The sequence below is a fragment of the Phaseolus vulgaris genome, chromosome 6 (genome assembly GCF_051622355.1).
Source record: "Phaseolus vulgaris cultivar YP4 chromosome 6, ASM5162235v1, whole genome shotgun sequence".
In the NCBI taxonomy this organism is placed as follows: domain Eukaryota; kingdom Viridiplantae; phylum Streptophyta; class Magnoliopsida; order Fabales; family Fabaceae; genus Phaseolus; species Phaseolus vulgaris.
The window spans coordinates 25,782,392-25,926,570 of record NC_143503.1 but is presented as its reverse complement, the minus strand read 5'-3'; the positions used below and the strand labels follow the sequence as shown (position 1 = coordinate 25,926,570).

Sequence of the window (144,179 nt, the reverse complement as noted above, 5' to 3'; positions counted from 1 at the left end):
AATAGGGATTAGATTTCAATTGGTCTCATGTATTTTGATTAGCAAGTCAATATTGTTCTTTGATTGAAATTGATGCCCGTATAAAAATCATTTATATCGATTTCTCGCATATAAAATCCTTAGGAATGTTCTCTAACTATCGATCCCTCGCATAATTATAAGTAGAAATAAAACATAAAAAAAGCTCAATCTTTCTCTGCATCTTTTTCCATTATGGGACCTTCCAGCTTTCTCTTTTTAGCTCAAATTATTCTCCTCTACTCCAAATCTTCAATCCTCCCTAGAAATTTGCAATTAAAATCAAATTTGGGAATAAAATACTCTTATTCAAATAAAGATCATAAAAAATGTAAAAAAGTATAAATTCATGAATTAGGAGTTATTTTATATGTAAATTAGCAATAAATCCTCATAAGTATCTATATTTTAATATGAAATATGACTAAAATTAGACACTTATCATGTGAGATTTTCATTAGTTTGGGAAAAGGAGGTCCAAAACTAGAGAAGATCTTGATCAACAAAATAACACTCATTATTAAATCAATTTTGCTAATTTAAAAAGCTTGCTTCAATTATTAGGAGACATTATTTTTTTCATAACTGAAACAAGTCCTTAATTAATTAATTGAAAAGAAAGGGAGAAAGATAAGTTCTTGATCAATAAAATAACACGCATTATTTAATTAATTTTGTTAATTTAAAAAGCTTGCTTAGAAAAGGATGTGGTTGTAAGTTGAGAAATCAAGGTCAGAACTTTAATGCTCTAAGCAATAAATTTCTACAAGTTACAAAATCAAGTCAGATTAAAAGAGACAAACATATTTCTCAAATTATTTGAAAAGTTCTTTATGCACTTTTACTAAACAACATTATAGTTAAATTTTTGGCAAAATCCCATCAATCCAAATTTCACAATACAAAAAATAAGATAAAATTGAAAGAGAACTAATTAAAATATTTTCTCGCTTAAATAAGCTTACACAACAAAGAATTTAAAAGGAAAAAACAATTTTTTTTATAGTTTTATACAAAGCAAAAGACTTTGCATATTGAGATAAAAAAATAAATATATATATATATATATATAATGAATTATCTTATTGGAGATATTGATAAAGATAAAAACATTTCATAATATAAGTAGATAAAAACATTTCATAATATAAGTAGATATAAACCTCCTCTTATAAATCGATTATTTTATTTTATAAATTAATTTTATAAAATTAAGTTAAATTTAAAATCTATTTCTTAATTAATATTTTTAACTTAGATAAAAAAGAAAAAGGAAAACAACAAATTGAAAAGGCAGTGTGAGCATTTTCATTAGTTTGGAAAAAGGAGGTCCAAAACTAGACATTTTTGAAGGAGAAGAGAGAACAAACGTTTGGGAAAACGAATACTGTGCTGAAATCCCACAAACACCTTCCAACCATTTGAAAGTTTTGTATATTATATTTATTTTAATAGGATGTAAAGTTATCTCATATAAATTATATGAAACTATAGTTTTATCAACTTATTAATAATATTTGTAGTTTATGATAATTTTAATAGAAATGTCTAAGATTAAGAATATTTTTAAAAAGCTTTACATGTTTAAATACATAAAGAAAAAATATACAAAAGACTAATAAAATGCTTATAACAAAATAATCTATATTTTATTTTTCTGCAAAAAGAATAAAAAAATCACAGACAAATAAATTGTAGATTTCTTCTCAATTTTATTAAAATGCAATTTCTTGCAAATTATTATTCTTAGCAAGATTTATAAGTATTTTATAAAGAAAATTTTCTCAAAAAAATTAGTTAGAAATATCTATTTGGATTGTGACTCAATCAGAATTTGAACGAAAGAGTACTAAGATCTTGGTTTGAGAAGTGTTTGACTCGTAACTCAATTGAAATTCGAAGGAAGAGTATTTGACTATTGATCGAACCAGAAATTAACTTTATACTGAAAGAATTGAAGGAGATGAGGAGAGTGCATGCAGAAATCTTGTACAATGATCACGTACCATACCGAGAGACTCTCCCACATATAAAGGATAAAGGACTGAACGAGGAAGAAGTGAGATAATCACCACAACAAGAAAGAAGAAGGGTATGTGTGAAAAAAAAACAAGTTAGCTCATGAAATGGGAGTGCTAGAAAGATAGTTGTTAACCTATGGAACTCTTAGTTTGATCATTCTCAACTCATGCCAAGAGTAATTAAAAATTTAACAATTAAATTCGTTTAGTAAACCGGCCGAATAAAATTACCTTGAATATTGAATGAGTCATGATTTTGGAAATAATGATGCATTGGTAATTTTATGATGTGAATTGAATTAAAAATTGATATTAACATACCTCATGAATGATTACAAGTAATTAAGCTCATGGAAAAATTGAAACATATTGTGATAACAGAATCAATCATGTGAACACAGATTATAAAAATTGATTCAACTGTTTATGACATAAGGTTTTTGAGGGATAAAAATTGCAGGAAACTACACCATTACAAAGCCACCATTATACTCTTTAGAACTTAAAACAGACTAGAAGAAGAGACAGGATTAAGTATCAGATCAAATGATTTATTCTGAACAATATCACAATGAAATTTCAGGATATCAGATTTTCAGGAGATCTATGTGCTTGGCCAAAATTAAATCTTGAGAATTAAAATGTCACTCATGACAAACAGATATAATTATTTACAAGGAACTTGATTTTTCCTATATCTCTCTCTCTTCCTTTCTTATATCACTTATCTGCAGCTATGTAAAGCCTTAAATTGGAGAAGGTAAAATGAATATTTGTACTTGATTGTTGATGGTTGGATATAAGGAATGATAAGTAGCAGTGAAGCACCATTAAGCTTCCTCACTGGTAGTTAGTCCTGCAATTTCTTTCAGTGGCTTCCACATAAACTTTCTCCTGATCATCACATGAGACCAATATCAAATAGGAAGCAAAGCAATATAAAGGTGAAAATTAAGAAGCATTTGGGATGTTTGTGTTGTTGTAGAATGGATGTAACAATGTTATGTTCTGTTCTGTTCTCCTTAGTTCCACACCTTTTTAGTGAAAACAAAATAAATGTTATATGCTACTTTTCATGCCGTTCTAACAAGCTTATCAAGCACAAGTTTTACAGCAGAAAGCACTGATAATTTCTAGACACAAGCAACAACAACAACAAAAGAAAAAACTACAATAACAAAAGGTTCAGAAGGTTAGCTTTACCAGTTTCCACATTCAGCAATGACCCTCACGTTAGGCCTAAGTGTTGGAAGCAAAGCTAGGAACTGCAGTTCTGCCTTAGAGAGTACCTGTGGAAGATAACACATATTTACACATAACAATGATAGCATTCCGTAATGGGGTACTTTAATGGAAGACTTTAATTTCGATACTTTATCAATAGTAAGAAGTTTAGTGTCAATCTATTAGAATTCAGTATTCACTGTAGATATGAACTTTTACTGAGCAAATTGTGACTTCAAAACGAATTACATTTTGATATTAATTATTGAAATTGTACTACGTTTGAATAATTTCTTATAACTGTTCACTTTAAATACTAAGATTACACTGACTTGAGGAGTAATTGCACTTACCCATCCTCAAGACTTATACCAAATGAGACTGAAAACCAGATAGAAAACAATGCTAAGATTAGGAATTGACCGAGCAGTAGGTAGGAGTTGAAAACAATGGTCCTATATACAGTCATTTTGGCCTTAGAAATTAAGAAAATACAAAATAATTTTTTGAAAGTGTAATTTGGCTATTAGTCTAAAACATATGTATTCAAATACAAGTAAAGAAGTGATATAATCCTCACACCTTGGCTTCAAGTATCCACACCACCAATCCTTTGGCATTTGGTGGCAATGCTTCTAATCTGTAATCAACTTCTGGAGGATAATACCACCTTGCTATTGGCTGCTTTCCAACATGAGGCTGAGATTCATCACAAAATCATTGGCAATTAGAGACTAACATTAACATAGAATCATCCATGAAGAACAAGCAACCAAAAATGGTTAAGCAACTAGAAACAAGAATCTTGTGAAAAAACTCACAGGGTAAACAGGGTGAATCTTGGTGAGGGTGGTTTCAGGGTCACCAAGGCCACGAGCTGAGAGGTCAAGGAAATAGTAGCCTTGACGTATGAGACGTGACAAGTAACGCCCCTCATAGCCTCCCTCGTGAGGAGGGTATATTGCAAGTGCTTTGTGCTCTTCAACATCTGAAAGCCAACGATCAATATCAAGCCATACCAAGTCCCCTCCAACGAAGTCTCCTAGCCCTCTACACTGCACAACCCCTACCCTTTTGGATGTGTTGCTGTAACCATCTTTTCCTCTCCAACCCTTCATCACTGCAACACTTTTGGTGCCCATGAAACTGTTTCTCAGTGGTTGCTGCTGCTTCTTTGTGCGCTGAACATTGCTCAAGCAGGTTGCCCCTCCATAACCCAAGCTACCACTGCATGACATTTTTTCTGTTTTAGTGAGTACCCTTTTGTCACTAAATTTGAGAGGTTGGTTATTGGAGATTTAGGTTCATGGTGTTTTTTGGAAGGTAGAAGAAAATGTTAGCTTGTGCTGGTAGTAGAAGTTCGTGACAAAATTAGTGTTGTATGGTGGAGAAATGAGATAAAGTGATCACTGATAGAAGGTTTGTCTTCACTTGTAACCTTTTATTGGAGATTATACCATGTGGTATACCTTCACCACTTTTTCCTTAAAACAATTTAAAAAAATTTAAGATTTTCCCAAAAATTCAAAAAAAAAAATAACAGGAAGTTAAGTTTTTTAAACATGTTACTTGTGTTTGATTTCAGATATATACATATAAAAAAGATTTTATTAACAAAATACAACTCATTTTAATGATATTTAGCATTTAAAAAGAGAGTATTCATCTAAAATATTAAACTCTATCTAAAATTAGTTGAAGTTGAAGAATAATAGCACCTATGAAATGTAGGCAATTGATTCCAGTATCCAATCAATTTTGACTCGCATCCAACGAAAAATTTAAAATCTCATTCTATCCTTTTCACACATTTGTTTATGGATTTCAATATCTGGAAATCATTTTTATACATTTCGGATTTTAAAATCCAGAACGTCATTTTCATATTTCATTTAAGCTTCCGGATGACCATATCCAAAAGTGAGTTATGAGTTCTGGATTTTCATATCCGGAATGGTGTGCTGTAAATGATGCTGGGGATTGAGATTTGGAACTCATTTATGTTGTCCAAATAAGGTTTTTTTACTATGATGGGGTTAATTTTTTTGGTTTTTACTTAAATGGGGTCTGTTTAAAAAAAATTACAAATTTAGGCAAGTCGTGCCTAATTAGGACGACTTCATATCCAGAAGTCATCCCAATTAGGCACGACTTCTGTCATGTCATACTAAAGTCGTGCCAACTTGGTACGACTTCTGCCTTGTCATACTGAAGTCATGCCAACTTGGCAAGACTTCTGCCATGTCATAATTTTTTATTTTATTTTTTATTTTATTGTTTATATATTGGGTAGTAAGTTATGTAATGTTAAAAATTAATTTATTCTCATCATTACGTGTTCTGTAAAATCATTACTTCTCAAGCTATTTATTTTGCAAATTCACAACAATAATTCTCTATTTATTTTCCAAATATAATAAGTTTTCATTTATCTATTTATTTCCAAATTCAATAACAATTTTCTTCATTTTTAATTAATCAAATAATCAAGTTATTGTATTACATTACCGTCAAATATGATCCATACACGATTATCCAATTTTTTGTTCCTTAAAACTAACACTCTTAGAAAATTATGTATTAAATTAATTTTTAACATTACATAACTTACTATCTAATATATAAACAATAAATTTTAAAAAAAAAATGACGTGGTAGAAGTCGTGCCAAGTTGGCACGACTTCTGTATGACAAGGCAGAAGTCGTGCCAAGTTGGCACGACTTCAATATGACGGGACAGAAGTCGTGTCAAGTTGGCACGACTTCAGTATGACATGGCAAAAGTCGTGCCTAATTGAAACGATTTCTGTATATGAAGTCGTGCCGAATTGGCACGACTTGCCTAAATTTGTAATTTTTTTTATACGGACCCATTTTGGTAAAAACCAAAAAAATTAACCCCATCATGGTCAAAAAACCTCCAAATAAGCTTCCAAACGGTGAAATCCAGAAGTGACATATTAGTTCTAGATTTGTATATCTGGAACTTTGTAATTTGACTTACGGATATGAATACACGAAAGACAAAAATTTAAAATTATTAAGGACAAAATAGACATTTCATGTTAGTGTATTGGGTGCAGATCTGAATTGATATGATGCAGAGAGAATCAACCTGAAATGTATATAAGACTTGGGCTATTCAATTTCTTAAAAAAAAAAAAAAAAGGAACGTGTTTCGGTTAAGGCAATTACTTCCTCCACTATAACACTACACTCAATAAAAGGGGAAAAGATAAAAATACCATTTCGAACTCCCTTTTCCAGAACACAATAATCTCTTCTGGATATTTTTTCCAAAATGAATTATTTTCAGTTTTGGATTTTTTTATCTGGAATGGGATTTTTTATTTTTTGTTTCCGGATTTTTATATCCGGAACACAATAATCTCTTCCGGATCTATTTTCCGGAGTGCATTATTTTCAATTCCAGATTTTCATTTCCAAAATAAAGGGTATTTTTGGAATTTTTAAATTTGTGTTGGTGCAGGTTCAAAAGTGTTGGGTGCAAGAAACAATTGCCTTCGGTCAATACCATATATGGTACATGACAAAAGAGAGACTATTTCTTCCTGCACCTCCATATGGAGGTTCAAGAAACAGTCCAAAAGAGAAACTTTACATTTTTGGCCCAATCCAATTAATTCTGGGCCTAAAATGCTTGCCCAACTGGCAAAATAAACTAGAGTGTGTTTGAATTGTTTTCTTATGTGTACTAGGATATTTCTTCTTGCACCCCATGGTTTCTTCCTGCTCATCCTACATTTTCTATTTCTCATATTTTCTTCATTTAGAAAAGGTTAACCTATCATATTACATTACATTTTGATGGAAGTCCTTCTGATCTTTTGAAAGACACTTCCGAACTATACAATATGAAAACTATTTTGAGAAAAAATAATTTTTGAATTGTGGAATTTAGAAACTTTCTCATGCAAAAAATGAAAATTTGGACTTTGTAGTTTAGAACTAAAAATTGACTTTTAAATTATACAATAAGGAAAAAAAATTAATGCAAATTTTTTTAAATTGTATAATTTAAAGTTAAAAGTACTTTCCATACTACATAATGTAGAACCTTTTTTATTAAAAAAAATAACTTTTAGATTATATAATAGAAAAGACACTTTTCATATCTATGAGGTGCAAAAAGAAATCCCCCATTCTAACTAAATTTGGTCTTTACAATTACGAAGTTATTAAACGACACTCCATAGAATTGTTATAAAATTTGTTACTTATTTAATTATTACAATTTTGACAAATAAATTCCTTGTGCCGTCTTATATATGACTATAAAAATAATATACATATGTACATAGTTATATATTTTGTGAACCTTAATAAATTGTAGGCTTTCAAAACCTTTTTTTTCTAGAAATAAAAATAAAAAATTATATTTATTAATATCACTGAAAATTATATGTTGGAATATGTGACAATTTATAAAAATTAGTTTGTAAGTAAAATAAAAAAGAAGTGAAAAAATGATATTATGAAATTTGATCATTTAAAAAATAGAGTTATTTGTAATTGGTAGCTAATTGAATACCAATTTATAATGTAGTTCATAATTTTTTTTATTAATAATAAAAACTACTTCGGATACTAATAATTTCTTAGTCTATAAAATAGTATCTAATTTAGTCAATATAATAACTATTTTTTTTTTCTAAAATTAATTTGTATTTAATGATTTTTTTGTAGTGTTGCATTCAAAGCATGTTTAAGAGAATAGTATGTATAGGGATGGCAAAGCGGAGTGGACTATGTGGGACGAATCGCAACCCACTAAGAAAAATATGAGGCGGGTTGTCTACCGTCCTGCATCACCCGCAGCCCGCACGGCCAAGTGCAGGGCGGGACAGGCTGGCCCGCATAACTTACAATTCTAGAAATTTCTTTTTACACTCCCATATTTTCTTCATTCACTCTCATATTTCACATTTCAAAATTTGTACTCACATCTTATTACGTATATGTAGTGAGAATAATATTGTGAGATCATTTACCTAATGCATCTAAATTAAAAAAATAATTAAATTTATTCATAATCCTATTTAAAAATTATTTTTTATTAATTTAAAAAATATATATTTCTTATGTGGGTCAGCCCGCGGGCCAACCCTTATGTAGGGCGGACTAGTAAAATCAGCACGCATATTCTATGCAGGGTGGGTCATCCCGCATTGTCATCCTTAGGCATGTAATATAATTTAAATTAGATAATTGTTTCACCATTAAAAGCTTTTGATACATTACTTCATATGCACACTTGAACATTATTTAATATTGAATCCCACTTTGACAGAAAATTCTCTCAGAACAAATGATATGTTCAAACATCCATTTAATGATGACATATTCTTCGATGTTGTCAAAGGATTTAACAAAATAAGGCGACTTTCTGGACTAAATTTAGAGGGTGAAAAATTTAGACATTTTTCTTCTTTTTTTCAAGTTCTTCAAATGCTATCACATAAGGTGAATTTGAACAAATGATATATCTTGTGTCCAACTTATTTGAAGAAAATGTTAATAATTGAAATCACGATTGTTTAGAGAGAAAATGACTCAATTTACAATCTATATGCTTAACTTTTAATTCATCCATCGAATCTCATTAATACCACATCCATCGAATCTCACTATACCAAATCTCCTCGTTTTATAACAAAGCAACATGATAACAATGATAACTCAAATGACGATCAATTCATTTTCAATTTAATCATTTTTTACATTATTTTAATAAAAATATTTATCACTTCCAATTTTATGACATGCAAAACAATTCATATTTATGTAACATATTTTATTATCACAATATGATGATTTATATTCATATGATATTTGCTTTAAATTTAAATTTAAGTTAAGTTTTTATTGCACACTTAAAAATATTAACAAGCTTAAGCAAATATTTAAATGCTTAAACAAATGTGACATTACACACCTAAACGGACATTATTTGAAGTGTTCCACACTCAATACAAAGGACATTAATTATTTGACATACTTAAATATATTTTGTTTGTTTTAAGTGATAAAATCTATAAGTAATTGCTTAAGCGCTATTTATGTAAAAATACCTATGCTTAAATAAGTTATCACATAGATTACTTTAAGCAACTTATATAATTTGCATAAGTGATTGACATTTTGCAACAAATATTCCTTATAATTAGCAACAACGTTAAATGTTACTTTAATAAGATTTTATGATAACAATGAACAGTGTCGAAATCCATGATAGAGTCTTATTTTTCATTACAAAAAAAAATTATGCCTATTTCTATGATAATATTATACATCATTACAAAATTCTTCAGAAAATTGGTTGCCACAAACTTTGAAGTGTTTTGTAATAAATCTAACATAAATATCACAAAAAAATTATTTATTTTTGGTAACAAAATGGTTGAAGAACAATGACATTCAAAATCTAGTACTGTCTTGAGGTTGACTAGTTATGTTCAAACAAGTAAAAAATTTAGAAAATTGTTCTTGAGTTAGCCAGCCCCTACAGAGAAAGATGGAAGAGTGTTAAGTGATGTGTCATTTTCTAAATCCATACAATTTCACCACATGTTATGGAGCATGCTATTGGCCTGCCAATAAACCTTTTATGCTCAATTTGAAGCCCTATACCATGGGAAGCACATGCAGGTGTCGTCTTTATGGATTCCTTTTCCCTATCTTTTTCTTCATATCTATATTTATTTTGTCCTTAGTTTGAAATGCAGAATCCTTCAGCCATAACTCATGGAGCTTGCCTACCTGGGTGGGTCTCTCTGCACACCCCACTTGCATTAGAACAAGATAAAATGGTTTCACCATCAAAATTATTGTATGCATGCATGCACTCATGTGAACATCCTTTAACCTCACTTACTACACTAACATTCAAATTCACATTGGACCACCATTGTAGGGAAGATATGTGAGAACTCAGAAGAAGAGGGTTTGCATTATACAAGATGCATTGAGATAAATAGTTTAAATAAATGTAAAATTCTTGTAACTACAAAAAAATTATTATAAAAATAATAATTAATTACTTAACTAAATTAAATATTATTTTTTAAAATTAAAAAAAAATTATTGATATATAAATTAATTTCTATTATTTAAATATTTTTTTAATTGGTAAGTGAATAATTTTAAAATTTAAATAATTGATAGAAAAATTTCGTAATTAATTAGATATCAATTAAAAATTATTTATAAAATTAAAATAAATATCAATAAATTTTTTAAGTTTCTAAATTATTGTTTAATTTAATTAATATACTAATTAATTTATATTTATATTTTAATTAATTTTTATTTAATAATTTTATTAGATTCAATCTACAGATAAAATATTTAATCATTACATTAACTATTAATAAATAATTATTCTAGTGATTAAAACAAACATTGCTAGAGAAATGGATGAGCAACCCAAAAAGGAATAACTTAGAGTAAGAATTGCAGTATCCAACATGCAGATGAGTAGAAACACAGTAACCTGAATTCAACAATACAATTTTATCTTGTGTAAAAAAAATTTAAAAAAACTTCACTGATAAATAAAATGTAGGAAACTAAAAAGTACAAGATATAATATTAGAGGTTGTACATATATACATTTTTTTATATTAATCTAGTAATAGTGTAACAACAATTCACCCATTAGCATACAATGGTACACACATCTTTTAGTTAAATAAATCGTTCAAATACTCAATGAATTTCACCCAGTAGTAATAAAATAGACAAAATAAAACAAATAGATTTGTGTAAAAGAAACTAAAAAGAACAAACAATAAAGTGTTATGTTTCAAATTTTATACTGTGAATTTAGTGGAACCCAAATCAGTGCTGACCAAACATACCAAAAGTAGTGGTCCTGCACTAGAATGACATCAACGTTAAACAAACAATCGAGACCAAGAAGAGAGTTAGGGCAAAATTCCTCTTCAGATTTAGGAGAGAATTTTTTTGTAATTAACACTAAGAACCAAACAACATACACTGTCCATCTCCTGAAACATCCAGCATTAAGTCATTAAATAGTAAAGAAATGTAAAATATCCAGTTCATGCGTACTTGCACCTCGAACTCCTAAAGAAACTCACTTAATTTTTAAGCTAGTTCAGTTAAACACATGCAAACCTACTTAAATAATATTATTCCATATTGGAACTATTGCCTCAAGAGTTGGAACTCAAGAAAAAGTACTTTTGCCAAAACCTTTTAGAACCCCAAAAATATCATATTTAAATTGTCAAAAAATGACACCCTAAAGAACATGTTCTCTGTTTGAGAATAGATATCCCACCAGTTCTAAAACAATTTAAATACTCAAATATACAAACTCTTAACTCTTTTTTATCTGTTATTCTCTTTAAAAAAAATGAATTCCATGGTAAAGAATATAAGAAAAATGATCATTAGTTTAGGGTAAACTCCATATTGATTCAAATATTTATAAATTTCAACATAATAGTAGAAGAACTGTGTAGCTCCAAGTTCCAACTTCCTAGACCCAAGTTCAGACTGATGGACAAGAAGACAGAGTTTGTAATATTTAATTTCAGACACTGCAACACTGGAAGGTTCATCAGTAACCATTTATATATGCAACAAAGAATTCTCTTTTCTTTTCATAAAAGGAAATTGAAAGAGTATGACAATGCATCATGCTATGTATGTATGTTTTCTTCTCATTTTATTATCATTTAGTATCCAATGAGTCCAGGTTGCTTCTCAATCTCATAGTGCACCTTTCATGATGATTGTTCTGCAACAACAGTACCTGAAATTGACACATCACAGTAAAATGTGTTACAATCACAGGCTAACTTGACCCTATTCTATGCATTGGTGGTCTTTGAGTTCCAACTAAGAGCCAAACCTTTGGGTTCTAAAAGAGACCAAAGTTGGCTTTTGTTGGTGTTTTGAAATAAAGTGATACACATATATACATATATAACATACATATACACACACCAGACACACACTACCCTGCAATCAATGTAGATAGGTAGTATATTTGTGAGGCATCTGTGACAGAGTTTAGAGCCAGCTAGCCAACCAAAATCAATATCAATCAGTAAAAATGAGATGACTAATAAATAATAAAAATAAAAAAGTGAATAGGAGAAAATAAAAAAGATTAAGAGGGGTATGTTGATAATTTTTTTTTGAATATTCTACTTACATCTTTCTAATTTACTGATGTGATTTGACACTGAAATACTTTTTCATTTTTCACTTTAATTCTTGGAATAGAAAAATTAATTTACTATAATTAGTGTCACTGTTAAGTGATAGCTGAACACAAAAAATATGACATCAAAAATTGTCAAAACTAATAATGACCACATGTCACAGACGTTAAAACCATAAAACTTTATATTACTAAAATTAAAATATAGTATATATAACTTATATTGCACCTAAATAACAAAATAAAATGCATTATAAAAATTACTTCCATATTTAAATTGAAATTATTTCTACATATATTTTATATTTTAAAGATATTTGTAAAACATTATACTATTTATATAAATATATTTTTCCAAAATAGCATTTTTTTAACTTTCTTCATTTATACACAAATTCACATTCATATTTTTAATTTATAATATGAAAATTATAATTTCTAAATCATCTCAAGTCGTAATCATTAAAATCGATGACCAATATTAAACATGCAGACAATCTTAACACAATAATATTAAATAAAATGTAGATAGTTAAAAATTAGTATCACTTAAAAACCGATTTTACATTTGAATTCAAAAGAACTTGATATATACAAAGCAATTCCAATAGCTATTATTTAATTATTTGTTTTAAATATATCTTACATTTAGAACTATACATTGTCTCTAATGGATATTAGAATTATTTATTTTATAAAATCATAAGAATTAAAATAATTTCAGTGACACTAACTTCTTAATCAAGAGAAAACTAAATATAAAGTAAAAAATAATATTTTTTAAAGAACTTTATATTTTTAAATGTTATAAAAGTAAAAAAAATATTAATCCATAAAAATATATTTATATTAAATATAAAATATTCATTTTTTTCGCATTTTGATACTCTAACCTAATATGTATAACATGGGCCACTTGAATTTTTCCCAGAATGGTTTTATTGCCTCTAAATTAATTAACTCAATATCTTCAATTAATCAGTTTAGTTGATAAGATAGAATATTCCTACATAATATATATAAAGTAAACCATTCAAATTAAATTCATCAACCTACTGAAAAATCTCAAGATGTAAAGCTACAGAGAAAAGAATTTGTTGCATAAATGATTTAGGAAGCTATAAATCCATGCATACCTAAACTAAAAATTAAGGGCATAGTTGGTGGAAGATCAATTTTCATATACTATATTATGTGCCAAGCATGTATATTGTACATTCAAAATTATGAGACAATATGGGGTCCACATCACTGTTTAGGATAATGGCAACATCATGTAAATGTACAAAATCTGAACTACTAACAATACTTTAGATGTTGTAAGAATCTTATCTTGTGCATGACAAATCATGTGATAGCATTGGTAAGTAGTAAGTACCATACAAAAACAATAAATAACTCTTATGATACTGGAAAAACAAGGTAATAACCTAATTCAATTTTCACCATCTACATATGTGGTCAAATACATACCAAAGCTTTCAGTATAAAAAAAAATCTACAACACCGTCAAATTTGCAATCAAGTTACAAAAGACAAAAAAAGAAATTATTGAAACATTTTCTCTAGTTTATTAAAAGTTACAATAAAACTAGTAAAACTAGCAAGATCAACTTTTTACTCTGAATTTAATTTTCTATAAATTATAACCAAAATAGGATATGTTAAAGGAAATTGCATTTCTAAGAGCTTCCTAAACATAAAAACTTCACAGCTTGTTTCTTATTTCCCTCATACAGGTAAATTCATCCCACAAATTTCCCCAAATCCAACACAAAACCATTACTACCCACTAAGCTTATGGTTTTAAAGCAAAGAGGGTGTAAATATGTTAATAATTAAAGTGATTGAAAGTTTGAGAACAATGTAAATAAATTTCAGCTTCATTAAAAAAAATTATATGCAACAGATTTAAATTGTTAGATTTTGGCCAGCTAATTTATACTACCTATTTAAAAAAAAAACTTCCTGATTAATGAGTTCTTCCAATGCATGAAATAAATCAGGGGGAATAAGTTAAAGAAAAAAATAAACTCTTCAACGATAATTTGTAAACGATAACTGAGATTGCTAAATGAACACAAATAAAATACAAAAGTTCTTTGAGTATAATTTCCATAACAAGTAATGACTATAATAAACCATTAGTTTTTAGTTTCAGATTTCATTGGATGACATTCAAATGAAATTGGACATTCTTTCATGCCAAAGAGTATGTGGAAAAAGTGAAGAAATCACTGAAACATGAGCAAGTCTTGACTAAAGAGTTATATATAGAGATAAAAAAAAATATCAACAAAAAAGAGGTATATATAGAGATAATGAGAAGATGAAGAAAAGGTAAATCATGATAAAAAAAATGTTACTATAATATAATGACATAAATATTAAAAGGGAGCTCCCTTCAGTCCAAGCAAAGACAAGAAAAGGATGAATTTTACCTCCTGCATCATTCACACATTCACAATAGCATACCATCAAGTCAATTCTATTGTGTTTGAATGAATGAGTCAGCAGATAATTCAAACCCTCTACCCATCCATGAGTGGACTGAAGGAAGCTCTCTTAAACTATTTCTCAAACCATACATCTTCATTATTCTTAGTCCAAAATTGGTACATTGCATATAAGAACATTTTGAACAAAAAATGTTACAACAACAATATTCCATCAGATCTAAAGATCAAACAAAATGACATCAAATGAGACAATACCTATTGAGTGGTTGCAAAAACACAGATAATCTAGAATTTAAAAGACAATACATATATATATATGTGTGTGTGTGTGAATCTTCACATAACATTTCATTCATGTGAAATCTGCTAGCATTTAATTTAATCAAAGACCAAGCAAAAATGCTGCAATAAAAAATAATAAGTAAACATATTCATAGTATATCCAAGAAGGTAAACAAATGGAAATTCAACAAACAGAGATGAATCTAGAATGACAGAACTACAATGCTCTCATTACTAGGCACAGAAGGAATCATTAACAATAATCCAAGGATTGAAGGACCTATAATTCATATTGACAAACACTGTAAACAGTATGTAGATATGGTGACAAATACTGAAGACTAACCTTTAATTAGTATTCATGGGTAAGACTAAACATTTTCCAGAAAGAAGGAATCATTTTCTTCCAAGCACTCAAATGCTTAATTAACAATGATTAATTAAGTATTAAAACTTTTTAATCATTTTTAACTAGCATGCAGACTGCCAAGGAATGTAAAGTTAATCGAAATTATATAACAGCTTTTGTGAAATTGGCTTCTAAGATGTTAAAAACAAGAACCCTAACCCTAGGACCTAAAAATATCAAAAGTACTCAGAAAAATACATTAAGATTCTCAAAAATATTTTTCCTTCTTGATACTAGAATAGTGTTCTTTTCTAACCCTTTGAATATCATTCAAAACAGATGAACAACAGATACACTAATAAATACACTGCATATAAAGATCACGATCGGACACAACAAAATCTAAAGTATATGATCAAATCACACAGGAGTATGCAATGTAATATTCATAGGCGCAAAAAAAATCAAAGGGTCAACTTCTTTATGCAACATGAATCAAAACCAAACTAACTGCATCTTGAACTTAATATACTTCTCCGGTTCTTCACACAAAGCGAACCAAAAACCGAAAGCTTGGAACAAAGAACAGTATCACAGGCACAGCTGCTAAAGGAGAAAAGAAACCAAATCAACAAAGAAAGGGGTGAGATGAAACATGAGTAAGAACACAGAATGAGTTCCATATAACTTTATCCCAGCAGGAAAAATAAACAGCTAGAAAAATGAAAAATGAAAAATAAAAATCAAAGGGTCGGAAGAAGCAGAAATCACGGAAGAGAAACTGTATTAAAGAAGTAGCAGAAGGAGAGAGAGAGAGAGAGAGAGGAGAATAGGGAGAGTAGTCAATGTCTTCGTGAGAGTTAGAGAAGGGAAAACGATTGAAGATCTCACATCCACACAAATTTGGTAAAACAGTAAAAGCACTGTTTCCAAAAACAAAAAAAATGAAACAAACAAAGGGGAAGCAAATATCATCTTTTCCTTTTCCAGAGTGAGAGGATTTTTCTCCACTCACACAACACAAACCAGAGATAGAAAAACCAGAACTAGCAAGAAAGGAGATTTTCATTTCCCATCATGTTTCTCCTTCTCTCATTTGCTCTCTCTCTAAAGCAAAAGAAAGACCCTTATCTCACACACACACTCTCACACAAACCGACATAAATGTTGTACTGTGTAAGTACAGTGAATAAAGGGTAAAAAAACAGGAAAGTGAGGATGGAAAAGTGGGGTTCCCGTTCCTTCTTTTAAGTCTCTCTATGTGCCAGTCACTTCACTGTTGTGCACTATTCTTTATTAGGCTCTGGTGACCAAGTGACACTACAATCTAGTGAATCTAGTGATCTACAATCTACATACCCTTCTCTCTCTCTCTCTCTCTTTTTATAGTGGCTATCCTACTACAGCTATTTCCTCGATCTGGTTTTTGTACATGGAAATCGATGAACACGGTGCGTATATATAGGGTTTGAGCTCACTAATGAGTCTGGCGGAGAAAATCATGAACCAGGGTACTTGAAATTATACAGTTTACAAAAAGATGACTCACCTGTCATCAACAGGTTTCCATGTCCACGTTTATCAGAGATTCTCCCACATTTTAAACTATCATAATAATCAACAATCACATTTCTATTATCTTATTTTCTTTCTTCATTATTTCATAAATAACTTGCATCTTTTCTTATTATTAAGTTATTACTTTAAACTATTCTAACGACATTTCATAAAATACATTAAAATTTATTTATATATTTAGTATAATTTATCTTTATTATTATAAACAAAAAGGTACAAAACATTTTCTTATGGATTTTACATGCTTATGGTTATTCACTTAATTATATTGTAATAATGTACTTTTAGTTTTTCATTTATTGTTTTAACGATGTGAATTGAGATTTCAATGAATTTTAATGTTTAAGTTAAGGAAAAAGATATTTATTTTAGTATTTATTAATATATTAAGAATAATTATTATTATTATTTATTTTAAGATATTATTAACATAATAAATAGGTCAATGTAGTAAAAAAAAATTATAATTCAAATATTTTATATTTTAAAAAAACACTAACTAGCTGAACTATTGATTAAAGAAATCAAAGTATTATTTTTTATTAGAAAATTTAAGACAATGTAATTTTTCATACAATTCTATCATAATAAGAATCCTTTTTAACATCTTCAAACTATTACAAAATAATAAGTTAGTTTTAGAAACTCCAAGGACTCAATTTCAAAAATCTACGTAATAAGAATCAAATTAGAAAATTAATTTATAAATATGTTTAAAATTTCAAACTACAGTTATATTTATGCAATGGTCTAATCATGTCATTCCCAAGTTCTAACTTTCTGACTGACTAAAGTGTTTTATTTGACCATGCCAATGACAAAAGAAAATTCTTTAAAAGATAACTAATTTATACTTTATTTGCAAAGTAAATAAATAAAATTAATCGAAGGAAAATATAGGTAAAATGAAAATAAATAAAAACAAATAATAATTTAATTTTATATATAAGAAATACGTAATTAGATACAGATGTAATCCATTATATGTTTTACGAATAGTTTTTCTGATTAAATAAATAGACAATCGATTACATTCAATACTTAATTAATTACTCTATTCTTTTAAAATAAAATTGTAACTTTTTTGCAATTAAATATAAAAGGTGTAACACTTACATTTATTTTCTTTTACATTTGTTCTTACACCATTTCCAAAATCATTGTATTTTTTCCTTTTCTTTCTATCCTCTGTTTCCCACTTCCAACCACGTTTTCAGTGAATCAAAATAAAATAATTTATGTGAAATTTTACACAATATTATTATTGTAAAGCCCCGTAAAATTATAGTTACAATACTAGTTGATAAACTATAACTATGCACTGTATATCAGTATAATATAGTATTTGAACATAATTTTTTTCAAAATAATATATATAACATCCAAAATATCTAAAATTATCTAGTTAATTGAAAACCTCATTCCCCTATATAAATTTTTTTTTGGGAAGATGGTTAGGTGAAAATATACCTTTCTTAGAGATTTTTTAGAGTTTGGGTTTTTATAGCCTATGGATAGAGAACTGAAAATAATAAATATTTTGAAAAAAATTTGGTGTGTAAAAGTAAAAACCATCTCTGAGTGCTCTAGGGTGGAGGGTTTTTAATGGGAAAAAGCACTACAAGGCCGTAATCTTAAAAAATATAAGAGTTTATTTAATAATTTGAAATAGTTTAATCTTGTACTAACTAGGGCCGTTAACATGTTAAAAGATAAAATAATATAAATAAATTATAAAATAAAATAATATTGTATCAAAATCTAATAAATAAGTTCAAAATATTAAAAATATATTTAATAACAGTAATGTGTTAAAAATTAAGCCTCAATCAAGTTAAAGTTCAACAACAATCACTATAAATAAGTGATATGTTTAATAGATAAGTAGAGTGTTTTTTATCTGAGAATTCGAACTGATTTTGACTTTATTATCGGAACCCCTTGCAGGTACACACACTCACCTAATTGTGATCCTGGACCTAGAAGTTGAGAGTTAACCCATATTCAATAGTTGAAGGATAGTCCATCCAGTAGCTCAGAGCAAATCAAACCCACATAACAAAGTCCAAACTATCTCATCCAGTAACTGAAAGTCCAATTCATCAACAAGAGACTGAGAAAATGAGAAGAAAAAATTAATTGTTTCTAAGACATAAAAACAAATCTAAATCAAGCCTTGAGATTTAAAATTATGAATAAAAATAATAAACTTATAAAAAAAGATTAAAAAAATAGAATGAAAAAATAACCGAGATCTCTCTAGTTACTCACATAAATTTAAATTAAATTCATTTTTTTTTGTTTTCACTCCATCATTTTAATCGAATAGACAATTTGTAACACCCCAAAAATACATCTACTATTACAATACAAGTTCTACATATTTCTATACAAACTTAAAGTTTTTTAAAACATTCATAAAACTTATAGAAATACAAATATTTACAATATAAGTTTCAAACCAACACCCCAAGTTGTGCATCCCATACAGTGTGCAAGAACTCCCCCATCAGCTTCTCACCACTTGATATTTTAATCTATGTGACTTAGATTATCAGTTAATCTCGAAGATCTTTGTTACCACATAAACATCAATACTTAATACACAACAAACATCAGTTCATACATTATCCCAAATGTATGAATTCAATTTCATACCATTTTCATCATACAATATAATTTAAAATGTGATCCACAACATTCAAAAGTCTATTTGACATTAAAAAAAAACAACACTTAAATACTAAACCATCAAAATCTAAATATTTCTACAAGTTTAAATAATATATAAACAAAGAACACAATATATAAACACACAACATCCCTACAAGAGAAATTGAATATCCGGACCATGTCCCCTCTACATCTAGATATTCTATCTAGCCTAGGGTGCTATTAAAAATTAAATTTATTTTCCCTTACCTTAATTGTTTGCTTTCCAAGCAACCTCTAGAATTTTATCCTCTTAGTCTGGATAAGCTTCAAGATTTAAGTACCTAATGCAAGTTATCTAAACAAAATATAAATTCAATATATAGTAGAATAAGTTGAGAGGATTACTCTTCTCAACTGACTCCAACAATATTGATGATTAAATCTTAAGAAAAATAGAGAACAAATTATATTTAGAGCAAAACTAAATTTATTATGTTTAAAAATCTAACCGGATAGAAATATTTTTTTAACTCTTCAACTACAACGTGGTCCGATTAGATTTTAAAATAGATAAAAATTGAAAGAAAAAAATAAAAAGAGAATAGAGAGATTTAGAGAGAGAAAGGGGGAGAAATAAAAAAAAATTGTACTTTGGTGTAGGAGAATAGGTTCTCTGTGTGTCACACATTTGACTTAATTAGTAATTAAATCAAAATAGCACTAGCATAATATTTGAATTTAAAATTATTTAATTATTTATAGAATAAGATGAATTTGTATATATTAGAAAATAATAATAATCAATTGTTTTACGCAGTTATCAAATCATATATTACGCATAATTGATATGATTTTTAAAATAACTATTGTAAACATTAAGAAATTCATCACATGTAATTATTTATGATTCAATAAAAGTGAATAACTAGTATACACAGAGAATTCATAGCTAATTTTTCACTAAAGGATCTAAAAATCCTAACATTTTTTTTTTTATATAAAACAGTGCAATCCTTAAAGGATAAAAAAGATTTGTTTCATAATTCTTGCAAATATCACATATACTAATTACTCTATTCACCCAAAATAAAATCACATCAATTCCTTAATGTAGAACTGCATTAAAACGTATATATTTAGAATGGACCCATATTTATCTTTGGATAAATTTTAATAAAAAAAACTTTATAACAAAAAAATACTTTTTCCTAAATGCACTTACCTGACATTGAATTCGAGGTCAGATAAGTGGTCTACGTGCACGATTATATGCCATACTTTAATATTATATATAAAATAAGGCTACACTCATTTGATTTCTTATAGCTTCATTATTTTATGAAGTACACATGCATTATTGCATGATATTTTTTTATTAAATATATAATCATCAATTATTCAATTATCATTTTTTATAATTTTTTTTTGTTATTATGTGTTAAGAAGTGATTGTGTCTGTTGGTGCATGGTCACAGTTTTTGGGGAGATAAAATTCACATCCTTTATAAACTTGTTGGTATTACATGTAAAGAAGTGATGAAACAAATGGAAGTGACTGTGTCTGTTGGTGTCATGTCACTGTTTTTGGAGCAATATATAAAGTCCTCAGTGAGCATATAAGCATTAAAAAGACAATGGCAATCTATATCAAAAATAGAATCAAAGAAGTTGTGTTCATCATGATTAGAAGTATTTTTTTAAAGGTGAAATTGTACATGATGAGTGACATAACTTTAATAAAAAAGTAATACATAAAAATAGTGTATGGGTGTGACAATTTTTTTGTATTATTTTTGCATTTAAATTATGTTACTCATTTATGACTTCGCTTGTTTTTTTTGGATTTGTTAATTGTGTAAATTGAAAAATATGAATGTAGAAAGAAAATATTTGACAAAACAATGAAAAAAATTGTGTAATAATTTTTTTCTTGAATAATTGAATAAATTGTGCAATAATATCATTGAATGATTTAACAGTTACTTTAATAAATAGTGTGAGTTTCTTAAAAATATAAAATAAAATAATATAAATTTTTTTGATAATTTGTTTGGTTTATTTAACAAATTATTTATAATGTGTTTGTTCTTGTTCTCATTCACAACTAATAAAATTTGTTGACACGTACAACCTACATTCACAACTAATGAATATATGTTTCAAACACAAATACATAAATATATGATTTAGGTTTCAAAACATTTACATAATTTCAAAACATAAATATATAATTAATTTTTTTTTCAATAAAATAAACTCATTCACTTTCAACTCACTTTCCATATATTCAAATAACATAATTTTCAATTCTCTTTCCTCTCATTTTCTTTCCCTTCCACTCAAATATCAAACTCAGTGTATGGTCATCTAAAATATCAAATTCAGTGTAAACATCCTACATTTTGGGTTTTTTACAAATGTTTTGGAAGAGGAGGTGAAAACAAGGATTTTTTTGAACTATAGTTTTTAGTTGTTGCATTTCTATGTTTATGTTAAGTAATCAATTACAGCTAGGGACTTTAAACAACCATATAAACTTTTTGTAAGTTTTTGCAGAATGAGTTTGAATTTTCTCAATTATTAAAATTTTATAATAAATTAAAATATTCCTAATACTTCCAATTAACACAAGAGACAACTATTGATGATTTTGTAATATGCATATTAGATCATTATCTTTGTTTATAGAGGACTCTGACGTTTTTTGGTCTGTGTACATGTAATGTAAAAAGTGGCTGTCATGTCAGAGGTATCTTAGACAAATATGACTACCTTATCATAGCTAGAGGCATAGAAGGTTAACACATCCTTACTATTCCTTATTTAATATATTTTTTTTATATAAATATACTATTTTTTATGAATATTTGTTGCTTAAAATTTTTTTTATAAATGTATATATTTTGTATATGTTTTTCACTCAAATTTAAAACCATGGTTAAACTAGAGCAACGCACAAACTAATCTAAATTGAAAAATTAATAAATTGACTCCGAAGTTAGAAAGTGTATACTTACACATTGTGAAGAGTAATTTACATAAAAAAATTGTGTTTGATTAATGATCAAATGAAAAAAAAAATCCTTTTAAATTAAGAATAGAGATAATAGCTCTAACGAAATTCATGTCTTACTTAATTAATTGATAATACTTACAATGAGACAATGAAATAAATGTGGAATTTGTTAAGTGGGTTGCTAAAATGAAGTTAATTAAATTAAAAATGACATATTTACATTCTCATCTCTAATAACACGTTACCTCAATAATAAATCTGTTAATCTTTATCATAAGGTAAATGCTAATAAATTTTCTTATTACATTATTAAAAAATTAAAAAGAAAAACATTTTGTTATTGTACTAAAGATGTAGTTTTCTTTATAAAAAAATAATAAATTAATAGAACTATTTAAGAAATGTTACCATCCATATACATTACATAAAAGTATCAATATAACTACCATTACAAAAAACTAGTTTTTATTAGAATTATTTAAAAAAATATATTTATAGAGAAAGTAATATAAAGTGGTAGTTAATGATTGGCGTGGATATAGAGTATTTTTGTGCATAAAGTAGTGTAGACACAATCTTATAAATATTTATAATTGGAGGCTAATCATGTCAACTTCTGCTGCGCCGGTTAAACATATTCTTGTCGAGTAAACAATCACTCTCATCAATGTTTTTCACATGAAAATTTTAATCAATAATTTATTAATATTTTTCATAAATTTATTTAGATATTTATTTTATTGTTGTGTATAAAAATTATTAGAAAATAAACTTTGAATATAATTTTATATTGAAAAAATTATGGTTTATATCTACTCATATACCATAATTACCAAACAATTAATATGTAAGTAGATGTTTACATATACTCATATACAATAATTTAATGCGATCTTTAATATACTACTTTAGGTGGAGATTAGATATATCAAACATAAAAAAAAAATTATTAGTAGTTTAATACTAAGTAATAATACTATAGGTCTAACAAATTTTATTATTATAAGTTTTAATATTATATTAAAAAGTAAATTTTAAATTTAAGTTAATTTTATGAAATTTGATTTATAAATAAAGTTTACACCATTTTTATAATATAATTTGACTTTATTTCTAATTTACTTGTGATATTTAACTAAAATATTTTTGAACTTTAAAATTAGCTAGTGTAGAATTATCAAACTAAATTCTGTATATTCTAATGAAAATCTTCTATTCACATAATCATAAATGGGACATTGATAATGGGTTTAAACAACGATCAAATTATACTTTTTACAAACTTAACGATATGGATTAATAAAAAAATGTTAAAAATCCTATCATAAAATGGAAAAGATAATTATTTGAAAATAATCAAATCAATCTTAAAGACGATAATAATTTTTAAAAGAATGAATTTCTTAAAAAACAAATAACTGAAAGTGAAAGTTACATATAAATGAAAAAATAATTTATTTTTATCGATAAATAATAAATAAAATAATATGGAATATTTGAGGATGTTTTAATTTTTTTATAAAGATAATATTCAATAAAAAAGACATTAAACCAAATCTACAAGATTTAAGAGAACTAGATTCTTTTGTGTTCCAAAATCGACATTATCAAAAAAGATTTCCTAAAACTTTCATAAAGAACCAGCTGCCAAGAAATCTTATTTTATATATACTTAAGTGTTCCACAACCTTATATAAAACATATATATTCCAAAGTATAAACAATACAAGCTACAAAAAATACGTATACAAAATACAATCATATTAAGATCATAAATATATTTAAGCTCCTCAAAAAATCTCTTCAAAGGCATAACTTTCACTCACCCCATCCATAAAAATAATGTCCAAGCCAAATTTTACGTACAACATTGAATTACACAATTTTACAAAAATGACTACAACATCAACATATTGCACTCCAATCCGGATCACTAGATCATATATTTCTAGTCATATACTATACCTTGCATTACTAAAAAAAAAAATAGAGAAAAAAAACTATTCTGCCAAAATTTGAATTGGATCATTTACAAAATTTCATCCATATCACCCATCCTTTGTTTATATTAGATAACTATTAGAGTGTATTTATTGATATTTTTTTACAAATATAACATATCTAATATATAATTTTTTTCCACTTACATTTTTATTCATAACTTCTGAATTGAAAATCTGGTTTAAAATAAATCTACCACTGAGGTGTTAATTAAGATATTTATAATCTTTGTTGGAACTTGTTGATATATTAAAATAAAAGATGGGGTACATAGTTTGAATGGTCAATTAAATTACCCCAGAAGAACCACATATCTCAAGCACCAACCACGATGTTGCTTGTTGGTAATGTGCATTTGAATTCATTATTATTATTATTAGTACATGATGCACTTAAATCTGTAATGAGTCAAAAAGTGTGATTAAAGAGCAGAAAGAAACCAAAAGTGCATAAGAATTCTACATAGAATTTAATTAATGGAACCGGCTTATACATGCATTATTTGACTTTGTTGTTAATTCACAATTAAGTCTCCTTGTTAGATTCTTTTTAATCAATTATGCTATATTAAGTATGATACACCTTATCATAATTCATAACCTATCTTCTTGAACATCATAAAACTTTATAGTGATGAGAGATCATCTTTGTTTCATCATTAATCTAATAAAAAACATAATACATAGTTAATTAAAAAAAATTAACGATAATAAATTATTGTTGTTACTTGATATATCAATCTAATTGAGATGTCAACTTAAATGAAATGTCAAGTAACATAATGATATCTAACATTAAAAAAAAATTTTAGAAAAAAATCAACGAAAATTACGGAAGTAATGTTTTAAATAAATAGACGTAATTTACAAGTAACTTTAGCAATGATTTTAAATTACAATATGTTATCTTGTTTTAAATTATAATAATCGATTTGTAAACTCATAGTTAGCACTTTTGCATACAAATCACATGTTCTACTTCCGATCCATTCACATAATTGATTACGACATTAGCAAGATCGGTTTGAAATTATATCCTATTATTTATTCCTATTTTTGACTTTTTTTTTAACAATTATTTCTAACATGTAAACCTACCACACTTTTTTTCCCTTCCTTTTTAGCAAATCATGACTCCAATCCCATCAAATAATTGTTTTCGTAACGAAGAACATTCAAGGGTGGGCAATATGTTTCTTTTAATTCCCAAAATATTTTAATTTATAAAATAACACAGTTAACGAAAATATGTTTGAACTAGATTCCACATGAATTTGAGTAGTTTTTTTTAGATTAATATGAAGTATTTATGAATTTTGTTAACAACTAATTTTATATAATACTTAATAACTATTTTAGGGATCTTTCCCATAATTATTTTTTGATTATTTAGATAGTTATAATACTAATATGAAGTATGTATTATTTTTTTATTCATTTTTACATATTAATCTTGATAAAAGAATTTGGTTAGTCATATTTAATGATGAATCTCCACTTTTGGGTAGGGGTGACAATGCAGGCTGACTTGTTTCGTATAGATTCGTTCCGTGTTTAGTTCGGAAAATACGGGTCGGGTTAGTCCGCCCCACACAAAGAGTGTAAGATCATTTCACTAACCCGCTCTGCATAAGAGGTAGCCCGCAACCTTGCAGACCAGCCCGCATAAGAAAAATATTTTTTAAAAATTAAAATTTAATTATAAAAAAATATTTCTGCCGCTAAAAAATTAAAATTTCATAATTGTTTTAATTCATTCAATTAAGATAAAATATATAAAGGCATTCAAGTATGAGAATTGTTAGAAGGCTTGATTAAAAATAATTAAAATTTTGTTTTGCATATATTTTTCTTCTATATGTATGTAAATGTATGAGAGTATCTTATCAAAGTTTTGTTATAAAGTATTTTAATGAAATCTATTTTTATATTATTTTTATTAAAAAAAATTCAATATAAACTTTATTTAAAACTAAATTCACTCTTATTTTTAATATTAACTTCTTTAGATGATTAAAATAAAACATACTTTTTTTGGTACATTAAATCTATTTATTTTAAAATAAAATAAAATAAAGGTCACACTGCAATAATAATGTGAGTGAGATATGTTTTTTTTATTAAAAAAATTAAATAATTTTTATTTATTTATGCGGACCAGCGGACCAACCCGTCTTGCCCTGCTGTTAGCCCGCATAGACTGCAGGTAATGCGGGACGAGCCTAAGCGAGTCAGCAAGCTAGATTAGTGAACCTGTCTCACATTTTTTTAGTAGCCGCCCCATGGCCTGCCCCACATTACCACCCTTACTTTTGGGTAACCGTTTTGTGAAGCTTAATCTTTGTGAAACTACAAGAAAAGGAAAAATTGAAGGAAGTGGGCCAGTAGATTTGTAATTTATGGGCCTTGTTGCAAACTTTTAAAGGGCTTCATTATGCACTCCCATAATTTGAATGTGCATTCCTATATAGGTTGTGAAATGACCAAAAGTACTCACAGGTCAATTGATACACAACCCTACTTTTATTTATCTATCACATTTCTTCTTTGTTAGTCTCTTTGGTGCACCCCTCCATTTGTTGTGTTTGTGTGTGAGAGTCTTTGTCAGACAAGCATTGTCTTCTTAAAAATTGTTGTCGACTTCGTTGCATTGCTACCACGGTAGAATAGGTTCATTTTTGTATTTTGTTCTTCACTTTCACCGGTACTACATAATTTTGGAATGATAGACCCAGAACGTGTCCAAATTGTAGAATATGAAACATATTTGATATTTTTTAACATAATGGATTGTGAAATCTAGAATGTTAAAAAATTTGTTTTTTGAATTTTTTTAATTCTAAGTGAATGTTTTGACATTTGGCAGAGACATGGTTAGAACTAGTAGGTCGTCTCAGGCCAAAGCCCATAGAAGTGATAGAGAACATGTTGCCCTTACACTTGATGTGGATGTTTTTCCAGCAGTTGTAAGAGGTCTGGATAAGCAACAAGGATATGTTGGCAACCCTTCTATTACGCCATTGCTACTCAGTTACACTGACCATACCGCCTTACAACTTTGGAGGGTGAGGATCGAGGCGAATTGAAGTTGGTCTCGCACGAACTTATGCTTGAGATCCCTTATCCTCAAATTGAGTCTGTTGTGGTTAACAACAAGTTGTTGCCATTGTGCAACATTAGTTATGAGATCCCTGATAAAGGTCTCATTTCAACCTTTGTGGAAATGTTCCATCGTAAAACTAAAACCCAGTTGTCATTTCAACGAATGTATGATATATTCATGAGGATTGTCAGCATCTTGCAACGCATGATCAATTGTGAATATATATCGAAAGACACTCCAACATGGGATGGAATCCAAAGGACATTGCAATTAATCCATGACATCATGAATTAGGGGGTCGTTTACTCCATACGTATACATGTTGTATGGGACAAATGAGACAAACATAATTCTTATATAGTTTTTATATGTACTTATATTTTGTATTTTAAAATTAGAATATACAATAACTTCTAATAATTAATATACAACATATTCTCATTCTTTAGCCTATGGGTTTATTTTATGTGAATTTTACATAATAATTTATATTTTTGTAAAAGAATTTTATTTTGTATTAAGTGACTTATAAAGAATAAAAATTTTAAGTATTAAATAATGTATTCTAGATTGTACTTTTAGAGTATAAAAGATGTATTCCACAATGTACAATCTAAAATACATCTTTGTGTTCTAGATTATACAATATATAATACAATTTTTAAAGGATAAATTTGAAATGTCCATACATATATGGGAGTGCAGTTTCAAATTATAGGGGTACAGAGTGAAATTTCTGCTAGTAGTTACATCTCGAGAGAAGCCCACGATCTTGAGAAATGGGCCTGGTGTAGGGGGAATTAGTCCAAATAGAGTGATTGAGGTACTTGTGTCATCTAGTGAGATAATAACATGTTTATTTGAAGATGGTCAGGATATTCAATTAAGACCGTGTCTTTTAATATGTTTATTTACTCATTCCATTTTAAAAAAATACTAATTTGATCATTATACGCATATAATTAGTATTTAAATTTAAAAATTATGTATTTTTGTTCTTACAGTTACATTTCTCTTATTCTGAATTACATGCTAAAAAGGTATATAAAAAAAAATTAAAATTAGTAATTTAAAAAAATATAAGTAACATAAAAAAAATTAAGAAAGTATGTATAAAAATTAATATTCGTAATTTTGACAAGAAATAAAAGAATAAATAATTTTTTTATAATAACTTTCAAGACTATCGGTAAAAAGTATTTACAAATTATCCCTAAATGTTAGTTAAATATGGAGTATATTTAAAAGAAGCAATTTATATCTGTATATTATTACTACAACATTTACTTTCAATTTTGGAGAGTGATACACTAAAAAAATATTATTAAAAAAATTAATAATTTTAGAAAACAAAATAATTAATCACTATATTGATTAAATTAGAGCTCATTTTATAAATTAAAAATTATTCATGTATAAAACAGTTTTTATTATTAATAAAAATTTAAAAAATAGTTTCTAAATAAGTATATAACTATTAGCTACCAAACTTTTAACTACTAACTACTTATATTTTAAAGTAGTCTTAATTAGTATTTTAGACACTAATTTAAAATCTAAAATATTAGTAGTTAAATTTTTTGTAGTTAATTTAAATATCAATTTATAAACTATTTTATAATAGTTTATTAATAATAAAAACTACATTATATACTAATAATTTTTTAGTCTAATAATTAATTAATTTTTTCTTTAAATTTAATTACTATTTAATAATTTTGTTGTAGTGAATTTGATATTCAAAATTAAAACAATTTAAAATGAATATATGTTTATATATATAAATTAAAATTAGTAATTTTATCTTTTGAATTCCATGCAAGAAGATAATGTGGGGCATCATAGAACGGGAGTAAATTCCACCTTTACATTGTATTCACTCAATGTAGAATAAAAAAAAATCACTTAATAATAAAATTAATAAAAATAACTCATTTAATAATATAATTAATGAAAATAACTCATTTAATAATATAATTAATAAAAATAACTCATTTAATAATATAATTAATAAAAATAACTCATTTAATAATATAATTCATAAACATAACTCTTTTAATAATATAATTAATAAAAATAAATCATTTAATAATATAATTAATAAAAAAACTCATTTAATAATATAATTAATAAAAATAACTCATTAAATAATATAATTAATAAAAATAACTCATTTAATAATATAATTAATACAAATAATTCATTTAATAATATAATTAATAAAAACAACTCATTAAATTATATAATTAATAAAAATAACTCATTAAATAATAAAAATAACTCATTCAATAATATAATTAATAAAAATAATTCATTTAATAATATAATTAATAAAAATAACTCATTTAATAATATAATTCATAAACATAACTCTTTTAATAATATAATTAATAAAAATAAATCATTTAATAATATAATTAATAAAAAAAACTCATTTAATAATATAATTAATAAAAATAACTCATTAAATAATATAATAAATAAAAATAACTCAGTTAATAATATAGTTAATACAAATAATTCATTTAATAATATAATTAATAAAAAAAATCATTAAATTATATAATTAATAAAAACAACTCATTAAATAATATACTTAATAAAAATAACTCATTCAATAATATAATTAATAAAAATAATTCATTTAATAATATAATTAATAAAAATAACTCATTTAATAATATAATTAATAAAAAAACTCATTAAATAATATAATTAATAAAAATAACTCATTTAATAATATAATTAATAAAAATAACTCATTGAATAATATAATGAATAAAGAAAAGCTCATCTAACACTACAAGAAAATCATGAAATAGAAACCCATTTTTATAAACAAAACATAATTAATTGTTATAGTGACTAAATTAGAGACTATTTTAGAGACTTAAAAAATTTGGTTTCTAAATTATTTTATATTATTGTTAAATAGTTTTTAAATTGGTATCTAATTAGCTACCAAGGTTTTAACTACCAATTATTTAGATTTTAAATTTGGTAGCAAAAACCTTGGTGGTTAATTAAATACCAATTTAGAAATCATTTAACAATAATAGAAACTAATTTAGAAATCAAGTTTTTTTTAGTCTCTAGAATAGTCTCTAATTTAGTCACTATAACAACTAATTATATTTTTGTTTCTAAAAAATAGTTTTTATTTCATTATTTTCTTGTAGTGTAACAATGTAGTGAATGAAACAAAAGCTCTTCTTCAAATGACTTTACATGAATATGAATATAGAGATAAAACTTATTTGTAATTCAGTTTCATATGTTAGAAAATGTAATTTGTGTTTTCTATGGTGACAAGTTATTAATAAGAATTGTAGTTTTGGTTTTGTTTTTAATAGATCATTTTAAAATTGTTGAGACATTTAAATATGTTGAATTTGAATTTATTTTATTTTGAATTTTTTATTTTTAAAAAATATTTAAATTTATTGAATTTAATTCTTTTTTTTATAAAGTATTTAAATTATCATCATATAACAAAAATTAATATCAAACAATTGTTAATAATTAAAAAATATTATTATCTGTTTTTAAGTCATTTATTTTATATTTTGTTAGAAATTGTCAATACCAATTTTTTTTAATTAATGATTAATATTAACCACAATTATTTAGGCTATCGATCATAATTATTTTAATTATATTCTTTGTTGAAGTTTTCTTTTGCTTAGCTTTTTTACTAATGTTAGTTAAAAACTTTTCCCTTTTGTATTAAAAAAAATTCTAGTTAATATTGACAGAAAGTTTTTTCAATAAAAAAAAAATCGTAACACACTATTTCGATAAAAAATAACATTGGTACCGATGATAAAAAAAAATAATCATTATAAATATAAACAAATTGTGATAGACATTAATAAGAAAAGTTGATTCATATCCACAAGGAAAAAAATCCTTGCTAATGGTAATTGGAAGTTTTCTTAGTCAAAAATAGAAAGAAAAAAAAATCCTAACAACACTAAGAGTAATATTGAGATTGATAATAGAAAATAATTATTATAAATATAAAAAAAATATGAAAAACATTAATAAAACAAGTTTAAATCACATTCGGCATAAAAAAAATAGCATATCATATTGATCGACAAAACCTATCAAATAAGAAATAATAGTGATTTAAAAAGAATTCTATTAATTTAAATAAAAAATAACTCGTATCAATCTTAATAAAAAAATTGTTAACATTAATTAAAAACTAGTTATCCTAATAATATCTCGACCTTAACCAAAGAAATAAAGTTTTAATCAAAATCGAGTTGAAGAGAAAATATAAAAATAAGACACGTAAATTTTAAAATATAAAAAATAGCATATCTTTATTTTTTTTTAAATTGGAATTCTCTAATTTTAAATACTCTCATTATTTTAATAAAATTTGGATTTTTTTTTAAAGTTCTTGAACAGTATATTTTGTCTTAAAACATTTTATCCTTTTTATATAAAAAAAAATACCTTCTAAAATTTTTCTATCCAAACACAATATTAATATTGTTTTAACAAAAGAAGTTTTAGAGAAATCAAAACAGTTCAATATTCACAAATTTATATTTTCTTTATTTAGATGTTATTTTTTAAGTAACTATAAAATATTAGGTGGGGCTTTTATAGGAAAAGAGTTTTTTAAACTACCTAAATGAAAATTATGAAAATTATCTTGGCTATAAATAGAGAAGATACTCTTAGTTACAAAATCAAGTTTTAGTTACAGAAATTACTTTGCTCTAGAAGTGGCCACAGGAGGTGGAATAAACCTCTGTAGAGGAGAAGCTCTTTCATGCAAGTGAGAAGAGTTTCCTCTGCAACTTCTTTGGATCGATGATTAACTACGTTTTTTTATATTTGATTTACATTTCAAAAGCTTATTTTTTCAATTGAATACAATTATTTTTTTCACTCACATTCAAATCATTACCTGTGCATAAGTTTTTTTCATTGTTATTTTTTAAACTTAGTTCTAGCAAAATCTGAAACAGTGTATCATTGTTCTCATCAAATAAAATTTATGCTGCAATTTTCATCCAACATGTTCTATACTTTGTCATGCTAACTAGTGAAAGAGGGCATGATAAAGCAAAGCTATAGGGCAAGTAAACAGTTACATTTTCCAATGGCACATTTAAAATTGTCTTCAACTCAACATCAGGCAAATCAACACTCTCAATTGCAAAGATTTTATCTGAAAAAAAATTGAAAAAGGATTTTGCTGTAAGATGCATAAAATAATATTATAAATGCATTGTATATAGAGTTTAAGATCTAAGTTAAGCAGTTAATCATCGTACCAAGGAGGTGGTGGAGGAGTTTTCTCTAATTGGCATGTAGAACACTTCTTCCTCCACAAAGTTTATTCCACCTCCTAAGGTCACTTAAGGAGATGAAGTTGAATTTGGTTGTGGAGGAGCAGGTACGTGAGGGTTCTGTTGATTAATTGCCTGCATCTGCATTTCAGGGAAACCTTGAGTTGTTAGTGGAGTGAATGTTGCAGCTTGGTGCATGACTTGTTCAAAACTTGCATTCATTGGCCAAGAGTCATTGATGAAGTCTTGAGAGTCTAGCATGGCTTGAAAGTCCATTGGTGGATATGAGGTACCTAAACCATACAATGAATTATTTGAGTCATTAGAAAAAAAATCCATTAGGGGAAGGAAAAACAGTTGACCCTAATGAGAGGTTCTTACATGGAACTGACTCTCCTTGCATTGGTTGATACAAAGGAGAAAACATTGAGGGATTAGGGCTAGACATGGAATTTGATGACCATGGTTGATGACGTTCTTGCATAAGAGGTATCTGTGCAAAGTTGTTACAAGGCCTTCCATACATTGAGTTTCTTGCCTCTGACTGAGGCTTGAGATGCATATCTGCAAGATTAATAATGTCATTAGGCCTTGGCTCACGCACATGGGATGTTTGAGTGATGTATTTGCTTGATAGGCAAGAAGTTGGATTTTCTTGCATTGATTGATACATAGGGGGGTTATTCCTAGGCAATGTCATGGTGTTTTCTATCCCTGATTGTTGCATCATTGATAATCCACCACTGCTTAATGATATGGATCTCGTTGGCCTTGGTTGAGGCCCTGAAATCACACGTGTTGGATGAACAATGGGAGGAAAATTCCTAGAGCTTCCTGTGGCAAACAAACTACTAGAGATTCCTGTAGAAAACATGTTTGGCCTGTTAGTGGCGGTATTCCACGGTATTGTATTATTGTTATTGTTGTTGCTAATGTTAACTCCCAATTTCTGTCTGTTATAGTTCTCTTGTACAGGTCCAAGAAGAGAAGACACATCCTCAACTGGGGCAACCATTTTTCCCTTTGAGAGGGTCCTAGCGTCCATAGTTTCATTTGCACTGGAGCTCCCCCCTTTCCCATTCTCAAAAAAGATATTGCTCAAAAGAGAAGCAGCACAGGCATGCCAATTTTCATTTGTAATGATCTTGTTTCTCATATGAGATCTATCCCCCATAAGAACTCTGTCAACATTGTTGGTGTTGACACTTATGTTTTCTCGAGTTGCAGAACCAGGAATAGTGAATGGTCTATTCAGTGACGGAAAGGAAGGAGGAAGGGTAGGAGCATTGAAAGAGACTGAATTTGTTGGTGCTTTTGGAGTTGGTTGCTGCATGCTCTGAGTTCTTGAGACATTTTCACTAATGTTGAGTGGTTGATCCTGAAGTGCTGCTAGTTTTTTAGCTGCGACCTTTTCAGCAACTGGTCCCAAGCCTTTCACAAACTTCATAAGGCTTTCTTTGTAGTTAATTGTATTTTCATTAACCTGCAATACCAACATGCACTTGTAAAAATCTTTATAACACAAAATTTGAAATTAGGATTCATGTTAAGTGATAAAGATATACAACTACATGAAAGTAATATATGGGAGTAGTATAAGGAATTAACACTACAATATCATATTTGTCTTTCAAATGTAGTCATCCAATAAAATTTTATGTACACTATGATAAATCAGTAATAAGAAAGTTTTATGTGTTATTGTGATTCCATTTGTTATACTACTTTATTCCACATCCATTGTGTGTTATACCTTTTCCATTAATAATAATTTACTATTGGCTTGTATGGTTACTTTTAAATCAATAACTTATAGTGGATGTTTTAAAGAAAAACAAAACTTACTTGAATGTTAGCCTTCTTAGTAGCATCTAGGACATCAGAAAACAAGGGATTATTTGGAGGCCAATACAAGTCTCTTTTTTGTGCTTCAGGAGAATTTGTGCTCTCTGTATCAAAAGGGAAACACAATTAGTTGCTCTTATTCCTTCAAACAAATAAAAGAGAGAATAAATTAAAATATTAAAATATTTATGATTTACAATCACTTATATAATGAATAAAATGAGGACTAGAACTACATGAAGGCAAATAACAAGTTTTTTTTAAGATGGAGGCACAAACCATAATGGTTAAGACTATATGAATGTTAAATGAAGAACATGTTTCCATACCAATTTGTTTAGGAGCAACCTTCCTTGGAGTTTTTTGTTTCCCTTTTTGTGGTTTTCTCTTTTGACGTTTTTTCCTTTCTGAAAAATATAGTTGAGGGTCAACACTTAGAGCCTCAAAAGTCCACTTGGCATATTTATTTATATCTTCTGCCTGAAAGAAATTAAGTTGAACAAGGATTATTCAAAGTTTTATTGAGAGTGAGCTTGAATAACTTGAACCTTCCTAATTTATTTGGTCATACCACTTCATGGTATTTTGATCTTTCAGGATAAACACTAGTTGCATTTGAGCATATTAGGAATATATCACACTGCACATCATTGAAATAGAATGAAATGTAAGTTTGTTAGGAAGAGAAAAATTCCACAACTAGGTACTAAATAAAGTGGTGAGATATATTTGAAGAGAAATTTAAAGATGTGAGACATTATAACTTACTCATATTATTCTAGACAAATTGTAAGTGGTGAAATTAGTAACAAGATAACTAAAATAATACTTATGTGAATTCTCAAAATAAGTTAAATGCATACCTTAACATATTTGATAAATGTGAAAAAAAAGAAACAACTACACTTATTAGAAATTCTATTTTGAATTGAATGGAATACAATGAGTCAAAAGAACTTGTCATTTTTCTTCCATAAAATTTAGTTATTTAGTTAAAATAGGTTGTCAAATTTATATTCTCATAAAAATTATAGAGAGCAACACCCATTATTTTGGTATGATTAGAAGAAAGTGAGAGATGAAAAACTTACTAAATTAGTTTCTATATTTTGTTTTCTTTTATACATTTCAAACTTGTTTCTCTTATTTGTGTAGTGGGTTTTTAGTTTGATGCTAGGTACCAAAAGTAAAATTAAATCAATGATGTTTATCTTATATTATTTAAAAGGTAAAACTGAGAATTCTTGATATGTGCAAAAACTAAATTATATAAATAATAAAAAATAAGTGAGAAAGAGAAATTGGTAAGAAATAAAGAAAAATATGAAAAAGAAAAAAGTGAGAAAAATAATATAAAGAAAAAAATGAATATGCATAATAATCAAATAAGAGTCAAGTGTGATGATTTCAAACCTTAAATTGTTCAAGGTCTGTGTACATGCCCTCATGAAGTTTAGTCCTCATGGTAGCAAAATCCATTGGTTGCTTGACAATTTCGTAGTAGTTTTTCACCTTTCAAAATAATTATTCAACATAACTAACAAAGTTTAATCATCAAATGAACAAGATATTATTAATTATATTTTCAAATTAAAGGCAAACAACAAACCACAGTAGGATTAATTGGTTCAGCAAATAGTTCATCCAGGTCTCTCCTGCACATTTACAAAGTTTTATAATTATTCATACATGGATATTTTCTAGTAAGACATTTATAAGTAAACATCATATATTTCATTTAATTATGAATATTTAAAAACATCATGAACTAAGTTGGTTTTTACCTTTGCAAAAAGTCGATAATTATCTCAAGGATGTTCTTTAGTGGCATACCACTCAAAGATAAGTCTACATGTGAAAAGTACAATAATTATTATCATAAACACAATATTTGAAAGTTGCAATTGCAAAATCTACTTAGTTCCTTCTAGAGATTAATTATGAACATACCATTTGCTCCCGAAGAACTTGCTTTTTGTGATTCTCTTGCTATTTCCTGAATTGACTTTGAAGTAGAAAAAAAAAATAAAATAAAAAAAAACATTGTATATAAAATTATATCAAATATTGATTATACATATACATTAAGAAATCCGAGTTGATAATGAGAATAGGTACAATAATAATGCAAGTACAATATAATTTTTCACTAAAATAATCTTAAACTTGGTACTTTTAACGAATTTATTAAAAAATTATCATAAAAATATATTGAACTAGTATTTATAATATATATATCCTATGATTTAATAAGACACAAAAAAATTAAAAAAAGAAGATACCTTGATTGAAGAAATTAGTTGAGAAAACTCTTTGTTCTTGCGTTTCTTCTTTGTTGGGCCTCCTTCTTCATTATTAAAGTCACTGAAGTCTTCCCATACTTCCATTGTTGCTTTTCCTTTTCCTTTGTTGTTTACATCATTGATTGATTTGTTCTTATTTTCCAAAGCTATGGCTAATTTTCTCTCTTTTTCCAGTTGCTTCTTCTTTTCCAAAGCAACAATTCTACTACTTCTTCTTCTCTCTTCGTATTCAACTTCATCATCAATTCTTACATGTTTCTTTTTAGAACCTGTATATATCAAAACATGCATTTCAGAAGCTAGATTTCATATTGTAGATTCTATATTTGCTCATTGGTTCCAATATGATTTTTTTAAAAAAATTTAGTCAATTTTGGTATAAGAAAAGTATTTTATCTTTTGATTTTATTGAAATGTAAGAAATTATGTGACATAATCATTTTTGTAATAAATAAATTATCCTTTGTGCTATCTTCACTTATATGAGTAAAACTATATGCACCATGCATTCTACTTTACAGAGAAAGAAAAAAAGCAAATATAAGAATGATAGATAATATAATGGGATACGCAAAAGAATAAATAAAACTGATAAATATTAATAAATTATTTATAAACATATGTACGTACTTGTATCATTATTTATCTTAATAAAATAACTTATTGAGTGGAAAAAAATTTTAATTTTTTTTTAAGAATAAAAATATATCTAAACAATACTTTTATTAACATAAGTAATGTCATTATCCACATAAGTAAGATCTAAATGACAATAATTGTGTTATATAATTAATTTTGGTACTCACAATTCATTATTATGCTCACACTCAACTCACTCAAAATATTTAGTTCTACCGATAAAAATTCAATTGATAAATAGTATATCCACCTCTTTTTTAAGGAAGGAAAGACGATGAAGAATATCTCAATCATGATGGATACAAATCAAATCATTCATATAATATGCACACACACAAAAACTCTACATATTTAATATGTTTAACTAGAGATTTCAATATTTCATTACATTTATCTATGTGCCATATCTCTAACATAATTCAACATCTCCAATCCAAGAATATATATATATATACGATATTTTTATTAACATAAGTAATAATACAAAAATATAAATAAATAAGTATAAATGACAATAAATATCTTATAGAATTAATTTTGCTACTCACAATTCATCATTATATTCACATTAAAATCAATGAAAAAAAATTGGTTTTACTAATGAGAATTCAACCAATAAAGATATGCATTCCTTATGGACGTGCATTTAAAAGAAATGAAAGGATTATAAGAATAAAACAATTTATTTTTAAAAAAATCACATGTACATGAGCATACAAAACATTTAGCCCATCATGCATGCACATATATATATATATATATATATAGATATATATTAAATATCTTTTATTGTATTCATAAATAAAAGTTATTATTAATAGATACATGTATAAACCAAGCCACAACTCAATAAAAACTTTGTTAGGTGATGTTTGAACCTGACTCACATACTCTAATTTAGATATATTTTTAATTAATGTGAAATTTTCAACACACTCTTTCACTAAAGATGTCCATGTACTCTAATTGACCCAATCCCTTATTGTTTAAAGAAACCATCCACTTCCTTTGATTTTTTTTTTTGGTGTGAAAAGCAAACGTGAGGTAATAAATTTAGTCTTTCACTAAAATTTTGAATAATTGTTTTGAATTCAAGTTGATTACGTTTCGCCTCTTTCTCATGGAAAGAAGAACAAAAAATTCTCAATCATGGATCTTATGGATAAAATCATCATCCATATAATACAGAAAAGAAACTTCGGATATTTGATATCTTTCTCCTTGAATGAGATCTCAATTCCTATGACGATCTTGTTAGATATATCTATATGTGAAATCTTCAGCACGCGACGTTGAAGATTATACATCTCAATTGTGAGAATAGAGGAGTGTTCAATAGTAATCGAGATTCTAGATCCGATAAATCCGCTGAGATAGATGTTGACGAAAATAAATTTTAAACCTAATTTAACACCGAAAAGTCGATATGTAAAGAAAGATTTACGCCTCACTTATATAAAAGTGGGATTTCCAATTACCACATTTCTTAAAAGTAATAAAAAGCTTTAGATGGAAAAGATGGAAAGAAAAGTGAAATGTCAATTAAAAAAATCATTGAACTTTCATATAAATTAGGGGAAAAATAAAATTAAAAAAACTACAAATTTGAAAAACAAATTTAAAAAAAATGCCTTGGAAAATGGAGATAAAAATTAAGAAAAAAATGTATATATGATTTTCATTCAAAAAGATTCTCAATAATGGTCCTTACGGACAAAATCATCATCCATATAATATACAAAAAAGGAACTTCAAATATTTGATATCTTTCTCCTGAAATCCCAATTACAGCGACGATCTCGTTAGATATATCACGCTACGTTGAAGATTAGACATCTCAAGTGTGAGAATAGAGAAGTGTTCAATAGTAATTGAGATTATAGATTCGATTAATTCACTATAAGATAGACGTCGATGAAAATGAATTTTAAACCTAATTTAACATCAAGAAATCGATTTGTAAAGAAAGATTTACGCTCCACTTATACAAAAGTGGGATCTCCGAGGATCTCCGACAACAACATTTCTTAAAAATAATAAAAAGTTTTAAAGTGAAAAGATGGAAAGAAAAATGAAATGCAATTAAAAATAATCATTGAACTTACAGATAAATTAGGAGAAAAATAAAAGAAAAAACCACAAGTTTGAAGAACAAATTTAAAAAAATCCTTGCTAAATGAAAATAAAAATTAAGGAAAAAATGTATATATGATTTTCATTCAAACATAATTTCTAGTTAAAATTTCTTAGAGAGTGTTTAAGAAACATACCCATATTGGTAGGAAACATCAACCTGGATAAAAGTTCATACAAGAAAGCATCATTAGCATATCATATAACACAAATTTTTTAACTCATAAAAGAAAGGTGAAAGGTAGAGATTAACCAAAGCCACTTACCAAAGAAAGTAAGAAGAAGAACCTTGTTCTCTTGAAAGCTTGAAATTTTCCAAGTTTCACAAATCTCTATTTTTGCTCAGCATGCAAGAACTTTACCAATTCAATTGATAAATTATGAGTCTTGAGATAGAAAAAGGTGGTTTATAAGCAATTAGAATGACTAGAATTTAGTACTATTGTGTTGATCATGCCTTCACTAATGGTGTAACGTAATTTTGACAGCTGGTTAATGATTAAATTATCGATTTAAAATGTGAAAAAATTTATATATTAAAATTAAATTCACTCTAATAAAATAATAAAAATATTGAATGCAAGACATTTTTTTTTAAATTCAAGCATTCTCGTATAATCTTTGTAGAAATTTTTCTATAAAAATCTCGAGTTTATGATTTATTACTATAAACTCTTACATAAGAGGAAGAGATAACATTTTTACCATAGAAAATAAAGCCTTTTTTCTCCAAATTATAAAAAAAATTATCCTAACTCAACCCCATAAAATCGGCTCATGAGGTTGAGGTTTGCACCCATGTAGGATCTCCAACACACCCCTCACGTCGGGACTGCTAACTCGTGCGTGAAACTATATATTATGGGTGGTACGATAGCGGGTGACACGATAGGTCCAACACAAACAAACACTTGCTAGGATAGGCTCGAAATGACTCTGATACCATATTACGAAGTGAACTTTAAGTTTAACTCAACCCCATAAAACTGACTCATGAGGTTGAGGTTTGCACCAACTTATATACAATGAAAGACTTTAATCTCTAGTCGATGTGGAATCTCCAACATCCTAAAAGTGATATAGCATTTCAAAATAATATCTTGCAAAAAATAATATTCTCATGTCACAATAAAAGTGGTGTAATTATAATGAAAATATGTGATTATAAGGTTAAATTTAAATATTTTAAATAATTTTCTTCATTCCGTAAACTTTTTTAGATAACATTAAAATTAGTTAACAATAAAATTTAATATTGATTTTTAGCAACTAATTTTTCTTTGTTATAAAATAAAAATCACTAGTTGTTTCAATACACCCGATAGTCTCACATTGCTAAAGAGTTGAGATCAAAAATAATTTATATATATCTTCTTCCCTTAATTTATTAAAGTACTTTTTATTGGAGTTTAAATTTAATATATTAAGAGAGAATTACTATTTTTAATTTAGTTGTTAATATCAACTAATATTTTTAATTTTGAAATAGAAAATGTCAATACTTAGATGATTTTATTTAGTTTAAGAATATTTTTTTTTAATTTGGATTTTATAGTATTATTTTGTGAAATAAATACCACAAAAAATGAATTAATTCACCTACATATAGAAAAGTTTAGTTTCCAATAATTTTGCATGCATACTATATAGAATATTCTAATGCTTTGTGTATTTGGAGTTGAGTTCGGCAGATTTTTCCTACTTCTCATTTCTGTAATAAGGATGATCTCCTCTCTTTTATTAAGAGTGATGATACTCCTTTGGTTAAATTGATTAAGCTTGCAGTTATAACTTTTCTATTTGGATGATATGACATATGAAGAATTATGCTCGTTTTTGAGATAAAATTGAGGTTTCTAGGACTATTTCGGTTATTAAAGATTTAACTCGTCTAGTGGGAAATTCGTCTAAAGCTTCAATGAAGAATGATATGTTGGATTTCAACGTAATCAAGTTTTTTGGTATTAATACTCGTATTGGTAAAGTTTTTCGTCCTCTTCCTGTTAGATGGGAGTTTCCTTCAACCGTCTGGGTTAAAATTAATACTGATGGAGCTGGTAGGGGATATCCTGATCTTGCTACTTATGGAGGTATTTTTCGTGGAAGTATGGGGGAATTTATTGGAGCTTTCTTTGCGCTTCTTGAAGTTTAGATTGCTTTGGTTGCTGAGTTTTATAGGGTTATACATGCTATGGAGAAAACTCAAAAGATGTGGCTTACTAATGTCTGACTGAAATATGATTTTGTTTTGGTTTGTGTTGCGTTTACTGCTAGAACTAATGTTCTTTTGAATATTTTCATAGAGAATATTTTCATTAGTATAATAGGCTATTATATTGTCTGTTCTTAGAATTCTTTTTGAATAGGTATAATCTACCTATGTATTATTTTTGTTAACATATGAGTTTTGGTCTAGTCTTCCCATATTTTTGTATTTTATTTTTATTTTTATTTTTAATAATATTTTTTTTATGTGATGCCAAATGATTGTTGTTAATTGAGGTGTCAACATAACTCAGATGTCAAGTTGCATAGTGATATCTAACATGAAATTTTTTATAAAATAAATAAATTTAAACACATAAGTAGATATAATAAAATAATATAATACACCATTTTCAAAAGTTTATAAAGTGACATTTTGCAAATTGAAAAGAGAGAATAATCTCATTTATCTTAATCTCTAGTGCCTCTGCCCAATGGATAGTTAAATAGAAAAGTCAAAATTATAAAATAATATACCGTGATTAAAATTTTATGAAATAATATTTATAAATAAGTTAATTATTATTTTTAAAATAATGTAAAAATTAAAATATTTTAAAATTGAAAATAACAATGTGATTATTTTATTTACAAAAAATAATACATATATTTAATTAATATTTTTTTAAAAATTAACTAACCTAATTATAGTTAATAATAAAACTAAGAAAATAATGTTAACAATAATTTTTTACTTTTTACATTTTTATGTTATATCATAGTCCTATTCTATACCACGAGAGTAAGCATAGGTATGTATACTTCAAGTATCCTTTACAATATCACAATGAATAATAAATAAATTTAACAATTATTTTTCATTTAGAAATAATTTTTCTAATTCATTCTTTATTACCAATTTTTCATAATTTAATTATATTAGTTTATAAATTCTAATTATTTATAAAATATTTATCGATTTTGTTAATGACTAATTTTATATAATATTCAATAATTACATTTAGTGAATTTTTTCTTTCAATTATTGGTTAAGTTTCTTTTAGATAACTATATTACTAGTTCAAAATATTTATTGATTTTTAATAATGATTAATCTGAATTGAAGAACTTGGTGTCATATTAAATAATGGATCTCCACCTTGTTGAGTTTGATATTTGTGAAATTAAAAGAAATAAAAAGTTGAATAAGTGATATAGTGGATTTGTAGTTTGTGGGCCTTGTTGCAAGGGTCCACATACAAGCCTAGAGAAGCTTCTAGTTACATAATATTGAGATATTATTTGAAGATAGTTAAAATATTAAATAAAGATCATGTTTATCTACTCATCCCTTCAAAAAAAACATTAATTTGATCATTATATTAATAGATAATCATAAATTTTAGTCTTTACATTTAAAAATTATTTATTATAATTCTTACAGTTATGTTTTTTTATTATATATTAAATGTTAATACATATATATAAATTAAAATGAGTTAAAACGTAAAATTAGTATTTTATAAAAGTATAAATTAAAATTAAACCAATTAAGAAATGTAACTGTGCATGTGGACTAAAACGTATAAGTTAGGAAAATAAATAATAATAATTAAACTCTTGTATGTTAAGACTGGTTATTATTTATGATTAACATGTGACCAAGATAAAAATAATTAATGTACATTTTGATATTAAATAATAAATTAAATGAATTTTAATTAAATTGGAATTATAAAAAAAGAAACTTATAAAAAAGTGATAAATATATTAGAAATTAAAATTTGGTTTAAGTATTTTAATTAAAATATAAATATAACTTAAATTGTGTGAGAGGAAGGTATGTACTTGTGAAGGTATTTACTAGTGAAGGTTAGTTTTTGAGTCTCATCCAAGTGGGTGATGTGGGGCATATTACATTGTATTCATTTTCATTATAAAAAATAGTCCATTTAATAATGTATTAATAAAAAAAACTCATTTAATAATGTATTAATAACAAAAAAACTCATTTAATAATGTATTAATAACAAAAAAAATCATTTAATAATGTATTAATTTTTTTTAAAGATCATTGAATAAAAAGAATGAGCTCATTTAATAATATAATGAATAAAAATAATGAACTCATTTAATAATATAATGAATAAAAAGAGCTTAATTAATAATACAATCAATGAAAAAATAGCTCTGTTAATAATACCTTTGGACCACTAGAGGGAAAAAATTATTTGCCTATCATCCATAAATCTTTTAGTTAAATTGGGAATATTTAAAAGAAGTATTTTCATATACTAAAAAATGTAATTTATGTTCTTGTTGTAGTACATTATTACAAAAAAAAAATTATTAATTTTAAAGTTGCATTTGAGATGTTTTTGATAAAAGAAGTTGCTTCAAATAATCTAAACTAACTCATAAAATTTAAATTTAAAAATATATATGTAGATATTAAAATTAGTGATTTAATATATAGAGATTAAAACATAAAAATTATAAAAATAAAATGATAATTAAACTCTTTTGTTCAAATAAAATGATTATTTATGTACAACATGCTACCAACATGAGTTTGAATTTCCGTTCAAAAATTAAATTAATTTGAATTTAACTGGAATTAAAAAAATTAATTAATTATAATTTTTGAATTAATTAGAGTTTGATGTAACTTTTGTTTTCAATAAAAAAAATAAAAATATATTCATACAGTTTTTAATGGAAACAAAAAGTTATCTAGACATTTCTAGTTAGAGTACCTTTGTTTCCATGCATTGCATGAGAGGATAATAATGTTTTTTCAATCTTCACACCAATGAAGAGATTTGTATTGATTCCATATAAGATAATTACATTTTATTCCAATACTCTTGTGCACAATTTTATTATAACTAAGATAAGTTGATTTATGTGTAATGGAGACTCATAAAAAGTGTTTCTTAAATCAATTTTAAAACAGCTACAATAGTGAAGAATAATTAGGAATAATAAATGTAGTGTACGTCTTTCCTTCTCAAATTTAATATTAATTTTCTTAATTTTAAATTTAAATAATTATAAAATGATGAAATAACCAAAATAAAATAATAAAATAATATTGATATATGAATAAAATAGGAACAAATTTATGTAAAACAAAAAACGGTTATATCGGGAAATCTCCTTTATATATAACTATAGATATACAATATACAAAATTAAATATTATATAAATTTATTTAATAATTTCAAAAATATTTAATTATACAATTAATTAAAACAAATAATTATAAATAAAGAAAATAATAAAATAAAATTATAATATCAACAACACATATATATAATAAATATTATTTTTATAATTTTTAATATATTTAATAAATTTCTTTCAATTTAATACAAAAATATTTTCTATTATATTTTTAAATTTTTTAAAAAAAATACAAGTAATTATGGATATTATATATTAGAAAAATTTAATTAATTCAAACCTACACACACAAAAATATCATAATTCATTATTCAAATATTTTGTAATAATAAGAATAAATTTGTAAACTTACATTTTATATCTTTAAAATAATTTTTAAATTATCTTCCAACTATGTCATTACTCACAAATTTCAATAAATTATCCTTACAAATCCTTTTATTATCATTTAATCTAAACAACCTCACACTTTTTCACACATCTTCTTCGTTACAAATTCACTTCTTCTCTTCTCCAAAAGTCTCCTTCTCAATCCAAACAAATCATAAATTTTGAACATAGGAACGGTGAAAGCTAGTTTTTGAATTTCAAGAAGGAAGTGTGGGGCATCATGGGGTAAACTTTAAGGTTACATTTTGTTTGTGTTGACGAAAAAATAGCCCATTTAATAATATAATTAATAAAAAAACTTATTTATAATATAATAAATAAAAAAAACTTATTTAATATAATTAAAAAGTATTAAATAGTATAATTAATAAAAAATAGCTCATTTAGTAATATAATGAATGAAAAAAAATGACACTTCTTATTCTTATTTTAATGATATAGAGAAAATTATTCTTAACTTGTGGTTTCATTCAAAAGGGTGGTGTGTGTGGGCATCACAAAATTGGGGTAACTTAACCTTTATTTTGTATTCATTTTATGTAGTTCCGGATGATAATGGGTGAATTGATGCATGTTTGAACATTATATCCTATGAAGTTCAAACATTTCTTTTAAATGATATGTTGGTGTCAGATATTTATATTAGATATCAAATATCTCGTATGATACTTGTAGAACACGTATCCGTGAAGTTTCTAATTTAAAAAGTATTTGTTTAATTTCTGACAATTTTAGTAGGGTTCTACCACAATTTTAAAAAGGAAAAATACATTAATTTTCTAAAAACTTAAACTTATTGTATAAATCTATATTATGATTATAAAAATAAAAAACAAATCCTTTTGAACCAGTTATGAAAAACATTTTTCTGTTCCAAAAAATAATCTGGAACATTTATTGTCAATTTATATAATTTATAATTATATAATATATAAATTTGTGTCCCCGTGTCATACATATTATTATATTAATTAAATATATTTTATAAAAATAAAAATTACAGTAAAAAAATATAATATTATCAAATATTTAATGTTAAAAAGGATATACATTTATGTTTAACATAAAAGCTTTTATATAAAAAAATATATATACATTTTTTTAATGTAAAATATCAAAAAATAAATTATAATAATATAAATATCAAATAACAATTGAAAAAAAATAAATAATTATAAAAAAATAGAAATAATAAAATGTATGACGTAAACATAAGTTATGAAACTAAATAATAAATAAAAGTTAATATAAGTTTTTAGGTTACCTAATAAATTAAAGGTGTTTTAATAATTTAAAACCAGGTGATAATGATTATTTGGATAGATATGGAGATATGAACGAAATGAATATGTAAACACTCATCTCCATTCTCATACTCAATTTTAAAATTGGATATTACTCACACTCATACCCGTAACTAGTTAATACAAGGATTTCTTATCAAAATCGGGATGGATGCGGATAATATTCATGGGGACGGGTTCATTTGTCATTCCTATTAATAGTGATTGAAAAAAATAACTCATTTTAATAATATAGCTGATAAAAAAAATACTAGAAGAAAATTATTAAATAGAAACCAATTTTAAATACCCGAAATAATTTGTTGTTATATTGACTAAATTAGAGACTATTTTAGATACTACAAAAATTATTGATTTCTAAATTAGTTTATATTATTGATAAATAGTTCTAAATTAGTATTTAATTAGCTACCAAGGTTTTAACTACCAATTATTTAGATTCTAAATTTGGTAGCAAAAACTTTGGTAACTAATTGGATACCAATTTAAAAACTATTTATTAATAATAGAAACTAATTTAGAAAACTAATAATTTTTTTAGTCTCTAAAATAATCTATAATTTAGTCAATATAACACCTAATTATTTTTATTATCTAAAATTTATTCATATTTGTTTAACTGATATTAATATGAAGATTTTTACTTATTGTGCCAACCACAAATATTTAAACTAGTTTTTAATCCATATTGATTGAAAAAATTTATCGCTAAAAGTTTTATTGCCATGGCCATTAAAACTGAGGAATAGCAAGCGACAAATAATATTAGTCTACACCAACAACAAAAATAATTCTAACAATTTAATTAAAGAAAATAACTCTTACCAACTTCATTTATTAAAAAAAATTATCTCCAATCATCATCGCTAAAAAAATTTATTTGACATCAACTAAAAGTAGGTATTCCAATAATATTTGACTAATTAAGTCAATAACATTCCAATCAAAATTGAGTTTGAGAAAAAAAATTAAAAAACCAGAATATAAAGAATATAAAATCCTTACTTTTTAGCTTGAATTAAGATTTTTTAAGTATTCTAATTACTCGCATGAAATTCTTGGATTTCAATTTCTTTTATAACTTCTTACCCAAGTAATATAATTTCTTCATAAAACATTTTACATTTTCTTTAGGAAAGTGAGAAGAGTCTCCTCTGCATTTTTTTTGGATAGATGATTGAGTTATATTTTTTTCTTGTAGTCTCTGATGAATAGAAATGAAATCTTTTTTGCTATGAAAAAATGAATATGGTGCAAAAGTTAAATTATATTTATTTTACAGTTCAGAAGCTTATCTTATCAATTGAATACAATTATTTGTTTGACTCACATTCAACTCATTATTTGTGCTTTAAAAAAATTACTCTTATTTTTTTAAACTTGATTCTAGCAAAATCTGAAGTAGTATATTATTGTACTCAGAAAAGAAAACTTATGCTGCAATTTTCATCTTACATGTTCTATACTTTGTCATGTTGCCTAGTGAAGTAAGACATGATAGAGCAACTTCAAAGCTCCATACTTTACTAGCTCTAGGCCAAGCAAACAATTACATTTTCCAATTCAAACATTTAAAATTGTCTACAACTGAACATTAGACAAATTAACGAACATAGCTACACATTATAGCATCTATTTGACAATAATTCAAAAAGGGTTTTACTCTTGCATGCACACTTTAACAACATAACAATATTACAAATGCATTGTACTTAGAGTTCAAGATCTAAGTTAGGTCGTTGATCATCATGTCGAGGAAGTTGTGGAGGACCCTCCTCTGGTTGGCTTGTAGTAGCATTTCCTCCTCCATAAAAGTTTGGTTCACCTCCTAAGGCCATTTGTGGAGATAAAGCTGAATATGGTTGTGGAGTAGCCGGTACATGAGGATTCAGGTGACTAAGTGTCTGCATCTGCATGCCATGGAAACCTTGAGTTGTTAGTGGAGTGAATGTTGCAGCTTGGTGAATGACTTGTTCATAACTTGCATTCATTGGCCAAGTGTCATTGATGAAGTCTTGAGAGTCTATCATGGCTTGGAAGTCCATTGGTTGATGTGAGGTACCTAAACCATACAATAAATTGTTTGAGTCATTGAAAAAAAGGCATTAAGGGAAGGAAAAATAGTTGACCTTGCTAAGAGGTTCTTACATGGAACTGACTCTTCTTGCATTGGTTGACACAAAGGAGAAAACATTGAGGGATTAAGGTTAGACATGAAATTTGTTGGCCATGGTTGATGACGTTCTTGTATAAGAGATAACTCAACAAAGTTGTTACTAGACCTTCCATACATTGAGTCTCTTACCTCTGACTGAGGCTTAAGACGCAGATCTGCAAGATTAATAATGTCATTTGGCCTTGCTTGGCGCACATTATATGACTGAGTGATGTTTTTGCTTGATATGCATGAAGTTGGATCTTCTTGCATTGATTGGTACTTAGGGAGGTTATTGCTAGGCAATGTCATGGTGTTTTCTATCCCTGGTTGTTGCATCATTGATAATCCACCACTACTTAATGATATGGATCTTGTTGGTCTTGGTTGAGGCCCTGAAATCACATGTGTTGGATGAACAATAGGAGGCAAATTACAAGAGCTTCCAATGGTAGAAAAACTGCTAGAGCTTCTTGTAGAAAACATGTTTGGCATGTTAGTGGCGGTATTCCACTGTATTGTATTATTATTAATGTTGCTGCAACTGTTAACTCCTAAGTTATGTATGTTATAGTTCTCTTGAACAGGTCCAAGCAAAGTAGAAACATCTTCATTTGGAGCAACCATTTTTCCTTTTGAGAGGGTTCTAGCATCCATAGTTTCATTTTTATTGGAGCTCCCTCCTTGCCCAGTCTCAAAAAAGATGTTGCTCAAAAGAGCAGCAGCACAAGCATGCCAATTTTCTTTTGTAATGATCTTGTTTCTCTGATGAGGTCTATCCCTCATAAGAACTCTGCCAACATTATTGGTGTTGACATTTATTTTTTCTCGAGTTGCAGAATAGGGAATAGTGAGTGACCTATTGAGTAAGGGAAAGGAAATAGGAAAGGTCTTAGCATTGAAAGAAACTGGATTTGTTGGTGCTTTCGGAGTTGGTTGGTGCATGCTCTGAGTTCTTGAAACATTTTGATTAATGTTGAATGGCTTATCCTGTAGTGCTGCTAGTTTCTTAGCTGCAACATTTTCAACAACTGGTCCCAAGCCCTTCCCAAATCGCAGAAGACTTTCTTTGTAGTTAATTGTATTTTCATTCAACTGCAATACCAACATGCATTATTAGAATTATAATAGTTTTTATAATACAAAATTTGAAATTGGGATTCATATTAAATGATGAAGATATACAACTACATAGGAGTAATATTATCTCATCAGTTGAAGAGTTATATGAAAGTAGTATAAGGAATTAATACTAGAGTATCATGTTTGTCTTTCAAATATGTAGCCATCAACTAAAATTTTATGTATAGTGTGCATAATCTGTAATAAAAAAGTTTTATGAGCTATTGTAATTCTATTTGTTGTACTACTTTATTCCACATCCATTGTGTTTTATACATTTTATAATTGTTAATAATTTACTATTAGCTTGTATGGTTGTTTTTAAATCACTAACTTATATAGTGCATGGAGAAAAATAGAACTTACTTGAATGTTAGCCTTCTTATTAGCATCCAAGACATCAGAAAACAAAGGATTATTTGGAGGCCAATACAAGTCTCTTTTTTGTGCTTCAGTAGAATTTCTACTCTCTATACAAAAGGGAAACACAATTAGTTGATCTTATTCCTTCAAAAAAATAAAAGAGAAAATAAATTAAAATGTTAAAATAGTTATGATTTACAATATTTTATAACTGACATAATGAATAAAATGAGGATTAATACTATGTAAAGGCAAGTAACAAGTTTTTCTAAGATGGAGACACAAAACATAATGGTTAAGATTATATGAATGTTGAATGAAGACCATGTTTTCATACCACTTTGTTTAGGAGCAACCTTCCTTGGAGTTCTTTGTTGTCCTTTTTGTACCTTTCTATTTGGGCATTTTTGGCTTTGTGAAAAACCTATGTGAGAATGTTGAGAGTCAACACTTAGAGCCTCAAAAGTCCACTTTGCATATCTACTGATATCATATGCCTGAAAGAAGTTAATTTTATCAAATATTATTCAAAATTTTATTGGGAATAAGTTTGAATAACATGAACCTTTCTATTTTATTTGGTCATACCACTTCATGGTATTTTGATCTTTCAGAATGAACACTAGTTGCATTGGAGCATATTAGAAATATATCACGCTGCACATCATTGAAAGTATGAGTGGTGAAATTCTAAAACTGAAAAAAATAAATGTGTATGATAATAATTCTAAAAATAAGAGTTAGGTGTGATGATTTCAAACCTTGAATTGTTCAAGGTCTGTGTACATGCCTTCATGAAGTTTGGCCCTCATGGTAGCAAAATCCATTGGTTGCTTCACAATTTGGTAGCAGTTTTCCACCTTTTAAAATAATTATTCAACATAACTAACAAAGCTCAATGATCAAATGGGAAAGAGGTTATTTCAAATTAAAGGTAAAAAACCAACCATAGTATGATTAACTGGTTCAGCAAATAGTTCATCTAGGTCCCTCCTGCACATTTGAAAAGTTTTATAATTATCTATACAATGATATTTTCTAGTAAGACATTTATAAGTAAACATCATATATTTCATTCAATTATGAATATTTGAAAACATCATGAACTAAGTTGGTTTTCACCTTTGCAAAAAGTCGATAATTATCTCAAGGATGTTCTTTAGTGACATACCACTCAAAGATGATTCTGCATGTGATAAGTACAACAATTATTATCATAAGCACAATATTTGACAATTACAATTGTGAAATCTACTTGATTCCTTTTTGGGATTAGTTATGAACGTACCATTTGTTCCTGAACAACTTGCTTTTTGTGATTGTCTTGCTATTTCCTGTATTGACTTTGATGTGGCAAGATAGTAAGAAAAAAAGTAAATAAACAGAGAAAACAGAGCATGTGGTCGTATCAAATATTCATTGTACATACAAAAAGACTATGAGTTTGTCACAAGAAAAAAAAAACTACAACAACACAAGTATTATATCAATTCTTCCTTGAAGTAATCTTAAATTTGGTACTTTAGCAAATTTACTAAAAAAAATTATCATAGAAATACATTCAACTAGTATTTATTAGAAAAAAAGTGGATGTTGGATTTTTTAAGAACAATGTGCATGTATAAAAAGAAATAAGTAAGAAATTACACTTCAAAAGCACCATCAATCTTTTACATTCTTTCATACACTACAAGAAAATTATTAAATAATAATCAAATTCAGAGACAAAAAATAATCAGTCACTATATTAATTAAATTAGATACTATTTTAGAGACTAAAACATTATCGGTATCTAAAGTAGTCTCTATTATTAATAAAAATTTATAAAATAGTTTCTAAATTGATATTTAAATTAGCTACCAAATTTTTAACTACTAATATTTTATATGCTAATAGAGACTAACTTAGAATCTAAGATATTAATAACTAAAACCTTGATATCTAATTTAAATACCAATTAAAAAACTATTTTATAAATTTTTATTAATAATAGAAACCACTTTAGATACCGATCATTTTTTAGTCTCTAAATAATATCTAGTGACTAATTATTTTTTATTTTTAAATTTGATTACTATTTAATTTTTTCTTGTAATGAGATAAAAAAAATTATTTAAGTCAAGCAAATAGTCTTCTAATATGTTCTTCATTCAAGAAATGAAATTTTATATATCATTTGCTTTAACAAGACACTAAAAAATCAAAAAAAAAAAAGATACACACCTTGATTGAAGAAACTAATTGACAAAATTCTTTGTTCTTGAGTGCCTTCTTTGTTGGGCCTTCTTCATTATTAAAGTCACTTAAGTCATCCCATACTTCCATTTTTGTTTTTCCTTTTCCTTTGTTTTTTACATCATGATTGACTGATTTGTTCTTCCTTTCCAAAGCTATAGCTAATTTTCTCTCTTTTTCCACTTCTTTCTTCTCTTCCAAAGCAACAATTCTGCTACTTTTTCTTCTGTCCATGTATTCAACATCCTCTTCAAATCTTATGTGTTTCTTTTTAGAACCTGTATATATCAAAACATGCATTTCAGAAGCTACATTTCGTATTGTACATTCTATTTAGTCATTAGTTTCAATATCATTTTTTTTTCTTGGAGATTCTGTCAATTTTAATATAAAAAGGTATTGTTGAATGACACATACAAAAATTTACTCATCATATAAACCTCCCACACTTCCTTTAGTATATTTTCACACAAAATTAAATTTGAGATAATAATTTTAGTCTTTCATTAAGATTTTGAATAGTTGTCTTGAATTCAACTTGATTATTTTTCACCCTTTCTCAGGGAAAAGCAATAAAAAAAATCTCAATCATGTTTAGAAATCAAATCATTCATATAATAAACAAAAACGAATCTTTAGACATTTGATGTTTTTCTCTTTGAATTATATCTCAATTTTAGTGACTATTTTTATGTAAGATCTTCAATACATAAGGTGGAGGAGGGAACATCTCAAGTTCCAAAAAAAAAATCCAATTATGGATAACACAATAAATCCAATACTAAATACAATTGTACGAAATGTGATTTTAAGCTTAATTCAACCACTCAATATCCACTTGTGAAGTAGAATTTATTCTTTATTTATGACTATAATTTGTCGATATGAGATTTTCAACAATAACATCTCCTAAAAATAAATAAAAAACTTTAAAGTGAAAAAAAAATGAAAAATCAATTAAAAATAATAATAAAAGAACCATACACATTTTGATTTTCGACGAGAACTTTAAGATAAATTAGGGTATAAAAATGAGGGGAGAAAATAACACAAATTTAAAAAACAAATCTTAAAAAAAATTATTGGTAAATGAAAATAAAAATTAATCAAGGAAAAAAAACTATATATGTTTTTCATTCCAACAAAATCTCTAGCTAAATGTTTTTAGAGAATGACTAAGAAGCATACCCATTTTGTGAGATTAGACGTCAACCTGGATAAAGATTCACACAATAAAAAATCATTAGCACATCATAACAAAGAATAACACTAATTTTCAAGTGATATAAGGAAGGTGAAAGTTAAAAAATTAACCAAAGTCACCACTTACCAAAGAGAGAGTAAGTAAGAAGAAGAAAGAACCTATTCTTTTGAAAGCTTGAAATGTTCCAAGTTTCAGAAATCTCTAACTTTTCTGAGCATGCAAGAACGTTACCACAATCAATTGATAGCTTATGAGTCTTGAGACAGAATAAAGTGATTTTTATGTGATTAGAATGACTGGAAGTTAGTACCATTGTCGGTCATAGGTTCAGCAATGGTATAACGTAAGTTTGACAGCTGGTTAATCATTAAATTCTCCATTTAAAATATGTTCAAGTTTATATATTAGAATTAATAAAATAATAAAAATATTAAATGCAAACTATTTTGTTTTATTTCTTTTAATTCAAAACTTCTTACATCACAACAAAGTAGTGTGATTCAACTATTAATAAGTGATTCTAGGAAATAGAAAATTGTACAAGTTTTTTTTTTTTTATAAAAAGTTTTTATGTTAGACATCACTATATTATTTGACATTTAAGTTAGGGTGACACGTAGTAACAACAATCATTTGTCATCATATGAAAAACGTATTAAAAAAAATAAAAATAAAATAAAAAAAAATAAAAAAATATGGAGAGACTAGACCAAAACTTATATGTTAACAAAAACGATACATAGGTAGAAAATTGGACAAGATTGTTAGACATCACTATATTACTTGACATCTCAGCTAGGCTGATACCTCAAGTAACAACAATCATTTGTCATCACATGAAAAACTTATTATTAAAAAAAAGAAAAAAAAATACAAAAATATGGAGAGACTAGACCAAAACCCATATGTTAACAAAAACGATACATAGGTAGAAAATTGAACAAGATTATTAGACATCACTATATTACTTGACATCTCAGCTAGGCTGACACTTCAAGTAACAACAATCATTTGTCATCACATGAAAAACGTATTATTAAAGAAAAAGAAATAAAATACAAAAATATAGAAAAATTAGACCAAAATCCATATGTTAACAAAAACGATAATAGGTAAAAAAATTGGACAAGACTAAAATGAGTTAAAAATAAAATTTAGCAATGTTGGACTACTATTATAAAATATTTAGTAAAAAAAATTGTCATAAGAGAAAAAAAGAAGCTCAAATAATCTATGGATTTAACAAACAACAATATTTGGTAGCCTTTGACGATCAAATCGGTGTTTGAACCAAATTTTAGTCACTATTACAATTTCACTATTGCTTTTGTGACTATATTATATAAATTTTTATACAAGTGAGAACATTCTTTAAGTAACTATTTTGTTATAGATTTTTTTTTTTTTTTGCGACTGAAAAATTCAGTCAGTATGTTGAAAATTCAAATTAACATCAAATATGAATAAGTAACTAATAACGCTGACAAAAAAAATAGTTATTAGTTCAGTTGCTAATATCAATAGCAACTCATTTTTTTTTTTTAATTTTGAGATCGATTATATCAATATCTAAATGAATAATTTTAGTTTAAAAATATTTTTTATTGTTGATTTCATGTTTTTTTTTCTAGTAGTATTTTATGACATAAGTACTAAAAAATATTTAATTCACAAAATTTTATTTCCCATTAACTATGCATACATAGAACATTTACATAAAAGAAATATAGCTAATTACTCAATTAGTTATCTTTTTTATTGACATACAATTATCATGTATATTAAAAGAAATAAATTTTATTTTCTTTATAATGGTATTATTAAATAATGATTTAATTAAGTTTGAATGATTTTATAAATTTGAATACGTTTAAAGTAAATTATTATTAAAAAAATTGTTCTATTAACAGTTTAAAATATTTATTATTACTATTTAAGTATTATGTGGTTTGATTTTGCCATCAGCGTAATCGTAACTTCCATCTTTTTCTTTCCAACTTGATTAGTTCAAGTTTTTTTTTATCTAATATCTCCAAATTCGTTAATCAACTCGCTATTAAAAAAACTAACAAGTTAAAGGATGAATTAAGTGTTTAAAAAAATATGAATTATGTTAAAGATAAAAAGATAGAAATAATAATCATGCAATTATGTTAATAGAAAATAACTTAAATAAAAAAATATTTTTTAAATACTAAATAAAATAATTTTTAATCATGTTAATACCAAAGAATTTAAATAAAAATAATAATAAATATTTAAAATACTAAATAAAATATTTTTTAATAAAAATTGAATTAAAAATACTTAAATTTACAAGTTGCTTATAATATAGTCTTGGAATAGAAGTGGTAGAATTGAAATGGCAGTTGGACATTTTATTATTAAAAATAAAAGAGTAAATAAAAATTTAGTTATTTAGGTTTCATCTTAAAATAATCAATCTCTCTAAAAACTTATTTTTTTTTCTTTTGTCTTCTCTTTAATATTTTGATCTCTCTCATCAATTTGATGGAGTCCACCATCAAATTCATGGCAGTGAATACTATAAGATTGTTCAATCAGAATCTTTAACAGAATTAATTCATTTTTGTTCTACTCTTTGAATCAATTTTTGAACTTGTCAGGTTTGTCTCTGCATAGATTTTACATGTGACTTTTTTAACTTTAAGGTTAATCTTTGTTAGCTCAGGGTCCTAGTGATATAGTTAGATTTTTTATTAGGACTTTATGGTGCAGGCTAAACTACCCTTGAATTTTTGGTAAGTTTGGAACTATTAGTAAGCATATGTTTAAGTTCAGGTAAGAGAAATTAATTTAATTTTCAATAGAACCCTAGGTTAGAAGATCTTGATGTGGGTGTGACGAGCTATTCTTGCTCAAACAAGAATACAATGGATATATGGGTTTGTTTTTGCCCAAACAAAAAGAAATCTTGTTCGGATGAGACCCTGAAATGTAATTTATATATATATATATATATATATATATTGAAAGATTCAAATAGATAATTATATAAATTAAACAATTCTGATTGCGTATACTCTAATTACTTATAAGTAGATATGTTTCATCAAAACAATGTTTTAAAAAGTTTTTCATTGTTCTAATTCTTTTTAGTGGAAATTTAAGGTGGAATTTTGAATTTTCATTAATATTAATGCCATTCTAGATTATTCATAAATAATTTTAACGTAAAACGTGTTTATTTATTGAAAAGTAATTATTAATAAACTTTTAACGTTTTCTAAACGTACGTTGTGCAGGAAATTAAGGTGATATTTATCATATAGATAAGCTTTTAAATATCTTTGAATTGGGTAGTGGAAGATTCGTGAAAAATAAGCGGTGATTCTACCGTTACGTTGAAACAATGGGTAACCGTTTGAATAGGTTTGCATAAACTTTCCACGGACAGAAAATACGTTTTCTTATCTCTTCTCAAACATTTAATAATGTCATAATTATAAATTGATTTTATTATTGGAGATATACACTACAAATAATTAAATAATAATTAAATTTAGAAACTAAAATTAATTAGTTATTATATCAACTAAATTAAAAATTAATTTAAAAACTAAAAAATTGTTAATATTAATGTAATTTTTATTATAAATTAAATATTATAAAATAATTTTTAAATTAATATTTAAATTAACAAGTTTTAGTTACTAATATTTTAATTCAAAATTACTTTTTTTTAAAATATTAATAGAAACTAATTTATTACATAAATAGTTAATAATTAATTAATAACTTAATATTAATTTAAAAATTATTTTATAAACTTTTATTAATAATAAATATTATTTTAGATATTAATAATTTTTTAATTTATAAAATGATCTCTAATTTAATAAATATAGTGACTAATTATTTTGATCTCTAAAAATAGTTTAATAATTTTTTTTAATGATATTTAACAAAACTAACTCATAAATTAATTAATAAAAAATAAATTAACTAATAAATCATATGCTAACTATTATTTAAATAATAAATAACACTTGATAAATGTAAAATTATATAAAAATATATAACAATATAAATTTTATTATTCTATATTTTAAATAAAAATATGTTATTATGTAATTATTAATTATATTTTTAAAATAAGTTATCTTTTCTAAATTTTTTTAATGTTCTTCTTTATTTTATTTAAAAAATAATAATACACATTAAATTACATTTTTTACATTCAACTGTTTTAAAAAAAAAGTTAAGACCAGCCCATTAAATTATTTTTAAAAAGTTGAGATAATATTAAATTTAAAATAAATAAAAATTATGATTAAATTTAAATTTTTAAAAAAAATTGGATGAACATTAAAAATTTTAAAATTTGGATATGTAATTGATTTTTTTTATTTTCTTAATATACGAACTAAAGGAATAATTAAACTATTTAAAAATTATGTAGTTTTTATTTTAATATGTTATTTTATTTAAATACTTTTATCCAAATTTACGAATAATTTAAAACTTAATAAGTTTATTTTATTTTTATTTTGAACATAACAAAGTAAAAATAAGAATATATATATATATATATATAATATTTATGGTTTTTTTTTGCATTATTGAAAATGGTTGTAATGGTTTATTATTATCAAACTATAGTGTGTCGTGATTCAATATTTTTTTTTATAATGTATATGATAAGGTCAATAAATTATACACTAATTTATATGACTATAGCTCATAAGTTATTTTGGTGAACACAAAAAATGTTTAATAAAATAATTTTAATAGTTTCTTTTAGAAGTTATAACTTATAAACTACTGCTCATATGAAAATGTATTACTCAAATAAAAATTATATCACTCAAATTTATATATGCTTTTTAATTTTTAGAAAATATTTTTAAGTTCATTTAAATGAACATATTAGAATGATTTAACTTCTTAATAACTTAGTTATATCTTCAAATTATTTTTGGAGGTGTTTATGTTATGGAGATTTTTTTTATAATGACTGTTGTGTGATTTTTTTTTCTCGAACTCTTTATTGTAATTACAATTATTATGCATGTATTATATTTAGTCAATCCAACTAATTTTTTTAATTGATAACAAATAATTTGATATGTTTTTATTCTCAATTAAAAGTTATACGTTTTGATAATTTTTATTTTACATTATTTTTCAATTAATTTATGAGGTTGAATTTGTTTTAAAGAATTAAAAAGTTAAAAGAGAAAGCGATTTTTTTTCCAAACATATACTAATTTCAAAACAATATGTTTAATAGCAATTTTGTTATTTGAGTATCCTTTCTTGATATAAATGTACCTTTATTGTTCAATCAATTTGTCTCTGATTTGGCTTATTCTTTTTTGACGGAATAAAAAATTTTCGTAATGAAAAAATAAATCTTATGGAGAAGTAGAACTTAAACTATACATAAAATTTATTTTTTAAATTTTTTGAAATATTATTTTCAAGCATAAACAAAATTTTCTGACGTTAAATTTTAAAACTTAAATTCTTGCAAAAATTAGAACAGTACCAGAAACCAAATAAAAGAACATCTGAAAATTGCGTCTAACATGTTCCATATGTTTTCTCAATAACAAGTCAATTTGGGAATGGCAGAAAAAAAAAATCAAAGCTGCAAAATTTACAACGCTGTCATACTTGAACAAAGTAGTACAAAAGCACCAAAGATATGTCACATGTTGTATTGTAACAAACCAATATTATGACTGGAATGAGTCTCCACACTTAGAGATGAAGATCTAAGTTAACTTGTTCATCATTAGTATTCCTAAGAAGTTCTGGAGAAGCCTCTTGTAGAGATGGTGCTGATAATGAATTTGGTACCTGTGGAGGAACCGATTCCTGCCTTAACTGCATTTGCATGTTAGGAAAACTCTGAGTTGCTAGGGGAGTGTATGGTGCAGTCTGGTGCATGACCTGTCCAAGATTTGCCTGCATTGTGTAACTGCTGTTGTTGAAGTCTGGTGCATTCAACAAGGCTTGATATGAGGTGCCTAAACAATACAATGAAGTGTTTGAATGATTAGAAAGTTGGCAGCTAGAGAAGGCAAAAAATAGTTAACCTTGCAAGGTTCTTACCTGGAATTGAGCCTCCTTGCATTGGTTGAGACCAAGGCGTTACCCTTGAGGGAATCATGCTATACATGGGGTTTGTTTTCCATGGCTGATGCACGAGAGACAACTCTTGAAGATTGTGTCTAGGCATGTCATACATCGAGGCTCTTGGCCTTGGCTGATTCACAAGAGATGACTCAATGATGTTGCTTCTCATGCAAGACATGGTGCCTTCTAACCATGTGCTTGGCATGAGTGGTAACCCCGAAATGCTATTTCTATTGCCTGATAGCCCTGAGATTATGCTTGTTGGATGCTGAGGGGCAAACACGTTGTTGGTGTTGGTGTTGGTGCTGGTGCTGCCTCCATTGGATAACATGTATGGAATACCAGTTGAGGTATGCCACTCTCTAGTGTTGCTTGTTTTGTTAAATCCGAAGTGGATTAGGTTAGATTTCTCTTGAATAGGTCCAACAGAAGAAGACGCATTCTCAACCAGGGAATCTAGTTTGCCCTTTGAGATGCCCCTAAAGTTCCTGGTTTTATCAGTTGCAGAACCAGGAATAGTAAGTGACCTATTGTGAAAGGGAAGGCCAAGAGGAAATGTCTGAGCATTGAGAGTGTCTTGTTGTGTTGGTATCTGTGGAGTTGGTTGATGGGTAATTTGAGAACCAGAAGCATTTACCAGGAGGTTCTGGGTTGAACTGTTACCAATGCAAAGTTGTTGATGCTGAAGTGGTTCAAGTTTTTTGGCTGCAACCCTTTGAACGATTGGTCCCAAATCCTTCACAAACTGCAGAAGACTTTCTTTGTACTTAAATTGATTTTCATTCACCTAAAATAGCAGCATGCATTATGAATGGTAATAGTTTTTATAGCACAAATTCTGAAATTGGGTTCAAGGCAAGTGGTGAAGAATTGAAATAACAACTACATGGAAGTAATACTAGTTTGGAGAGTTGTGAGTGAAAGTTGTATAAGGAGTTTAGAAAGGCTATCTCACATGTCCCTTTGTCTAATTTATAGCCATCACCAAATCAAATTTTATGTACTTAGTATGATCTTCTAGTAAGGAAGTTTTATGTGCAAATATGATGACCCCATATTTTGTTCTACTATTCCATATTGAATGTTTGTGTTACTCTTTTCCCAAATATTACTCATTTACAATGAACTTGCATTGTTGTTTATAGATCAGTAACTTATATAAATGTTTGGGAGAAAAATAGAACTTACTTGAAAGTTAGGCCTATTACCACACAGGATTTCTGAAACCAGCGGCATACTTGTAGGCCTATACGTATCCCTCTTTTCAACTTCTGTAAGATAAGCAACATTTGTTTCCCTGTATTAACAAGCCTTGATTTGCTGGAATAACAACTACTAATTTTCTTTACTCACATATTGCTACTTTAGCTATGAATGATCATGAAGCTTTAGGGTAAGATTAAGGATGATGAAAATGATGTTAACATATATAACAGTGGTTAAGACTACATGTGTATGAAATGAGGAGCAGGTCTCATACCAGTAGAATCCCTCTGTGAGATCTTTTGTTCCCCATTTTTTGGCTTTCTACCTGGGCGTCTCTTGGTAAGGGAAGATTCCAAGTCAATATATTGAGGAACAACATCTAGAGCCTCAAAAATGCACTTAGCATGCCTACTAATCTCTTCACCCTGAAAGAAAATAGTTGAACAAAACTAGTTTAAAGTTTCAGTGAATAAACTTAAATAGCTCAAAGCTTTCTCTATTTTATTTGGTCATACCACTTCATGATATATTGAAGTTCTGGGATTAACATTCTTTGCATTTGAGCATATTAGAAGGATATCACGCTGTAAATCATTGAAATAAAATAAAGCATTAGTTAAATAAAGAGGTCAGAAAGGTTTAGAAACACATGTATATAGCTATCTTAGCATTATTTGGTAGCAGTCAATTCAAGTACAGTGTGTAAATGGTGAGATCAAGAGTAACAAAATAAATATATGAAGATGTTTTTGCACTATTCCTATCTAGAGTTTGTAAAAATGAAATTTGAGAAACTGTGAAAACAAATGATTTTCAAACCTTGAAGAGGTTGAGTTCTGTATACATGTTCTCATGAAGCTTGGCTCTCACTGTAGCAAAATCCATTGGCTGCTTCACAATTTCATAGTAATTCTTCACCTTCACAGCCAGTATTCAACATAACTGATTACCAAAACTCAATATCAAACACAAAAGAACTAACTAAATAAATCTTCAAAGTTAAAGAAAAACAAACCACATCAGGATTAATTGGTTCAGCAAATAGCTCATCTGGGTCCTTCCTACACATTCAAAAAACTTTATAATTATTTATAATGAATAAATTCAGTGATATCTTTGTAATGGAACATAATATAGGTCTTCAATTTCAACTCAATTAAAAATAATTATAAATTAATATGGTTTTCACCTTTGTAAAAAATCCACAATAATCTCAAGGATGTTCTTCAATGGTATACCATTCAATGGTGAGTCTGCATGTAAAATGTCCCGTGATTGTTATTGTAAACATAACATTTTACAGGTGCAACTACAAAATATACTTGTACTTTTTGAGATAGTTATAAGCATACCATTTGTTCTTGAAGTGGATTGTCTTCCTAATTCCTGTAATGAATTTGAAGTGGCAGAAAATTTGATAAAAAAACTAATCAGAAGCTTATAAAGGGTTTAATTGGACAAGTGTGATATCAAATTTTCATTAAGGAAACTTAAACTCAGTATTTCCACAGATTTACTAAATTTTTTGGAGATGAAATTACATTGAACTGGTATTTGTCATGAAAGAAGTGAATAATGACAAAGATGTTTTGTTGAGACAAATACTATATAGATGCATAAAGGAGACAAAGAAATTAACCAATACTAAGCATAATCATTTGTTTGCTTTAGAGAAACAAATGGCCTCACTTATTTAGTTAAATGGTTGAGACAAAAAGCAAAGCAAAATACAAACAATTTATTTAGAATTAGCTGTTTTTAGTCTCTAAGAGTGAATTTGATTTCTGTATTCAATATTAAAAAAAAAGTAAAAATCATTTTTATCCATGTGATTTGAAAAACATGTAATTTAACTTCTTGAATTTACATTTTAGGAACTAAAAACAGTTTTGAAAATCCATTACAATTTTAAAACTTGGCATTTAAGAACTAAATCTATTTTTTTTAAATATTAAGACGGGCCACTAAAAAAATGAATAAAACCAAATTTATCTTAAAATTTAAGTAATACAAACATAATTATATCTTTTTATACTATTATTTACTTGGTTTTTTATATCTAAATTTTGATGTTTTGGTGTTTGGATGTTTTTAAAGTGATCAGGATTCTTAGAAACAATCAGAATTTTTTAATTCCTTAGAATAAGGAGAGTTAATAAATTGTTTTATTTTCGTTAATATAGAATCTTGATTTAGGTATTGATATGGAGTAAAACACGATGTTAATAAGGTAATACCTACTTGTTAGTCATTGGAGGTTTGGGTATTCACTTTTGATTTATAGTGGTACTTGACCAAATATGCATTTGAAGTAGTTGTACTGTAAATGCTTTAATTAAGTTGATTAGAAGTCGAATGAATTTGAGATAAGATTGTATATTGAAGTGTATATTAGATTATTTTGAGTTAATGTGACAAATTTTGTATGACTTATGTCCAATTTCTCCAATACCTTGTACCAAACAAATTAAATTACAAGTATTATTACTATCACTTTTAATTTCCAAGTACATAAAAGTTATTGTAGAAAACATGAAAAATACAAGAAAAGATAGTTGAATTGTGTTTTATATGACTAGTACATAAAAAATATTGTAGAAAACATGAAAAATACAAGAAAGGATAGTTGAATGGTGTTTTATGTGACTATTTAAACGATACTTTTATATGATAAGTGATATGTTGAAGTATTTTTTTAACTTCTATTTGGTAATGTGACACAACTTTGTGATGGAGGACCATCTGGAAGGACACATATTAGATCTTTAACAATGATCATGATTAAGAGGTTAGAAGAAGAAGGAGGAGCTAAAAAGACTCTCCTTTTATAGAGAATTGATTTTTTTATAGTTCTTTTAATTTTCTAATATTGTAAATTTGTACAGGGTAGTGTAGGTTTATTTTTGGTTAATTTTATAAGGTTATGTATTGTACCGAGTAGAGTATGATGTAAATAAGATAAGATAGTCTATTTTGGGTTACAATTGGGTCTACTTAGGCCCAATGCAATCCTAGATCGTCTAGGATTTTGAGAAGCATGAAGAGTGACATGGAGTGGCACCTAGGTGACAAGGAAAACATGAGCATCCAGTTGGACAATGGCAAGGAATTCGTGAGCCTCCACTTGGCAACACGTCAATGGAAAGCATCTTCATCCATTAACAACACTCCCTTGCCATCCTATGAATGAAGAGGGTTTTCTCCAACTAGAGAAGGTCATTTGTCATCCTCTAAGTGGAGAGTATTTTCTGAATTTAGGCACCAATTAGCCTATAAATAGAGGTGTTAATACACTCGTAAATGCGCTTGGATTTGATATGAAATGCTGCCAAAATTTAGCCTCATTCGCTCTCCTTTTTAGCACCTTTGTGAGTGTCTAGCTTAAAACCTTTTAGAAGTTGACTTCACCTCTTCTAAATATCTTTCCACCACTGAATGCACCTTATTCCAATATGAAAATTCATTCGTAGAGCCTTCATTTTGTATCCATCAATCCGATTAAGATGATAAAACACGAAGACATGTGCGCATGCAAGCAAGGATTGCATCACTTTATAACTTAACATATTTACTTATTTTAAAACATTTTTCAAACTTAGTTTTTCATTCACCCTCTTAAGTTAGCTCAAACGATAATAACATGCAAAGTAAAAGAGATAAGAGAAAATAAAAATGCATACAATATTTTTATATTGGTTTGTCTGTCTCAGTAGACTATATTTAGTTCTCAATTAACAAATTGAGTTCCACTAAACAGACTAATGTTGAGCAATACAAATGAGTATTTTGTGGGTTCGTAGACACTCCTAACTAACCCTTCTAAATATTTTTTGGGCTCTTATATATTATTGGCTAACCCGTAGAGTATTATTTGGACTCATAGTCACTCATAACTAACCTCTTAAGTATTGTTTGAGATCGTAGTCACTTCTAACTAAACTTTGGATTATTGTTTGGGCTTGTAGTCACTCTTGGCTAACCCCTTGAGTATTGTTAGGATCGTAATCACTCCTAACTAACCACTTGACTATTGCTTGGGATCGTAACCATTCCTAGCTAACCTCGAGTATTCTTTGAACCCAACCACTCATCGCTAAAATTGAGTATTCTTTTAACTCAATCATTCCTAACTACAACCAAATATTCTTTGAACCCATTCACTCCTGAATAAAACCAAGTATTCTTTGTCAAACAACCACTCCTAGATAAGATATGTAAATTATCTAATTAGTGATCAAACTGGTCACTGGGTTGCTCACTACAAAGGATATGATGTTTGTGCAATCTTTTAGTTTGCTACGAGTTCATTCACATTGTTCTGTTTTAAGCTTTTTTAGGCACATGAGATTTTGATAAAGTTTTAGTACTTTGCAACTTCATATCTTGTTCTTCTTCTTGAGTAATGACTTTATATAGGCACTAAAGAATGTAGTCGTTGCAAAACTATTTATGGTTGTTTAGTAGCTTTAACTCAATTCAATGTCTCTCTTGCGTCTATTGAGATTTTTTGTGAAGGATGAATTAAATGCATTTATGCAACATTAATTTCCCTTTTCTTTTTCACGCAACACCCTTGATAGTCGACAATATCTATCTCCCGAGGTTGCTTAGTCTTTTACACCAAATATGATTAAAGTACACACCGTAATGGGCAAATAGTTGGGTCAGAGTTGACATATCGCTTGAGACTTGTAGGCTTTAAATGATGTAACATCGCACTTATATGTCTGTGTTGGACACATGTGAATTGTGTCTATTCCACTAGGGATAGATCATATGTTGTTCACGCTTTCATAGAATCTTTTGTTCTTTGGCTTAATGTCTAACATTACATGTCTATTGTTGTTTTATATGTCTATTCTTTACTTGAGTCTGCACATAAATTCTTCTACTGATTTCTTCAATTATGGTTTTTGTAACTTATGTTCTTCAAGTCTTTTGTACCTTCATTTCCTAGGACATGTGTTTGTTGATGAAGTGTTTTATTCATTTAAACTTGACAAAGTCGTCTAACACTTCTTTGTATTTTCCATTAGTTGTTCTTAATTTTCCAAGTTTGCCTAATTTTGACTTATGTACTTGAATCTCACTTACATCTTGTGAGATATTGTGCTTTGTTTGTGAATAAACATCATCTTTTTATAGTCATCTAGCACCTATTTCACACTAGGTATCTCACATTAGAGGAACCAAAATTATCTTATTTTTTATGGCAAAAACTTGGGTATGAATGACAAGAATAAGATTAAGATTTTCATCTTATAGAATTTTAACCTCGATTTGCCTTATACTAGTAACCAAAGTGGTAATATTATAATAATTGTACGAGTGTCGATAGTTACTGAGAAAATAATGTTGATATGTGACATAAGTATTAAGTTAGATTATTTGGTGAAACATTTAGACTTCAATGATACACTAAGTCAAATAGACAAAGATATTATGTGAAGAAACCGATGAAGGTTCTTATACATTAATTTAAGGGTGATAGTCACCAATATTCAACTAGAAATGTAGAAATCAATTTGTTACTAGATTTTGTTAGACGAAATCTATATCAAAATAGATTACAAAACATAACAGATATTAACATACATTTGTCTTTAAGTCTAAACTTAATGTTAGTTTTCTAAATATAGTCTGTAGCTATTTACTTGAAGAGATTTTTTTATGTAACATTTGCAATGCAATTACTTAAAATCATATATTTAATTTAAACATTAGCTTAGTATTTTTGTTTAAGTTTTGATAAAAAAAACTATTTTTGTTGAAGGTTGATTTTGTAATTATACTATGACAAGATTATGTGAACTTATAGGTAAAAGAGGTGGAGGAAGTTGATAAATTTCCTATAACCATGTGTGTTTTTTTAAGTTATATTGGTGAAGTAGTTATGAATTATTTGTTTTTGTTGGAGATCCTACATCAAGTAGATATTAGGAAATTTCATAGTATATAAGTGGGTGCAAATCTCACCTCATCAGTCGGTTTTATGGAGTTGGGTTAGGCTTAAAATCCACTTGATAATAGTTTTTAAATAAATAAAAATTATAACTGACAACATTGTTAACAATGACTTCAAGATGTGAAATATACAAATCATAATTGTTATTAAATTAATGAAATAATCAAATCAGTAAAATTAAATAAGTTATATATATATATGTGTAATATTTATATTTCAGAAGTCACATTTATAATATTTTTCTTTATTTAGTTAAGATACTCAACATTAAAAAAAAAATGAAGACACACCTTGATTGAAGAAATAAGCTGATAAAATTCTTTGTTCTTGCGTCTCTTCTTGGTTGATCTCTCTTCATCTTCATTAATATTATTACACAAGTCTTCACTTTCCTCCATTGTTACCTTGCCTTTTCCTTTGTTTCTAGTGTCATAGTTGATTGAGTTGTTCTTCCTCTGTGATGCCAATTCTAGCTCTCTTTCTCTTTGTTGCTGTTGCTTCTTTTCCTCCAAAGCAATAATTCTACTACTCCTTCTTTTGTCACTACATTCTATTTCTTCTTGAGATCTCATTGCTTTTGCTTTATCCCCTTTATGCATACCACATCAATTTAAAAGATTAAACCTTATATTATACATACATTAAAAATAAATAAATGTTTTTCTTTAAAAAAAATGGTATTTCAAGAAAATTTAATAATATAGTGATACTTAACATGAAAATTTTTTATAAAAGAAAAACACAGTTCATGAAAGCAAAATAAGAGTATGGTAAATGCTCATAAAATAAATTACTCAACCATAAATTATATATGATATTCATTTATTGAAAAAATGGCTAAAGGCACATACCTATGCAGTCAAACGACATCAACCTGTGTAAAAATTGAACAAGAAAAATTCATCAGTTCTCCATAAACAATTGTATCACTAATCTCTTACACACACAAAAAATGGTAAAATTTAAATCAATTAACCAAAACCACTCATAAAAAGAGAAGAAAAAACCTACTCTTCTGAAAGCTAGAGATTTTCCAAGTTCTACAAAATCTCTTACTACTAAAGACATTGTCACATTTAGATGCTAATATATGAACAATGGGATAGGCACAAGTTCATAAACAGTTTGTAACGTAAATTTAATTAATTTTTTCATTCAATTTTGTCAAAAACATGCATTTAATTTCTCAAAAACTTTCTCAATGTGACAGAGTTGATATCATAAAATTAAATGAATTCTGATAAAAAAAAGAATAAAATATTGAACATAAGACGTTTTGTTTGTTTTTTTTTTTGTTGAAAGTCAAGAATTGTCACATGAGACCGAAAACGGATAAGGGTAATATATATAAATATATATAATGTAATAAATATTATTTTCCAATACTTAAATATTTTTTGCAGTGTTTCATTTTATAACATTTAAAATTGAATTTACCAACAAATATATATGTTTTAATTCTAGTTAACATAAAGTAGCTCAGGAGAAACTAATCATTTACAGTTCTGCAAGTAAATAATTTAGTAATGACAATTATTTTTAATTATGTTAGGCTGTCATCAAAATAAAAGTAAATAAATAAACAAAAATATGGGATTAGATTAAATTTATGTAGAACAAATAAAAGATAAAGAAACTCTCTAGAGTATTCTAAACAAATATATTGGAAGTTTAAAAAAAATTAAATAAAGACAAGAAAACGAATAAAAGAACATTATCTAATAGGTAGCTTCCATCAAACAACAAAGAACAATGGTTGAATTTCAAAAATTCAATTAGATTATTTCTTATTTATATTTGACAACCGTAATAAAATCATATGATGTTGATGCATGTCACATTATCATTGCTTTTTTTTCTTGAATTGACGCGTTTTAGACGTTATCTATTGACTCTCACTCAAATCTCAGGAAGATGTTCCGGACTCCTAAAAAAATTAAATCAATTCATGTTCACTTAATAATTCTTAATTAACACTAACTTGTTATGAAGCATTTGTCTCTAATAATTTAGTAAACATATATTTTTTTTTGTGTTTTTTTAAATAATTAATTCAAATTTTGTTTTCTCAATATTCACGTTATCAACTAAATCCTTTTACTATGTAAGAAAATAAATATTTTTTGTATTTTTTCAATAATGTTATTAAATAGTTATAGATATTCTTGTAATATATAATCAATAATAATTTCTAAACAAAGATCAATCACATAAATAACAGCAAACAGTGAATATACAACATCTTATTTCTTAAGTTATAAATTAATATTATGCAAACATAATTTCTTTCAGAAAACTTAATAGATCATTTTTAGTGGGTGAAATTTGATTGAACTCAAAATCTTACTTGAAAAAATTGAGTTTAGTATTACTTGAACTAACAATTTGATAATATATAATAAAGTGAACTAAAATTAATATTAGTTGTTATCGATACTTCAACTTTCCAATAGTTGTTGATGGCATGTGATTAAATTTAATGAGCTTAGTTGTTTTTAATGAAGAGTTAATTTTCGATACTAATGCTATTTGTCACAAAATTTTGATAAACAAATATTAATTATAATATTAAATATTATACTAATGCTTATTATACTCAGTGTCTAAAATTAATTATTTTCAAATATATTCATGAACAATAGTAATTAAAAGTAATGATTTTATGAATACAAAGTTCATTTTATAATATTTCATTTAATTAATAATTAAATATATAAATTAAAATCAATAAAAAATACGTGATTAATCTACAAGAAAATTATAAAATGATTGACTATACAAAATAATAAAATTTATATTTAATGTTTCATATTGGTTTTAAATATTACATTTAATAATAAAATAGTCTCTAATATACTATTAAATTGTTCTTTAAACAACAAAATAGTCTTGTAAAACTTAATAAAGAGATATAATTGTATAGCTTTCTACACATGGAGAGACTAAAATAAATAAAAAATTATTCATTCAAGAATTAAATTGGCAATACCTCACATATTTAAGATCAAATTAACTATTTACCTATTAAATAATTTTGTCCAAGGTGCAAATATTACATCTAATTTGAGAATCTCAGTCTTTTTTTTTTCTTAACCTTTCTACATATATATCTAGATAACTTGTGAATATCAAAAGTGATTTTTGTTTATGTTTTTGAAAGTACAAAAAAAAATTCAAATTTTAAAGTTTATATAGGTAGCATATCCAATACACACTTTAAATTTGGATATACTAATTGAAAAACATGAGAAAAATATAAGGAAAAAAAACTAAAACCACTCTCAATTTCACCTCACCCACATACACCATTGCACCATCTTCTCTACTCTAACAAATAAATATTAATAATTTTACACTAAAAAGGTAATTATTAAATCAATTAATATTTTAATTATATTATTTTTTCAACTTTAAGTATGTCAAGATAACATCATAATCAGATCAATCATTGCATCTAAAGATATTGTCCATTTTAGAATTCACAACTTTTTCATGGTTTTGTCCTTAAAAAATGTTTTGAAAATTAAGGAAAAAATATGTATTTAAATTACCGTTAATTTCAACTCCTAAACGATGTTAGACTATTGAACATACCAAAATAATTATTATAATAAATTTTTAAATAAATATTTTACTAAAACAATTTTTTTTAATAAAAATTGTTATGAATATTTTTAGTGTTAAGGATATCAAAGTATTTGTTTTTAATAAAAATGCAAGTCACTATCGATATGATAACACCATCCATTTTAAAGATTAAAACAATCCTTTAACAACTATTTTATAACAATATAAATGGATGGTTATTAAGTTAAAGGAAATTGTCACTTTAGTAGAATATTTAAATAGAATTATTTGTATTTCATTCCTTCTTATATTACCACTAATTGTCCTAAAAAAGTCACACATATATCATATAAGCATTTAGTATTAAATATATACCTAAGTTGGAGAGCTTCATAGGGTTTTCTTAGTTTTTATTTTTATTTTTTGTAATTCTTTTGTTTTGCTTCTATTATTTTCTTATTTGTAATTCTTTTGTTTTGTCTTTGCATGGAAGGCTAAAGGTTGTTTTCTTTGTAATTTCCCATTGAGTTTTGAGGTTTTGGTCAATAAAAGTTTCAATTTTTTATTCTCAATAACAGTTGTTTTAATGGTCTAATCTCCTAGAAAACTGGTTTTTGTGAGAGGTTCTACTTGAATGCATAATTGAAAGTCTTCATTGTCTTAAACTTTGGTTTCTTAGTTAGTTCACATTATTCTAATTAATTTCTTGGGTGCATGATTCAAGAGAAAGGAGATAAGCATTCCCATGAAATATACGCATGGAACAAAGTGAATATTGATTAAACCAACATGTTTTACTGGTGAGTTTCAGTTGAATTAGATTGACGCATGTTCAATCTGGTTTAGCTTTATTAGAGGATTGAGAAAAAAATAATCTTTAGAGAAACTGCGAAGAATTCAATGGTGGAAAAACTTGGGATAACCTTTTTTTATTTGTTATTTTAATTTCTTTTATATTTTTTTGCAAAAAAAATATATATATAACTAAGCTTGTGACTATTCAATTGGTTAATGGTTTTCAAAGTGAAATACATAAAAGAAAACACACGAAGAATGAAATTAAAAATTATACATTTCACCTAAAAGATACTTGCTTAGACAAAAATGCAAATATTTCAAAATTCAAACAAACAACAATGCGTACAAAAATAAAAACCCAAATCAAGCTTGCTCGTAATAAAGAAGAAGAAGAATCATCAATAGATAATACTAAAAAAAATATAAAAGCAAAGTTAAGATAGAAAACACACCTTGTCTCATAATGTAGCAGGGAAGAAACACAGCAAATGAAGAGTCGAAATGAAGAGATAAATTGTGCATAATAAAAAATGTTTCATAAAAAGTCTGTAATTAAAAGAAAATAAGAGTTATTTAGTAAAAACTATCATTTTCTTTATTTGATGTGTGTAATTTATAATTTGAGTGTGAAAACAATGTAGAAAGAAAATATAAATTATAAGTTATATTTCCTTTTTTTTTTCTTTGTCTTTACTTTTGTGTTTCATATATAATATAGTTCTGATATTTAAAGTGTTCTAATTTTAAAAAATAATTAAAAATATTTAATGTAATTATTAAATATATAAGTAAAGATCTAATTACAATTATTATATATAATTTATAATGTATTGTTAATTAAATATAATTATTAAACTATTGAATAATATACATTTAAGAAAACAGATTACTAATTATCTATGATTTTTTTTAAAAGTCGATATCATCTAAAGTTGCCTTCACATTTAAACGGGCCACTCCCCGGGGCAAATTTGGTCACCACAAGTTCCATTTTTTATCCTTCAATTTATTAAATATTATGTATTATATAAGATTTGTAATTCTTAATTATGTAGGTTTTATTTTATATCCTATTTTTATTAACTATATAAATAAATTATAAAAGTATTTTTTATTTTAAAAATAATTTTTTCAATATAAGATATATTAACATGTTTAATTCCCTAAATATATGTTTTCAAGATTAAATGTTGAATAAGCTAGACATAACTCACCATTAGGGCCGGTTTGTTCATGTGAATGTACTGTTTACAAGTAAAGATATGAGAGAATATCACTTATTTGGATCTAGAATTTTGTAAGGAAAAAAAATAAGAGAATATAAGTGTGCATAGTAAATACTCTCTCACCTGAAAATAAATAGAAATAAAGGGAAAGTCATGTCAGCATAAAATTATTTTCAAATTTATTCTTATTAAATAAATTTAACTAACGTAAATATTTTAATAAAATTTTAATACAAAAATATATACTTATTTATAATAAAAAATTATATAATAATAATAATTATAAATATAATAATATTATTTACATTTAATATAAAAAGATTTTCTAACTACAAATTTTAAATTTATGAATATTTAAATTATTTATTTCTATATAACCATTGACAATTTTTAAATATATTCAAAATTTTACATGTAAATTATTTTTTCATCAAGCAACTCATTTTTCATAAATTAATTATTGAACTATATCGGATTATACTACTGATAATTTTAATTCATCTAAATTTACACAAAAATACTTAATATTTGATTATTCTATTTTTTTAAAGACAATGGTAAATTTGTAATCTTATATTTTACACTTTTGAAAAAATAAAAATATCAACCATCACATCACTCATCAACTTTAATAAATTTTTCTCACAAATTCACTTTAACATACCTCAATTCAAACCGACTAACTGTTTTCATACTTTCCTCTCAAATCTTTACACTTCCACTCATCGAACCAAACACAACCTTAAGATGGATCAAATCCAATTAATCTCTTTTAAAAATATATTTATCGCTTTGCAAGGTTAGTAAAACTAACTATCTCAGAGTAAATGTTACATTAAAGTAAATATGTATTATTTTAAAATATATAATTAATGCATTTAATGTAATTATGATTAATTAATTCATTTTTAATTATTCTATAATTTATATTGATTTTAATTAATAAATAACATATGTATCAACAAAAATTATTAAATGATTTTTAATCTATAATTTGTTTATTTATTTTGGTATTAAGAGTTTGAAAATTTAAACATAATTTTAGTCTATGAAGAATGAGTAAACTTTTATTTTTATTTTTTTCATTTGTTTAAAAATTGAAATAACTACTTTTTTTTTCTTTATAAAAATATTAATTGTAATTTCGTTATTTTCTATACATGCATTAGTTAGTATCATCATAAAACAAACAAATGTACAATATATTACATCACTTTAAAACATAAAATTCATAAAAGAATATTTACATCATATGTACATTAAATTAACTATGGTATCATCATAATGCATCCTTTCACTTATTACTTATAATATTGTCTACTCTTATATTTTGTAGCAACTCACAAATATACATATAAGAATAATTTAATTTGATAATCATACTCACCATTTATAATATGCATCCATACATATTATATTCATGTTGTCAACAATATAATCATATATTACATTGTTATATTGTTATCAAGAATTATAAATTCCTCAATAGTATTCTAAATAAAAAATATAAAATAAAATATTATTAATAAGATATCAGAATCCTTACTCATATTTTGAGTGCAAGATGTAACGTACATCCACTCATATGCACCTATACATACAAACTCACATGTCTACATCCACACACACATACATACACAGGCAGGCCCACACCTATCCACTGTAACACTCCAAAATACATTTAACTATTACAATACAAATTCTACATGTTTATATACAAGTTAAAGTTTTCCAAAATATTTCCAATACATGATTAAGACTTATAGAAATACAAATATTTAAAATATAAGTTTCAAAACAATATCATAAATCCCTCAAGACCCTTTGACACGTATATGATCATCTGCTCATATACGTAGTACAGTCATCGCAATTCAAACACAACAAGAAAACACAAGGGTGAACTAATGAAAAAAAAATTCATAACATGTCTAATTCATGCAAAAAGAACCAATCAAACTAATCATTTATAAACATTTGTTTATATGTTATCATATAAATTTTGAATATCAATTCCATCATTCATATAAACCACACATGGATCCATTTTCAATCACAATCATTGGTTTTCATTTCAATCTCACTGACTACACATGAATCCATCATCTTCCGAAAGACTCATTAAGTATGCCACTACTAGAGACTACCAAAGATTACCAACAAATCTAAGAGAAAGGACCAGGGTAAGTTCAAACATCCAATGTCGAGTGTCTACAGCGGAACCTGGTGAGTATGAACTCTCTCTCAGCTTCTCACACCTGATATCTTAGTCTATATGACTTAGATGTCTTAGATCATCAGTGAAGCTAGAGGATATCTGTTAAACATATGTTTTTCATACTTAATGTCATCAAACAACAACTCATACATTATTCCAAATGTATGACATCAATTTCATACAATTTTCATAATTCATATATAATACATATAATTCAAAAACTTTTCCAACATCAAAAACAATATTTAACTTTCAAACTATCAAAATATAATATTTATACATGCTCACACAACATAAAATCAAACAATTTTATCAACTAAGATCCCAAGGGAAATTGAAACTTGGACCACCACATTCAGATCTTCTAACCTAGGGTATTATTGAAAGTTAAAGTTAGTTTCCCTTACCTGAAATTCCACTTATGGAAATTCTATCTCAAACAGGGAACCACTCCAAAATTTAGAAACCTATAGTGTTAACATATTTAGTTTTTCTGTTTTAAGTTATTGGACTTTATTTGTTTTTTTTGTCAAACTTTCATTTTCTGTTTCAGCTAGGCATAAGTCTTTTTCTTATATATGCACCATGTATTTTACTCTTTAATACACAAGTGAATAAGAATTTTCTTTGTATTTTATTTTCTCCACTTTTCTCTCTTTTACGCCTGATAGTCATATTATTCTTTAAATCTAGAGAGTTTAGAGACTAAATTTTTAAATAGATGAAATCCTTAATGAAGTAAAGAATAAATACCTAGTCTTTATTTGCATTTTTATTTATTTTGTATCTATTTAAAATTTATATTTAAATTAAACTTAAATCTTATATCAATTTTTAGGTTAGCCCTTGCATTTCTTTAAAGTTTTGCTCTTCAAAATTTAAAATTATTGTTTTTAGTCTCTAAGGTTTACTTTAAGATAAATAGATAATGCATATTGTATTAATCTTACAAAAATTTAAAAGAGCCACATATATAAATGAATATGATTGATCCATTTTTTAAGATTAATTTTGGGTTTAGTAGTAAAATGTTGCGTCTCCAACAACATGAATCCCTTAGCATTATCATCCGCCTCCCCACCGTGAGCCACCATGCTGCCTTCACACCGCTCTCCCGCTGCCACCACATTGGGCACCTTAGGTTAATGTTTTTATTCAATTTTTATATATTTTTAAAGCTTGTAAATTTAACATTGATATTAAGGTTATATTTTAAATAAAATTTAAATTTGCATTGTAATTTAAGATTAATATTAGAAATAAAATTTGTAATTTTGTTTGGAAATTAATATTAAAAATTAATATTAACAGTAAAGATAATTGAGGTTTTAGATTTGATCAAAAAAATTAATTACATCATGATTATTAGAATTTTTTTTATTTACTTTTAATTAAATTAATATGTAACGAATTTGAATATCACTTATCAATTGACTTTTTTTTCATTGGTAATTAAAGCTTATTTGTCCCATCAACAATATTATTGGGTGATTTTATTCATTACAATGAAAACCAAGTTTAGATAACCAAGTTTAGATATAAAGACTCTAATATATGTTTATGTTTTAATTACGAAAAAACATGCTTTTGTAGTTCATTTTGTAAACTACTAATGACTATTTTTTTAGTGTTATGAATATACGTAATGTTTTAGGTTATAAATCCACTTCATTGTCACATACTTTACATTATATTTATCTTAAATACTTTAATTCTGCATTAAAACTATTAAAATCTTATTTTTTTTAGTTTTAATAAATTAACTTAGTTTAATTTCATATATTAGTAAAATAAATAACCATAAGTAATAAACATGTCTATTATATCAATTGCATGTGAACTATAACCATTCTCAATATTGTTTATTCTTGAGAACATGTATTAAAAAATCTTAAATATTTTGAAAAAATGTCTATTAATTTTTTATATACTATTATGAAAAAAATTAATATTTATTTTCAATTTCATTTGTTTTTACAAATGACGAGTCAATGGACACATGTAGAATTAAAGAGATTCTATTTTTTTTAAGTATTAGTGTTAGTTATAGTTTATAATTATGTTTGAAACTTAACTATTTTTATTTTATATAACTATTATGGTTTTTGTATTACGAGAAGAACGATTTGAATGGTCGAGAAGGTCGAATGACTCTCTTAATCTAAATATAGCTCATAAATCTACAATTAACTGTAATTAAACCATATCAGTGGTAAATCGTGATTAAGACATGAAATCCACAAGCAGGTCCATGACAACTGAAACACATCCAAAATGTATAAATACCAGAAGAGATCCAGCATTAAAGGTAATCAAAGAAAATAAAATATTTCATTTTTATTATATTTTACTGAAATATATAATTTTATTTTAAATAAACTTACATACTATTTAAATAAAATTATTTATTCTACATATTATCAAATTAAGGTTTCAAATGGAAACAACACTAATGATACTATGTATATAAATCTTTTCTTTTATTTGTTGGTGACATGTTAACACCCGAATAACAAACATATACTTCACAAATTAATCAAATAATATTTTTTTATTTTTTTAATTTAAAATATTAATATAATATATTATGAAATATATGTTTTTACTGTGTACTGTTAAATAAATATTTTTTTATATTTTATACTATTTTTTCTTCACTTTTATTTTATTTTATTTTTCATTTATTTTGATCCTACCAAAGCCACTCTTGAATAGTAGAAGAATCAAATATACTTTATCTGTAATTAGTTAGTTGTTGAAGCAAGAGAGACAAAGAAAGAAGGAGACGCAGACACTGATATCCATTTTTTTATTACATTAAGAAATCAATTTATTTCGATAAACGCCGTCACTGCACACACACAGTATTCCCGCGGTGGTTTGCGATCGGATCCAGATTCGAGGCGGAAGCAGTTTCCGGTAGTTCCGAGACGGTGGCAGTGGCGGTGGCGCCAGTTCCGTTTATTTCCAGTGCGAATCGTTTTGGTGCTTTTTTTGTTTTCAGTGATTGATTCGATGGCGTATAGACGGAGACAGCAGCAAGGGTTTTCGAAACCTTCGTTTTCGACCTTCGAAGACGACATCACTCGAAACCCTAACCCCTTTCCGCCGCCAAACGACGTCGTTGAAGGTTTAGCGTCTTCGTCGTCTTCGTCTTCGTCTTCGCTTGCTGCAAAAGCTATCAGAGCTTCTTCGGCGCGTCGCGACTCATCCCTGTCCTCTCTCTATGGTCTCTCCTCTGCTTCTGCTTCTCCGGCAGCTCCTTCTGAACCCATTCCAACTCCTCCTCCTTCCTCCAAGGTCCACTTCTCTCTTTAGAAAATATGAAAATTCCGATGTATGCTGAGTGTGACTGTACTAGTTTGATTTCAATTTGTTCGTGGTATATTATTTGCTCATGAGATGTCTGCTGGATAGGGTTTATTGAATATTTGTTTATCGAGCGAGAAGAAAATCAGAGAAATCTTTTTAAATGGAGAATAGGCAAAGGGAAATAGAGTAGTTTAGTTTAAAAGAGTTTCGTAAAATATCTGCATCAGTGAATGTGTTAAAGAAATCCTGTTAAAGTACTGGTACGAACTATGGAAAAGTGGGGAACTCTTCCTATGCCAGTGAAACATCAGAACTGTATTTGGATGCTGTGAGGTAGTTGTTGATGCACACTGTTTCCTATGCAATCGCAAGTGGCGCAGGGAAATGGAGGTCTTCTTGGATTGCAGGGTTTGTGTTGCTGCTGTGTAGTGTAGCATACAGGGTGTGTCGTCCTTCAGTTTCATACTGCGGTTGCAATACAAGCAGGGTGTGAAAGTGATATCAACTTTAGCAAAAATAGTCAAAACATGGTGTATGTCAACGCAGTCAACTTAAAATCTCTACAGTCCCTTCGTATTAGCAACTTCTGATCTTTAAGATTGCAGTGTTGGAGTATAGCTCTGTATTTTTCCAAGTGTGCCTTCTCATCTTTTGTATAATTATCCCTCGTTTGGTGAGGTCTTCTTGGATTGCAGGGTTTGTGTTGCTGCTGTGTAGTGTAGCATACAGGGTGTGTCGTCCTTCAGTTTCATACTGCGGTTGCAATACAAGCAGGGTGTGAAAGTGATATCAACTTTAGCAAAAATAGTCAAAACATGGTGTATGTCAACGCAGTCAACTTAAAATCTCTACAGTCCCTTCGTATTAGCAACTTCTGATCTTTAAGATTGCAGTGTTGGAGTATAGCTCTGTATTTTTCCAAGTGTGCCTTCTCATCTTTTGTATAATTATCCCTCGTTTGGTGATTTTTTTTATTAGCTTTTTGCCCGCAAATTTAGAGCAACTGCTTCTTTTAATTGTTGATGTCTGGATAATTCCAGTTCCGAAATTTGTTTATTACTTAAAAGTAAAAAGTGGATGAGTCTGTTACAACTAATTCTGATTTAATATTATTTTTTTTTATGAGTGAATCCGTTAAGGTTGGAAGTTCATTTCTATATATGCTTACTTTTTCTGTCTCTTTTAATGTGTATTCTTAGTATTTAGAGTATCACTATGTTGATTCAAAATAGTAGTCATTTTGCTAAATGCGGTGCTCTACATGTAGGATTCAAGACCCTATGAATATACATCTATGAAGAACATGAACGAGTCCAAGAATGGATTTTGGGGTGTTCTAGCCAGAAAAGCCAAGTCAATTATTGAGGATGATAATGTACCCCAGCAATCTGAAATGGCTGGAGTGGGAAGGTCACAATTTCCTGGTGTAGCATCTAGGGGCAAGGTGAGTTTAGAATTATATCTCAAATTCTCAGCAGAGATGCTGCTTTGTATGTTATATCTGGAAAATAAAAGTCAGTTAAATATGATTTCACTGATTTGAAACTGAAGTTTTGAATGGGGTCAAGTTTTTGGAAGGCTCTTGTATTTAATCATAGTAAACAATCATATTATAGTTTAATTTTTGTAATTTTAGTTCTTCACAAAATGAATTTCATTTTGTAAGGATACACACATAATCATGTGTGATTGCTCATAGTGCTGCTATAGCAGTGTTGTGGTGCTGTTTTGTATAGCTGAATTGCAGCTGTGTTTGCATGAAATTATGGCCATATATTGTAGTTTAGTATTCATGAGTGAAAATCCCATTTTAGGTTTTGGAATGTTTCATTTGGTGCTCTTTTAAAGCAACAATATTGGAATTTTGGCCCCCTTTCATAGAATCAAATCAGAAATGCTATTCCCCCGTCACTTATCTACTACAATTTTTGGCCATTTACGAGCAAGCTTGCTTGTCACGGTTTTGGTCAATACTTGACATATGATTTATTTTAAGTCCTCAATACTTGTATGCATGGTTATCAAACTCGCGAGTTGACTTGTAAACTCGTTCGATTTATGTTTCCACTTCCCTTGGCCAAGTTGACTCGGAAGTAAACTTGTTTATGAAGCAAACTCGGTAGACTCATAAGAAAACTCGATGAACTCGGCCAAACTCGCGAGTTTGCAATTGAGTTGGTGAGTTCAAAGGGTTTTTTCTAAACCTAAACGATGTTGTTTGCTCTACAAAAATTAGAAAGGCTCATCTTATTCGTGCTTCTCCTCCAATGTTGCTCATGAGGGTTTCGTCGTCAGTGGTCATTGTGCATCGTTCGCTGCACTGTGGTCGTCTCTACTCTCCCACCATCGTTCTCGCTGCTTGCCAGTGTCTGCTATTTGTTGCGTGTCGTTTGTCGCATGACGTGGTTCTAGTCTACTGTGTTGCCGTTGTGAGATGGTGCATTATTGTTTGCGATGGTGGTGTATTATTGTTTGCGATGGTGGTCTACGTTGTTATGGTTGTCCTCTGTCATTTGCTAGGGAAGATGAATTTTTTGATTATGACAAAATTAGGGTAGGAAGGGGATTAAATTAGGGTTTTTAATTCAAGTTTTTAATTGCAAAAAAAATTGTTTTTTGAAATCATGTTTTTGTTAGGTATGTTTGAGAGTGGATCAAATTTAATTGGAAAATCAGGGTCTGTTGTGGGATTGTGATTTTACTTGCGAAATCAACATACCATTCATCGTGTCAATCTTGCCTGATGTGTTATTGTGTGTGGGCTTGGGCTGCTAGCCAATCATTTGACTCAATGTAGATGGGCTTTATGGGTCGATTTTATCGTGACCCAATTTTAAAAATTAAAAAATGGCCCGTTTTGCTCTTAAAGTTCCTAGTTGCATATTAGAGAAAATACAAAGCATCATTTGCAACTCCACTTTACTCAACGGCCCACCAAATCAACGTCACTCCCATAGTCGTTGTTGGCCATAATTTTTGGCATCGACCATCACAACGCACTCTCAACACTCTCTTTGTGGTCGCTAGCCATTAATAAGGCTTGCTTCATCCTCTTTGATGCCCATGTTACTTTTTCTTAATATTTTCTTCTGCTCTTGCTGCCATTTAGATTTGGAATGTTCTGTTCAGAATTTGCAAGAAGAAATTGGCATCTGGTGGCAGTAAACCTACTTTAGGTGGTTCGAGTGGTGCTGCTAGAAGTGGTATTGTAGTAGAGAAGCAGGGAAAGAATACAATCTCTAATCCACCCACTCAAGAAAAGGAGAAGAAATATGAAAGAAATGAAGATATGTACATGAAATAAAGAAATGTAAGTGAACAGCCAGCCACTCCTTTTACCAGCAATGGAAGTCTCGGGATTGAAAAAATGAAGAAGCCCGTAGGAATTATGGAAGTCTCGGGATTGAAAAAATGAAGAAGCCCGTAGGAATTATGGAAGTCAAGAAGTGAGAAAAAGTGTTGAGGGAAATTGCAAGCAATGGAAGTTGTGAATGAGCAGCACCAGATGGAAGGAAATAGGGGAAGTAGAAGCTTACCCAATAACTTTCTAACTCTCCAACTTCTGAAATTAAAAAAATTTCATGTTGAAGTTGTATATGTGTTCCCTACTTAAAGCTGTGTGAGAGCTGTGTCTTGAAGTGTTTAAATCGCAAGAAAACCTTTTTTTAATTCAACACATCAGTGGATTGTGCGACATGTGTCAAATGGGTGTTGTATGAGTGTTGTTAGATACATTTCACACAAGGACACAATATCTAAGAGTTGTGTGCGTGCTTCATAGGATTATGTGAATGAGGAGGTAGATCATGTACTATCTGGATTTTAAAATGAATGATGTCCTTCGATAGTTTGTTTGTAGTTTAAGTAATTATGAGTTTGTTTGTTATTATGAGTAATTTTTTGATTTGTGAACCTATTTTGAGTTGTGTTTATGTATTGGATCTTAACATATATGATTTATTGAGTTATTTTTCTATTCTATATTATTTTTAATGCACGCACAAGTTTTCTTACTAGTCGAGTCACGAACTTTTATCCCCTTTTGATTCTCTTACTACCCTCTAGTTTGACAACATGAGTACGATACATGTAATGAACATCACAATTTCAAAATAGTGATTATCCCCTGTTTCTCACTTTTCCCCTATGGCATTTTTTGCGGTCAGCTGCTGTTATGTGGGATTGACTGTTATGGATTTCTTGCACTAAAATGTAAAAGGCTAACTCACCAGATAGTAAACATGCTTTTATCAAATTATTTATTTACTTTTTAGTAGAAATGAAGATTTATCAATACTGTATGAAATGAAAGAAGGTGAGGTACAAATAAAAGATGGATTAAGAATCCTATAATGTGCATCAGAGTACAAGGAAAAATAATTGCTGCAAAACTGCCCAATCTGTGTCCGTGTTTGAAATGGCAACTGTGCTGAGATAACAAATAACTATTAACAGAACACCGAGGGGGGCAATAAATATCATAACACTTCCAATTTCTGAATTTGAATTGTTGTGATATTCTTTTATTGGGCTTGTAATAGTTGCTATTGTCATTCTCTTTGTAGTTCCAAAATTCAAACCATCCAGAGGAGAACAATCTCAAAAGGGACGGTCCAGCATTTATGAAGGGATTAGATGCTATCACATCTTCTCTTACTCATATTGGTGGTACCATTGGTAAATCTTTGGAGGTGAGCTTTGATATGAACATTTTTGCTTGCGTATTATATATCTAGATCTATATTAGAATTCTTGGTAGTGGTGAGGATGGCATATTGTCCTTTTATTTCTACATTAGATTTTTTACTATGCATTTGCCTCACGGGCTTATGTAGATAGGGATGGGAATGTATTGTAGTAGGTTGTTGGTTTTATTATTTCTTGTCAGGCTTCAAATACAAATTTCAAACTTCTTTTTCCTTCCCAAAAGTATGTGTTGTGATTTCTTAGCACCTGTGCTAATTACGTGTAGGAAGGTTTAACAATTGTTGAGAACCGGACTTCAGATATCATTCACGAAACTCGTAAACATATCAGGAAGAAGCCTGGAAGCTTTGTAGGACAAAATCAGGAGAGAAACCATTCTAGTACAGTTCATCAGCAATCCCAATGGCGAAACCAGATGTCACCAAATCAAACAGACCAAGAACTTCAACTGAAGGCATCTCGCGACGTAAGGTGGCACCTTTGTATCACTTTTTAATGTGGTAAAAGTACTTGTGTTGGACTGTCAAATCTTCAAATTTTTTTATCAATTAATTAATTTTTTTTGTAAGTCAATATTTTTATTTTAAATGTATGGAGTTTAGACAGACTTGAAATTGGAATAGGAAATGTGTAAGCATTTTTAAAAGTTCAATGATTATTATTCAGTTTGCAGAAAGATTCAGTTTGCTATTATCTAGTTTTTCTACAACAATTATTTTTCACCGACAGTTTCATGTTTCTCACAGATGAACTTGTTTTGTGAAATCTTCAGCTAAAAAAGTATATAAGGAAATGATATTTCTATAGAAGGGCAGCCTTGATGTTGGAACTTTAAAGGATTATAGAGTTAAGGTGTTTTTTTAAGTTGTATAATCTTATCAGTACTCTTCAACTAACCATGTTTTTTATTAAACCTTAAACCTCCATATATGATGATATAGAACCCTACCTACCCCACATCTGTATCATAATTGTTTGCTACATTGACTATAGATAATCAAATTCATAATGATGCTTATGTCCCTAGTTTCCATTGAATATATCTCTTCTCACCTTCTAAATTTAATCGCTAATTTTATCTCCACAAAATTAATTTGCAAACCTATAGCCATTTATAAAAACTGTGGCCCTAAAGCTTGCACATGGCCATAATTATCTTAAGTCAATCTTGTGGACCTTACAGCTGAAAGTAATGCCAAAGTAATACTTTGGTGTTACTTTTCAGGTTTCTTTCAACTCATTATTTCGCCTTTACTATTCTTATATACCGTGTGTTGGATTGATACCATTATTAATACATGATTTTTTTGTATTTCTTTTGTGCGTGTTTCTTAAGATAAAAGATCATGTTTAATTTCCTGATTTATATATATCCCCCTTTCCCCAACAGAAAAAAGGTTGATTTTCAGTATGTTTGTTTTATGATCATATATTAAAGTTTTATGACTTAATTATTCCTAGCGTGGTACCAAGTTGATATCATTTACTAGCTTCTACTATATATCTTAATCTTCTTCATAGGATGCATTGTTTGCATTTTTGTTTGTCACAGGTTGCCATGGCAATGGCTGCCAAAGCAAAACTACTTCTTCGGGAGTTGAAGACTGTCAAAGCTGATCTGGCTTTTGCAAAGGATCGATGTGCTCAGCTAGAGGAAGAAAATAAAATCCTCCGTGAGAATCGTGAAAGGGGAGACAGTCACGAGGATGATGATGATTTGGTATGCATGTCTCATTGTCTTTTTCTATCCTTTTGGTTTTTTCGATTTCATTAGTTCCCTTTTTATGCATCTTTCAGTGGCATACAGAAGGTTATCACCTCATTCGTTTCACATATTTTATTTCTTCCCCATGGTAGACATGTCCCGTTTTTCCAATCTAATTTTGTGAGCACAATTAGCTGTTACTTTTGTTTCAGTTATGAATTGTATTATACTTTTTATGACATGGTGCTTATTGATCCTTAAATTCACGGCACACAATGGTAAAGCCACTTTTGTTTAACCCACTTCAAACCCTGTATTGGTGGAAGCCTTGTGCTCTGGCTAGCTATTTTTAAAAAAAATTTGTATATGGACCCCAAACCATGCTATCCTTCCCTTGTTCTTTTCCTCTTCTCTATTGTTTGTGTTTTTTCATAACACTTCTATCTCGCCCTACTTCCGTCATTTAGAAAAAGGAACCAAAAAATCTTACCAGATTAATCATATTTGAGTTCTTCCGAGCTTTGGTTCAGATTTAATTCAATTGATTTGAATATCAAATTTAACTCACATTGAGTCCTGAAGGAAAATGTGTTGTGAATATACTTCTAATTCTCATTACAGATACGACTGCAACTTGAATCTCTTCTTGCTGAAAAAGCTCGCCTGGCGCACGAGAACTCAGTTTTTGCCCGTGAGAATCGTTTTCTAAGGGAGGTTGTTGAATATCACCAACTTACAATGCAAGATGTTGTGTACTTCGACGAGAGCAACGAAGAAGTGACTGAAGTTAACCCTCTTAACCTTCCCCAGGTGCCTAATATATCCCTGGATTCTATTACTACACCCACAACCCCACAATCACAGTCTCCAGATCCCAACCTTGACATAACTTCAGAATTGAGCAGAGACATCCCATCTACCATATCTGGAAAGTATGTTAAGAGTTCTGAGGTGATTGTAAAGGATTCACGGAGTTCCGAAGCGACTAGAAGCATCTCTTCCAGCACAGGACATGATGCAAAATAACATGAAAGTCGTCTGTTGAAATGGTGATGCACCACTTTTCATACTTTTATTGTTTTTATTTATATGCAGCTCGTTTCATGTATGTGGGTGACGTTACCTTGATGTAATTTTGTACCTTAACCTTACATTGTGTAACTTGGGCTTTTATTTATTTATTTTTTCATTATATCACCATACGTTACTTGAGTCAAAGCAGCAATACATGACAAAATTCCTGTATCACTTCTCCAATTTTATTTCTTATATTGTCATCAATCTATATTCAATACTTATATTAATTGATATTAAATGTAGAATTCAATTATAATTAATTTTATCTATAATCATTCTCGTCTCACAAAATCGCTTAATCCTTCTGTTTGTTGGGTCAAACAAAATTTTGGTCAAGGTCTACATAACTGCCATATTCTCCTTCGACCTCTTTCCGACCTTTGATCATCATTGCATTAGATTGACCTAAAACCTTAAACCAGTAATCTAATGACAAATGTAGGTAAACCTTGACCAAAATAAATTTTCGTTAATACACAAACTTTTGCTTAGTGATTTCAAGTTGAACAGAAAACATAAATTTGTAACGTTATATTATTTGAAAAAAAATGCTTCATGTGGATTTCTTTTTCATTAGTACGTACAACAATAAAAAAAAAAACAGATAAAAATCTTGAAATATATACGAAGTTAGAGCCTCCCACGAATAAAAAGAAAATATTTTACAGTTAGTTACAATTTTTTTTATCATTCAGAAATTATTGGATAAATAACCATTGTGAGTTTAACACGATTTTTAACCAAAAAAAGAGTGAGGTGCAGGAATGGAGATAGCTTTGTTTCAGAAGTCCAATCCGTACATAAGTGTGGGCATGATAGATATGATGTGATATGATGGTGTAACAGGGAAGCATCTGCTAAAAGATGCTCTCATCCGATAGACAAGGATCGAGTTTCGGTTTTCTCTCTGTTTTTTACTGAAATTTAGTTATCTCAAACATTCATCTTTCTTCTTTTCCATTTTACAGTTTCACAGACCCTGTCTTCGTTGCCACCTACACCACCTTCCCAATTATTGTTTATTTAACTTGTTCAAAATTATTATATTTTTATTTTTATTATTATTTATTTTTAGAGAAAGTAATAGTTTAAAAGAACTTTTTCTTTGTTAAGGTAGTGGTTACGTCTTCCTTTTTATTTCATTTAGTATTTATGTATCAATTTTTTTGTTTTCGTAGAAATAAGAAAGAATTCTTATATACATCTATTTGGCAATTATAGTACAAAAAATATTCAATAAGGGCTGTGTAAAAGGAATAAATGTTTCATAGGAACATACAAGTTTTTAGTTTTATTTTTTCAGTCAAATTTAATTTTGATCCTTTTGATTAAAATCGAATACTTTTCTTTAATAATTCTTTAATTGGTATTTACTATTTAAACTAAAAACTACTTATGACACGGATTATTAAAGATACATGATGCCACGAAAAAAAAAAGAAAAATAGACGCATGACGCAACTTGAGAGAAAACTGAACGTATCATCGTACTTGATTGATTATGAGTCACAATCTTTTTAAACTGAGTTTTGTAAATAAAAATCCTTGACAATTTTTAACGTCATTCAGCAACCAAGAACCAACATTGAAAAAAAAAAACAGAACATAAATAAAGGGAAAAAGTAATTTCAGAAGGTACCAGCTATGTTGCTGTTCATGATAACTGTCTTCATTTTAAAATCAAATTCCACATTAACTATTTATTAATGTTGAATACTTTTCAGAAACTCTCATCCAATTGCTAAGCTTTTTGACATCCTTTGTTTCCTAATTAGGCAGTTGAAGAACCCACAGAGACAGGAAGTTAGTTGTGGCATTGACTATTACATGTGTGCCTTAATAAAATAATTCTATTAAATTACTGTTACAATTACCAGCTATTTTTCCACCTCTTATGCAACAACTTCACATGCTTCTTTTTGGTACAAACTTCACATGCTTGTTGGTACCTTCTTCATTTGACACCCCCATTTTGCAATGTTTTTCACCTTTTCCCCCTACTTTTCCTCCAAGGATTTTCCTGGATCTATTTAAAAACCATTATTCTCTTTGGATTTAATTCAGAATCTTTTTACTCTATAATTTTGGAAAATATCTAATCTAATCCTACAAAAAAGTAATCTAGCGATTTTTCTTCAGATTACCTAGCAGAAAATAAAAGTAAGAAATTAGAATTGAATTTAAGAAAAACAGTAAATATATACATCACAGATAAAAATGTACTAGAAAATATAGATAAACAGAAAAAAAAATCCAAGTAAAATCTAAAACTGGGTAAATTAGGGTCCCATCAAACACAACACAACAAAACAGCAGAAGGGAGGAATTTGCATGCATTAGCACATTAACATGTACACTAGTGTGAGTGTGAGTGTCTCCCCTCCAAATCTCAAAGGGCAAAGCTTCTCACTTGATGTTTTTCCAATTTGTTAATTTTCTTTCTTTTCTCAACCCATTTTCTCTCCCCCTCTCCACCATTTTCCTTCTTCAATCAGATTCTGGAACAAGGCCTTGCCCATTTGCTGCTTCCTTGAATCCCAAACACTAGACTGAATCTTTGACGACAATTTCTAGATTTTCCCCACAGCCCACCACATCACATCACTTGGTCCCCTGAAAGATCTGATTTTTAGTTCTTGGGGGCGGGGTTTCTGCCGTTTTTCTTCCTTTCACCATTGGTATCTGCAGATTGCACAAACGGAATGGTCAACACTTTTTGGTGACTTTGTGGGCTTTAAATTGTAAAGTCTCTCCCTTTTCTGTCTCTGTGTTGCATTCTTTGCGTGTCCTAGTCTGTGGCTGTTTCTTTCGGTGTTAGATTCTTGGTGGGTTTAGTTTGATTTTGACTAACGAATGAGATCTTGATGAGGGTTGGAACCATTTTTTTGTTCTCATTGTTGCCATTACTTCTTTCTCTGGTATTTTCAAGCGCCCAGGTTCCACCGGACACTGCCATCTCATCCCGGACCCTTGATGCCATTCTTCAAGATTGCGCCTTTAAGGCATTTTTGAGGCCAAAAACCGGGGTACCCTATGACGCCCAAGTGCCCAGAAACCTAACTGGGATTAGAGTTTCAACAATGAGGCTTAGGAGTGGTAGTTTGAGGACCAGAGGTGTTGAAAGTTACAAAGAGTTTCAGATCCCAATTGGGGTGGTTGAGCAGCCTTATGTGGAGAGGCTTGTTTTGGTTTACCACAACTTGGGCAACTGGTCTGAGAAGTTTTACCCTTTGCCTGGTTACTCTTATTTGACTCCTGTTTTGGGTCTAATGTCATATAGTGGTGCCAGTTTGCTTGCTTCTGAGTTGCCTGAATTGGACATTAGAGCTTCTGATAAGCCAATTTTGATAAAGTTCCCTCATGTAAAACCAGCACCATCAGGGTCAGTCCCAAAGTGTGTGTACTTTGATCTACATGGTTCTGTGCAATTTGACATCCTATCACATGGTAATGTATGTTCAACAGTCCAACAAGGGCACTTCTCTATTGTTGTGGAGTCTAATGGCCCGTCCCCGTCCCCAGCACCTGCTGCTGTTGCTGTGGCTGCTGATATTGGGAAAGGGAGTACTAGGAACAAGCACAAGGTGTGGATAATTGTTGCATCATTTGTTGGTGGATGCCTGTTGTTGATCATGTTGAGTCTATTGATTGCTAAAGTGAGGAGAACCAAACAAGGGATGAAGATTCAGCAATTGGAATGGGCAGCTGAGAGCAATGAAACTTTGCACATGGCATCCATTGGGGGCACCAAAGCACCACTAGCGGTGGGGACTCGCACAAGACCAACAATTGAAAATGACTACATACCTTAGATTTGAGGATTCTTGTTGGATCAAATTTTCCTTTTTCCCTGGTTGTGTAATTTTTGTGTTCATAATGAGTTAAAAAGAATGTTTTAGTTTCTCTATCTAATGTCCATGGTAAGAAATTCAGTTTTCTTGGTTTAGTTGGGTATGATTTCCATGAATCTCATTGGCTTCGCTTTTACACTATTTCGGCCAAAAAACCAAGAGACTATGTTTAGCAGCACCCTCATTTCTCTCATCTCTATATTTTATTTTAGCTAGGAAATCCATCGATTGTGTTGATTTGGGTGTTTGTGTACTCATTAACCAATAGTGTACTAGTAGTTAGTATCATCGATCTCTTCTTGGAATGTATTTTATCTAAAGTCAAAGTCAATTATGAGTTCAATATGTAATTTATTTATGTAAAGTCAATTATAGGGTTTAGAGGGATTCAATAAAACTATCTAAAATCTTAGAAAAATATAAAAGAATGACTATTTGTGGTACTTGAATTTTTTTGAAAAAAATATAAATTTTAAATATTAGGTAACATTAGTATGATTTAGATTATTACAAACAAATAACTAGAACTTATAAAATATATATCTCACAATGAATAAGGGATCTTAACTTAAATGTTCTACTTTGAAGTTATTTAAATTTTGAACAAGAATAATGGTGTCAGTCGTGAGGCTAGGTAAATTTGTTCCTAGCCTGATAAATAACTACAACGTCATGAGGAATTAAAGATAACAAGTTCAACCTGAAGATGACCATGTTCCTACTTTGTAGAAAATTTTGGATACCATATGCAAATTTTGGTATTTACAAAGACCAGTTTTATTAGGCAATATCCACCTAACTCTCTAGCATTTGGTTAAAGGTTAACATTTTGTGACACAAGTTCATTTTACTTAACTTAGGTAATTGTCGAGTCTTAATTTGTATGGTAATTTGAATATGGACGATCAATAAAACAAAACATTGAGAGCTAAACATAACTATAAACTGATTAAGCAACTTATGTCATATTAAATTTGGTCTATTGTTAATAATAGAGGAAATTAAGTCTTCCAACTCTTAAAAACGCAACAATGAGACTGCAATGACTTGTTTTGTTTTGGAAGATTTTTAAATGAAGAATGATAAGGATTTAAGTTTAGAGAATTATATATATTGATAAACTAAGTTCAATTCATTCTACATTTCTATAAAATCATTATATCTACAACCTACATTCTTTCTGAATTTTTTTAAGGACCTATATTTTTTTTTTCTTTTTCGAAGTTACAAACTAGGAAGCAGCAAAGCATAAATATTAAGTGGGTGAGCAAATTTTTTTTTGGCTAAGTTTTTTTATTGTCTTTAGATTTTGAATTATCTTTATTTGGAGTTTCTGCATATGGAACTAAATCTGCCAGTACTATGATTAGGTTAAAGGGATGAAATTGTTAATCTAAATTTATAGTAGTGTGTTGTTTGTTAGCTTGTAGCAATTTTTAGTAAATATTATACACAAAATATAATCCAAAGTCAAATTAAATTGTGTGATTTCATTCAAACTAGTCCCAAACTAAAGGTTCAATGGTTGGGAATGGATTGTAGTTTTTGAAAGTTAGATTTTGGGATTTTAGACTAAAATTGGATTGAACCTGAGCATTGTTGAACCCAGCAAATTTTTTGTGTGTGTTTATTTAGATATTATCAATTCCATGTTTTTTTTTTCTTTCATAGATAGTTGAGGTGGATGAGGACCCTCTTGTTTCACTTAATCTTATATTTCGATAAATAATTTTATAATTTACGGAAGATTCAAATTTATTAAATTTTAATTTTCTTATTTAAACGAATATAAAATAATTCCTTCATGTGGACAACAACAAAAATAATTATTAGACTCTCATAGAAAAATTTCATGTTGTCATCTGAAAAGATATCTAATATTAGTTGAGAAAACTTTTATGATTTATTTGAATTAGGGAATGAATTTGAGAGAGTAGATTTGAGATGATTTGAATGGAAAGTGTGAAGAAAGTGAGGTTGTTTGGATAAAGGTAATTAGAGTAAAAAGTGTTGGGAAAATTTATAAGTGATGTGATAGGTGACTCAAATTATATTTTTTAATTGATAAAAATGTAAATTTACAAATTTATTCTTATATTTAAAAATTAATAAAAAAATAATTGGATTGCTTTATTTATAAATTAAATAACATTATTATTTTAGAATAATTTAATTTGTATAATATATTGTTTTAGTATTTTTTTACTTTAATTTACTTATTTTATTATAATAAATGTATTTATTAAAATAAATATTGACATGTGACCCGATATCAATATCTAGGTTATAGATAAAACAAATTTTTTTTATAGACTCTACGTTTACTCTCAAATCGCTCCACTCGAGATTGGGGACAAATGTACTACCGAATTGTCGAGAAAACCGACATGACCGAATAATCGAGAATGCCGAATAACTTCCCTAATCTGAACGCAACCCATAAACCTACAATTAACTATAATTAAGCCATACTTAATGGTAAACCATGATTAAGACGTAGTTAGGCCCTCTTTTGGACCCACATGCAAGCCCACAACAATTGAGACCCATCCAAAAAGTATAAATATTAGAGGGGACCCCAACACCAAAGGTAATTTTTCACTCCCAACTCACCTGCATATTGTACTCGGACTGACTTGATCGTCGGAGTGCCTTCGCAGATACCCCCTCCTTTCGGCTTGGAGAGAGGAAGAACCAACTGGAGATCACCACACTTGAAGGTCAAGAAGACTGAAAGACGAAGACAAACGAAATCCCTCTGATAGGATCACGACCTTGTAAGAACATTTTGGCGTCCATCATGGGACCAGGAAGAAACCCTTTGCAGTGTCCACATGGTAACAACAAGGAATATGAAAGGCAATGACAAAAATACGCTAGTAGGAGAGACTAGCCAACCTGACCCAATGACATTGATTTTGTAAATGAGGAAGGAGATGGAAATGTTGAAGAAGAAAAACGAGGAAGAGATCCAAGGAATGAAGAAGAAGAGTGAGGAAGAGATAAAGGCGTTGAGGAGGGAAAATGCTCGGATGAAGCAGAAACTTAATGGGAACCAACAGTCCTAAAGACTATAGAGGGGGAGCTTCTTCCAACCAAAAACACCTATCTGGGAACTCAAGAGGTCAGGAGTTCTTATCAGGAGAATACTCGGTCGACATCAACAAACACTTTGGGCACGACACCCCGACGAAGTCCTTTTGTGGAAGCAATCATGGAGGTGCCTTTGTCGAGTTCCTGGAACAATCCCACGCTTGACAAGTATGATGGAACTATCGTCCCGGATGAACACGTGGACGCATATCTAACACAAGTCAGTTTGTACACTACAAAAGATTCATTGTTATGCCGAGCATTCCCCACCTCTCTTAAGGGACAACTTTAAGTTGGTTTACTCGCTTACCTGCACGCTCCATTGATTGTTTTGACACACTGGCGACAAGGTTTGGAGCGTAATTTACTACAAGTCGTCCACACCACCTCACATCCATCACTTTGGTAAACATTTGGCAGGAGAAGACATAGTCCTTGAGGACTTTCACAAACAGATTTGATAAAGTGGCGTTGAACATACAAAACCTGAGTCCTGAGGTAGACATGCATCACATGGTGACTAGCTCAAGTCGGGTCCCTTCTCCGATAGCCTGTGCATGCAACCAGCGGTGAGTTTGGACGAGTTGCGGCATAGAGCCACCAAGTTCATGCAATTGGAGGAATTAAAAGAATTTTGTGCCAAGGCTCGGGCACTGTAAGAATCTGAGAAGAGGGGAGACAAAAACAGACATATGCCATCCAGAAAGCCGAAAGACTTTCCTAAGCCCCCACGTTTTACTCGCTATACTCCCCAGACGGCCGACAGGTCGAGAATCCTAGAAGAAGCCCTTAATGTCGACCTCATGACGACACCAAAGAGAACGATCACTCCGCCAAATGCGGATCAAACAAAGCATTGTCGCTGTTACCGTAACTTTTGGCCATACAACAGAGGACTGTTGGGCCTTAAAGGATAAAATCAAGGAGTTGGTGCAAGCTGGCCACCTCCACCGTTTTGTTCTGAGTAGTCGAGAGGACATGAAGTCGAGAGTCAACTAGGGGAGAACGCGAGACCATCGTGATGAGGGAGGAAGAAGGGATAGCCGAGAGTGAAGATATGGACGGAATCGCCGGGATGTGGCACCTGTACGTGGGGTTATAAACACCATCACAGGTGGCTTTGTTGGAGGAGGGACGACTTCTTCATATCGGAAGAGACATCTTTGAGCTATCAACTCAGTATACTCCATTCACAAGAGAGGAAGAAGAAGTATGCTGCCTATCCTCTTCACGGATGCTGACTTCAGGACTATATTCTCCAATCCATCAAGCCCCTGTTACCTACATTCGGGGAGAGAATCCTGAAGCAGTTCTTATATCTCCATCTGTCAATGACACACATTACTATTATTGGAGTAGGAGTATGGAAAGAGCTTATGTCTAAGAATAAATTGAAATTCATACACGGTAGTATAAAAATTCTAGAACAAGACGATATAACCTATGAAGTTTGGGAGATATGTAATATTATGATTCTCTCTTGGATTAAAAGAACCTTGAAACCTTAGATTGCTGAAAGTATTATATGTCGACATAACTAAGATTTTGTGGAAAGACTTAAAAGAGAGATTTTCGAAAGGAGATTATTTTAGAATCTTCGATCTGCTACAAGAGATACATTTGATGAAGTAAGGAGAAAAAAGTGTCACACAATTCTATACCGATTTGAAGACCTCATGGGAGGAACTCAAATCTTTGAGACCCATCCTAATTTGTAGATGTGACATACCATGTAGTTGTGCATTGTCCAAAATTATCATAAATTTCAAAGAATTGGAATACTTCTTATGCTTCTTGAAAGGGTAAAGTGATATCTTTAACACTTTGAAGACTCAAGTGCTTTTAATGGAACTGCTTCTGAATATCAACAAAGTGTTTTCGTTGGTCATACAACAAGAAAGACAATTGACTAGGACTATTGTTCATCATGAGATAGCGGTCTTTACGAATATTACTAAGAAAAAAGGAAATTGGAATATTGTTGAGAAATATAATTGAAAAGATCAAGGACATGGGAGAGGATGGAGAAATCATGACAGAGGCAGAGGACAAAATCTTGCTTAGGAAAAGCTATGCAATTATTATCACAAGATGAATTAATACATAATTGATGAGTGTTATTCCAAACACGAGTATCCATTTTACCCAAACATGATAAGGTAATATTATGTTGGTGGAAACAATTTAGAAAACAAAAATGATCGAGTTTTTAATCTTAATGTTTGGGATAGTTCTATGCAAGAGGAAACTCAAGAATCTACACAAGGTAGTAATTCCAACCCTTTTGCTCCTCAACAAATTCAGAAGTTGTTAAATCTTTTGTAGGATTCATCCAATCATAACATCAATCAATTACAAAGGCACCGGGTGAACTCTTCTACTAAAGATTCAAAATCAAGTATGGCTCATTGGACACTTGAAAAGGAAACTATTGACTATGTCACATGTGATAAAAATCAATTTATTTCCTTATACAAGATAAAATTAATTAAAAAATATTTTCTAATAACACTTTTGTTACAACAAAATACGCTGGCACAATTAAAATTTATAAGTTTTTTCATTTTTAATGTGATATATATATATATATATATATATATATAAAATTGATGGATCTATAAGGTTTGTCAGTTGTGAAGGATTATATTCAAGTTGAAGGAATTGACTATTTGGATACTTTGCTAACAACCGTAGAACTTGTGCTTGCTCTTGCTTATATGAGATAGTGACACATACATAAATTATATGTTGGCAATGCCTTTTTACATTTGGATTTTGAAGAGGATGTTTACATGTTTCCTCTTCCTGGGCTTCTTCTCAAACACTGAACTAGGTTTACAAACGAACATATTTTCTTGTTTCCATTAGATTTATCCAATCAAAATCTGATTACTTCCTCTTCATTAAAACATTGTTGATATTCTCATAGTTTTGTTAGTATATGTAGATGATGTTATACTTGCAAGAAATTTCTGGACTGATATTGATTAGATCAAACAATGTCTAGACAACACTTTCAACATTAAGAATCTTGGAGAACTAAAGTACTCCATTGGCTTTCAAGTTGCTCAAACTAAAGAAGGAATTAATCTTTTTCAAAGGAAGTAGGCATTGACATCTTTGCTGATATGAGAATGCTTTCCAGCCGACAATGTTCTACACCTATATCTAAGGACACCAAAATTCTCTATGAATATGCAAAACTTTGATTCTTATCGCCAACTTATGGAAAGGTTGCTTTATCTTACTAATACTCAGTCGGGTATCAATTTTTGTATTTCATCTTCTCAACTGGTTTATTCAAGCTTCTACCATTCATCATTATCAAGCTGCAAAACGTGTCCTTTGGTATATCAAAATGAATCCAACACAAGGTCTCTTTTTTTTTCCTCCAATGTAGAAGAATAACTTAAAGGTTTTCAGTGATTCAGATTGAACATCATGTCCTCAGACTTGAAAATCTACCACCGATTACTGCATATTTTTAGGAACCTCTCTTATCTCATGAAAGTCCAAAAAGAAAACTTGTCACTATCCTTGTGAGTTACAATGGATTCACTATCTCCTACAAGATTTACATTCTCAGTTTTTTATATAAGCCCAGTATTTTAAAGTTGTAATGAATATATATATATATATTATGATTAGTAATTATATTGTTAAGAAGTGAGTTTTAAGCCTAACTCAACCCCATAAAACCGGCACATGGGGGTGAGGTTTGCACCCATTTATATATTATGAAATGTCCTTATCTCTAGTCGATGTGGGATTTCCAACATATATGTTATGGAATCTACAATTATATTGAAAAAATATTCAAAATTTTAAAAAATATTTTGTTTTTAACTAAAAGAAAAAAAAAACAGAAAAGGATATTTTTATGTAAAAGAAATATCTAATTCGAAAAGATATTTCTTAAGAAAAAATGAAAGATTTATTTGAAAAAAAGAAGATATTTATTTACCGAAATATCATTTTCTTAAAATAAAAATATTTTTGGTCACTTTAATTTTACAGAATTCATATTCTTACACGGTTTCTGGCAGGTAAATCCATTATAGTAATAAATAAACTCTCATGACAGAAATTTAAGATTTTCCATAAAATAGTAGTTTGTCAATGAATATAACCTCACAATCTGAATAAAAAAAATGAAAAGTTGAGGCAATTGTAGTGATCTTAGGATGAAGAAAGTAAGATGAAAAAAGTGACATAAAAAAATGGTGTTGGTTGATAAATTGGTATCCTGATGAATGATTGCACTTGAAAATTTATTGTGATGCATCGACAATATTGCAAAAGATTTTTGAAGATTACTAAGTTGCGAAAAAATAAATAGAAAATAGCATTGTAGGGTGTGCATGAGTATCATAATTGTCACCTATCTTGTGGCTTATTTGCTCCACACGTTCTTGTCACTGACCCAACATTGCACATTACCATTTATTTTATTTACTTTTTTTATTTCTCCCAAACACTCCTTCTTCTTCTAGGAATCCTATGCTATCACCTAGCTTTCTCCTTCTTCTTCCCTTCCATCTTTCATTCTATGCTTTCATTTTCTTCCACGTGATGTTGCAACAATGCTATCTATCTATCTATCTACACATTCTTCATGCTTTCTCCCCATTCAAATAATGCAAAAAATAAACAACTTTTCTTTCTATTTCTGTCATTTTGCAACTCATGCATAGATGCCAACAAATACAGGAACATCACCCTTAAGGAATCTAACACAATTGCATCACCCTTCACACTCTCACGTCTGATTCTCATATCAAAAACTTGATTTCTCTCATAAATAAATTAATGGCCATTTTCAATTCTCACATTCATCTTTGCCTTACAAAAAAGTTTATATCTTTTTTTAATGGTAAGAGTACTTTCTCATTATATTTTATGTCCATCAAATTGATGGCAGAATAAACATATTAGGAGCTCATTTAATATATTATAGTGTTTCAAACTTACATGCATGTGATAAGTTTTATTCCAATTTTATAATGCTATTTCTTGAAAGTAATAATTTATAACTATTTTAATGGGATATTTTGTTTTAATGCAAACTTTTAGTTACAGATTTTTTTGTTTCTTAATTTTAAATAATTGACTTTCTTTCTTTTCCTGTGCATTTTTATTTGAAAAAACACAGAAAGGTGTGAAGTGACTCGTTTTCCTTGGTAATAATAATGTCAAAAATATTATTTTTATTATTAGTAATAATATTAATGTTGGGGTGATTCCTTAGCAATGAGGGCTGTGAAAATTCCAATCAAAAGAGAATTGCTTTGGTAGGTGGGTTGGAGTAAGACAAGAATAGGGTGACAGGTGTTTAAAAAACAAATGGCATAACATTAATACAAACCAGATTTGAAACAAAATGTAAGCAAGTTGATTATAGTAATCAATAATAGCGGCTATTAAGCTGTCAAAATTAATAGCAGTATAATAATAATAAATAATACCTTGATATTTTTTCCTTTCTTTATGAGATTTGATATGCTAAGCACCAAAGTAGGGAAATGAAGTTACAAATTTTGATTGATTTGAAGGCAGTTGGAAGATATTTTTCTGTGTTTCTATTGTTGCTGTTTATGACTAAGTAAAACTTCCAGAGACTTCACAGGAACAAAAATATTTTATACCATTTCATTATTGTTCACAATATATATAATGATGTGCTATTATGTATAAATATAAATATAAACATATACTAATACTAATAATACTAATGTATTAAATATAAATTGATATGCGTGAAGCATGATAGTGATTGGTTTCAATCTACATGCTCATGATCTGGTGACAGAGAAGTAGTGACCCTCATTGGTCATTGGGTGGCCTCTTTCTTTGCTTCTTCTTTCTAATTGATTGGAGAAAATCCATGTTTTGGAGCCTGCATGATTGCTTTAGCATTTTTAATTTTTCTTCTGCAATCTGCTTATGAATTCAAGTGAATATCTGATGAGATTTCTCTTGAAGTTTTGACTGTTTGGTTCTTTTATCCATCTCTTCAATCCCCTAATACATGTTTGATTAGAGTTTTCTCTTTTGTTTTGTAGTAAACCAAAAAAAACCCACCTGCTTGTGTTTGTTAAGGAATTAGGAAAACACAGAAACATGATATAAAGTCTTGCATATGCAACACAAGCCAACAAAACATCAATTAAAACACACCCAGAGAGGTACAGAGTGACACCCTTTAAGGCTTGCTTTAACTACTGAGCTACTACAGAAGTGGCCCTCCTTTTTCTTTGTAGCTTTGTACCTTCCTTTATTGTTTTTTCCCTGACCATTTTTCTCTCTTGTCTTTCTAACACCCATGTTAGGTGATTCTGTTCATATCAGGATTTTTGAACCACATCCAATCTCTCTCGATCAACTCTTTCTTCTCCCCTCTTGTTGCCTTTGAATTTTCTCAAAAGTCTAATCCTTGCAACCAACCCAAATCCTTGTAGAATTGATGTCTAACATGTACAATCAGATTTCCTTACCTTCATCCCAAAGGGCCAATTCACCAAATATAAACATGAGAAGCAGTTTTGATGTTGATGGGTATGTAGATGATGATGATTCTGACGTTTATTTTGGAACTTTTGATTTTCATTCGCACACAGGTATATATTAATTTCAATTAATTTATTGGAATATGTTCTTGTTTACGTTTATTCTAGTCAGTACTTAACGGAGCTGCTAGCAGAACGCCAAAAGCTTGGACCTTTCATGCAAGTTCTACCCTTATGTACCAGACTCCTTAATCAAGGTCCGTTTATTCCATATCCATGTATTCAAGTATTCTGCTGTGATTTTTCTCCTCTTTCTTTTCCATTCATTTCAACTTATCTCTATTGTTTCATTTGAATTATGCCATTTCATGGCAAAATTAGTTTTCTGGTTACATGTACTAGTTTTTCAATGTTCTTTCTCTTCAAAGGTTTTAAATTGTGGTCGCAGTTTCGTTGCATTCCTCAATATTGTGAGAAATTGCGGACAAATGTGACCGATGCATCCACAATTGTGGTTGCAGACATTCCAACAACCTTGACATTGCGGGTGGAATTGCAGCCAGGGACTGTTTTTTAAAATCTCTATTTAATCTTCTTTAAGTTTAAAATGCACTGAATTGTCAATTTCTGACCTTCACCGGCCTGAACCAGTTAATGCTTGAATGAATCATGGTTACTGAATAAGGAATTAGAACTTTAAACATATATGTTCTGAAAAACAAACAACTGAATGAGTCTCTTCTTTAAGTCACATTGCAAAGCTAACTTCCCAGTGATTCTCTAGAATTCTTATCTCTTAAGGAAACATCTTAGAATGATACTTTTTGGGTGACCCACAAAAAGAATATATGGTACTAAAAGATGGTGGCAATTTAGCCATTGCCTCCTTTCAGAGAAATGCAAAAATCTTTCTACCTTGACACTTTCTCTATAGTCTAAGAAAAGAAAAAAATAGGCATTTTCTTTTGCATGACTAGAACAAACCTTCAAATGACCACTTTTCTTCTTAATGTCAGTCAGTTTTGATAATCAAGATGTTCATATAGATGACATTCACTACACTTCCTAGTTCCTACGCATAATTTACAGTTTGCTTACTGTCAGAAAGGTTGCATTAATATCATTTATGTTCTTTGATTCACTAATCTTTGTACAAGTTCTTATATTCACTATTGCCTTATTGTTGTCAGAGATTTCAAGGGTTACTGGAAAGAATGAACTAGTGCAGAACCAAGGATTTAGTGACTTTGATAGAATGCGATTCATAAATCCAAGTCATATAGCTTCTCCAAACTCAACATCAACCTTTACTGGCTGGAACAGCCTGTCACATGAAGTAAGCACCTCAGTTTTTATGTTCTATTCAGTGTATATCATTTATGTATTGTTGTAAAAAATATGATTCTTAACCTGTCCAGTTCTGGTACTAAATTGCGTAGATTCCCCCTTCTCCATTGCCTCTATATCCGAAATTTATATGTGCTTTAATCTTTGTTCTATAACACAGTTTGATTTCTTTCTATCATGTACCAGCATTCCTTTAACGTATCTGTTTCATTATAATCTCTAGTTTCTTTTACTGACTGGTTAAACTTGTCATGTATCAGAGGCTAGCTAGTATGCAGGGACTAAACATGGATTGGCAAACTTCACCGGTTGTTCCAAGTTCTCCTATTGTGAAGAAAATATTGCGCTTGGATATTCCTAAGGATAGCTATCCAAATGTAAGATTTGTAATGCTTCATAGCATTTTACTATGAACAATAAATCATGATTATTCTAATGATATTTGATAGTTTTAGGACTTTGATTTCTATGCACTGTTACACTGTCAATAAACCAAATATCATGACAAGTATGACTTTCAATGTAATTATTGTACAAGTCAGCAAACTTGCTATATATGAAGATTTATGATTGATGACAATATAATGGGTGCATGAACTCTTTACTTTTATATTCTGTTGACCTTTGAGTTACTAAGGCTATTTTAATTTTCAGTTTAATTTTGTTGGCCGGCTTCTTGGTCCTAGGGGTAATTCACTGAAGCGAGTGGAAGCTACTACAGGTTGCCGTGTATTTATCAGGGGGAAAGGTTCAATTAAAGACTTAGACAAGGTAGCATCCTCTAGCTTTGTGCATTGTTCATTGACTTTATGGAGCCTAGTTTTATTGTCATCAATTTCTCAGTTTTTCCTTTGAATTTGTAGACTATTTTTGTTGTTTCCACATCAATGTTATTTGTAAGCTCTAAATTTGTTCTACCTTTTTTACTCTAAAGGAAGAGTTGTTAAGAGGAAGGCCTGGCTATGAGCACCTGAATGATCCACTTCACATTTTAATTGAAGCTGAACTACCTGCCAGTGTTGTTGATGTAAGGTTGAGGCAAGCACAGGAAATCATACAAGAATTACTCAAACCAGTGGTATTTCTCTCCTTTTCCAACTATGTTGCAGAGTCTACAATATATTCTTCATTAATGTGAGAGATTTTGCTCTTTACTTCTCTTCCTTGATATTTAGTCCACTCTTCATCTAGTATTACTTCCTAGAAATAACCATTTCTGTCCACATCTAATACTTTTAGAATGACATGGCTTTAACAGAAAAGTTAGGAGAAAACTGTCATCAATTAGTCAACAATTTTTTTCTGTATCAGTTTTTTTTTTCAACTTAAAAAGTTCCATTTTGATTCTTTAAAGTGACTTTTTACATGGTAAATTATCAGAAGGACCAACTTAGTGTAATAGCCACATTTCAAGGGAACAAAGTAATATGATTGAAAGTAATGACTAAACTGAAACCAGAAAATATGATGAGGGATTTTTGCAAACTTTTTCCCTCTGTATCATGGCTACCTCTTCCTGGCTAGCTACCTCTTCCAGTTAACAAAATGTGACTAGCATTGAAAAACAATGTTGTAAGCATATTAAATCATGCCCTTCTTTCTGCACTTAATTACATTGTTTTTCTTTTCCTTCAAGGGAAGCCTATACCAGGAAAGTGCTACTCCTCCTCCTTTATTGTTTCTTCTTTTTAACCAAATTTTCTATGAGCAAAGCCCTTGGACAAAGTAACATTATGGAAATCTCGTGTGTACTTAAGAAAGTGTTTATGATTCTCCCCCTTTCATGCAGGATGAGTCACATGACATTTACAAAAGACAACAACTAAGAGAACTAGCTATGCTAAATTCCAATTTCAGAGAAGAGAGCCCTCAACTGAGTGGTAGCGTCTCTCCATTCACTTCTAATGAAATAAAACGGGTCAAAACTGATCAATAGTGATTATATGTTGAGAATTGTTGTGTTCCTTGACTGCTGAATCTGTAACTAAATTTTGTAAAGCTGCAATGAAAAGACCTTGCTGATTTGATGCTGCTGATTTGAAGAACAAATAAAGAGAGAAAAAACATATTATTCATTGTCACTAGACAAGAAAAACTATTCAACTACATGTTGACTTATTCATCACTCCATTATCTTAATGATATTTTTGCAATTTTTAAACTGTTTTTATAGTATTGGAAAGATACGTCTTCTCATCATGGTGTACTCCAACTTTTTCTTATCTGCAATTAGTCTAGTTGAGTTGAGTGGCATATATATTTATCTAAAAATTGATTTCTAGTAACAATTCTTTCACACAAACCAATTTGACACTAAAATCATGATCACATGACCATATGTAACTATCCATGTTTGTTATAGTGTACTCTTGTCTAAAAAGCACAATAATTTCTCAGTATATGTGACAAAGTTTGGCATATGAGCACCTTACTGAGCATAAATAGCATTGCACCACTTGTTCTCAATATCATGGTCACTTCTTTGAGACAAAGTTTGGTCATTTGAGCACCAAACACAAACAATTGAGCTATATGTACTTTTTGACAAACCCCTTTTGTAGCACAAAACATGTCTTGAGGATATGTCAATGGTGGGGGCCTTAGAATTTATTGTAGATGTTGATGTTATTGACCATGACTGTGCTGAGAGTGAGACAAACTAACCTTCTTTTGAGTTGGACTTGTAAATCATTAATCATTGTCTCTGTAAAGTGGGGGATATTCTAGATTTTATTTCTTCATCATGCATGCACCAATCATTTCATTATTCACATTACTTGCTTTTTTCATCCCTTTATGAATCTTCTTTACACCATAAAGATAAACTTTTTTCTTCCATGGCAATAAAGATGAACTTAAATACCCTTTATAACAACATACTAGGATTCAAGAATTAAGGTAAGCAAGTCAACCGCCATTATTATATGACATTTTTTTAGTTGTAATTAATTATATGTTAATAAGTTTCCTATTTGGAGAACTTTTTTTTCCAATAGACCCAAAATAAGAACATTCTCCAAATAAATGGTCAAATATTTACTTAATAAATCTTTTTTTCAGAATCAACCCCTCCTAAGTGAATTTATGCTCTTCAATTGACTGTAGAATAGGTCAGAAATTGCTTTGCAAACACAATTTCCAACCTTTTATTTTAAAAAGTATTTTCAGAAAAAAAAGTAAATATTTTAAAATATTAATTTGAAAAATTTACATAAGCAAACTAAATTAATTAATATTAATTCAATAGTGAAACTGAAAAAGGTTTTCAAAAGTAACAAAATAGAAATGAGGTCAGAAATCAGTTTCTACTAAATATATTTCAACTGTTTTTCTGTCAGTAATGCTGATATTGAAGAACAGATATGCAATACCATTTTACATTTTAAACAGTAAAAGAGTGTATTTAAATAAATATTTGACAATTAGATTTATTAAAAAAAAATTGGGAGAAACCTATTTAGTTTAATAATTTTATTTATATTGAATATATTAACTCAACTACTATTAGATTGAGGGTTTTTACTGAATGAATTATACTTATAAATAAATCTATAAAAAAATATAAAGATTATTTGATATTTCATCAATTAATTTAATCTTAACGTATAATAATATTTTTAAAATATAAGAATATAAGCTATAAAGTTACATATTTTCTTTATAAAGTTACATATTTAAAAATATTTAATTTTTCTAAAATTTATTATATATATACTATCAAGATTATATATAATTTACATATTTAATCCAACTTTGTATGGTATAAAAAACAAAACTAGTTAATCTCTTTGAGTAAAAAAAGGGTCTATTTTTTAAATTAAGCACAAAATAATAAAAACATCAAGTAACAACAATCATCTCTCATCACATGGAAAAAAATATTATTAATAAAAAATACAAAATTCATATGCTAACAAAAACGATACATATATAGACTATACATATTCATATAGAATTCTAAGAACATACTATATGGAAGCTTATTATATCAATGAAATGGTTCTCTATGAATAAATCCTAAATTAACCAACTTATCTGCATATGTATTTCCTTCACGAAAAATATAAGTAGTCCTAAACCTGATTTTCCCACAGTAATTAAGACAAGTATTCTACCAATTACGAAGCATCCACAGAACATTAGTCCTAACAGTAATCTTAGCACAAATCAAGGCAGAATCACATTAGTAAACCTCATCTTTTGAGCTTCCTCCATAGCATGTATAACTCCATAAAACTCAGCAACCATAACAACTTCAAGAAACGCAGATAAAGCACCAATAAAATCTCTCATACTTCCATGGAAAATATCTCCACAAGTAGCAAGACCAGGATACCCCTAGAAGCCCCATCAGTGTTAATTTTAACCCAGTCTGGTGAAGAAAACTGGAAGAGGACGAAAAACTTTACCACTACGAGTATTAATACCAAAAAACTTAATCATGTTCAAATCCAACATATCATTGTTCATTTAAGCTTTAGACAAATTTCCCACTAGACAAGTTAAGTCTTTAATTACTGAAATAGCCCTAGAAACCTCACTCTTATCCTGAAATCTAGTATAATTCTTCATACGTGATATCATTCAAATAGAAAAAAGTTATCACAACAAACTTAATCAATTTAACCAAAGGACTACCATCACTCTTAATAAAAGAAAGAAGATTATCCTTATTAGAGAAATGAGAAGTAAGAAAAATGTGTCGAACCCAACTCCAAATATGCAAAACATTAGAACATTCAAAAAATAAATGTTGAATAGATTCCTCGTGTTTTTCACAAAGCGTACACATAAAACATATATGTAAACCTTCATTTTGAATATGTTGATCTGTAGGAAGTCTCCCATGATAAAATTTTCAGAGTACGAGAGTTTTGGAAGGCAGAATAGATGAAGACCAAATGAACTCCTGATTCCAAGAAAAAAGTCCTAGTCGATCTAAGAGTGAAACAACCAGACTCATCTAGAATCCAATTAGAAATATTTTGTTCCTCCCTAACCATGATATGATTAAAAAAGGAGGCATTTGCTGTAAAGACAAAGGAATATTTCAATCACAACTTGTCCAAAACATCCATATGAAGGACAAACATCGAGTATGCTCTCTCTCACACTCACATCTTCATTCATATGATAGACAATAAAAAAGCAAAGTTCTGATTTCTGTCATCACTTTTGATTGATATTCAGGCCAACAAATTAGAGTTCATAAGATGAGAATATGTACTCTAATTCTAACCTGATACATAGAACAATAACAGTATGTATTAATCTAGAGATCTGGTATTAATGGAAGGAAATATCTTTTGATCTAAAATTAATTAAAGACTAATTACTCCAAATACTAAAATCTATGTAAAAGGTTTATTCCTGATAAGTTAGTTTGCATATGCACAAAACAAGAACAAGATTTTCTGCCAACTATGTTACAGCATATTAATAAACACATACCTGAGTTGATATAATCATATAAATGAATATTATATAACGCATGTTTTTGTCATGAATTAAAGAAAGGATCAAAACTAAATTATATACTCAAGTACTTATTATAGTACAGTGAACATGTTTAATGATTCAAAGAGCTTATTTAAATATTGATTAAATATTATCCAATTTGTTTCTGATTCTTCTTGTGACTGATAAATATTTCAGGCTCGATATCTCAGTTGATTGCGGGAGTTAGTTATTGCCACGAAATGGTAAATGAAATGCATATTACTCTGAGAATGGATTGTTTGTTTTCAGTGTGTTTGTTGCAATATCAGTTTTTTTTGCCTTTTGTAGGAAATATGTCATCGAGAATACCTTATTGGATGAAAGTCCTGCAAATCGTCTTAAAATTTGTGATTTTGGGCAAGGTTCAATCACGAAGTTCATGTATAGATTAATTCAATGCTTTAAACAAACAACTGATTAAAAAGCATTATTTAATTTTCTAGTCATGTCTATTTCATTCCAGGACTCATTTAGGAACTCCAGCCTACACTAAAAAAAATCTTAATTTTAAGAGGGTTTTCTAGGTTATGAAAATAACCCGTAACATATGCGATTCTGCCCCAGAAGATTAGATTTCTAACCTTTTTTTTTTTTTTCACTTACCCGTGTTTTTTGGTTTCAGAGGCCAACAGTTCTCACGTTTTCTACAGACTACACTCTGTTCATGTCCTAGAAAATCAATTTCGGAGGCATACACTTTTTCTCATGGCCGATCTTTATCTCTGAATTGAAGCTCCTCTTCACTCTGCTATTCGATTTCGTTTTGCTCTATTTGATTTTTCAATTTAGTTTTCTCCTTTTCTCAATTTCAGAACATGGTGATTCAGGTCTTTGCTCAAGAATCGAAGACCACAAAACTCCATTAGTGAGTTCTCCTCTCTAATCGATCAGTCAAGCTTCAAGAAATGGTTACTCAATTTTTTTCATCAATGTTCTTGTTTTATCTTCATTTATTATTATATTGTCAAACAATGACAATCAATTTATATGCATGATCCGAAGAATTTAGTTGAATAAGTACACATTACATTATTTTTTCTGGAGCCATGAAAATTTTCAAAAAGATTGTAAGAATTTTTATTTTTATTAGACTTTGTTGTGGAGGCTGTATTTGAAGAAGTGTCTGAATATCAGTTTGAAGAACAAGTTGTTGCTTAATGTTTAGCATGCATTTGAAGATCAATGTGTAGGATCAAAGAACTGATGTAGGATTGATACAAGGATGAAACAATTCTGTAATTGTTTAAAGTCATATTTTTTATACTCTGATGAGAGAAGTCTATATCAATGTAAAATACAAGGTCATTTCCTTTGTTTTGTGTATAGATATGAATATTTTGACATGGTTTGAAAACATTACATTTAGATGATATAAAAATAGAATGACATTGATTTTCATTCAATATTATTTAAATCATTTTAGTAACATTACATTTAGATGATATAAAAATAAAAATAGAATGACATTGATTTTCATGAAAATATTATTTAAATCCTTTTAGTAACATTACATTTAGATGATATAAAAATAAAAATATAATGACATTGATTTTCATTCAATATTATTTAAATTATTTTATGAACATTGAATAAATTACAAGGCCTAAGAATTAATGAATAATAAATAGTAGTATTGGAGTCATAACTGCACTTTTAACAAGAGTTAGACAATATTTGGTCAATCATTATCTCAATTGAAGGTTAATAAACTTCATCCAATTTTTATTATATTAATATTATTATTATTATTATTATATTGTAATTTTAATATTACTAATAATATTTTATTATTAAAATTAAATTCTATACATATAAGTTGTAGTCTAGGATATCATCTGAAACACATTTTCAGTTTCCCACTCTTGCATTGTCATTTTTAGCTTCTTTTGCTTCTTTCTTTCAAAGATGGCAAACAGTTCCTCAATACGTTCAAATAGTATAATTTCATTCTTATAATGTAGTATTGTATAAAGTTCATAAAGCTATTGCAACACTTCAAGAACTATCTGTGAGCTATCGAAAAAGTTATGCCTTGGCAAGTCCCTTTTGTATGGCACAACTTTATTGTAATGTGTTGCATGAAGTCAACCAAGTGTCCGATTAAATTTGGCTGCCAAATCGAAAGTGAGTTGTATTATGTATAGAAGATAGATATGCCTTAATATGGTTTAGGCTTTAGGTGAACAGTGCACATTGAACAATGTTTAGTTTTGTTATTTGTTCGCATATGCTGATATTTATTTCTTATATATCAATATTTTTTTTTTTACTTACAATTACATTTATATATATAATATTTATATATATTTAATTATATAAATTATATTATTATTTATAATAGTAAGGGAAAACATGTCAATTAAATCAACAAAACTTGAGCGGAATGAAAGAATTTTTGTAGGTTAAATGATTTCAACGAAAATGATAAAATTATTTTTGAAGTAGATATTAACATACCAAATAATTAAATTAAAGTTACTCGCCTTTTAGGATGAATAACAATTTATTGTTACTTTCTCAAAAATTTGTGTCAGTTTGTTCATACTTAACCAATTTATTTATTTACCTGTATTATTTATCTTTATGCATTGTTTATATTAATTTTAGTATGTTTAGTTTTTCTTATTTATTCGTATATGCTAATGTTTATTTCTTATATATTAATATTTGATTTGTATTTTTTTTATTTTCTTATTCACATTTACATTTATATATATATGTATATTTAATTATATAAATTATATTTTTATACAAAATAGTGAAGAAATTGCACCAAATAAATCAATGAAACTTAGAGTGGGATGAAAGAATTTATGTATGTTAAATGACTTCAAAGAAAGCGATAATATTATTTGTGAAGTAGGTGTTAACATACTAAAATTATTAACTTCGAGTATACGCTTGATGAATCCTTTTTTTACATAAGTGTTTATTGTTAGTTACTTTCTTCAAAATTTGTGTCAATTTTTTAATACTTGAACAATTTTTTTTAACGTGTATTATTTATTCATATATGCTGATTTTTATTTCTTATATATTAATATTTAATTGTAATTTTTATTTATTTATTTTCCTATTTACATTTATATATATATATATAAAATATATAATTATATAAATTATAATTTTATATAAAATAGTGAAGAAAACACGTCAAATAAATCAACAACACTTGGAGCGGGATGAAAGAATTTAAGTATGTGAAATGATTTCAAAGGATGCGATAAAATTGTTTTTGAAATAGAGGTTAACATACCAAATTATGAAATTCGAGTTATTCCCCTTTTATGATTAATCATTTTTTCTTTTACATAACTCTTTGTTGTTACTTATTTTCCTAAAACTTTGTGACAATTTGTTGACAGTTGAACAATTTATTTATTTATGGTGTATTATTTATAATTATGCATTGTTTATATTAATTTATTTATTCAGATATGCTTATGTTTATTTCTTATTTACTAATATTTATTTTGTATTTTTTTTTATTTAATTTCTTATTTACATTTACACTTTTATACATATATATATATATTTAATATTTAATTATGTAAATTATATTTTTATAAAAAATAGTGTAAGAAAACACATCAAATAAATCAACAAACTTAGAGCGGGATAAAAGAATTTTTGTATATTAAATTACTTCAAAAAAAATCATTTAACATACTTTTTGAAGCACATGTTAAGGTACCAAATAATGAAATTCCTAAATTATTCAAAATCCTTAATAAATACAATTCCTAAATTATTTAATGTGATACTAAAATAAAATATTGCAATAAAAAATTCATAAATTATTTAAAATTCTAAATAAATACAAATCATAAATTATTAAATATAGTACTTAAATAAAAATTTGCAATAAATAAAATACTTAAATTATTTAAAATTATAAATAAATACAAATCCTAAATTATTGAAAGTCATACTTAAATAAAAATTTACAAAAAACAAATTTCCTAAATTATTCAAAAATAAAATTTCTAAATTATTCAAAATTTTAAACAAATAAAAATTCTAAATTATTTAATGTCCTGCTTAAATAAAATATTTGAAATAAATAAAATTCTTATATTATTCAAAATATTAATAAATAATAATTCTAAATTATTTAATTATCTACTTAAATAAAAGTTTGAAACAAAATAAAATTTCTAAAATATCCAAAATTTTAAATAAACACAAATCATAACCTATTTTATGTGATACATAAATAAAATTTCAAAAGTTTTTTAAAATCCTAAATAAATAGAAAATAAAAAATAATTTTATGTCCTACTTAAATAAAAATATAAAATAAATAAAATTTCTATGTTTTTCAAAATTTTAAATAAATAAAATTCCAAAACTTTGTAATGTCGTTAGATAAACATAAAAAATCAATAAAAATTTTAAATTAATCAAAATTCTAAATAAATTGACATCCTAGATTATTTAATGTCTAGATAAAAATCTAAAATTAATAAATTTCTATGTTTTCAAAATTCTAAATAAATAAAAATCCTAAATTATTTTATTTCCTTCTTAAATAATAATCTCAAATAAATATTGTAATAAAATAATATTTTTTAAATTATTTTACTTACAAAAATTAAAGTTATTGTATTTTTGGATTCAGATGTTTTTTATTTTTATGTTTATATTTAGGACTCTATATATTTATTGTTATGTTTATGTTTATTATACTCTTCTGTCCATGATACATAAAATAAGTGTTATATGATATTAAAGTTGTTTTTCAGGTTTCACTTACAACAAGATTTTGCTGGAGTTTGTTGACCTGAAGACATGAAGTTTTTTTTATTATTCATGTAAATAGAAGTTTTTTACTGTTTTCTTTATGCTATTTGTTTTGTTCATGTAATGTCATATACATAAAATAACTGTTTTATGATTTCACTTTTATTTATTTTTCAGATTTCACTTACAACATTAATTTTCTTTTTTACTTTTATAATATAGTTCAAATCTTACGTAATTTTTTATATCAATAGAAACATAAAAAAAACCAATCAATTTTTAAAAGAAAACCAAAAAAAAAATCATTTTTATGTTGCGAAAAAACGTAACAAACACAGAAGCAACAATATGAAGAACAATGGAGAAAACAAACCAATAAAGAAATGAAAATAATCGACATAAATGATAAAAGCAAGGAACTTTGATAAAAAAAAATCCAAAAAAAATACCATAAAGAAAACAGTAAAAAAATAATATAAAAAATTATTAATATAGTAATCATACTTCATAAATAATTATACCTGTATTTCTTTCCCGTGCGATGCACGGGTTAGTAACCCTAGTATCTTTACATTGATGTACTATATATTTGCTTTTATTTTATAAAAATATTTTTTGATAGATTCACCATGTCTAGAATATTTGTGATTTTGTATGTACACTTTTTATGCAGTGATATCACGAGATATTGTGAGAAATCGCGAGATATCGTGAGAAATCGCAAGATATCGCGAGATATCTCGAGAAATTGAAGATATCGTGAGATATCGCGAGATGTCGCGAGAAATTGAAGATATCGCGAGATGTCGCAAGAAATTGAAAATATCGCGAGATGTCGCAAGAAATTGAAGAGATATCGTGAGAAATCACAAGATATCATGAGATATCGCGAGAAAATGAAGATATCGCGAGAAATTCAAAATATCGCGAGATATCGCGAAAAATCCAAAATATCACGAGAAATTGAAGATATCGTGAGAAATCGCGAGAAATTGAGGATATCGCGAGATATCATGAGAAATCCAAGATATCACGAGAAATTGAAGATATCGTGATAAATTACGAGAAATTGAAGATATCGTGAGAAATCATGACATATCGCGAGAAATTGAAGATATCGCGAGAAATTGAAGTTATCGTGAGAAATCGCGAAAAATTGAGGGTATCGCGAGATATCGCGAGAAATGGAATATATCGCGAGAAATTCAAGATATCGCGAGAAATTCAAGATATCACGAGAAATCGCGAGAAATTAAAGATATCGCAAGATATCGCGAGAAATTAAAGATATCGCGAGAAATTGAAGATATCGCGAGAAATTGTAGATATCGTGAGATATCGCGAGATGTCGCGAGAAATCCAAAATATCGCGAGATCTCGCGAGAAATTAAAGATATCGCGTGAAATTAAAGATATCGCGAGAAATCCAATATATCACGAGAAATTGAAGATATCGTGAGAAATTGAAGATATCACTAGATATCGCGAGAAATTGAAGATATCACAAGATATCGCAAGAAATTGTAGATATCGTGAGATATCACGAGAAATTGAAGATATCGCGAGAAATCCAATATATCACGAGAAATTGAAGATATCGCGAGATATTGCGAAAAATTGAAGATATCGTGAGAAATTGAAGATATCACGAGATATCGCGAGAAATTGAAGATATCGTGAGAAATCGAAAGAAATTGAGGGTATCGCGAGATATCACGAGAAATTGAAGATATCGTGAAAAATTGTAGATATCGTGAGATATCACGAAATGTCGCGAGAAATCCAAGATACCACGAGAAATTGAAGTTATCATGAGAAATCGTGAGAATTTGAGGATATCACGAGAAATTCAAGATAACACGAGATATCGCGAGAAATTGAAGATATCGTGAAATATCGTGAAATATTGCGAAAAATTTAAGATATCGCGACATAATCCGTGATATCGCGACATATTGCGAGAAATTCAATATGTTACAACTATACTAAATTTCAAGGTAAAACTCGATTCTCTCATTGTGTATATGGATAAAAAAATAAATATATATTTTTGACTAAAAATAATCATGGTAAGTATTTTACATAACTTTATTATAAACTATTTAAGAGATTATAAGTGGTGATAAATTACAAAAATAATTAAATTTTATTCTCTTATTTTTATTGTAATCAAATTTTTATTATTTACATTTGATTGATATTATCTCCATCATTGGAGTTGCTCACGTGGAAGTAAATAAATTTTATTGTAAGAAATATTAAAATTACTATATTAAAATAATGTGATGACAACTTGTGCTCATATATTGTAGGACTATGCATGTAACGAAAAAATCGTGTTTAATTGTTGTTGTTTGCAAAAACTCGTTGATTCATTCTCAATCTAATAATACGAGAGTGATTAATCTATGGTATAATGGTTTGGAAAAAAAATTGCAACAAAATCCAACATGAATAAATATTAACTTGATAAATTGTGAAAGATTAGTTCGATTTAGTTTGAATTTAATATCATATTCAAATTTATCTCTTTATAAATTGTATATTTGATTTTTTTTAATAAAATCCATGTTAGACAACATTTAATTTATTGATTTTTCAAATGAAATATTTTTTTATCTTAAATAATTTGATCGACAAAAGTAGAAGGTATTGGATTGATTCATCATTAATGATTTCGTTTATGAAAGTTAAATTATAATAATTTTATTTTATTATTATAATACAATTTTATATATTTATTTCATCAATCTTGTAAAATAGATTTTTCTAATTTGTTAGTGAGATCTTGTATTAGTTTTGATTGGTTGTATTACTTTTGATTGGTTGTTATCTTTTATAAAAATACTTTTTGATAGATTCACCATGTCTAGAATATTTGTGATTTTGTATGTACACTTTTTATGCAGCGATGTAGCGATATCACAAGATATTGTGAGAAATCGTGAGATTTCGCGAGATATCTCGAGAAACTGAAGATATCGCGAGATGTCGCAAGAAATTGAAGATATCGTGAGCAATCACGAGATATCGCGAGAAATCCAAGATATCATGAGATATCGCGAGAAAATATATCGTGAGAAATTCAAAATATCATGAGATATCGCGGGAAATCTAAGATATCACGAGAACTTGAAGATATCATGAGAAATCGCGAGAAATTGAGGATATCACGAGATATCGTGAGAAATTGAAGATATTGCAAGAAATCCAAAATATCGCGAGATCTTGCGAGAAATCCAAGATATCACGAGAAATTGAAGATATCATGAGAAATCGGAGAAATTGAGGATATCGCGAGAAATTCAAGATATCACGAGATATCGCGAGAAATTCAAGATATCGTGAGAAATCGCGAGAAAGTGAAGATATCACGAGAAATTGAAGATATCGTGAGAAATTGAAGATATCGCGAGAAATTGTAGATATCGTGAAATATCGCGAGAAATTGAAGATATCGCGAGAAATTCAAAATATCGCGAGATATCGTGAGAAAATCAAAATATCACGATATATCGCGAGAAATTCAAAATATCGCGAGAAATTCAAAATATCGCGAGAAATTCAAAATATAGCGAGGTATTCAATTTCTCGTGAGATATCGCGAGAAATTCAAAATACCGCGAGAAATTCAAAATATCGCGATATATCGTGAGAAATCCAAGATATCGCGAGAAATTGAAGATATCACGAGATATCGTGAGAAATCGCGAGAAATCACGAGAAATTGTAGATATTATGAGATGTCGCGAGAAATTGAGGATATCGCGAGAAATTGCGAGAAATCCAAGATATCACGAGAAATTGAAGATATCGTGAGAAATTGTGAGAAATTGAAGATATCGCGAGAAATTGAAGATATCACGAGATATTGCGAGAAATTGAAGATATCACGAGATATTGCGAGAAATTGAAGATATCGTGAGATATCACAAAATGTCGCGAGAAATTGAAGATATCGTGAGATATCGCAAAATGTCGCGAGAAATTGAAGATATCGCGAGAAATCCAAGATATCATGAGATATCGCGAGAAATTGAAGATATCACGATAAATTGAAGTTATCGTGAGAAATCACAAGATATCACGAGATATCGTGAGAAATAGTGAGATATTGCGAAAAATTGAAGATATCACGATATAATCCGAGATATCGCGACATATTGCGAGAAATCCAATATGTTACAACTATACTAAATTTCAAAGTAAAACTCGATTCTCTCATTGTGTATATGAATTAAAAATAAATATATATTTTTTTGACTAAAAATAATCATGGTAAGTATTTTTACTTAACTTTATTACACACTATTTAAGAGATTATAAGTGGTGATAAATTACAAAAATAATTAAATTTTATTCTCTTGTTTTTATTCTAATCAAATTTTTATTATTTACATTTTATATATTTATTTCATCAATCTTGGAAAATAGATTTTTCTAATTTGTTAGTGAGATCTTGTATTACTTTTTGATTGGTTGTTCTCTTTCACATAAAATATAGAGTTTCTTGTTTTTTTTTTTAAATATTTGTTTTAGTGGTAGATATCTAGAATAAATATTGTATAAATAATAAATTTTATGTTTAAGATTTTCTTTCATTAAAGATCCATGCTAATGTGTTTAATCAATGCCTCAAAAGTCGTTTCGTTCAATAAATAAAAAATTCTTAGATTACCTTATTTATTTTTAATATTTAACTTAAAATATTGTGAACTTTGTTAAGACTGTTGTCTAATTATAGATTTTTATGTATGATAAATTTTTTAATTTTGTTAATTACCTAAAACTAAATCTAAACCAATTTAATTAGTTAATAATATTATATATTTTTTCATTGACAGTGTATGAGAATTACATTTTATTTATATTGTTTTACTTCATAAAATAAAACTTTCTTTTAATATTTAAATAAATTATATATGATTTTTTTTTTATCTATAGTCTATAACAATACAATTTTTCTCATTTCATTTATATAAATTATACTCTTGTTTTACCTTTTTTATAATTTATAATAATGGTATAATGTAAACAAAATTTAACTCATGAAATAAAAGTGTAGTTGTATAAGGTGTGGTTTGAATTTTAAATTTTTAAACATAAATAATTTTATTTATAAATATATCAAATTAAAATTATTATAAATATTAAATTTTAAATCCTTAAAATAAAATTACGTGATAGAAATTGGTACAGAAAATATCCACTTATATAAATGAACAAGTTTTTCGTGTAGAATTTACGTTCTTTCAATCACATTCAAAACTAGGTATAACTTCAACTAGTAGCCGTTAAATGCCTCAAAAGTCATTTCCTTCAAAAAATAAATTTAAATAATATATATAATTTAATGGTTTTGAATGAACTAACATTACCTTTTTATAAAAAAAAATTAAAAAATTAAAAAATTACGAATTACATTATAATTTGTACTGGGCCGAGAGATTGGACCGAAAGCAAGGTGTACTAAGCCGACCGAAAGCAAGGTGTACTAAGCCGAGAGCTCAACCCGAAAGTAAACTAAATAACGAAAGAAATAAAATAGAATGAAAATTATTATTAAGCAAAAGTCCATGAAACTGGGCCCAAATATGTAGGTATGTGTAGTAAATGTTTAATACAAAAAGAAAAGGCCCAAATAACTTCTGGGCCCAATAAAAGAGTAGTATAAATAGAGGGTCATCCTGAGAGGTACGCACACCCATCTGTGAGAGGAAGCCGAGACCAAAAACCGAAAGATCAAATGGAGTAAATTAAAGTTGACCGGGAAGTGTCAGTCAAGCAATTCAATAAAACGTGAAAGATTTTCGAACCAAATACAAACCAAGAACAAGTAAGCCGAAAGATCACACCGAGAAGGGAGTCCGGAAGCGAAGGCCGAAAGGTCAACGGGTGGAAGACGAAGATAGTTTGTTTCTAGGTCCTTGTAAGAACATTTTGGCGCCCACCGTGGGGCCGAGAAACAAAATGAGCGAAAGAGGAGAACATTCTAGAGAACAAGAAGATTGTCAGAACGCCACGACTATGGCCATGTTAATGCAATTGCAGGAGGAACTTGAGACACTGAAGAAGAGTAATGAAGAGGAGTTGAGCATGTTGAGAGCTGAGAATGCTTACATGAGACAAAGATTGAATGGAGAAACAGCGTTAAATACTTCCCCGAGAAACTTTGTTAATGAAAGAGAGAACAAGGAAGAGAGTTTCGGGGTTACACAAAGGAAGATACCTGAGACGTCCGATGTCGCTGTGGAAACGCCAGTCAGAAGACACCCGTTTTCTGAGACTATAATAGAGACCCCATTACCTGACAATTGGAAGAGTCTAACAATAGAGAAGTATGATGGGAGCACAGATCCAGATGAACATGTTGCAATATACACAACTCAAATAAGTCTGTACACGTGGAATGACGCCATTCTATGTAGGGTTTTCCCAACTACCTTGAAAGGAGCGGCTCTGAGCTGGTTTACCCGGCTACCACCCTTGTCTGTTGATTGTTTTGACACTTTGATAGAAAAGTTTGGAGCTCAATTCGCTACAAGTAGACCACATCACTTAACATCTATAGCTCTCGTAAACATAAGACAAGAACAGAATGAGTCACTGCGAGCTTTTATGGAACGCTTTGGAAGGATGGCTTTAAGTATTAGAAACCTCAGTCCGGAAGTTTCTATGCATCATATGATAACTGCCTTGAGACCGGGACCATTTGCCGATAGCTTATGCAAAAAACCAGCCGTAAGCCTTGATGAATTAAGACGGCGCGCAGCAAAGTTCATGCAGATGGAGGAGTTAAGGGACTTTAGGAATCAGGCAAGGACGGACGTGAAGAACGAGAAGAAAACAAATGAAAGAGAGGCAGGATATCAAAGCAGACGTTTCAGAGAGGAACCCCGTGGCCGAAAGTTTCAACAATACACACCATTGAGCACAACTCGGACCCGAATACTTCAAGAGGCGATGGCAACTGAAGTAATACCGCCACCAAGGAAAGCACGAACCCCAGATCGAGCTGACCATAGCAAACGTTGCCAGTACCATAAAAATCATGGCCATCACACTGAAGAATGCATAGCGCTGAAAGACCGAATTGAAGAGTTGATTCAGACAGGGCAATTAAAACGCTTTGTTAGAGTCGGAAGAATGAAGGCTAGTCAAAGTCCAGAACAAGATGTCAGGGGTAGAGGAGAAAAATTTGGAAGAACGACTGATATACAAAACGATCGAAAGGAGAGAAGAGGAGGAAGAGACGAAAGAAAGAGATCTAAGAAGTGGAGGAAGCCACCTCCATTCTCAAGAGAGAAGGAGCCGACAACGCAGTTTGGGAAGGCCAGTCAGGGGGTTCATTAATACCATCTCTGGAGGTTTTCCGGAAAAGGAAACATATAATACGATAGGAAAGAAATATTTGAGAGGTGCCATGACCGTGAATTATGTTTTCAAAAGAAGAAGTTTGCCACCTATGTTATTTACTGATGAAGATTTCCAAGATATTGATCCTGATCAACGAGACCCAATGGTGATAACAATTGAAATTGCCAGGTACGCGGTAATGAAAACTCTAGTAGATCAAGGGAGCTCAGTCGATATTCTGTTCTGGGAAACCTTCAAAAAATTACATTTGAAAGAACAAGACATGGTTCTTTTGAAGGAGCAAATAATTGGGTTTTCAGGTGAAAAGGTTGACACCAAAGGATATATTGATTTGCCGACAACTTTTGGTAGAGGAAATGCAACGAAAACAATTACAATCAGATACCTGGTGGTAGATACTCGTACTTCCTATAATGCCTTGTTAGGAAGATCTTCGTTGAATAAGTTGGGAGCTATAGTGTCGACGCCACATTTGGCAATGAAATTTCCAACTGAACGGGGAGACATAGCAACCATATATGTCGATCAAAAAGCAGCGAAAGAGTGTTATGCGACCGGATTGAAGATGGTCCAAGAGCCGAGAGTGGCGATCGGAAGTATGGAAGCAAGAAACATGGTTGCAATGGTGGACTTGGATCCCAGAATGAATGATGACGAAAGGATAGAGCCAAGAGAAGAAATTACATCGGTTCAATTAGGCGAAGATGAAACGCAATGTACATATGTTGGGGGTAGTATGCCCGAAGAAATGATTGATGACTTAGTGGCAGTAATAAGAATGAACAAAGATTTGTTCGCCTGGAAGGCATCAGACATACCGGGAATTGATCATAACATCATTTCTCACAAATTATCTGTTTGCCGAGAAGCAAGACCGATAGCTCAAAAACGAAGGAAGTTGGGAGAGGAAAGACGAAAAGCTGCTCTTGAAGAAACTGAAAAATTGTTACAGGCGGGTTTCATTAAAGAAATCCAATATACGACTTGGTTAGCAAATGTAGTTCTCGTCAAGAAGGCAAACGGAAAGTGGCGAATGTGTACTGATTATACAGATTTGAACAAGGCATGTCCGAAAGATTCATATCCTTTGCCGAGTATTGACAGGTTGGTTGATGGGGCATCTGGTCAGGCCATGATGAGTTTCTTGGATGCTTATTCCGGTTACAATCAAATACAAATGTATAAACCTGACATCCCGAAGACTGCATTCACTACCGATATGGCAAACTATTGCTATCAGGTCATGCCTTTCGGTTTAAAAAATGCCGGAGCAACATATCAAAGATTGATGGATATGGTGTTTAAAAAACAAATTGGAAAGAATATGGAAGTGTATGTGGATGATATGATTGTCAAGTCTCATGCGGTAGATAACCATGTGAAAGATCTTGAAGAAATATTTGCACAGATAAGGAAGTATAACTTGCGATTGAATCCGGAAAAATGCGTTTTTGGAGTCAAAGGTGGGAAGTTTCTCGGCTTCATGTTGACTAACAGAGGAATTGAGGCAAATCCAGATAAATGTGAAGCAATAATGAATATGAGGAATCCGATAAATTTGAAAGAAGTTCAGAGGTTAATAGGAAGGTTAAATGCATTGGCAAGGTTTTTGCCAATACTTGCCGAGAAGTCCAAACCGATAGTGAAGTTGTTGAGGAAGGCCGAAACGTTCACGTGGAATGAACAATGCGAGCAGGCTTTTGCAGCGATTAAAGAGACGGTAGCCAAACCTCCCATCCTGGTCAAACCTATGTCAACTCTGCCTATCATTGTCTACCTTGCCACTTCTCACGAAGCTATAGGAGCAGCCTTGATACAAGAAAATCCAGAACAAAAGCCTATATACTTTGTGAGCAGAGTTCTCCAAAGCGCCGAAACCAGATACCAACGGGTTGAAAAAATCGCCTTAACACTTGTATACACAGCAAGGCGACTCCGGCCATACTTTCAGAATCATCAGGTTATTGTCAGAACTGATTGCCCGATAGCCAAAGTATTAAGGAAACCTGAACTTGCGGGAAGAATGGTAGCGTGGTTAGTAGAGTTGTCAGAATTTGGAATCAAATATGAGCCACGAGGAGCAATCAAAGCACAAGCATTAGCAGACTTTATTATCCAAATGCCGACAACGGAAGCCGATCATGAAGCGTGGATTGTATTTGTTGACGGATCATCCAGCAAGAAAGGGAGTGGGGCAGGAATCGTGCTAGAAGGACCAGGGAACTTTCATTTGGAAATGGCTCTGAAATTTGAATTCAAAACTTCAAATAATCAAGCCGAGTATGAAGCTTTAATTGCAGGATTGGTTTTAGCCAAAGACATGGGTGCACAAAATGTTATATGCCGGAGTGATTCTCAATTAATGGTGGGACATATGAAAGGTGAATACCAGGTCAGAGATCCCTTATTATTAAGGTATTATCACAAAGTCTTGAGCATTATGGAAAACTTTATCACAGCCGAGATCATACATATTCCGAGAGAACAAAACACAAAAGCAGATTCTCTATCCAAGTTGGCAAGTCAACGAAGACAACCTCAGCACAACTCCATTTTACAACAAACCTTGCACAATCCGACAGTTGGAGTGGAAGAATGTTTGATTGTTACCACAGAGAAAGATGATTGGATTCGATCATACAAAGAAGTGATTAACAATCAAGAACAAGGAATTGAAATCGATGATAGAATGGCTAGAAAAGTCGCTAATTTTATCCTCATAGGGGATGAACTGTACAAGAGAGGGTTTTCAACTCCTTTGTTAAAGTGTCTTTCTCATGAGCAAGCTGAACATGTAATCCGAGAACTTCATGAAGGACTATGTGGATTGCACTGTGGTGCGCGAACAATGGCAACACGAATCTGTCGTGCCGGATATTATTGGCCGACAATACGTGAAGATTGCAATCAATACGTTAAAACCTGTAAGAAGTGTCAGGAATTTGGAAGCCTCAACCATATACCATCACAAGAGTTGCAAAGCATTGCTTCTCCCTGGCCATTCGCTAAATGGGGAATGGATATCCTTGGCCCATTCCCTTTAGGCCGAGGACAAACAAAATTCATGATTGTTGCGGTTGATTATTTCACAAAATGGATAGAAGCTGAAGCATTGACAAAAATAACAGCTCAACAAGTTCAAACTTTTGTGTGGAAGAATATAATTTGTAGATTCGGTATTCCACATTCTATTATAACTGACAATGGCCGACAGTTCACTGATAAAAAGCTTCTGGAATTCTATGCGGATTTGGGAATCAAGTCTACAACTACCTCAGTTGAACATCCGCAAACAAATGGGCAAGCAGAATCAGCTAACAAAGTCATTCTCAGTCAACTAAAGAGAAGATTGGGAAGTGCGAAAGGGTTGTGGGCCGAGAAGTTACCTGAAATATTGTGGGCATATAGATGCACACCGCAGACATCAACTGGAGAAACACCATTTAATCTCACATATGGAACAGATGCTATGTTACCCATAGAGGTCACTGAACCAACATTACGAAGCCGAATAGAAGATTGGAGTGTTAACAATGAATGTTTAAAGGCAGAATTAGATTTGATTGAAGAACTTCGAGAGAAAGCCAAAATCAGAGAAGAAGCAGTAAAAAGAAGAGCATGTAAGAGGTTCAATGCGAAAGTAAGACCGAGAACTTTTAGTGAAGGAGATTTGGTATGGAGAATGAGAACTGATGCAAGAAAAGATCCAGCACAAGGGAAGTTAGCTCCAAACTGGGAGGGACCGTTCAGAGTAAAAGAAAACTTGAAGAATGGAGCCTATAGGTTGGAAACGTTAGACGAAAAGCTAATACCCAGAACTTGGAATATGAGTCACTTAAAATTTTATTTCAGTTAAAGCTTGTATTTAAGAACACTAACTATTGTATATTAAGATCTTTTGTAAAAAGTTCTAAGTGTTAACTAGAAACTCTCGGTCTTGGATGCTTTCACTCCAGGTGAAATCCTTCCCGAAAGAACGGTTGCCCGCTTGCTCGAGTAACATCGCGAGTGCCGGCCGAACGCTCACCAAATTTGCTTGATTAACATCGCAAATATTGGCTGAACGTAACATCTCAAGTGCCGGCCGAACGCTCACCAAATTTGTTTGATTAACATCGCAAATATTGGCCGAACGTAACATCTCAAGTGCCGGCCGAACGCTCACCAAATTTGCTTGATTAATATCGCAAATATTGGCCGAACGTAACATCTCAAGTGCCGGCCGAACGCTTACCAAATTTGCTTGATTAACATCGCAAGTAAGCTGGCCACCTATCCTTAGTTGTTCGCTTAAAGATCACAATTAAATGGCCGATCGCCCGTTCTTGTTCGATTAAACAGAATACATTTATCGTATGAAATTAAGATAATAAATAGCTGGAACCGATCAAGTAAAATAGACGCGAAGTACACCAAATATTATCATATAATTTGATGCCGTATATCCAAAATTCCTATTACTACAGAGACAAAACGTCCTAAAAAGTCCGAAAGTTTTTACTCGGAGCTATTACAAAAAACAAAAAACATCCTAATTAGATTACTATTCGGCATCGTCATTCATTTTTCATCCTTCATTTTCCCTCTCATCTTCTGGAGATCCGTCATAAGGAATATCACTAACTGGAATTAATTCGCCCTTATAGAAGTCTTTGCCGACATCAAAGTTACCGGCATCTAACGGGATCTTGTAAAAGTATTCGGCTTGTTGAAGAGCTTTCTCAAAACCCAACTGGTGTTGTTGGATAACAAAACTCTCAGCTTCACCAACTCTCAACTTTAACTTGTTCACTTCTGCTTCCAATTGAGAAATGCCTTCAGCATCGATTTTCTTCGCAGCAGTGAGTTTAGCAACGTCTCCCTTCAATTCTTGATTCTCCGAGTTAAGTGCCACAGTTTGGGCCGAGAGCTTGACATTTTCACTCTTCAATTTTTCTTTCTCAGTTTCTTGTCGGTTATTAACCGCAGAAAGTTCATCAATTTGAGAATTTAGTAACGCGATTTTCTCATTCAACTTAGCTGCTTCTCTCTTCAATTTCTCAAATTCAGCAGAAGTAACATGGCTCTTTGTTTTTTCCTTTATCGCTTCACTAATCAAAAAAGCACGGCTAGTCAATTCAAACATTGAATCAGCTAGAGAAGGAACAGAAACCACTTTGAACATATCCCGAGCAGAGGAATCAAGATTGCAGTCAACAAAGTCTGAAAAGCGTGTGGACGATGTGAACATTGTTTCAAAAAGCGATTGAGAAGAACTCCCAGAACCATGACAATGCTTTTTAGAGGAGTGTGACCTTCTATTATTCTTGTCTCGTTTCCTACTCTTTCTAGAAGGTCCTATTCCGGCGTCCGCAGCTATTTCAACCTCTAAGCGAGGGGTAGGCTCAACAACTTCATTTTCTGTTCCTGGAGCTTCATTCTCAAAACGAGGAGTTGAACCTCCAGCCTGATTAAACAGCTTAGAGAAATAAGCACGATCCTTCGGTTTTGTGGCCGCCATTAAACCTGGACATCACCAACAGATTCAGCAAAGTTAAAATTCTATTATTACTAAAAGAGAAAATCCGAAAGAATCACATACCCATGAAATCCTTTTGGGGTTTACGAGAAACGTATAGCCGAAGCAGAGCACGAGTTGGAATCTTATGGGAGAAGTGACCTAGAACCGCAATACCATGCTTCTCTTCGGTAGTCATCGAATGGTAAGAACAAGAGTTGAATTTCACAGGAGCACGGGTCCAGTAAAAAGGGAATTTTGGAATATCACCATCAAAGAAGTACTTTCTCCCGGTTTCCTCAATTAGAATTTTAAAGAAGCCTCCTTTGAAATTTTTATATGAAGAAGTAAATGGAGAAAGAAAACACACTTTTGTCTTACTGATCAGGGACAACCAACTAGGCTTCTTGCCGGGCCGAGAGCTATAATAATATAAAAAGGTTTTCGGACTCGGAATTAAAGAAAGGTATCTACACAAAATACCGAAAGCTTGCATATAAGCCCAACCGTTGGGGTGAAGTTGGGTAGGAGCAATATTAAGAAAACGCAGGACACCCATCTGAAATTCACTTAACGGAAACCGAATATGGAGATCAGTAAAGAGACATTCATAAAAATAAAAAAATTCGTGTTCGTCGCCTTCACGGCCATGGCAAACATTATCAATGGCACAAGTTCGCCGAAAAGAAATGATTTCCTCAGTGGCATCAGGAGAATACACATAAATTTTAGAAAGGAAGTTACGAAGGGTTGAACTAAATTGGTACCGAGAGAAATATTCCCGAACTTTTGGATTAACCCATTCGTACCCGCGCCGAAGGCTTAATTTTTGTTCGGCCATTTCTTCTCTTTCCTCGACCTCAACATCTACGCCATCCTTGCTTGACGAATTCAGACACGAAACCGTTTCAGGTGACAAAGCAGGGTTGGCATTCTTATTGGACTCAATCACTCTCCCAGTAGATTCATTACTCGTGCTCGAAAATTCCGTAAACTCAGAAGAAACGGAAACAGAACTTGATGAAGACATTATACCTTCCGCGAATATTTGCTTCAGCTTTAATATATAATGCAGGGAGAAACTGTGAAATAAGATGAATAGAAGTGAAGATTTATAGTGGTGGGAGAGTGGTGAAATCTGAAGAGTCATGGCATAGTGACCATCAGATTTACTTACATCCGATGGTTGGCACTTCCAGCTTGTCCTGTCAAGCGGTCCCATCAGCTTGTCTTTTCATAGTTAATACACCATTCAAGTTTTTCTCTCTTTTCTTTCAAAATTGATTTTCCCCCCAAAAAATACAAGAGGTAGCATTTTATCTTCTAATAGACATTTAGTCGTCTACACCTCCTTATGCCTGGGGGGCTTAGTGTACTGGGCCGAGAGATTGGACCGAAAGCAAGGTGTACTAAGCCGACCGAAAGCAAGGTGTACTAAGCCGACCGAAAGCAAGGTGTACTAAGCCGAGAGCTCAACCCGAAAGTAAACTAAATAACGAAAGAAATAAAATAGAATGGAAATTATTATTAAGCAAAAGTCCATGAAACTGGGCCCAAATATGTAGGTATGTGTAGTAAATGTTTAATACAAAAAGAAAAGGCCCAAATAACTTCTGGGCCCAATAAAAGAGTAGTATAAATAGAGGGTCATCCTGAGAGGTACGCACACCCATCTGTGAGAGGAAGCCGAGACCAAAAACCGAAAGATCAAATGGAGTAAATTAAAGTTGACCGGGAAGTGTCAGTCAAGCAATTCAATAAAACGTGAAAGATTTTCGAACCAAATACAAACCAAGAACAAGTAAGCCGAAAGATCACACCGAGAAGGGAGTCCGGAAGCGAAGGCCGAAAGGTCAACGGGTGGAAGACGAAGATAGTTTGTTTCTAGGTCCTTGTAAGAACATAATTATTGGATGAAATTTTTGACTATTTGAGATTATGTATGATATGATATGAATATTAGAGTATCTGTGATAAAAAAATATTTAAAAAATAAATAATAAAAGTTTTAGAAAATAATTGTTTCTGAATATAAAATCATATCTTTAATGGATTTTATAGTTTCGTTGTGGATAACAAATATATCCTTTATCATTTAAATGATGTCACTTTATATCTTAAAAATTTCTATATATTTCTTAATTCATATCCTAAATTTGACTTAGATTGAAAAGTGTGAGTCTTAGGTTTGAAGTTAAAGAATGGAGAAGTACGAGGTGGTTGAAGAGAACGTAGGGTATGGGAGATTCGCAATGGTGAAACTTATGCGTCACAGAGAGACCAAACACTTAGTTGCAGTCAAATTCATCCCAAGGGACCATATGGTACACCAATCATCTTCTTTCTTGAAATTTAGGGTTTTCTTAGATTTGATTTATCAATTTAAGTGTTTTTTGTTTTGATGAATTTAAGATAGTGTGATGCTGTTTTACAATCAACTTTGGAACTAATTTTTTTTCTTCAATAATGTTTTTTTTTGTATAAAATTTTCAAGAATCCAATTTACTCTCTTTTTTTTTTTTAACAATTTCAAAATTTGTTTTTAGTTTAAAGTGATTTTTAAATTTTAGAAACTTGTTTTTTATGTAGAAAATTTTTAGTTTTGAAAAATGATTTAAGGGTCTTACTAGTTTATTAAATTCGATCTGGTGCGTATTTGTATTTTTTATAAATTATTTATGTATTTTTTTTAATATATGAGTTTAGGTTTAGTCATCTCATATTATATTATATTATATTATATATATATATATATTATATATATTTTAAATAAAAGCTTTCATATTAGGTATCACTATGCCACTTAAGATCTCAGCTAGGCTAACACCTCAAGTAGCAACAATCATTTACCATCACATGAAAAAAAATATTATTAAACAAAAGAAAAAAGAAAAAAAAATACAAAAATACGGGGGGACTAGACCAAAACTCATATGTTAACAAAAACGATACATAGGTAGACTATACCTATTCATAAAGAATTCTAAGAACAGACAAGGTGGAAGCCTATTATACCAAAGAAAAGGTTCTCTATGAAAAAATCCTAAATTAGCCAACTTATCAGCACACGCATTTCCTTCACAAAAAATATGAGTAACTGTAAACCTAATTTTCCCACAGTAATTAAGACAAGCATTCCATCGATTACGAAGCATCCAAGGAACATATTTTAAATAATAATATTTTTTTTTAAATGTGGTGGTAAATGATTAAATGGTGATGTCTAACCTGAGAGAGTAATTATAAAAAAAAATTATAAAAAGATATTATTTTAATTTTTGTAATTGTAATATTTTTTTATTCTTTCTTATCCCATTCATTCATTATTTATGTGTGGAATAAAATGTGAAAATGATTCTAAATGAGTCATAAATTATTTTAAAAATAACATTTGAGAACTAAGAATAAAAAAACTTGCTATTTCAGAAATTATACTTGAAAACTAACAGCCTTCTATTTTTTTATTTCGGATGAATGTTCTATTATCTCTATTTCTAAGATATTTTTTAATATTCTTCCAAAAAAAAGTTATATTTTAATATTTTTAAAATTTGTTTACTATAAATTCAAAATATAATTCATATTCAAAGATACTTATTAAAAAAATTAATTATATATATTTAATTTCATCATAATTTTAATTATAACCTTTTGCAGATTAACGAGAAGGAGGTGGCAAGGGAAATCATAAACCATAGATCTCTTCATCATCCCAATATTGTTCAATTCATAGAGGTATGTAAAAAATTTAAAGTACTTGCTTCGACTTCTATTATTATAAAATAACTACATATAATTATAGGCACATACTTATTTAAACAAATACTATAATAAAATAAAAAAATATCAAACAATTTTTCGTCTTTGTCCATGAGTGTCTTACTTTAAATAATAAATTAGAATATATACTCAATTAAAAAAAGTAATTTAAAAAAAAATTATAATAAGATTACGAATGTTGTCCCAATTTAGAATTAAAGTTGTGCTACTTTAATTATACAAAACAGTTAAATTTAATTAATGGTTTAATTACCTTTTTCGTCCTTATATTTATAGCCAATAGTCAAATTGGTACAGTGGTTTTTAAAAAATTCAATTTGGTCCCTAAGTTTTTTAAAATGTATTCAAAATTGTCCTTCTGTTAAATATCACCAAACGGCGTTAAGTGGTGCTTATGTGGCAGACACGTGTAAGTTACGTGGATGGTGCTTACATAAGTTTAGTGAATACTGAAATAGGGTTTAGGTTATTCAAATTGGGGATTTTGAATTTCTGATTTAGGACACCACGGTCTGGATCGCAATCGTTGCCCCTTCACCACCTCTGGACCGCACCACATAATCGCTCCTCCAAATCGACCATGGGAACGCAACTCACCATCGTAACTCATGATCGCACCACAGAATCGAATGAGGAGAGCACACCTCCGAATGGAATCGAAGCAGGGAAGCGCACCACAGAATCCAACTAGGGAGCAATCCTCGTATCAGAAACCCTAAATCAGAAATTCGAAATCCCCAATTTGAATAACCTAAACCCTAATTCAGTACTCACCAAAGTAATGTAAGCACAATCCACGTAACTTACACGTGTCTGCCACATAAACACCACTTAACGCTATTTGGTGATATTTAGCAGAAATGACCATTTTGAATACATTTTAAAAAATTTAGGGACCAAATTGAATTTTTTAAAAATCACGGTACCAAATTGACTATTGGTTATAAATATAGGGACGAAAAAGGTAATTAAACCTTAATTAATTTAGTGTAAAAGTTAAACAATATTAAGCCACTTTATTTTTCATATTTTAGGTTACTACTAAAGGAAAGGAAATATTAGAGTATCTTTCATAAACTAACATTTACTTCAATAGGTGATAATTAGCCCCTTGACAACTCTTTGTTGATACTATACTACATTAATTTATTATGTTGAAATGGGTTGTTTAATGAAAAAAATGATACTTATTGATTTTAAGTGATGAGATGAATAATAATTTTATTGATTTTTATAATAGGTATTTTTAAAATAGTATTTATCACGATTTTAGTTTTGTCAACCGTGTAAAAACTTGTATTAGTAATGCATAAAACAAAAACATGTGTTTAACATGGAATTTGATGTTTTGCAGGTGGCTTTGACTCCAACACATCTTGCAATAGTTATGGAGTATGCAGCTGGTGGAGAGTTGTTTTATCAAGTTCTTAACGTAGGAACAATGACAGAAGATCGAGTATGCTCTCTCTCTCACTCACACACACTCACATCTTCATTCATATGATAGACAATAAAAAAGCAAAGTTCTGATTTCTGTCACCAATTTTTATTGATATTCAGGCCAACAAATTAGAGTTCATAAGATGAGAATATGTACTCTAATTCTAACCTGATACATAGAACAATAACCGTATGTATTAATCTAGAGATCTGGTATTAATGGAAGGAAATATCTTTTGATCTAAAATTAATTAAAGATTAATTACTCGAAATACTAAAATCTATGTAAAAGGTTTATTCCTGATAAGTTAGTTTGCATATGCACAAAACAAGAACAAGATTTTCTGCCAACTATGTTACAGCATATTAATAAACACATACCTGAGTTGATATAATCATATAAATGAATATTATAACACATGTTTTTGTCATGAATTAAAGAAAGGATCAAAACTAAATTATATACTCAAGTACTTATTATAGTACAGTGAACATGTTTAATGATTCAAAGAGTTTATTTAAATATTGATTAAATATTATCCAATTTGTTTCTGATTCTTCTTGTGACTGGTAAATATTTCAGGCTCGATATTTCTTCCAGCAGTTGATTGCAGGAGTTAGTTATTGCCACGAAATGGTAAATGAAATGCATATTACTCTGTGAGAATGGATTGTTTGTTTTCGGTGTGTTAGTAGCAATATCAGTTTTTTTGCCTTTTGTAGGAAATATGTCATCGAGACCTGAAGTTGGAGAATACCTTATTGGATGGAAGTCCTGCAAATCGACTTAAAATTTGTGATTTTGGCTATTCTAAGGTTCAATCACAAAAATGCTTTAAACAAACAACTGATTAAATGCTTTATTTGATACTAATTTCTGCTTCTGGTAATCTTTAATTTTCTAGTCATTTCTACTTCATTCGAAGACTCATTCAAAGATAGGAACTCCAGCCTATATTGCACCAGAGATCATTTCTGGGAAAGACTATGATGGAAAGGTAATAAGGGCTTCTAACCTTATAGATCATGAAAAAAATAAAAGATTCATGCTGTTATAGACTGGTTCAATTGTTCAGGAGTCACTTTACACAACAGTGAAATTTCCTTGCAAGAGTGAAACAGAAAGTAGCATATTTATTTCAATTACTATATGAAGTACTAAGCTATTAAAAATGTCTTGAGTTTTCTTGTATTTTATGCTGGTTTTGTTCAGTTTTTGGCTAATGTGTTTGTTTTCTACTTGTTCAGTTGGCAGATGTATGGTCCTGTGGAGTAATACTTTATGCAATGCTTGTAGGAACTTTGCCATTTGAGGACAAAGCTGATCGTCAAAATCTCCGAAAAATCGTTCAGGTAATTAATTTGCTTTATGTTTTGAGTTTAATTTCCATGTATTATTGTAAAAGCTTTTTACACAGTCAATCTATCAGAAATCACAACTTTAAATAGTTATTGCAGAAGTCATATTATAGTTTCTGAATGAAAACCAGTGTAAATTTTTTAATATCTTTACATTGATGTACTTATATTTGCTTTTATTTTATAAAAATCTTTTTTGATAGATTCACCATGTCTTATGTCTAGAACCTTTGTGATTTTGTATGTACATTTTTTATGCAGCGAGTTTTGGTTGTTCAATACGAGTTCCCCGACAATGTTTTATGCGAAGACAGTAAAAATCTGATATCTCGTATTTTTGTGGCAAATCCAGCAAAGGTATGTATATGAACACAGTCATTTAATTATTTTTTGGGATAAACATTGTAAAAAGAAAAGAACACTATGGCATGATATACTATAATACTAGGAGTATGTTGTAACTCTGCTTTTGTAATTATGTTTTAGAGAATCACCATGGAGGAAATAAAGTCACATCCATGGTTTTTAAAGAACTTGCCGGAGGAGTTAAGAGAAGGAGCTCACTACAATGAAGAAAATACAAAACATTGTCTTCAAAGTATAGAAGAGATCATGAACATTGTCAACGAAGCCAAAACCACACCTGTTGCTTCGAGTCCAAATTTATAGCAGGATTTGGCATGGGAATAGAGGAAGATGAAAATAACCATGCATGAGAAGTGAGTCAAGGAAGCAGAAGCCATTCTTTTTTTGTGGATAATGATAAATTAGATTGTTTTGGGGTTCACTTTTTCCCCAAAGTTAATGTCAATTCTTTGGTTGTATCTATGTACACAATTTAGTTTTATGACAAAGTTGAATTGTATATATTTATATTATATAGATAGAGAAAGAATAGTTGTATAAAGTATCATAACATTTTGACTTTGATGGAAATAGAAAGACATTGTATACTAATACTATTCGAGACACTCAAATGAAACGTAATTAAGTAATTAATTAATATCCTAATCCTTAAGGGTAAAACTAAACCATCTTTATTCTTGTCAGATACGTATCACCAACAATGGGTGTGGGTCCTTTATCCTTAATAGTCTATATATATATAAAAAAACTAAAATAGTTTTTAAAAGTTAAAATTTAAATTTAAAATATCCAATGGTCAAATATTTACTTAATAAATCTTTTTTTCAGAATCAACCCCTCCTAAGTGAATTTATGCTCTTCAATTGACTGTAGAATAGGTCAGAAATTGCTTTGCAAACACCAATTTCTAACCTTTTATTTTAAAAAGTATTTTCAGAAAAAAAAAGTAAATATTTTAAAATATTAATTTGAAAAATTTATATAAGAAAACTAAATTAATTAATATTAATTCAATAATGAAACTGAAAAAGGTTTTCAAAAGTAACAAAATAGAAATCAGGTCAGAAATCAGTTTCTACTAAATATATTTCAACTGTTTTTCTGTCAGTGATGCTGATATTGAAGAACAGATATGCAATACCATTTTACATTTTAAACAGTAAAAAAGTGTATTTAAATAAATATTTGACAATTAGATTTATTAAAAAAAATTGGGAGAAACGTATTTAGTTTAATAATTTTATTTATATTGAATATATTAATTCAACTACTATTAGATTGAGGGTTTTTACTGAATGAATTATACTTATAAATAAATCTATAAAAAAATATAAAGATTATTTGATATTTCATCAATTAATTTAATCTTAACGTATAATAATCTTTTTAAAATATAAGAATATAAGCTATAAAGTCACATATTTTCTTTATAAAGTTAAATATTTAAAAATATTTAATTTTTCTAAAATTTATTATATATATACTATCAAGATTATATATAATTAACATATTTAATCCAACTTTGTATGGTATAAAAAACAAAACTAGTTAATCTCTTTGAGTAAAAAAGGGTCTATTTTTAAATTAAGCACAAAATAATAAAAACATCAAGTAACAACAATCCTCTGTCATCACATAAAAAAAATATTATTAAAAAAAATACAAAATATGGGAGGACTAGACCAAAACTCATATGATAACAAAAATTATACATAGGTAGACTATACATATTCATATAGAATTCTAAGAACATACTAGATGAAAGCTTATTATATCAATGAAATGGTTCTCTATGAATAAATCCTAAATTAACCAACTTATCCGCATATGTATTTCCTTCACCAAAAATATGAGTAGTCCTAAACCTGATTTTCCCACAGTAATTAAGACAAGTATTCCACCAATTACGAAGCATCCACGGAACATTAGTCCTAACAGTAAACTCAGCACAAACCAAGGCAGAATCACATTCAAGCCAAACATTAGTAAGCCCCATCTTTTGAGTTTCCTCCATAGCATGTATAACTCCATAAAACTCAGCAACCATAGCAGTCTAAACTTCAAGAAACGCAGAAAAAGCACCAATAAAATCTCTCATACTTCCACAGAAAATACCTTCACAAGTAGCAAGACCAGGATACCCTAGCAGCCCCATCAGTGTTAATTTTAACCCAACCTGGTGAAGGAAACTCTCATCTAACTGGAAGAGGACGAAGAACTTTACCACTACGAGTATTAATACCAAAAAACTTAATCACGTAGAAATCCAACATATCATTCTTCATTTAAGCTTTAGACAAATTTCCCACTAGACAAGTTAAGTCTTTAATTACTGAAATAGCCCTAAAAACCTCAATCTTATCCTGAAATCTAGTATAACTCTTCATACGTGATATCATTCAAATAGAAAAAAGTTATCACAATAAACTTAATCAATTTAACCAAAGGACTACCATCACTCTTAATAAAAGAAAGAAGATTATCCTTATTAGAGAAATGAGAAGTAAGAAAAATGTGTCGAACCTAACTCCAAATATGCAAAGCAGTAGAACATTCAAAAAATAAATGTTGAATAGATTCCTCGTGTTTTTCACAAAGTGTACACATAGAACATATATGTAAACCTTTATTTTGAATATGTTGATCTGTAGAAGTCTCCCATGAAAAACTTTCCAAAGTACAAGAGTTTTGGAAGACAAAATAGATGAAGACCAAATGAACTCCTGGTTCCAAGAAAAAAGTCCTAGTTGATCTAAGAGTGAAACGACCGGACTCATCTAGAATCCAATTAGAAATATTTTGTTCCTCCCTAACCATGATATGATTAAAAAATGAGGCATCTGCTGTAAAGACAAAGCAATATTTCAATCACAACTTGTCCAAAACATCCATAATGCTAGCACCATCAGATAACTCTGCAATATTTGCTAAAGAAATAGTAGAACACCATTTATCATTCCAGAAATTAATAATAGTACTTCTACCAACAGTCCAAGAAGTATAATCAAGTAGGGTAGAATAAAACTACTTAATTACATGCCAAAGAAATAAGGATCTATAAATCATTCTAAACTTGTATTTTGATTTAAGAACCTTAGCTTACAGAATAAAAAAACCAAAGTTTGTTGCTATAAACAAAGTTTCAAACAAACTTAAGAAGATATGCATTATTTTTATAACAAAGATTAATAATCTTCAAAACTTCATTTTCAAAAGGAGTTAGTATAAAATTTGAAAATGTTTCCCTATGTTTTTAGTTTTATAACCATTTTATTAATAGTTACTCAATGTATTCTTTTAAATATTTATTTATTAAGTTTAATTGCACGTTTTTGTATTATATTTACGTGATTTTGGTCTTTTAAATTTCTATTGCATAAATTAAATTATATGTGTTACATTAGATTACACAAATACTCTCTTTAGGTTATCAAGAATTACATTGATATTGCATTTCTTTTTAATTCTACACAAATAATTTTTTTTTTAAATGTTATATTGTTCCACTCTTGTATTGCACATGTCATTCTTATCCCTCAAATTTTAAACACATTATTCTAATAACAAAAAAATCAGAAGGTATAATTACAATTTTAGAAAACCTTATTGAGCTTGAAATGTAATTTATTTTATATATTATAATTGTGTAATTCTTATGAATATTAATTTTTTTTTTATAACCGATCTTATATATGTGTAAGTAAATAATAGCATGACATGGAATTAGTTATTATGTTAGCTGGCACATTTATTAGTGAGACTTGAACTCAATTTTGATTACTAAAATTGTAATAAAGTCACATAAACATTTATGCGGTTCGTTCAAAAAAAGATTTTATTGAATAAAAGTATATAATTTAATATATCATAAATATATTTAAAATATATTTGTATCAGTTTATAATTTAGTGTAAATATTTATTTGTTAATAATATTTGCAAGACAATGTGTATTTTTCTTCTTAAGATAAAAAAAATATTTAATTGTCAACATTGGTAATGATACAATGATTACTAAAATAAATTACATAAAATATTATAAGTCATTCATTTATTAAATACTTCATCATATAGTAAATTAAGTTGATAATTATTGAGGTTTTCGTACATTACACTTCTCCTTTACTTATTATTAGTGCCGTTGAATAAATTTTTTAATAAGAATAAATATAGCAGATTCGTTGAATAAAATTTTTAATAAGAATAAATATAGCAGTACTTTCATTTCATACACGTAATGTAGGTTGAATAGTTCCAAAGTTAGTTATGCATTATTTAATGTCCCGTAACACGTGTTTTCAAAGGAAAATGCCACATTAAAATTAAAATGTCCCTTCAAAATTAAAATTATAAGATCATAAATAATGATTATGTGACAGTAAAATTTAAAATTAAAACTAATATCATATATTAAAAGAATGTATTAACATATTATTATATATACTATATAACTTTTTTGTTAATTATTATAGATATCAGAACCAGCATACACCAAGGGATGAATTTATTTTAAAATATAATTTTATGGGAACAGTCTGTTATTCTACATTTTTTTAGTTTTTTTAATGTATATTTATCTGTCATTACATTTCATCATTTTGTTATTATAATTATTTTTTTCTCTCCCTATTGATTAAATTAAAATAATGTTTAAAATAATGTTTTTTAAATTTTAAAAATAATAATTTTTACTAAAATATGAACTTATGAACATATTTAAACTTATAAACAATATGTGTACTTTAATTTCGGGTAAATTATCTGTCTAGCACCATTTACATTTTTATTTCCCTAACTAGCACCCTTTTGTTTTTATTTTCCTATTTAGCACTCTTTTGTTTTTATTTTTTTATCTAACAGTCTTTTATTTTTATTTCCCTATCTAGCACCGTTTCAAAAATAAATAAATAAATAATAAATTAATTTTTTTTTATAATTTTAATTTTGAATGCATTAAAAAGTAAGTATTTTTATTGTTTAAAATAGTTAGAAATATAATTAATGAATAAAGAAATGAGTTTTAACAAAATAAAAATAAAAAAGTAATGAAAAATGTTTATTTTAAAATTATTATTTTTAAGAATGAAGAAAATAAGAAATTAAACCTTACGAGAGCATACAAATTGAATCTATAAACATAAATTAATATTTATTTTTATTATTATTGATGATGTAATCATGTTAATTTCAAGTAAAAAATATAGGACATAATTATAAAAAAACCAAAGTCAATTAGTATTAATTAATACTGGACACACAAATAATATTGAGTGTCTACCCTAAATGCAAAATCCTAAAAAAAATTAATGCAAATGCTACACTTAATGCTTAAAAATGAGAAGAAAAATGCAAAAATAAATAAGTATAGAAATAAAAACAGCAATAATAAAATAAAAATAAAAAACAAAAATAAATAAACAATGTAAAAAAAAGTAATAACTAAAAACATATAAGATATAAAATAAAGGCAAAACAAAATAAAATAAATATACAAGATATAAAAAAAAATCCAAACAAGATAAAGATAAGAGATATAAGACGATACTAAATAAGTAGATATTGATCATAAAAAGAAAAATAAATGAAAGATGATCATTCATTTAATATTTTATTCAATGGTACATTAAATAGTTTGTGTGAAATGAAACATAATTAATGTCGAGAAGTGCACAATCCAATAATATTGGGACATGTTCTTTTTGTGTGTCCTGGTGTTTGACAATATGAACATTTTTTTGTTCGATCATGTTGTTCTCTTATGTTCATATGAGTCCTTATTCGACTTGACTTAGGTCTTCCCTTTGAGGTTATTTTCATGTCGGGACTTAGACATAGTATTTGATCAGAGTATGCAAGTCAATACTCTTCATTTTTTAGTTCCCTCAAATAGTCTTTCGTAACATAAAAGATATGTTGCAATGTTGTTGTTGTTATTTTCTATATTTATTTATTTTTACATTTTTCTTCTTCTCATTTTTAAGCATTAAGTGTAGTAATTGTATTAGTTTTTATTTTTTAGGGTTTTGCATTTAGGGTAGATAGACACTTCAATATTATTTTTGCGTTCAATATTAATTAATACTAATTGACTTTGATTTTTTTTATAATTATGTCCGGTATTTTTTTACTTAAAATTAACATGATTACATCATCAATAATAATAAATAAAAATAAATAAAAAATAAATAAAAAATAAAAAATAAAAAATAAAAGTGTAAAAGGGTTGGGATACCCTTTTTTTATCCCCTTAATTTAATTTCATTCTTTGCTGATAAAAAAAAAAAAAAATAAATAAAATAAATATTAATTTATGTTTATAGATTCAACTTTTATGTTGTTGTAGAGTTTAATTTTTTATTTTTTTCATTATTAAAAAAAAATTAAACTAAACATTTTTAATTTATTACTTTTTTATTTTTATTTTGTAAAAACTCATTTCTTTATTCATTAATTATATTTCTAACTATTTTAAACATTAAAAATACTTATTTTTTAATATATTCAAAATTAAAATTATAAAAAAAAATAATTTATTATTTATTTATTTATTTTTAAAATGGTGTTAGATAGGAAAATAAAAGAATAAAAGAGTGAAAAATAAAAACAAAAAGATATTAGATAGAAAAATAAAAACAAAAGGTGTAGATAAAAAATTGAGCCTTTAATTTCATTATTTTTGTTTTCTATCATCTCAATATTTTATCTGTTATTGTACACATCTTCTCAATAATACATTTATTTATTTTATCATTTCTTGTACACATCTTTCCATTAATACATTCATGTTTTTTATAAAATAATAAATAAAACATTAAAGGATAACATATATTCTCACCCTTCCTTCTAAAATTTTGTATTCAAGAAATTTTTTTTTCATTTAAATGTAATTTTAAAGTATAAAATAATATTAATTAATCTTTTTATTTATTATTTTATTTTTATTCTACTTTTTTAGTTTATATATATATAGTATAAATTTTATAAATAATTAAAATTAAAAATATTATATTTTTTATTTTTTTAGAAGAACCTTAAAGGGTATTTCCAAAAAAAAATTGTTAGCTTTTTTTATACACATCTGTTATTTATCTAAATTATCTGGGTTTTTGGTTAAAAAGATGAGAACACTTCCTATTTTTTAATTATATAAATAAATATAACATTTTTTTCAAATATACCACTGGCTAACTTTCCTTATACTTTGAATCTACTATAAAATGTTGAAAAAATATTAATTACAAACATTCATAGCATACATAATTATCACTTAAATAATTTAATTCTATGATGAAATAAAATTTAAAGATATCATGCTAATAATTTTAAATTAATTAGTTCTTGGATATTAATTCAAAATCTAGAATATAAATTTTAATACATTTATATCATTAATTAAATTTAATTGGATATTGTCTTCCTCATTACATTATTATTATTATTATTAATTTTCTTTAAAACAACCATGTGCACCCGAATGTGGTGATCATGATATTCTTGTCAGATACGTATCACCAACAATGGGTGTGGGTCCTTTAATAGTCTATATATATATATATATATATAAAAAAAACTAAAATATTTTTTAAAAGTTAAAATTTAAATTTAAAATATTCAGAGAAATTCTTTCATATTAATTTATTCAAAGGATAACTTTAATTTGTGCAATATTTAATTTTGATTTTATAATTTCTTTAGAAAACATTAAGGCAGGAAAATCCTTATGTTTTTCATATTTCTTCTCTCAAAAATCATAACAACACCACATCAACACTTTTCTTCCTTCACATTCACACCTCACTTCTTCACCCTTTAACTTTAAATAAGATCAGAATTATAAAACAATTTTATCTAGTAACATTATGAATAAATTCAATCAAGATTTTTTTATACAAAATTAATTATAACTTAAAAAAAATTAGGAAGCCCTCTTATTTATTTTTTCTTCATATATCCTCTTATCAAAATATATTACTTATATTGGTCTTCTATTTAAAATAATTCCACTTTTGATAGGTTAAACTTTTAATAGACAATTGTGTCAGATCTACTACAGTTCCAATTTGGTGAAATTTTTTACAACTTTAAATTTAGAAATGCACAGAAAAACAAAAAGAGTTCACATAAGGTACATACCACAAAAATATTCTTCTCGTGTCACTTTCTAGAATGATGCACAGTGACTGAGAAGAGGTACCATTAAAGTATTGAACGGTATATTCAAATTCAGTTGAATTTTTTAACCCATAGTTTTAATTGTAACTATATATGATCTGAGTATGGATATGGGTAGGATATGTTTGTTCGTTGTGGTTCATTTTCAGAATCTCTGTGAACCTTATGTGTGTGTCATGACCTTTGTCCTCATTCCATTCATCATTTCTCATGGAATCGACTTCAGCTTCGGATCCAACGCTTCCGCTTCTCCTCAACCATGATTTTGACAACAAAAATGGTGGCAGGAGTCACACCAGACTCACTCGTCGGAACTCGGTAAACTCTCTCAGAGCCTCCTTCCTCTCCACGCTTCCCGACAAGATTCGTTCTGGCCTCGATTCCGAGTCTCCTTATGAAGACATTAACCTCTCCTCCACCGCCTTAAGCAAAGGTCTCTCCATAGTTATCTGTGTGTGTATAAAGAGAGATATGTATGTATATATAAACTAACATGAATGAATATTTTGTATATAGATATGTTTGGAGTTTAATTTTGTATTGAATTTGTTCACAAAATGTATGATTAAGTTGATATTAGTGTTATGCAGCTCCTGAATTTTTGTTATGTGTAAAGTGAAATGTTACCAGAGGAATTGTTGAATCATGTGATGCATGTTCTTAAATCTTGATTTTTCTTTTGAAGTTCTCGAATGTTTTTTTTTTCTCGCTTTTGTTTTTGCTAAACTAACTCACTGAATTTTAATTATATGATTGGTTTAGAACTTGATCTAGATGACTATAGGATGAAATAAATAAATAGTTTAACTCCTTTTTTTTTTTTGAACTTGGTTGAATTTTACAGGGGAAATAGATTACTATGGAAGACAATTAGCTACTCTGAAATCGTTTGAGGAAGTGGACTCTGTGGTGTCATCTGATAGCATTGATGAGGAAGATAGTGGTGAAATAGCTCAACAAGAAAGAGCAATGAAGATATCTAATTATGCAAATGTAGCATTGTTGATATTAAAGGTGATCATATGTCCTTTTGTGCGTTTGTCTTGAATGCATGTATTAAATCTGAAGAAGCGGCCAAGTCATGAAAGGATTCGCTTGAGTTGTTTTTGAAGAGAATTGATTTTTTGAAATAGTTTAGATCCTCTTGGATAAATCTCTTCACAGGATAAAAAAAATTAAGAAAGAAAATAAATTAAGCTTAAAATTATATTATATATAAGTTAAAGACAATTTTAGAAGAAGCTGAACGAAAGAACTTTTACGTATTAACACATCACATATAAGTTTATTTCGACTTGTGGATGAAGCTTAATTGATTGTTTAAACTTGTTTAATCATAATCCCCTCCTTAAGTGTTTTTTTTCTACTGCAATTGCTGATATTTTTTCTGAAAAATAACAATATATACATATCTATGTCCAGAGCTATGCCACGGTAAGGAGTGGGTCAATAGCTATTGCGGCATCTACTTTGGATTCTCTGCTTGATCTCATGGCTGGTGGCATACTTTGGTTCACTCACCTGGCAATGAGGAACATAAATATCTATCAATACCCAATTGGAAAGCTAAGAGTTCAGCCAGTTGGCATTATTATCTTTGCAGCAGTCATGGCTACACTAGGTGGGTCAAACTGAATTGAGCTATTCCTGTTTTCACACTGTCCATTATGCTCTTATATTTCTATTCAAAAGTGTTTCCTTCTCCTGGGAGTTGCATGCTACAATATCTGTTTCATTTAAATTAAATTCACTTTAAACTAGAAGACTTCTGATTTAGATTTCAATCTGGATGTGCATCAGGTCATGCTTAATGCAAACCAATGCGAAGGAATCAAATTTCCTTACTTTTGCTCTTGTCTGTAGAATCTAACTGGTTGAAGGTCTAATGTCTATGGTGAACTGAAAGAGACAATATTGTTTCCCAAACGAATATTGAACAAAATTCTTAAAAGGCTTTCTTATTTACCAAATTCAAGAAAAGGATTCAGCTTTAGGTTATAGCTGATGACAGGTTATTGGCAGAATTTCTAATTTGATGGCAGACAGGTTTAGAAGCATATTTGTTTCATTGGACCATAAATCAAAAGGTCAGTATGAGAAAGAAAGGTGCAGGCGGTACATCCGTATCTTCCCCAAGCTTTTAAACCCCAGAATTGACAACATACAGCTTTTACTAGAATCGAAGTCTTTAAATTAATTTTTTTTATTGAAGTCATGGATGAAAAGTGAACTTCAATATGTTGAAGTATACGTTCAAATGTTAACTTCATAGTTATAATCTTACTGCTTTTGAAATTTACATATGTAGGACTCTACAGTTTTCACAAACTTGTGTTATTAATGAAATGCACTCGTACATTGACAAGCAAAAGAGTACATGATGCATTGAATTAATTCAATTCGCTATAGGCTTTCAGGTATTAATCACAGCTGTACAACAACTAATACAAAACAATCCTAGTGAAGATATGTCCGCGGAACAGTTAATATGGTTGTACTCTATTATGTTATTTGCAACAGCAGTGAAGCTTATGCTCTGGCTTTACTGTAGAAGGTCGGCAAACAAGATTGTCCGTGCCTATGCAGATGTATGGGTGGTTCTCTTCTGATGTTTCTTTATGAATGAAGTTAAAATACAATTGAACCATCTCAGAAATGCCAACTTGCAGGATCATCACTTTGATGTTGTAACGAACGTGGTTGGATTAGTTGCAGCTGTTCTTGGTGATAAATATTACTGGTGGATCGACCCGATTGGAGCTATTATGCTTGCAATTTACACTATTACAAATTGGTCACGCACTGTCATGGAAAATGCAGGTATATCCTTGTCAGTATTCTGAACAGAAAATTTTTAACAAGTGTATGTGCCCATGAGAGAAAAAACGAGCATCGACAGCTAATTAGCTATATTTACTACTTCTCGTGTTCTTGTTGGGAAACGGGATATTAAATCAGGTTCTCCTGTAAGCACAAAATGACATCAATTCTAGAAAGTAGATTTTTTTACATCTCGCTCTCACTGCTTCCTCCACCACTTTTCTCAAGTCCTGGTGTCTATCAAAACTCTAATAATTCTGATTCTGGATAACTTTCTATGTAGTTTCACTGGTGGGACAATCTGCACCTCCCGAAGTTTTGCAGAAGCTCACATATCTCGTTTTAAGGCACCCTAGAGTCAAGCGCATTGATACTGTTCGCGCATATACATTTGGGGTTCTGTATTTTGTGGAGGTATGCTGCATTAATGCAAAATCGATTCATAAAAACTCTAGCCACAAGGCTAATCCTGCTTCCCAAAAATGAAATTGTATGTGACTACTCCTATTTGCTAATTTTAGCATTCTAATTAGAAACGAACAAATAATGTTAGGGAAGTTATTAACTAGCTCTAACAAGCCCTATTCTATTCCTCTTTATTAAGAAGTCATATTTCAGTATGATTAGATTTTGCCACTTCATTTGGATTTGATTTGGAACAGGTTGACATTGAACTGCCAGAAGATTTACCATTAAAAGAAGCACACGCCATTGGAGAGAGCCTACAGATAAAGCTGGAGAAACTCCCAGAAGTTGAGCGGGCATTTGTTCATTTAGACTTCGAATGTGATCATAAACCAGAGCACTCAGTTCTCGTCAAACTGCCCAACAATCAGTCTTAAGCACATTTCTCAGGTCTATCTATAAAATGAGCCAACCTCTGTTGTAGAGTCTATGGTAAATAACTTCTTCACGAAGAACGAAACTTTAATCAGTAGATAAGGGTCCAGCTGTTTGTATGTGTGAAGCGGCAAACCATTATGTTGGCAAAATTTTCCTTTTAATTAAACTGTTATTTAGTTCAGAAGACTTGTTGTCTGGAAAAGGTGAAGTACGCTAAAAAAACACGGAAGGTTCCTTTTTTCTGGGGATAATATCATATTTTTTGCTAATTTCAGAACGCCAAGGGTAACAATATACACAACACAGACCATATTTATTTATTTCTATTCTGTTTTAAGTGACAGAATAATGAGATTTTCAATACATCAAATTTGCGTCTTTCAAGCTCCCACGAGATTTGGAAGACATATAGATACATAATTCTACAGTTACAGTTCAGACTGTATTCAACGGGGAACAATTACATTCAGCAGGTGAAAAGAAAAACCATACATTCAATGAATTTCCTACTGCTAAATGATCTAAGCAGTAGCTGGTAAGAAAGCTCTTCCGGGCACACGATTTGCCAAAGGTCCGTGACACCCAAGAACCTGAAAAGGACAAAAACAAAGAGTCAATCCAGTGATCCTGAAGAAAGCCAAATAAAAATATCCAAGTTCCCTTATAAGCAATGGATTTATTCAAGCATATGAATCACATTGCAGAAATTTCTTATCAAAACCACATAGTCATAGTCTAAGGACAAACCTTGGCATTGACCCCATCCGGCACAATTCTGTTTTCAGACTTCAACTTCAAATACTCACTTCGACCTAGCTTTGTAAATCCCCTGAAAATTGAAACAAAAACTACTAAATAAACGGACATACCACTAAATTAACCATATTTAAGCGGAAAAAAAAAGTTCAATTCAAGCTGTTTAACAATTCTTGATCTCTTTAATCTTTCAAAATATATAAAAATTGATTTTACTATTTTTAAAGAAAATATTAGTTTTTTTTCAAAGGTTATTCCCATCGTCATCATTAAATAATGTCGAATATATTTAGACATATAATCTTAATCATCAATAAATAATAACAAACTATTTTAAATAAATAAATTTAAAGAGATAAAATGCTAAGAATGTAAATCGCTACGTGTCATCCAATAAAAAGAAAATTATCCTTCAATGAATTAAAAATCATGTAGGCCCTTTCAAGTTTTAAGACATTGTAGAAGCAGTATTAATCGATTTTGCAAATACGAGTTCTAAGAATTAGTCTGCCACCACGTTTTTTC

The 144,179-nt window shown here is 28.8% G+C and overlaps 10 protein-coding genes and 1 long non-coding RNA gene across 17 annotated transcripts in view; 5 read left to right on the top strand and 6 right to left on the bottom strand.

The window, feature by feature from the left end:
- Nucleotides 1-2,411: 2,411 nt before the first annotated feature.
- NDHN (NADH dehydrogenase-like complex N) lies at nucleotides 2,412-4,698 on the bottom strand. The gene is made up of 4 exons (XM_068639326.2): nucleotides 4,085-4,698; nucleotides 3,846-3,962; nucleotides 3,243-3,328; nucleotides 2,412-2,933 (listed from the first exon to the last, which is right to left on the bottom strand). Exons 1-4 carry the CDS (start codon nucleotides 4,499-4,501, stop codon nucleotides 2,870-2,872), a joined length of 684 nt encoding a protein of 227 aa, XP_068495427.1. The 5' UTR covers nucleotides 4,502-4,698; the 3' UTR covers nucleotides 2,412-2,869.
- A 6,376-nt stretch (nucleotides 4,699-11,074) lies between these two features.
- Nucleotides 11,075-17,187, bottom strand: LOC150027318 (uncharacterized). The gene is made up of 2 exons (XR_016521811.1): nucleotides 17,120-17,187; nucleotides 11,075-12,066 (listed from the first exon to the last, which is right to left on the bottom strand). It is a non-coding gene; the product is annotated as an uncharacterized LOC150027318 (long non-coding RNA).
- Nucleotides 17,188-33,246: 16,059 nt separating this feature from the next.
- LOC137833500 (uncharacterized) lies at nucleotides 33,247-37,673 on the bottom strand. The gene is made up of 10 exons (XM_068641845.2): nucleotides 37,362-37,673; nucleotides 37,030-37,084; nucleotides 36,864-36,927; nucleotides 36,689-36,734; nucleotides 36,493-36,591; nucleotides 35,651-35,719; nucleotides 35,409-35,559; nucleotides 35,080-35,183; nucleotides 33,616-34,717; nucleotides 33,247-33,527 (listed from the first exon to the last, which is right to left on the bottom strand). The coding sequence occupies exons 1-10, from the start codon at nucleotides 37,671-37,673 to the stop codon at nucleotides 33,304-33,306; spliced, it is 2,226 nt and encodes a 741-aa protein (XP_068497946.2). The 3' UTR covers nucleotides 33,247-33,303.
- Nucleotides 37,674-49,302: 11,629 nt separating this feature from the next.
- On the bottom strand, nucleotides 49,303-53,416 carry LOC150027317 (uncharacterized). Its single transcript, XM_090303931.1, has 9 exons — nucleotides 53,105-53,416; nucleotides 52,169-52,223; nucleotides 52,003-52,066; nucleotides 51,828-51,873; nucleotides 51,642-51,740; nucleotides 51,469-51,537; nucleotides 51,188-51,377; nucleotides 50,884-50,972; nucleotides 49,303-50,490 (listed from the first exon to the last, which is right to left on the bottom strand). The coding sequence occupies exons 1-9, from the start codon at nucleotides 53,414-53,416 to the stop codon at nucleotides 49,303-49,305; spliced, it is 2,112 nt and encodes a 703-aa protein (XP_090160057.1).
- Nucleotides 53,417-59,984: 6,568 nt separating this feature from the next.
- LOC137833499 (uncharacterized) lies at nucleotides 59,985-68,195 on the bottom strand. The gene is made up of 10 exons (XM_090303930.1): nucleotides 67,887-68,195; nucleotides 62,984-63,026; nucleotides 62,821-62,884; nucleotides 62,647-62,692; nucleotides 62,451-62,549; nucleotides 62,147-62,215; nucleotides 61,906-62,056; nucleotides 61,614-61,696; nucleotides 60,402-61,212; nucleotides 59,985-60,316 (listed from the first exon to the last, which is right to left on the bottom strand). The coding sequence occupies exons 1-10, from the start codon at nucleotides 68,193-68,195 to the stop codon at nucleotides 60,048-60,050; spliced, it is 1,944 nt and encodes a 647-aa protein (XP_090160056.1). The 3' UTR covers nucleotides 59,985-60,047.
- Nucleotides 68,196-78,114: 9,919 nt separating this feature from the next.
- On the top strand, nucleotides 78,115-86,374 carry LOC137831587 (uncharacterized). 3 transcript variants are annotated; one of them, XM_068639325.1, is made up of 6 exons: nucleotides 78,115-78,705; nucleotides 79,985-80,161; nucleotides 83,283-83,408; nucleotides 83,690-83,890; nucleotides 84,977-85,144; nucleotides 85,751-86,374. In XM_068639325.1, exons 1-6 carry the CDS (start codon nucleotides 78,421-78,423, stop codon nucleotides 86,153-86,155), a joined length of 1,362 nt encoding a protein of 453 aa, XP_068495426.1. In that variant the 5' UTR covers nucleotides 78,115-78,420; the 3' UTR covers nucleotides 86,156-86,374. The 3 variants fall into 3 exon arrangements, 1 of the variants encoding a protein (XP_068495426.1); XR_016521520.1 differs by having other exon boundaries at nucleotides 78,121-78,705; nucleotides 83,690-83,895; XR_016521521.1 differs by having other exon boundaries at nucleotides 78,122-78,705; nucleotides 83,690-83,924.
- Nucleotides 86,375-88,516: 2,142 nt separating this feature from the next.
- Nucleotides 88,517-90,250, top strand: LOC137831586 (uncharacterized). The gene has a single exon (XM_068639324.2). It carries the CDS (start codon nucleotides 89,071-89,073, stop codon nucleotides 90,016-90,018), a length of 948 nt encoding a protein of 315 aa, XP_068495425.1. The 5' UTR covers nucleotides 88,517-89,070; the 3' UTR covers nucleotides 90,019-90,250.
- An 8,476-nt stretch (nucleotides 90,251-98,726) lies between these two features.
- LOC137831585 (KH domain-containing protein SPIN1) lies at nucleotides 98,727-103,164 on the top strand. 5 transcript variants are annotated; one of them, XM_068639320.2, is made up of 8 exons: nucleotides 99,042-99,335; nucleotides 99,480-99,705; nucleotides 99,825-99,913; nucleotides 100,847-100,992; nucleotides 101,264-101,380; nucleotides 101,658-101,774; nucleotides 101,938-102,081; nucleotides 102,793-103,164. In XM_068639320.2, exons 2-8 carry the CDS (start codon nucleotides 99,614-99,616, stop codon nucleotides 102,937-102,939), a joined length of 852 nt encoding a protein of 283 aa, XP_068495421.2. In that variant the 5' UTR covers nucleotides 99,042-99,335; nucleotides 99,480-99,613; the 3' UTR covers nucleotides 102,940-103,164. The 5 variants fall into 5 exon arrangements, 4 of the variants coding, with proteins under 4 accessions (XP_068495422.2, XP_068495421.2, XP_068495424.2 ...); XM_068639321.2 differs by having other exon boundaries at nucleotides 98,727-99,705; XR_016521525.1 differs by having other exon boundaries at nucleotides 98,969-99,705; nucleotides 101,690-101,774.
- A 23,156-nt stretch (nucleotides 103,165-126,320) lies between these two features.
- On the top strand, nucleotides 126,321-131,387 carry LOC137831582 (serine/threonine-protein kinase SAPK7). Its single transcript, XM_090303090.1, has 9 exons — nucleotides 126,321-126,443; nucleotides 127,777-127,854; nucleotides 129,254-129,355; nucleotides 129,923-129,976; nucleotides 130,063-130,155; nucleotides 130,245-130,337; nucleotides 130,588-130,692; nucleotides 130,960-131,055; nucleotides 131,185-131,387. Exons 1-9 carry the CDS (start codon nucleotides 126,321-126,323, stop codon nucleotides 131,365-131,367), a joined length of 927 nt encoding a protein of 308 aa, XP_090159216.1. The 3' UTR covers nucleotides 131,368-131,387.
- Nucleotides 131,388-139,175: 7,788 nt separating this feature from the next.
- On the top strand, nucleotides 139,176-143,167 carry LOC137831581 (metal tolerance protein 4). The gene is made up of 7 exons (XM_068639315.2): nucleotides 139,176-139,668; nucleotides 140,080-140,249; nucleotides 140,658-140,856; nucleotides 141,645-141,823; nucleotides 141,905-142,055; nucleotides 142,339-142,469; nucleotides 142,718-143,167. Exons 1-7 carry the CDS (start codon nucleotides 139,446-139,448, stop codon nucleotides 142,895-142,897), a joined length of 1,233 nt encoding a protein of 410 aa, XP_068495416.2. The 5' UTR covers nucleotides 139,176-139,445; the 3' UTR covers nucleotides 142,898-143,167.
- Nucleotides 143,168-143,192: 25 nt separating this feature from the next.
- The window catches only part of LOC137831583 (large ribosomal subunit protein uL16), a 2,185-nt gene continuing 1,198 nt past the window's right edge, over nucleotides 143,193-144,179 (bottom strand). The window contains exons 3-4 of the mRNA XM_068639317.2: nucleotides 143,646-143,727; nucleotides 143,193-143,488 (exon numbers count right to left, since the gene is read on the bottom strand). Coding sequence (XP_068495418.1) covers nucleotides 143,420-143,488; nucleotides 143,646-143,727 — 151 coding nt within the window. The 3' untranslated portion in view covers nucleotides 143,193-143,419. The remainder of the gene's footprint in view (nucleotides 143,489-143,645; nucleotides 143,728-144,179) is intronic.

Bases quoted from the DNA above. Each gene is read 5' to 3' on its own strand.
- LOC137831581 (XM_068639315.2), top strand. From the start codon at position 139,446: ATGGAATCGACTTCAGCTTCGGATCCAACGCTTCCGCTTCTCCTCAAC. The intron at 140,250-140,657 runs GTGATCATATGT...ATCTATGTCCAG, and splicing joins TAGCATTGTTGATATTAAAG to AGCTATGCCACGGTAAGGAG. The intron at 142,056-142,338 runs GTATATCCTTGT...CTTTCTATGTAG, and splicing joins CACTGTCATGGAAAATGCAG to TTTCACTGGTGGGACAATCT.
- LOC137831582 (XM_090303090.1), top strand. From the start codon at position 126,321: ATGGAGAAGTACGAGGTGGTTGAAGAGAACGTAGGGTATGGGAGATTC. The intron at 130,693-130,959 runs GTAATTAATTTG...TTTTTTATGCAG, and splicing joins ATCTCCGAAAAATCGTTCAG to CGAGTTTTGGTTGTTCAATA. The intron at 131,056-131,184 runs GTATGTATATGA...ATTATGTTTTAG, and splicing joins TTGTGGCAAATCCAGCAAAG to AGAATCACCATGGAGGAAAT.
- NDHN (XM_068639326.2), bottom strand. From the start codon at position 4,501: ATGTCATGCAGTGGTAGCTTGGGTTATGGAGGGGCAACCTGCTTGAGC. The intron at 3,963-4,084 runs GTGAGTTTTTTC...GATGAATCTCAG, and splicing joins AGATTCACCCTGTTTACCCT to CCTCATGTTGGAAAGCAGCC. The intron at 2,934-3,242 runs GTAAAGCTAACC...TGTGATGATCAG, and splicing joins ATTGCTGAATGTGGAAACTG to GAGAAAGTTTATGTGGAAGC.
- LOC137831586 (XM_068639324.2), top strand. From the start codon at position 89,071: ATGAGGGTTGGAACCATTTTTTTGTTCTCATTGTTGCCATTACTTCTT.
- LOC137833500 (XM_068641845.2), bottom strand. From the start codon at position 37,673: ATGCATGTTTTGATATATACAGGTTCTAAAAAGAAACATGTAAGAATT. The intron at 36,735-36,863 runs GTAAAAACCAAC...GTAAATGTGCAG, and splicing joins ATTATCGACTTTTTGCAAAG to GAGAGACCTGGATGAACTAT. The intron at 35,184-35,408 runs GTATGGAAACAT...CTTTTGATACAG, and splicing joins GGTTGCTCCTAAACAAATTG to AGAGCACAAATTCTCCTGAA.
- LOC137831585 (XM_068639321.2), top strand. From the start codon at position 99,614: ATGTCTAACATGTACAATCAGATTTCCTTACCTTCATCCCAAAGGGCC. The intron at 99,706-99,824 runs GTATGTAGATGA...CGTTTATTCTAG, and splicing joins AGCAGTTTTGATGTTGATGG to TCAGTACTTAACGGAGCTGC. The intron at 99,914-100,846 runs GTCCGTTTATTC...TATTGTTGTCAG, and splicing joins TACCAGACTCCTTAATCAAG to AGATTTCAAGGGTTACTGGA.
- LOC137831587 (XM_068639325.1), top strand. From the start codon at position 78,421: ATGGCGTATAGACGGAGACAGCAGCAAGGGTTTTCGAAACCTTCGTTT. The intron at 78,706-79,984 runs GTCCACTTCTCT...CTCTACATGTAG, and splicing joins CTCCTCCTCCTTCCTCCAAG to GATTCAAGACCCTATGAATA. The intron at 80,162-83,282 runs GTGAGTTTAGAA...TTCTCTTTGTAG, and splicing joins GTGTAGCATCTAGGGGCAAG to TTCCAAAATTCAAACCATCC.
- LOC137833499 (XM_090303930.1), bottom strand. From the start codon at position 68,195: ATGCATAAAGGGGATAAAGCAAAAGCAATGAGATCTCAAGAAGAAATA. The intron at 62,885-62,983 runs GTATGCTTATAA...TTTTACATGCAG, and splicing joins ATCCACTTCAAGAACAAATG to ACTCACCATTGAATGGTATA. The intron at 62,550-62,646 runs GTTTGTTTTTCT...CTGGCTGTGAAG, and splicing joins AACCAATTAATCCTGATGTG to GTGAAGAATTACTATGAAAT.
- LOC150027317 (XM_090303931.1), bottom strand. From the start codon at position 53,416: ATGCATGTTTTGATATATACAGGTTCTAAAAAGAAACACATAAGATTT. The intron at 51,874-52,002 runs GTGAAAACCAAC...TCAAATGTGCAG, and splicing joins ATTATCGACTTTTTGCAAAG to GAGGGACCTAGATGAACTAT. The intron at 50,491-50,883 runs GTAAGTTCTATT...TTGGTATTGCAG, and splicing joins ATAAGAAGGCTAACATTCAA to TTGAATGAAAATACAATTAA.